Source organism: Myxocyprinus asiaticus, chromosome 10, assembly GCF_019703515.2.
Source record: "Myxocyprinus asiaticus isolate MX2 ecotype Aquarium Trade chromosome 10, UBuf_Myxa_2, whole genome shotgun sequence".
Taxonomy (NCBI): domain Eukaryota; kingdom Metazoa; phylum Chordata; class Actinopteri; order Cypriniformes; family Catostomidae; genus Myxocyprinus; species Myxocyprinus asiaticus.
In genome coordinates, this window is record NC_059353.1 from 21,937,453 (window position 1) to 22,067,306 (window position 129,854).

Here is a 129,854-nt window from a genome sequence, read left to right on the forward strand (position 1 = left end):
CAGAAACACTTTATATTTTATACAATAAATAGACAACTTAAAACTCATCAAAAGAACAACTGAATTTTAGGCCTCTCTTATCATGTAATTACAGGAAACATATCTCCATGCCATCCCTAAAAAGAAACTGAAATGTGAAGGTCTCTCTGGAAAGTTCTGGTTCTTCAAAAAGATTGCAGATGGCCCTTTCCTTGTCCTCTTTTTCCAACTGTAGGAAACAAGGCTTTTCACCTGTACCCCTGAACTGCTGTTTATTCCCATGCAGCCATTTCACAACTGTTTTGAGGTCTTTAATTATTGGAAGCTCCTTCAGTAGAGAAGAGTAATGAATAATAAATTTTTTGGTTTTAATATTTGCAACAACACCTACATGTACAGTATATACAGTATATGTGCATGTGTGTGATATATATCCATACATACAGTATATGTATATGTCTATATTTGAAAAATACTGTACCTCATTGCTGCTGAGAGTGCCTTGTTCTCCTCTTGGAAGTGACTCCTGAACAAAGGCTTCTGTCTTGTAACATACATTTTTGGTTGATTTAGAATTGTCATTCAGGGGGTGGCTAGTGTGGTCTGGAGGAAAATAGGGAGATCAAAAATAGAAAATACTTGCACACTTGCTCACTGCTCCAACATTTTATATAATATTAAATATTTTTCTTTTTTGACTCGGCACCTTGAAGAGTTTGTTTTGGTGTGCATGGGTTCTTACTTATATTGTGGAAAATAGGGAGATACTTTTCAGAGATAATTCCAAAGTTCTCCAAAAGAATTTGTGTCCACCATCTCCTTATAATAGAAGATCACACTTGAAGACCGCTGGCGTGGGCACTGTTGCACTGGTCATTGACCAAATATTTTTTTACATATCGCCCAGCCCAAAGGGAAGAGAAATATTTCATGAACAATTGTAAAATGAAGTGATTTTATGGAGACTCACAAAGACACGTGTACTCAGTTCCATACAACAACTTGCTATCTATTAATTGTTGCATATTTGTTTTCTTTTTGTGTTTTTGAGTAGTCTATGGGCATAATGAACATTTTATTTTATTGAAAAACTTTGTTTTTTGAAAATAGTAAATTATTAGTTTGTGCTATGGCTTTTTTTTTTTTTTATTTTATTTTTTTTTTTTTTAAATGCATCAACCAAAAATTTAAAAATTGGCTCCTCAGTGAAAAAAGGTTCCCGACCCCTGAGCTAATGTATAGGTTTGCAATGTTTTTATTGTTTGCAAATTATAAACCATTTTTTTTTTTTATAACTGTCAATGTTAGCTAGATGTATTGCTGGCTTCCATGGCTGAAGTTGACCCCTAACTTGTTTCAAATCTGGCAACCCGGGGTGTCGAAATACTATTGGGAAATGGGCAGTGGGCGGGATCACACAGGCCAAAACACAAACAGAAATTCCTGCCAGAATGGACTTTTCAAAGTAGAATATACTGGAGAAGCCAGTATTTCAACTTAGCATGTTTCCTAAATCTCTGATAACATATGATAATTTTATGCTTTAATACAGTAAATATATTAAATATTGCACCTTTAATATAAATGCAAGCACTTCATATTTGTAATATGATTACGTAATATAGATTACATGTAATCTGTTACTACCCAGCAGCACTGCATATGGGTGTGGGGTTTGGGTGTCGGCATACTTCTGGCCATGAAGTGTTGCTCAGATGTGGACACAGGAGTATTTTCTTTGCAGATTGTAGTGATAGGTGAACGATGTGTAAATATTAAGTCAAACATTAAATATTGTACACATACAAACAAAGCAAAGTGTCTTTTTTATTCACTCTTCATTCCAGCTGTGGCGTTTTTGCCATTTTCACTTAATGAATAATTTATAAGTAGGCGGAGATTACGTGGGGTTGAAGGTGACGTTAGCAGCACGTCGTGTTTGGCGCCAGCATTTTAGCGGGGAGTGAGGAGTGGACAGATACAGCAAACCCTTTATCGTCTTTGAACATTGAAATAAGTCCTCCAATTCCTCTAATATAGAGCTTGAGTCGATGATATCGCCTTCATCAGCTGCCGTGAGGTGAGGGATGTAATGCCTGTTGTTGAGTGTTAAGGGGGTTGGGTGGTAACATGAGGAGGGCAACTAGCTCGCTAACTCTGGAGTCTTTGTAGGGGAAGGATCTTTTGGATTAAATTGATTAAAACTCAAAATATACATGAAGTTTACTGCAGCTTTACATTTCTATGTACATTTGTTGTTGCAAATTGGCCACAATTTCAGCTGTACTACACACAACGAACATGTTTATACAACAGCTATACAACGCAATCAGTAAGCTGATGCTATAGTAGCTAAGTATGTCGGGTCCACAGCCGTGGAAAAAAAATAATATATGATGTTAACCTATATACAACAATTTCTTGAGTTTAATGGATGATGTATTATCTTTAGCCTCTCGTGCACCTGGCTAGCCATTAAACATCACATTGAAAACATCGTGCAATAGAGATCTCAAATGCTTCCTTCTGTGAAGCGAGAGAACGCAATGTTCTTACATCGACTTACTCTACCTCACGTTTACTACCAATATAAAATCGATATAGTTCACACATGCTTATTCGTGGATCAGTTTAACTTTCCATAGACGACTGTTAGTCACAATAATGTCTGTTGCACTACTCCCAACACAGGATTAATTTTGTACTTCCAAAAATGAAAACTGTTTAGTGTAATCATAATAATACAGCATTATTATCCTGTATTATTTGTAATCAACACTATATGCGGTCGTTAATGAGCATGCATGTCCTGCAGGTTGTGAGGATGATGGCAGCAGTGCCTTTATCCAGTGCCTGCCTCCTTCCTCTTCTGGAGTGTCTGGAAGATGCTTCAGCTGGGCTGTCTGAGCAGACAGATGCCTACATCACCATAGCAAAGTAAGTGTGTACCTACGGTTTGGTGACTGTTTTTGTCTGGCAGAATGCAGTCAAATGTATGGATGGAATGACCCTTATCAGCATCCAAATAAGCTCTATTTTGCTTTTACATTTTGGTAATACACACTTTTATAACACAGTTGAACGATTCTTCATCCACATATAAAGGGCAATTCAAAGGTATTTCTTTAAAAGTTCCTCTTTTTCATTCTCCCAGCCGTCTCAATGGAGAGGAAGGACGACAGTTTCTGCCTGTAGTTGTAAAGCATTTTGCACGTCTCTGTAAAGTCCTTCTGGTAAGAATGGTTACTCTATAAACTAAAAGGCTTGTTCACTGTCACTTTATTTGTGTTTATAAAATAATTTGCATAGCCAAAAATAACCAATAGTTACGCTTTTGAGAAGACTATTGTGCATTGCATAGAAAAGCTTGGGTTTGCTGTGTGTATTAGCCCTGCAGATATTAAATTATTATTTTTTTATTTCAGGTTCACATCTCCAGTGAGAATGAAGAGCTGTGTCAAGCTGCACTGCAGGCTCTGGGCTTCTGTGTCTTTCACTCACACATTGTTTCAGTTATCCCAGGTACACAAAGAAATGTTTATAATAATTTTGAAGTCATGTACTGTTGAAGTCAGAAGTTTACATACACTTAGGTTGAAGTCATTAAAACTAATTTAACCACTCTAAAGATTTCATATAGCAGACTATAGTTTTGGCAAGTCGTTTAGGACATCTACTTTGTGCATGACACGAGTAATTTTTCCAGCAATTGTTTACAGACAGATTGTTTCACTTTTAATTGACTGTATCACAATTTCAGTGGGTCAGAAGTTTACATTAACTGAGAAAACTGTGCCTTTAAGCAGCTTGGGAAATTCCAGAAAATGATGTGAAGCCTTTAGGCAATTAGCTTCTGATACGAGGTGTACTGAATTGGACTGTTTGGCCATAATGACCACCGTTATGTTTGGAGGAAAAAGGGTGAGGCTTGCAAGCCGAAGAACACCATCCCAACCGTGAAGCATGGGGGCGGCAGCATCATGTTGTGTGGGTGCTTTGCTGCAGGAGGGATTGGCACACTTCACAAAATAGATGGCATCATGAGGAAGGACAATTATGTGGATGTATTGAAGCAACATCTCAAGACATCAGCCAGGAAGTTAAAGCTCGGTTGCAAATGGGTCTTCCAAATGGACAATGACCTCAAGCATACCTTCAAAATTGTTGCAAATGGTTTAAGGACAACAAAGTCGTGGGATTGGAGTGGGCATCACAAAGCCCTGACCTCAATCCGATAGAAAATTTGTGGCCAGAACTGAAAAGGTGTGTGCGAGCAAGGAGGCCTACAAACCTGACTCAGTTACACCAGTTCTGTCTGGAGTAATGGGCCAAAATTCCAGCAACTTATTGTGAGAAGCTTGTGGGAGGCTACCCAAAATGTTTGACCCAAGTTAAACAATTTAAAAGCAATGCTACCAAATACTAACAAAGTGTAAGTAAACTTCTGACCCACTGGGAATGTGATGAAAGAAATAAAAGCTGAAATAAATTATTCTCTCTACTATTATTCTGACATTTCACTTTCTTTTTTTTTTTTCACCCAATTTGAAATGCCCAATTCCCAATGTGCTTTTAAGTCCTTGTGGTCGCATAGTGATTTGCCTCAATCTGGGTGGCGGAGGATGAATCCCAGCTGCCTCCGTGTCTGAGACTGTCAACCCGCACATCTTATGTTGCTTGTTGAGTGCGTTGCTATGGAGACATAGCGTGTGTGGAGGCTTCACGCCATCCACCGTGGCATCCACGCTCAACTCACCATGTGCTCCACATTATAGCAACCACGAGGAGGTTACCCCATGTGACTCTACCCTCCCTAGCAACCGGGCCAATTTGGTTGCTTAGGCTGGAGTCACTCAGCACGCCCTGGGATTTGAACTAGCGAACTCCAGGGGTGGTAGCCAGCATCTTTTACCACTGAGCTACCCAGGGCCCCACACATTCTTAAAATAAAGTAGTGATCCTAAATGACCTAAGACAGGGGAATGTTTTCTATGATTAAATGTCAGGAATTGTGAAAAACTGAGTTTATATGTATTTGGCTAAGGTCTATGTAAACTTCTGTCTTAAACTGTACATTTATTATTAATTGTAATAAGTAGTTTACATAATCTATTTTCTTTTTTTTCTCTCTCTCTCTTTTGCTGCAGCAAATGATTCAGAAGAGATCCTTTCTACGCTCTGTAATGTTGTGGTACAATCCAAAGAAAAATTTACGTGCACTCGAGCATTATGGGTTATTTCAAAACAGAATTTCCCTCCAGAGGTGGTGGCCAAAAAGGTATTTGTTTGGTGTGCATGATCTGATCCAATCTTTCTTCCTTTTTGTTTTTTTTACGTTTGATTAAATTGGGTTCTTTTGTGGTTTAAAAATTTTTCTTTCTACCTTTCAGGCCCCAGAGATTCTCAAGAGCCTGGAGGCCATGCAGACCAGAGAAGTTCAGTCCATCCTCATTGATCATGAGTCACTCAATGTTATTATAAGGTTTCCCATATATTTCTCTTTTGGTACTTCTGTAATCAATGCAGGCTTACAATCTCTTCATACTGTGAAGGAACTGTAGGAAAAGCAATTTATTGATGCTGATTTTGTGATAAACTTCAGATTGCTGGAGCAGGCTCCCCCTCAGATGGCTGCTGGAGCCGTGTGCTGGGCCAAGCTGGTTGTTCCTCTGGTGGTTCACTCGGCCAATAAGGTGCGCTTGCGTGCGGCAGCAGCCCTGGAGCTGGGCATGCCTCTTCTTCTGGAGAAACAGCAGGAGGTTGCAGCCATTGTAGAGCCAATGATGTCCTCTGTAAGTTTTAGCTTTCATTTGTTTTTATGCAGCATATGTATGAATATGCAATGGAAATGACCATAATTGCTCTCCACTGCTCTGCCACCTTTTAGACTCTCATCCCTGAAATGCAGAAGCTGTTCGCTTCGAAAAATGAGACAAATATGCTGAAACTCTGGCCCTTATTTGTGAGGCTTCTGGGGAAGGTAAGATGGAAAACACTTGTTTAATAGAACCTTGCTGTTTTATTGACAGTGTATGTAAGAGTATGTTTTTCTGTTTCTTTTCAGTTGCTCCACAAAGGCGGTGCTTTCATTAACTCCTTGCTATATTTAGAGGAGTTAGGTTTCCGCAGCTCCTCGCCCAATATTAAGAAGATTGCCTTCATTGCTTGGAAAAGCCTCATTGACAACTTTGCCCTTAATCCAGGCAAGTTAATTTGTGTGTTTTTGTTTCCCTTGTACCTTGGACAAATTGATGGTTGTGTATTCCTTCTTTGGACCAGCACAGTGACACAACAGTTCATGACTAGGATCTTGTTTCTTTCCCTTGCAAAACCATGCTGCATGGTTCCTTTAGTCATGCAGAATTTTAAATTGTGATTTCCTAGTCTGGGAAAGCCATTGAAATGTCTGAAGTGAATATGCATTTATTCTAGTTTTTCCTCTGCACTGAAATATTTAATCAGCTAGAAATTGCTCAACATCAGTGCTTGTAGAGTATAATTTGAAATCTGAATTTTCATCCTATTGGAGACATTTGTATGCTAATAAGTGTAATTGGATAATGACATTATATTATTTGATTGGTAACTGACACACAAATGGAAATCTGACTCCGCAATCTCTATAAACAAAAATGCTTATCCATTAACTTGACTGGATGCTACCTTTCCTATAACCATCATTAAAAGTGTTTACATGCACAGCGTTATGCTCTTAGCTACCAAAAATCTACTTATTTGACAAATATGACAACGCAAGAGAGTTGCTTTTACATGAGATTTGAAATCATAGGGATATTGTCTGCTTTTGACATCAAAACGCAAATAGGCATGTGCATATTAAATAAGCCGGTAAGAACGCCAGTAAAGGTGTTTACTTGGAGAGCCGATTGTTTTTTGCATTTGACATCATCTCAATGAAGGAAATACTTTTCGTTTGCATGACCTTACAGGTTGTCAGCTTAAGCTAAATCGGTGTGAGATTTGTGCCTGTGAACATGCTCACTAATAAACTGTAAACTTGTTTTTTTTTTGTTTTTTTTTCTTGAGCAGATATCCTGTGTAGCAGCAAACGGCTGAAGCTTCTCATGCAGCCCCTCAGCTCCATCCACGTCAGGACTGAAGCTCTACTGCTCACTAAGCTGGAGGTGTGGTGGTATCTCACGGTCAAGCTTGGGCCCAACCTGGCTGCTAACTTTGAGCAGGTAAAATTCACTGTGCTCAGATAGATGGTTCTGGCAGACAGGGACAGTTGAAACAAAGACGCCTTGAACGGCCATGGTCCCTTTTGGTACTAAAGAGCAACATATTTCTCTCTCCATTTTATCCATCATGCCCTCTCGAAGGTTGGCATACCACTGCTGCACAGCACACTTCCTCCTGATTCTCCACTGCAGTCCCCAGCTACACCTGCTCGAACCCCTAACTCAAGCAATGGTACACCTAACACCCCTAAATCAGGTACAGCTAATTTCCTCTCTGATTGTGCCTTTTGCATTATTCCAACACATAAAGGGAATGCAATGACATTACAGCTATGGTATTACTTTAAAAAGTTACTTTATACTACTTGATTTGTCTTCAAACCCTGACAGCAGTACAGTTGTCTGATAGTTGACTTTCTGCTCTCCAGGCATTCCATCTTGTAGCAGTCTGAATGCTGCTCCTCATATGAATCTGAACAGTAGTATGCAGGTAGCTCAGTCCTACCGCTCCATTCAGCTGCTAGGACTAGAGATGCTTCTGCAGTGGCTCTTGGGTCCAGAGGTCACGAGCACTGCTGCTAAAGAAAATCTTCAGCTCAGCCTGGGTAAACATATGCTTAGTCATGAGCAAGCTTTGTACATTTTATCCTATCTTTAATTTTTAAACTATTAAAAAGTTCCCATGGCTTTTTAAGTCATCCCTACTTATAATTGGTGATGGAACTATGATTGATGTGTTGGGTGATCTCACTATTTAAATGTTTACATTGATGGAATCACAATAACCGAATGGCATCATGGAATCTACGTTCTAATACTAGCAAATATCAGTATTTAATTTTCGTTTCCAGAGCCGCTGACTCACCCACTCCTTACCAGCCCCTCAACCTTCAGCAGACATGCCTCGACCCTCATCTCTGCAGTCAGAGATGGCTTCATCGCTGTGGGAAAACATGCTTCAGGTATTCACCGTACTTGTCATCTACATATAGGGGGTCAAGAATCACGATACCAACTCAGTGTTTGTCTTGGTTTTTGTTGTACTTGGTCACAGAGGTCTGTATTTTCAAACCTTTACTTTCACAAATGGTTCTAAAGGAACCAGATACTGAAACTTGTTGCTTTGAAGATCCGCCAGAAAGGGAATCATATAGGCAGTGCTTGTTTCCACACTTTACTTTTGTCCATGATCATCATAACCTGATAGGAGTGTATTCTTGTCTCTACAGACGCACTTTATAATCTCATTTGGAGCAACTTGATTGGTTTTGTCAGCGCAACAATAGAAGCTGGTAGGTGGTGGACAGTTTATCACTATGAATGTGAAGGATGATTTGCGCACACAACTTGTGCTTTGGATGCTGATTCATAGTAATTCAGAAAGCTCACCACATCTGTGACAGGTAATAAGAAGGAGCGGCAGGGTTCAGAGGTCCTCACCTTTCTCCTAAAGGCCCTACAGTCCATCCTCTCCTCAGATGTGCAGCCTCCTGAGCGTGCGTTGGTAAGACAGCATTTCATGGTGACAGTTACCTTGCTCAGTGACTCTTAGTGGTTTAGATGGTAAAACAGTGTTACCTAACCCAGCTTAGGTCAGGCTTGTAAATTTAATAAAATATTCAATCCAAAACAAATTTAGTGATGGAAAAGTAATACATGTCTTTTTGGCTACCTTTGTGTTTGGCAATTTTTCTAATGATTAGGAATTTCAATTGGGAAAAAATGCAGTGTTGGTTGTCTTATTGTACCTGCTGTTGGACACATTTTCTTTGCTCATGCTCATTTGCTGCAGCTTTTGTTGGAAGTCACAGTTAGAGGAATACCTCAGAAGGTGCTTGGTTCCGCAGCCTATCAAGTGGCAAACATGGATGTGTTGAATGTAAGTGCTGTATTTACCTCTTATGGTAAACTCAATCACTAGAGATTTTGGTTTATACTGTATCACAACTGCAAGCTCAAGTTAAAGGCCTAGTATCAGCAGCCTTGGAAATCTGGTTTACAAGTGTCTGTTTTCACTGATGTTGATGTAGTATTCTTAATCCTTTTCATTTAAGAATGCTTTTGTATCTTGAATGTTTAAATAAGACTTTTCCACATTTTTTCCAGGGTACACCAGCACTTTTCCTAATACTGCTTTTCTACAACATTAGCCAGCTCTCATCATTTCTTGAAGATGAGAGGTGAGCATAAAGACTGTTCACGAAGGCATTTTACATTATGTACTATCTAAAACTGAAACTTATTTCAGTGGAGATTTTTGATTTAGTACTCTTGTCTACCTTTTAAATGTCATATTGCTCAATTTGAACAAACCCTTACCCTAAGTCTGAATGTAACCTGTCCTGTACAATTTGTGCTATGTACATAAATTATGCATCAAATCTTGTGGCTTAATTTATTTTTTATTTTATTTTTCAGTTTAATGAAAATGGTTAGATAGAGGAGCAACTTTGTGTTATTATTTTAAATCTAGATTTTTCTCAAGCCTTGAAGCCCTTGTAAGTTGTGGGTTCTGTGGACATACATCCCCCCTGGCTTTTGGAGAAGCTGTTTTAAGAGCAGTTAGTGGGAGTGTGGAGGCTGTTAAGAACAAGCAGCAGCTCTGTAGAATGTGGAGTATGGTGGTTACCCCTCTGACTGACACCATCACTCAGGTACCAAACTCAAATCCTCCTCTGTCTCAGTACTTTCTATAGTACAGAACTTGTATTTTATTGCATACTGATAAATGATCATTCCAACACAGACAAATGAAGTGAATCAAGGAGATTCTTTGGAGCATAATTTCAGTGCCATTCACAGTGCCTTGATGTTCCCAATCATTCACCTGATGCCAAGTTCAGCCCTACCCCAAGTAAGTTTCTATTTTAGCTTTTTTGTGGATTATGTATCCTGTATTATGCAAATATTTTATTACATGTATATTGTTGTTTAACTTAATTTCCTTAGACAACCCAGAAAACCATGATCAATATGTGGTCCAAGCTTTATAAGGCTTTTGCCCGCTGCTCGGCTTTGGTAGCCACAGCAGAGGAGAATGTGTGCTGTGAAGAGCTGTGTGCCAAGATCTCTGCCTCTCTTGATGGTGATGCTCTGAAAGTATGGAAGTTTTAACTGAATTTGAGTATTTATGAACTTATGCACATAATTGGGGGTTTTATGTTTGTCACATCCTTTTGTGTTTTGTTTCAGAGTCTGTCTATGCTAGATGCAATAGCAAATATCTTGCTGATCATCATAGAGAGTATGGACTTCTCTCCTTACACCCCACAGTTCCAGCAGAAGATGAAATGTAAGGCTTTTGTGTCAGTTTCCAGTTGGCAAAGACTGCAGAAGTTGTATAATTGCACTGTCACCATGTATTCATTTAATCCATAGCTCCTCGTACACCCTTGAGTTGGGTACGGAAGAGAAGCAAAGCCCTAGGGAATTTCTCGACCTTCCATTCTCTCCTGATGAAAACTCTAGAAGCATTTCTTGCTTTAGACCCCTCAGAAGCATCTGCAGAGCCCACTGATGGGCTTGGCTTGACAATAATCACCATTTTGTCGATTATTTTCACCAACATCACACTGCCCACATTCATACAAGAGGTGCTCTCAACCATCTCCAAACCACTCGCACAATTTTTTAAACAATTCTCAAGGTGTGTAGAACTTTCTCATCCTTCATATATTAAACATCTATTTTGATCCTTGTCTAACACTGCATGTCTTTTAAATAAAAGTTTTGATGAAGAGTCAAAGCACAGTGCTGCACCAGGACCCAAGGTAAGAATGTACTCTGATGTTAATTTGGAATGGAAACACATTATAATTTCTGTCTACACACTCATAAGTAGAAATTGTTTGACAGATTTTATTCAATTTATTCTGTAGTTAGATAAACTGGCCGCAGACTTGCTTGGCTGTCTGCAGATGCACTCAACTCTCCACAATGATGAGCTGCTTGCTGTGTTGTCGCCCTTGCTTTGTGTGCTTTTTCCACACAAAAGCAAGCAAATTCGCACTGTGGTCACTCATTTCTGGAATGCCACTTTTGGAAATGCGCTCACCCTGACTTATCCCGAGGCTCTCAGGTATATTTTTAAGGCAGTGTTTGGATTTTTGCTCAAAGCCGCGCTCTCACTACATGACTATCAGACCTTAATCACTGAACCACTCACATTACACAAATTTTCTTGTCTTTTGTCGTCGTCTTGTTGTATTAGCGCACATACTACACAACAGATCCCAGACGAGGTGCACAAATTACAAGATCTTTGGGGAAAAAAGGCATCCCCATCCAACAGCAGAAAAAAAAACCCCAGTTTTCTCACAAGTTCATGCGAGAAATTGATCACAGGATTTTTCCAAAACGTTGTCCAAAAGTTGTCTTTGTACTGATTTTGTCTAAACAAACAAAAGAGAAGACAGAAAAAGAAAATATGGCAGAAATAATAATGACATGGGCAGGCTGTCTGTGTATGTTTTGGAAATAAAGTTGTAGGTAAATAAAACCTAGCAAAATGTGAAGTATAATGCTCAGACCATTTTTGTGTTAAATCATTCTTGTTAGTTAATTACAATAAAAAACTTATGATCAAAGTATGCTGTTGTTGCTGCATCGCTCGCACTACAAGATTGTGGTGATATCAAAATCTAAATATCACAACACCTGTGTCTGCAACAGCAAAATCGGACCAAATATTGTGTAGTGAGGGCATGGCTTAAAATGTAGAGAGAACTTTTTAGTCTTCTCTCTTTTAGTCTACATCAATGAGAATATAATTTTTGTATTTTGGTATGGTCATTTTATGAGAGAAAGGAGTTAAAATTTTTCTTTCTTCCCAGGGCTGTTTTAAGTCAGGCTAAGCAGAAGACTCCATTGATCTTACCTGGATTTGAAGCTGTTGATGCCCCAGATGATTGCAGTGGACCATATTCGGTACATTCAGTATGTTCTTAATAGTATTCTGTTGTTTTTCTGTTGCCTTTGTTTCTACGCACTTACTAAAAAGATATGTACTCTGGTCAGAGTGAGAGTTCACAGCTGGACCCTCAGCTCAGTGGCATAAAGGTGACCTCTGTGGGAATGAGGGATTCTCTTCTGGCTAGGGCAGAAGACCTGAAAGGAAGAAGTTCTGTAGCTGTAACAAAGCCAGTGTCTGTAAGTATCTTTAACTATAAATCAGGATCAGTACTTTAATTTTAACGGTGGAGCTTAAAATCTTGAGCAATTCGTCTATCACCTCTCTAGGTGAAGCTGGATTTTGGATCCCCCAAGCCCTTGAGGTGTGAAGCTATTGAGGAGGCGGCATCAGTGGATTTTGTTTTTATTCCACCCGAGACAAAGGAGAGAGTGCTGACCGAGCACCAGAAAGAGGTCAAAAGGACTAAAAGGTAAGTCTGATTAATAAAATACCCCCAAATTTTGAGAAACCATGGATTTTAGAAGGTTTAATTCTACTTTCGATTTTGTTTTCGTAAGGGTTGACATTCCTGCTCTGTACAATAATCTGGATGCCTCCCTGGACACCATAGTCTTTACACAATACTCTCAAAGTCAGGAGGAATCCATGTACGTATTGATGGCTCATGGCTTTATTCCTTTAGTCAATCATTTTTTACATGTATTTCTTTGCTCTTCAACGTTCAATTCTTTTTTTTAGGGAAAAATTGACAACTGTTCAAATAGATCAACTTAAGGAAGAGGATAAGGTTCAGTTGAAGGTAAAAAACTAACTTCACGCACTGTTGAAATGATCATTGGAGGAGCTGTATGCATGCTTTATTAACTGCATTAATTGCTTCTAATGCTGTCTCCCCAAGGAGGTTGCCACAATTGAGGATCCAACCACAGATGTTAAATTAACCCAAGATGGCACCGGATCAGACATAGAAATTCCAGAGAAAGCTGCGCTAAATAAAAACCAAACTTCAGAGAAGATACAATCACCATCTAGTAATGTCTCAATGAATGATGTGAGTGGTCATGAGAAAAGTGGGTTAGAGGAGACCAGCCCTAATGTTTCAAGTTCATCAGATATGATAACAGGTACACCACCTCAACCCAACAGCAGGCGTCAGTCTTTCATAACTTTAGAAAAATATGTTGAGGGGAAGCCGGCAAGTCCCACCGGTGTTACATTTACTGGCCCATTCACTCGGAAATCCAATAGACTGGATGCTTTAAAAGCACTGCAGTCCACTCCTAATGCCTCTTTGGAGTCACAACCTCAGATTATACAAGATAACTCTCAGAAATCTGAAAAGATTAGCAACACTGAGCTTTCCACTCAAAATGAGGAAGAAAGCATGGAGGCAAAAGATGAGATTAAATCAACGAGCAGTCATCCTTGTGAAGGCACAGATGAAGAAGAGGATGATTTGGTCCCAGATACCCAGACCCAGGTATCGAACGAAGTGTTGGAAATTAAGAACCCTCCTGTGGCCAAAGCCAGTGAAACAAGATCCATGGAATCTGAAAAAGCCTCTCCTGAAGAAGATTCACAGACTCTTCCCTGTTCTCCTCCAACTGATCTGAACTCTAGTCAAGAACCAAGAAGGTCAGGCAGACGTCGAAGTAGACCTCTTCGCCCAGGTGAGGATCCAGTGGAGCTGAAAAGCGAATTGCAAGAGAAAAATCAGGTTGCTGAGCTGAAAAATGCTCAGAAGCCCACACTAGCTCCCATTAAATCAACAAATAGCCCTTTGGCTGGAAGAAGTAGAAGTAAGATTCTTGATGAGGGTAAAGCTGAAGATGACCAGCTAAAGAATAAAGGAGTGAAAGGAGAGCGTGGCCAAACTGATTCACAGATTTCCTCCGCAGAGTTTTCACAGGCACTTTCACAGGAAATGGGTATGTGTGGCAAAACAGAAACTGAGTCCTCTCATAAGAGGTCTCCTGTAACTCGATCTGATAGCCAAACTAAAGAGAGACTGTCACCTCTCAGTGAGCCTGAGAGTTTGTCAGCAGGTAGACCTATGAGGAAGACTAGAAAGAGCAATGCCAATCTTGAGGGATTTAAAGACAAGAAAGAGCCAGATGAAAAATCCCAAAATAATTCTCAAAATGCTGCCTCCGCTTCAAAAAAGACATTTACACATACACCTGTTTCAGAGATAGAGGCTGATGGCCAGAAAATTGGCAGGCTACGAAGAACAAGGAGATCTGCTGCATCAGAAGTGGTGGAAATGACTGTTTCAAAGACCAATGATAAGCCAGCAACTGATGAACAAAAAGGGCAAGATTTAAGTGAGACAGACTCCCAAACACTAACAGTGGTACATAGCAGATCTTTAATACGTAAAAACACAGAGGAAGATAAAAACTTTAGTGGAGATGTCACTTCAACTGTTTCCATGAATGCCGAGCATTCACAGACTGAGGACTTTAGTGGGACACCAGATTCTTCTCAAGAACGTAGTAGATATAGAACTCGAAGATTGTCTAAAGGTTTGCTGGCCTCTAGTGACAATACAGTGTCTGAGAACTCTGATAGCAGAGAAGATGGGCCAAAGCCGAAAAAGAGACCACGGAAACCTCAACCCACAGAGGTGTTACTCAAAGACCCTGAAATGGTGCTGGATAAGGAGGATGTTAATTCTCGCTCAGAAGTTTCAATGGAGACCTCTATGTCACAGGATGGGCCAGATCCTGAACCTACTTTGGAAACTTCGTTCAGTGACACCAAAGAACTTGAACAAAAGGACGAAGAAGAGGTCCCTGCAACTGAGAATGTAATGCAAGAACAGAGTCAAACTGACACCAAGCTAAGGATTGAAAGGGATGCAGAAGAAAACGATGTGACCTGTACATCTATAATTCAGAAGGCTGAGGGTGGAGAAATGAAGCCGTCTTCACAGAACTGCCCATTGGTTACTGAAGTTTCCTCTCAAGGACAGAGTAGATACAGAACTCGAAGATTGTCTAAAGGTTTGCTGGCCTCTACTGACAATATAAAGTCTGACAACTCTGATAACAGAGAAGATGGGCCAAGACTGAAAAAGAGGCCACGGCATCCTCAAACCACAGAGGTGTTACTCAAAGACCCTGAGATGGTGCTGGATAAGGAGGATGTTAATGCTCGCTCAGAAGATTCTGTGGAGACCTCTATGTCACAGGATGGGCCAGATCCTAAACCTTCTTTGGAAATTTCAGTCAGTGACACCAAAGATCTTGAACAAAAAGACGAAGAAGAGGTCCCTGCAACTGAGAATGTAATAGAGATACAAGAACAGAGTCAAACTGACACTGAATTAAGAATGGAAAGGGATGCTGAGAAAAAGGATAATGTCTGTACGTCTATAAGTCAGAAGGCTGCGAGTGAAGGAACAAAATCGTTTTCGCAGAACAGCCCATTGGTAACTGATGATTTCAAGGTGAAGACCGAAGTTTTGCATAAATGCCCACATATCAGGGGGCGGGGCCGTGGACGTAGACGATCAAGAAACTGTAACTGCTTTGGCAATCGTGGCTTGTTTTCACAGGATATTGACTCAAAGGAATCGCAGGATCTGAACAATGAACCGATTCCTCTTGATACTAACGCCCTGATTTCCCAATCGGAGCAATTCAGTCCTACAACTGCATCAGATGGAAACAAATGCACAGCAGTTGTTAAACCAGATGCTGACATGCAGTCATCTTCAGCCTTACCTGATCAAGTCCTATCTGAGGTTTTGTCTTCTGAAAGTCCTATTACAAAGCTTGGTGTTATTGTTTCTCAGCTGTCTGAAGCAGAGGAAGGACCAAACCAAGAATTATCAAAACCATTGGATAACTCAAACAAAGAGCTTGTTGAAGTCCAGGAAGTAAGGACAAATGAATTGGAGGATTTAGGGTGTGGAGGCAGTCAAAAGGACCAAGAGGGAGAGGATAGTTCAGAAAATGCATCAGTAAGTCAGGAACTACTCCAGAGTTCAACACCTCAAGACACATCTCCAAGCAAAGGTCATCCAGTGGAAGATGCACCTATATGCCAAGAGCAACTAGAGTCTGCCCATGTCCAGCCTGAGGATGCAGTTATGCTTGCAGTGAATGAAAATAAAGACCTCATGTTTCCTGATGAAAGTAAGGAGCTCATATTGTCAGAAAAGTCAAATGAAGCACAGATACTTGACAAAGATGCTCCTCTTGTTGAGAAAGAAGACACCCAGGATGTTCTTGCTGGTGTACAAGAAACTTCTGATGCTCTCAAAGAGTCATCTGTGCCTCCACAGAGTAAAGTCTGCTTAGACTCTCCACCCAAACCTAAACCTTTAGACTCTTTCAGTGTTGAGCTGGAGCCTGGCCAGAGCCCGAGCAGAAGTAGAACTTGTGTATGGTCACCATCTGCCTCTCCATCTACCAGCATTTTAAAGAAAGGACAAAAGAGAGCTTGTGATGAGGATACTCCCTCTCCCCTTCTTAAGGTATTTGACAGTATCTTTTTATTTTTTTTAAATGATCAATTTTCATTTGAACAAATGGAATATAAACTTAGCCTTGAAATTAAGGTTTTGATATTAATCATTCTCTTCTGAAAACTGGGCAACACATTTTGTAAATTTTAATATTTAACCAGAGGCGCTATTCCACCATCAGCCCAAATGGTTCCTGTTGCAGTTTCTTTTTCCACTGTAGTGCAATGAAATCGGGGTTAGAATGGACTAACCAATCGTAAGTTACCATGTCACTACAGGCCTTCCACCAGCACCGTTATCCGTCCTGAGCACAGTTATCTACAGTTTGTAATCAAATCGTGCTTGGGTGGAAATGCTACTAATGCTTAATCCTCACTGCTCTGAATCATTCTGCTTGATGGTGGAAAAGTGCCTCAGTTTACCATTTTGAGTATGGATGATTTCAATAAGTAGTTCTATAACTTTGTTTTGCAGTCTCGTCGAGTGTCCTTCGCAACTCCAATTTACCATCAAGAATTAGCTGATGACATTGATCGACGTAGTCCTGTTATTCACACCAGCTCACCTAGGTCAAAAGTCTTGAGTGGACAGTCAAAGGTATGATATATGGATGAAGAAATTATTTTAAATTAACCTGCATGAATTTTCAACTTTGTTCATTACCTTTTTTATTAAATGTCTTCTAATTTATTTGCAGTACATCACTACACCTACGAAAGGTTCAACTCTAAGCCCACGTAACCTCCGTAGCCCTGGATATAAAAGTTCTAAAAAATGCCTGGTATGTATTTGTTTTTTCTAGTAATGATTGGATTGCTAAATCTTAACTCTAACTGGCTTAAATTGGCCATTACATTTGCTTAGCTATCAAAAGCCATGAGGTATATTCGTACCAAGAATGAATGTTGCACAAGATTTTAAAATGAAACAATGTAATTTTTAAAACACAATCACACAAAATCCTAAATGTTTTAATGGAATCTTTTTTTGTTGAATGCTAAACCATCCAGGTATCTGAACTTTTTTTGTTTCTGTTCTGTTCTTGATAATAGATTTCAGAGATGAGCCAGGAACCACTGCCTATTGCCAAGGATTGTGTTTTTCCAGCACTTGTTGGCTGCTCCACTCCTGTAGAGGCTGTTTTACCACAGATATCTTCTAACATGTGGTGAGTCAGTTCATCCAATTGTCCTTTAATACAGCTGTTTGGGTTTGATTACTAATCTTCATTCCTCAATCTCGGATATTTAACAGATTCAGGGTTCACAAGGTGAAAAATTCTAGAAGTTTACACAATAATATGATATAATTTAGCTCAACGACCACTCTGTTGCAGTTCAAATGTATAACATTTCTAATTCTCCCAAACAGATCAGATCAAGTTGTTTGTTTGTTCATCAATAGATTCCATTACAGATCTTTTAAGTTTCTTTTTGAGATTGCTGTGGTTTTTCAATACAAATGTTTATTCCTGTGTGTTTAGGCCTCGTGGCTTTGGTCAACTTGTTCGAGCCAGGAACATAAAAACAGTTGGAGACCTGAGTGCCCTTACCCCTAATGAAATAAAGTCACTTCCTATCCGTTCACCTAAGCTGTCCAATGTGAGGAAAGCACTTAAAACCTATCATGAACAACAGGTAATGTACATCTTATTTATCTTTGTGTCTTTTCTTATCATGCAAGATCATTCTTACACCTCACATTTGACCATACAGAGGAAAGGGCGTTCTGATGAGCTGAAGAGTTTTGACGAAATGGAAAAAATGACATCGGAGCCTGAAGAGATTGAGCTTTCTCAAAACAACGAGGAGCGAACACCAGGAGAAATGCCTGAGGCTCAAGGTACTATTTTTTTTTTTTTTTTTATGTATTCATCAAAGTATTGAGTACTACCTCTAAACTGCTGCTACATACCCCATTCTTTTTATCCCCTATTTGCAGATGAAAACCCATCAGAAGAGGCAGTAGATTTAGGACAGATGGCTGAGGAGAGGAAAACTAATGATTTGCTAATAGATGTTGTAGACCTTGGTGGACGCCTTTCTTCAGAAGAACTTAGTCGCTATTCACCGAACCAGTTGGGCCTGATGCACGAGCATCTGAGTGGAATGATGAGGAGCATTGTGACCCAGCTTCAGTCACGCCTGTTAAATAATCTTGACGATAGCTTGCCATGAGAACATTTTCACCTTCATGAGACATTTTCCTGAATGCAAGAATTCATTTTTTAACTTTAAGATTAACTGTGGACTGCTCATTCCTTAAGTTTTAGTTGAATTTTAGACAAGATAAAATGCTAATTATGCTCTCAGAGTATAGACTGTAATGGCCAATAGCCATTTTCATTGCTACTTAAGCAAGTGTCAAATACCAAGACCATGATGAATTTTATAGAGTGATTTCTAAGACTAAAATTGTGCCGGGAAGTCCAAGAAAACCTTTTTTTTTTTTTTTTTTTTTAAGAATAAAGCTATAGTATTAATACAATTGTCATCAGTCATCGAAAGGAAACAATTGTTGCAAAAATATTAAAAAATATATATATTTTTTTTACAAACCACAATTTCAGGGACAATTCCAAACAAATGATCTAATCCACTCATTTTTGCTGCCGGTAAGGAAACAGATTTAGGTGTACTAATGCATCCGAAATGTTTCAGAAGCTGAGTTGAGAGGTTTTAGACATTGAAACTGCATTTAGTATTGTGTGAACTGAAATACTCTTAAGAAGACATAGGGTGGTTTCACTGCAACATTTTGGGATAAAAAGATCCATAAATGTGAACACTTATTTTTGCAAACTGAGGTACAAATTGTTTTGTGAACATGATACAGGTAGAGAATATTAGAATATTTATTTTAATGGTACCACTTTTAAAATCAAATGACACTAAACTTTTTAGCACCACAAACCTGCTTAAAGGAGTAGTTCATCCAAAAATGAAAATTCTCATAATTTACTCACCCTCATGCCATCCTGGATTTTCTTTCTTCAGCACAACACAAATGAAGATTTTTAGAAGAATATTTCAGCTCTGTAGGTCCATACAATGCAAGTGAATGGGTGCCAAAATTTTGAAGCTCCAAAAATCACAAGTCAGTATAAAAGTGATGACTCAAGTGGTTCAGTCCATGTCTTCAGAAGCAATATTCATATCTTCTTTATGCATACGACTTAAATATTGATCTGTTTCTAACCCACACTTATATCACTTCAAAGATATAGATTTAACCACTGGAGTCTTATGGATTACTTTTATGCTGCCTTTATGTGCTTTTTGGCACCCATTCACTTGCATTGTATGGACCTACAGTGCTAAAATATTCTTCTAAAAATCTTCATTTGTGTTCTGCAGAAGGAGAAAAAACTCATACACCTCTGGGATGGCCTGAGGGTGAGTAATTGATGAGAGAATTTTCTTTTTTGGGTGAACTAAAAATTTAATATTTTTGCAAGGCAACCCCCTTATTTTGGATGCATGATACCATTAACCAATAATTTCACAGAATAACCTGTGACCCCACAATGACAGTTGGCATGTTTATTGCAGAAGCGTGGTATGCTTTATTAGTTAGCGATTCAAGGTATACATCTTCCTCTAACCCCACACCTACAGAATCAAGCAAACAAAACACGCATGCAAATAGTGGCCAGCCTTCAACGAGGGAGAGAGGCGTGTTTTTTTTTTTTTTTTTTACTTTATCACTTTAGAGGAATTGATGGTGATTCCTCAACATTTGCAAGTTAAAATGTTTGTTTTCTTGATTTGGCAACTTTTTGCTTCTGTCCATTCAGTTTCTATAAATCTCTGAAGGTTTTCCTTTTCATGTAGGAAGCAAACTATGAGCCCATCTCTTGTGCAAAAGTTTCAATTTTGAAACTTTAAAGTTTTCAAAAATATGTTGATTTTTGAAGGTAGCGTGATTACAATATACAAAAATAATGGGCTCCTTTTACTTAACTGTTGTACTAGACTTGGAACAAAAAAGGTAAATACAGTTTTTTTTTTTTAACTTAAATAGGTATGTATAATTTTGTCAATTTCTCATACCACAACCACAAGAGGTTTTGTGGCATGGGCACAAATGAAATGTCATGTATTACATTGAGGACAAACAAAATGGTAGGTAAACGCTTACTAACATTAGGTACACATAAAACAAGCCTTTTTCAGTCTGAATGTCTTAAGCCCAGTGGTTATCAAACCCCCTCCATTCCACAGGGAGTTTGATATGGGAGTGGTTTTATTTAGACGGCTTCCACGTAGTTGGCAGGCAGCATACCAGTCTTTCCAGTACGCTGCACAGTGCCATACATCCAACCCTCATCAATGGACTGCACATTCACAATGACATCACCATCCTTGAAGGAGACCTCATCATTATCAGCAGCAGAGTAGTCGTACATAGCACGGACAGATTTCTGTTTAGGAAAAAGCATTATGATGTTAAATGGCTTTGACGGTCATCCCTTCACCCTTTATTTAAAGTCCCAGCTTTACCATTAAATAGAGTGAAACTGTTGTAAAACTATTGTAAATAGTGTGTTCCACCTGAATTCTATTCATGAATTTCATTACAATTAAATGTAATCTCTATACAGTCTTCTAATACTTACTCCAGTGGTTGAGGGATGTGAGGGTACAGAAGAAACAGTGGTCTGCTGTGTTGCCACAGAGGAGGACCTCTGCTGAACCTCAACAGTCTTGGCCTGCTGGTAGCCTAGGACAACATTGAATAGTTCACAGATTTTAGATATTAAGCATTCAAATTCTGGCTTTATTTCATAATACCACTACAAATATACAGAAGATCAACCATATAGTTTTTTTTTTTTTTTTTTAATAAGGTACAGCTGGCTAGAACTGGTAAGAGCTTTTCTCATTATAGACTGATGCACTGAACAGTTTGAGACATGTATCATAGTTATGGAGCTTATTTGGTCCTGGATACTAAAGGAATATTAAAGGTAAAATACAGTTTCAGCTCTGTCAACAGGGTTCCCACGCATCCTGGAAAACCTGTCCTGAAAAAATATTTAAGCACAATTAAACTGACTATCGCTAACAAGATTTTTTTTTTACATGTATGAAAATATGGTAACAATCAGGACATAGGATGAGTGTCAAATACACAAATTTTGAAAGTTTCGTCACGGACGCCTGCTCGTAAAATAACATCAACAGTTGATTCATGAACACAATGATCAGAGTCAGCCTATCCCACGGTTACCACATGTAGGGCCCTATGATATCTGCATTGCAGAAAACTGTCCTGGAAAATTGTGCCTTGAAAAAAAGTGGGAACCCTGATCAACCGCATACTGTCCATTACCACAGCACATCAATTAAACTCATCACTCATGCAGGGGTGGGTTACAATTTCTGAGGCCCTAAGCAACCGACCAACCAGGGGCCTATTTAGAAAATGTTGCTGAAAAAATTACATAAAATTGATTTTAAATCATAATTTTAAATTCATCCTATCAGCTGTTGTAGGCAAGTACATTCAACATTTTTAATTAAATAAAATTCTAGGTCAAGATAATTCATGCATGTTTTCCAGTTTTTTCGACAAGACAGTGATAAAAAGCAATATTTACCTACATATATTTTTACAAAACACTTTTTTTTTTTTAAATGAACAGGATGTGCAAAACCTACTACTTCACTCACTAACATTTTGGAATTCAGTTGTTGTTTATTATTATAACCCAACATTTATTCATTGTTGTCCAGTTTTCAATATAATACAGTATGATACAGTACTGCTATTATTACTTTGAGGATGTGTTGTATACATTAGTAATATATTTCTGTCTTATTTACTTTACTTTCTCCTGGATCTTTTATTCTGACGCTGCAGTGTATTTTTCACCAGGTTGCAAAAGGCTGTATTTTTTGGAAGCATAGTAGACAACATTCGCAACAGAAACCGTAAACATACAAGGCACGGCGGCCCCTCAGCACACTAGAGCAGAGGGAAAAGGAAAAAAAAAAACATTGCCGTTTATCAAGCACTGAAACTTTGCTTGGTGCAATATAATCTGGAATAATGTTAAACATTGTTAAACACAGTCACCTCTTTGCAACCTGAAATTGTTCAAAACGGTAAATCTTTCAAAAACAATCTAGACACAGCGCAACGAATGAAACAGAACACAGGTGTCTTGACCTGCGTTTTTGAGACCTTACGTTTTTTTTAACTTGGTGTGCCGGTCCTGCAAGAGACACTGAAGAAACAGCGAGACACGGTGCAGCTGTCAAGGACGTTCGTCCAGCGCATGTTTACATTGGAAAACAATGGAGAAACAGAGCAGATACACGCAAAAAGGCATTCGGTGTGAACAGCCCCTAACTCATGGGCGAAACAAGTTCAGAAGTCCTGTATATTTTTTTCATAAATTACAAACCCGAACCCAAAGTCCTACTTGAAAAACTGACAAGAACCCAGCGGCTTCTAAGGTGAACCACAAAATCGCTGACAACAGTATATTCGCGCTGCACATGTACCCAGAATCTCTCTGGTTACACATGTAACCTCGGTTCTGAGACATTGTGGTGAAACTTTGGGGAATTACTTCTGGATGACCTAGTTGAAGCCCCTGTATCATAATGCCAATCTTATGATTGGCAATGGTGATTGAGTCCCGCCCTTTTAGGCGTGCATTTACCCTATATAAGCGGGCGCTCAATCACAAATTTCTTCAGAATTTTCTGATAGAAAGACAAGAACACATCGCTCGTACTTCGAAACTCTGAAGTAGTAGCTTGGCCAAGTTTCGCAATGTCTCGTTCCCTTCATCTCAGGGAACCGAGGTTACATGTGTAACCGGAGACGTTCCCTAATGATTCAGTTCACTCGACGTTGCGGTGAAACGCTTTGGGGAAAGAAGTCCCATAACACCGCACTACATGACATCATACCCCGAGAGATACACCAGGGTATAAACACTTGTAAAATAATATGTATATGAGGTCACGGGGCCGCCAGGTGGTGACTTATTACAATCATATTTCAAGTGTATAGAATAATGAATAACCCCACAGGGTGACAACCAGATGGGAAGTTAATCTTATGCTGGGGATATACAGTACTGTGCAAAAGTCTTAAGAGCATAATATGTTTCACAAAAACATTTGTCTTAAAATGATTATTTTATATATTCTGCTTTTAGCAGTACTGTATATGAGTCATATACATATTGAATGCAGTATACATAGTGTTGATTCATCATACCCCCTGAGGTATAAACACCTGAAAAAGAATAGGAAGTCACAGGCATACAGGACGGTGATTTATTAAAGACATATCTTCCAAGTGTATGAATTAATGAATAACCCCACATTGTGGAAACCATATGGAAGTTAATCTCAGCATGGGAATCTATATGAACCTTAAAAATACACACAATCTAAATTTATACCCTTCACATGGAAGTGCTTGTGACTTCTAAGGGAGGTAATTTCAACAACAGCCTATATATAGGGGTGTAATGATCCATCGATCTGGATTGATTCAATGACCAACAATCCAATGTTATCGATACAACGCATAAATATTGATATATAATTTTTACCTTTAGATGTACCTTTATTTTAATACACTCACGTCAGTCAGAGCCGTAGCCTAGCGGGCTGCACTCATGTGGTTCTGATGCATCGCGGGTGACCCGAGTTCGAGTCCTCGCTCTTGAGGTCCTTTCCTGATCCTATTCCCACTCCCTCTCATTTCCTGTCACCTCTCTACTTTCCCTATCACAGTAAAAAGCCAGTAGACTCTCATGTCAGCTGTGTTCTCCATAACAAACAAACAGCTGATCCAACAACCTAAACTGGTGGGTGTGCTCCACATACATGTAATGCCTGCACAGGGCATAACAAACAAATGCATGGGGGAGAGAAGGCTTGGAGGTGGCCCACCTGAGCCCCAAAGGGTGTAAATCCATAAATATTTAAGCACATAACCTTTCTGGGTTGATGGTGGCTTTTGAAAAACCCAGCCCAAATACCAGGCATGAGTATTACCCACTTGTTTAATTGAGGCCAGAGCCAATTAGGAGTGCGGTCATAGAGAAAGCTATTTTTAGTCGGAATATATATATATATATATATATATATATATATATATATATATATATATGTATATATATATACTATATGGACAAAAGTATTGTGACACCTACACATTACACCTACAGGAGTTTTATTACATCCCATTCTAAATCCATAGGCATTAATGTCGAGTTGGTCCCCCCTTTGCAGCTATAACAGCTTCCACTCTTCTGGGAAGGATTTTTTCAAGATTTTGGAGTGTGTCTGTTGGAATTTTTGCCCATTCTTCCAGAAGAGCATTTGTGAGGTCAGACACTGATGTTGGACGAGAGGGCCTGGCTCTCAATCTCCGTTCTAGTTCATCCCAAAGGTGTTTGATAGGGTTGAGGTCAGGGCTCTGTGCGGGCCAGCCAAGTTCTTCCACACCAAACTCATCCAACCATGCCTTTATGGACCTTGCTTTGTGCACTGGGGCACAGTCATGCTGGAACAGAAAAGGGCCTTCCCCAAACTGTTTCCACAAATTTGGAAGAATAGAATTTTCCAAAATGTCTTAGTAAGCTGAGGCATTAACATTTCCCTTCAGTGGAACTAAGGGGCCTAGGCCAACCCCAGGAAAACAACCCCATAGCATTATCCCTCCTCCACTAAACTTTACAGTTGGCACAATGCAGTCAGGCAGGAAACGTTCTCCTGGCATTCGCCAAACCCAGACTCGTTCCATCAGATAGTGAAGCGTGATTCGTCACTCCACAGAACATGTTTCCACTGCTCCAGAGTCCAGTGGCAGCATGCTTTACACCACTCCATCCGACGCTTGGCATTGTGCTTGGTGATGTAAGGCTTGAATACAGCTGCTCAACCATGGAAACCCATGCGCCAGGAGCTTCATGGCACAGTTTTTGTGCTGATGTTAATGCCAGAGAAGGTTTGGAACTCTGCAGTTATTGAGTCAGCAGAGCGTTGGCGACTTTTACGCACTATGAGCCTCAGCACTCGGCGACCCCGCTCTGTAACTTTACACGGTCTGCCACTTCGTGGCTGAGTTGCTGTGTTTCCTAAATGCTTCCACTTTGCAATAATACCACTTACAGTTGATCGTGGAATATCTAGGAGGGTAGAAATTTCACGAACTGACTTGTTGCAATGGGGGCATCCTATTACAGTACAATGCTCGAATTCAGTGAGCTCTTTAGAATGACCCATTCTTTCACAAATGTTTGTAAAGGCAGACTGCAAGGCTAGGTGCTTGATTTTATACACCTGTGGCAATGGAACTGAATGAAACACCTGAATTCAATGATTAAGAGGTGTGGCTCAATACTTTTGTCCATATAGTGTATATACACACAGTAGAAGTCAGAAGTTTACATACACCTTTGCCAAATACATTTAAACTCAGTTTTTCACAATTCCTGACATTTCATCGTATAAAACATTCCCTGTCTTAGGTCAGTTAGGATCACTACTTTAATTTAAGAATGTGAAATGTCAGAATAATAGTAGATAGAATGATTTATTTCAGCTTTTATTTCTTTCATCACATTCCCAGTGGGTCAGAAGTATTCATACATTTTGTTAGTATTTGGTAGCATTGCCTTTAAATTGTTTAACTTGGGTCAAACGTTTTGGGTAGCCTCCCACAAGCTTCTCACAATAAGTTGCTGGAATTTTGGCCCATTCCTCCAGACAGAACTGGTGTAACTGAGTCAAGTTTGTAGGACTTCTTGCTCGCTTGCACATGCTTTTTCAGTTCTGCCCGCAAATTTTTTATCAGATTGAGGTCAGGGCTTTGTGATGGCCACTCCAATACCTTGACTTTGTTGTCCTTAAGCCATTTTGCCACAACTTTGGAGGTATGCTTGGGGTCATTGTCCATTTGGAAGACCCATTTGCAACCGAGCTTTAACTTCCTGGCTGATGTCTTGAGATGTTGCTTCAATATATCCACATAATTTTCCTTCCTCATAATGCCATCTTTTTTTTGTTTTTTTTGTGAAGTGTACCAGTCCCTCCTGCAGCAAAGCTCCCCACAACATGATGCTGCCACCCCCATGCTTCACGGTTGGGATGGTGTTCTTCGGCTTGCAGGCCTCACCCTTTTTCCTCCAAACATAACAATTGTCATTATGGCCAAGAAGATTTTGTTTAATCAGACCAAAGGAAATTTCTCCAAAAAGTAAGATCTTTGTCCCCATGTGCACTTGCAAACTGTAGTCTGGCTTTTTTATGGCAGTTTTGGAGCATTGGCCTCTTCCTTGCTGAGCAGCCTTTCAGGTTATGTCAATATAGGACTCGTTTTACTGTGGATATAGATACTTTCTACCTGTTTCCTTCAGCATCTTTACAAGGTCCTTTGCTGTTGTTCTGGGATTGATTTGCACTTTTCGCACCAAACTACGTTCATCTCTAGGAGACAGAATGCGTCTCCTTCCTGAGCAGTACGATGGCCCCATGGTGTTTACACTTGTGTAGTATTGTTTGTATAGATGAATGTGGTACCTTCAGGCATTTGGAAATTGCTCCAAAGGATGAACCAGACTTGTGGAGGTCCACAAAAAATGAGTTTCAATGACTTCAACCTAAGTGTATGTAAACTTCTGACTTCAACTGTGTATATGTGTGTGTGTGTATATATATATATATATATATATTTCAAAGGATACAGCTCCTGCCAGAATGCTGCGGGAAGCGGGTAGATGTCTCGCTGAGGTGAAGAACCCGATTCTGGTGGCGAGGCAGAGAAACTTTCCTCGGAACAGTAGAGGGGGCGGGTGAATCTTTCGCTGCAGGCACTGAGAGTCAGGCGTAGAATGCCTGATGCATCTGCAGGGAAATCATGTCTGCTGGAGGTGTCCATCGACGGCGAAGAGAGGGCTGTTCAGACGAGATGATGTCGGTCTTGAAGGAAGAAAATTCTGAAGAAGTGGTGATTGAGCGCCAGCTTATATAAGGCAAATGCGTGCCTAAAAGGGCGGGGCTCAAACACCATTGCCAATCATAAGATTGGCTTATGATACAAGAACTTCAACTAGGTCGTCAGAGAAGGAATTCCCCAAGGTGTTTCACTGCAATGTCGAGTGAACTGAATCGATAGGGAACAACATGTCACCCCTCAAGCGGTCAAATAAAAAATGAAATCAATGAAAGTCTATGGAGTAATCATACTGGAGGGTTTAAAAGAAATGTGAAGCTTGTATTTTGTTAAAGCACTTATAGGAATTATTCCGTAAAAATATTTATTTAATCTATAAAGTTGTCTAACTAATCCCTTTGAAGTAGATTAACTTCTGGTTATGCATTATTGACAGACTTCCTATGGGTTGAGTTTGCTTCATGGAGACGGTGCTTTACAAATAGCTAATATGTAATATTCCGTCCTAGCGTCCTTGCGCAAATCACGCAAGTGTACTGGAATTGCACGGTCATGACATGAGTTGCAAGATTGCATATACCTTTGCTCAGACAAGGCTAAGAATGACCATTTCATATTAAAAACATTCACAGTGCTGTAGACTTGCCCCTCAGGCTTCCAATGTAATTTCGGTAAACACATTTTGTTTTTACAAACCGAGGGATGAGTCAAAACAATTTTCACTGGTAATTGACAATGTCTGTGGCATGATGTTTGTACTGTAGATCTTAAGTTTATGTGACCTGGAATTTTTCTTTAATATATGTCCTTGAAAAGTAATCCATTCCATTACAATCCAATAGAACCTAAGGAGAAGACACATCAAGCACTTAAAAAAATATTACCTAAAGACACTCCAAATCCATTGCTGTAGAGGGATGCATGGTGGTCTACGTTCTCAGACACCTCTGACTTCTCATCGCCCACCCCACTCATTGCACTGGTAGAGCGGGAATGCTCCTTGCTGCGGCGTTGCGCTTGAACTGAAGTCAAGTAAAGTCATTTTTATTTGCATAGTGCTTTTCACAACACAGTTTCAAAGCAGCTTTACAGAAAATTATGCTGTACTGTCTGTAATATTCTCTCTTTGAGCAGTTTAAATGAAAAATGTGACTGAAAATCATGCTTTAAAAAAAAATGAACAATGGTAAAAATGGAGGCCAACATTACATTACCTCTTTTTTCAGTGACTGACTACAATAAAGGAAGGCGTCAGATAACCTTTTAATGTAATGACAGCAAATACATTTTCTACCTGACATCATGTGAAGACTTCTGGACTGGATGTTGTCCTCAGCAGGGTCATAGTCAAAGACAGAACCAGGGTTTGTACGCCATACACGCAGGTCTGTGAGGAAAGGCAAACCAGTCTAGTGAAAATTAGGCAGGAAATCATCAAAACTGCCTTAATTTTTGTGTTTCTATAAATTAATGTACAATTTATGTGTAAAAAAAAAAAAACCTACATATCTTTGTATTCACTTAAAACACAGGAATGGAAATCCATTTAGGTTTTTGCTGATTGTTGGTCTTTTATTGATGCACACAACAAACACCAACCTGTCCTGCCTTTACACCTGCCATAACTATGGGTAGTGAACTGTTCTGTACCCAAAATACAGAGGGTTTGGACAAAGATACAGAGGTTTGCTTGTATCATAAGTCTGGTGTGTACAGGACCAGGTGTATATATAAACTGACCTGTGATGGTCTCCTGATCATGTTCCTCTGCACGTCTTCTCTCCATCTCCACCACACGTCTCTGGATACCGCGGTAGCTGATGTCACTAAAGTCCTGAGTGTTCCTCTTTACACGCTCAGTTACAGGGTCACTGATGGTGGGAGTGAAGCTGCCTTTACTCTTCTCAAAGTCCTGGTGGTATCTGACCTGGCAGGCCCAGCACACAACAAAACATGAGTATACAAAGAATTTCTGACTGGCAGAGCAACAATCAGTTTAAACTAAAACAGCATGTGACCTCAACGACGCTGTCACTGAACTAAAACTATCAATTAAAACCACACTGATTATGATTTATTTTTGCTTTTATTTTAGTTTTATGCATATTCTTGTGTGGCTCCTGGGTCATTCTTGGGGAAAAATGCCATTTGTCTGACCCCTTGACAAACTACTTACATAATGAACAGAATACGGTTAAAGGGATAGTTCCCCCAAAAATTATAATTCTCTCATCATTTACTCACCCTCATGCCATTCCAAACTCAAATTATTTTCTTTCTTCTGTGGAACCCAAGCGAAGATATTTTGAAGAATGTATGAGGTTGTGACGAGGAGGAGGGCGTGGCCGGGCCGTGAGGGTGCACGGCCAGAGCTGAGTCAACTAATCAGTGGGAGAGAGAGATAAAGGGGATCCAGAGATGCCAGTTCGAGAGAGAGACACGTGGCCACTGTGTGTGTGTGTGTGTGTGTGTGTGTGTGTGTCTGCATCTATGTGTTTTATGTCATTAAAGTTATGTTGACTGTTCTACTGGTTCCTGCCTCCTCCTTGCCCATCTTTAAAACCCAGGAGGAGGAGGGATGCATTGTCGTGTCGTGGCCGCTGCCGTCTGCCAGGGGAGGAGCCGTGGCCATCCGCCAGGGGAGGGAGGAGTCGCAGCCAGCCACTGGGAGTCAGAGGAACTGCTGCCATCTGCTAGGAGGGGGAGGAGCCATTCCGTCTGCCAGGGGTCGGAGGACTCACTGCCATCCACCAGGGGAGGAGCGGCTGTCGTACGCCAGAGGGCAGATTCACCGCAGCTGGCTGCCGGGAGCCGGAGGAACTGCTGCCATCTGCTAGGAAGGGGAGGAGCTGTTCTGTCCGACAGGGGTCAGAGGACTCGCTCCGCCAGGGGAGGAGCGGCTGTCGTCCACCAGAGGGCGGAGGTGTGGCTGAGGACCAGGCGACGGCCTGTCCGGGGACAGGTGAGCAAGTTTTTCTCTCTCTCTCCTCTTTCCCTCTCTGTGTCTCTCCCGCTCGCCTTTCCCTCTCCCCTCATCTCTCCCCAGGTTCCCAGGAGGCGGGGTGGACCATCAGCTGGCGGAACAGCCGGAAGGGCAGCGTTTCTCTTTCAGAGATGGGGGGGATGGACAATCTGGATGGCGCCTGCCCTGAATCAGGCGGGGGAGAGTGTGACGAGGAGGAGGGGGTGGCCAGGCCGTGAGGGTGCTGGCCCTGAGTCAACTAATCAGCGGGAGAGAGAGATAAAAGGTAGCCGGAGACGCTAGTTCGAGAGAGAGACACACACGACTGCTGTGTGTGTGTGTACGTCTATGTGTTTTATGTTATGTTTCAGTTCTTTTATATAATTTAAGTTATGTTGATTGTTCTGCCGGTTCCCGCCTCCTCCTTGCCCATCATGAACCCGTTACAGAGGTATTTTTGTCCTTACAAGTCACTTTGGTCCAAAACTTTCAAGCTCCAAAAAGCACATAAAGGCATCATAAATGTAATTGTCAGTAAAAAGTAATAGTCATAAAAGTCTGGTCAAGTTGGGCCGAATGTCAAGATTAATAGTGAATAAGAACTTATATTTTGGTCTGCTTCTCACCAAAAGTGATCATATTGCTTAAGAAGACGTGGAATATACCACTGGAATTGGATGGATTACTTTTATGCTACCTTTATATGATTTTTGGAGTTTGAAAGTTTTGGACCCCAATGACTTACATTGTATAGACAAAAACGCATTATACACTGGTCAAAATATCTTCGTGTTCCGCAGAAGAAAACATCATACAAGTTTGGAACTGCATGAGGGCGAGTGAATGATTATTTTGGGTGAAATATTCCTTTAACCGTTTCACATTATTTGATACAGTAGCCTTTGTTGAGGGTGTAATGCAAAAGAACATTTAAAATATATATTATTTTCAATTTGATTAAATTTTATTTTTTTTATTTTTTATGTTTTATGCATTTTCAGAGAAAACGCAGGATTTGTCTTTGTCCCTCACTTTCTGTTCAAACCTGTTATGCTGTGACATTCCTCAGAATAATAATGGTTTGATTTTTCTGACATAATTTTAAGGTAGTGGCATCATAATTTAATTGATCAACCGGTTCAAGCAGGTAAGACTCTTACAGTCTTTATACTTATCTCATCAACACTGTCAAAAATGTGCATCCCCTAGGGATACAACAGACTGTCATTGGGTCAGTACATTCAAAGGTACACACACTGTACCCTTTACATGTCAGTTGGTCTGTATTTGTACCTTATCTGTCACTAAAGGGTACATGTTAAAGAGGGAAGGGCAGGGCAGATTGGGTGTACCTTTGAGAATACTGCCCCAGTGTAAAGCTGTTGTACCTCTAAAAGTAAAACATTTGCACATTTTCTTCTGACACTGAAGCCCAAACGTTCAACTATGTAATGGGGAAAAAATCATATTGCTTTTTTCTTTTCTTTTTTTCACAGAAAAAAACTAAAATTGCAATAAGAATATTGACTGCAGATAATAATGTGTGGTGCAATTAGCCTGTTAAGGCTGATATTCAACCCAGAAGCATTTTGAATGTAACAGGGTTGACCCCCATACAGTATAAAAATCCCAACACATTAATAAATATAAAAGCAAATGTAAGCTTACTCCAGAGATATTACGCTGGGATTCTTTAACACGCCTCATCTCAGGGGTGTCTAGCACAAAGGCGGCCTTACCCTGCACCTGCTTACGGAAGCTGTCAGAATACAGGACCTAGACAAAAGACAGAATATCACAATCATATATTAGAAACCATATATATAATGATCATATCTCACGTCCCTGTGGAACCCACAGCAGGAAGTCAGCACATTAGAAAAACAGAGTACATGAATACTACATAAATCAGCACAAGGTTGGGAGTTATTGTGATTTAAGACAGATGAATTAGAAGGATCTTCAGAGGATGTGATGAAATGTAAGTGTGTTTGTCCCAATATGAATGTATATAAAGTGGAACATCAGCGATAATGATCAGTTACAGCCATATGAAATGTGTTCAGTTCAGCAAATGGGAGAACACAGTTAATATTATTAGCTACCTAAGTGACATGAGAATGTTAGAGAGTTATGTTTTCACGAGGCACACACACTTGTGGACACATGTCCTGAGGTTTTCAGTACCGAGCTAATTTGTACTTGGTTCCGTTTGACCCGCTCCATCTCTGGAGTGAATATCACAGGCGTTCCTTTAGCAGATGAGTCCTTATACAAAACCTACAGTGGAAAAGAACAGCGCCCCCCAAAAACAGTCAGATACAAAGCACTTGACATCCACTCCACTCAATAGTGTTTAGACAGCATAGTCACAACAAATGTCACACACAACACACCATGAGTAGAGTTTATACCCCAAGGGTTAAAAAAAGAGGAACCTGACCAACAAAAATGGGATACAAGAGCTCATTTGGTGTTGTTTATGTCTTTTCAGAAAGGAAAAAAAGATGTTACTCATGTTGGATTAGGAATCGTTTTGAATAATCCTGTACGTTTAAACTCACAGCAGAGAGGGGACCTAACTAGGAGTAGAATATGATATGGTGAATTACATTAGATGAAATGAGGTTTAAGAAATAAGCTTAATATGTTTAATTTGTTTTTGCATCAGTTATGGGTTTGGAAGAGCAGAAATGAAAAGAAAAGGATGACGGAAGAGCAGAGTTAATGGGGAATAGAGCCATTCTCAAGTAAACACTGTAGAGCTTCCACTACCGAGCTGATGTGCTTCTGATTCTCTCTGACGCGCTTAACTTCTGGGAGGTCCTGTATGGCTGTGCCTTGACCAAGCGAATCCTTGTATTTTATCTACTCAAACATGAATTTCAGTGTAGAGACAGAACAAACACAGATAGCACAAACATGAACCCAAACAGCCATAGACCAAGCATGCTCAAGATGACACAAAACAATATTGTGTTGGTCAAGATCTGACATTGACAAATTGATAATAAATATTAACTGCATAGTTTTGTAAAAAGTTAAAGGGATAGTTCATTCAGAAATTAAAATTCTTTTAAAATGTTTCATACAATGATAGTGAATGCTGACTGAAGCAAAAATTTTGCCCAACATCTTTTGTGTTTTAAATTCTATTTTAGATGGACTATCCCTTTAAACAATAAACATTTAATAACTAATTATGGTTTGGTCCCTGATTATTTACAGTACATGAAAGAATCCTAAAAAGTATTGTTGAGAAATCGAGGATAGAGCATTTTGTCACATGAGCTACATGAGAGTTCCCAATACTGTTATAAGTTATGGATTTGATGCAGGACGACAACTAGTATTAAACAGATTTTCTTTAATGATGGCAGGACGAGGAGCAGGGAATGTTTCATGGTTCAGGATAAAGGGTCACACCGCAGTGTACCGTGCTAATAATTTGCTGATTGCGTTTAACTCTCTCCATCTCAGGGGTTTCTGATATGGCTGTTCCTCCTCCCAAATCTTCCTTGTATTGGATCTTTGAACATGTAGAGGCAATGGTGCAAAAAAAGTTACCAAAAAGAAAAAGAAAAAATAAACTTGAATACTTAAAGGAATATTCCAGGTTCTATACAATTTAAGGTCAATCAACAGCATAATGTTGATTACAACAAAAAAAATATTTTGACTCGTCCCTCCTTTTCTTAAAAAAGCAAAAATCTAAGTTCCAGAGAGGCATTTACAATGGAAATGAATGGGGCCAATTTTTGGAGGGTTTAAATGCAGAAATGTGAAGCTTATAATGTTATAAAAGCACTTACATTAATTCGTTTGTTAAAACTCATGTATTATTTGAGATGTAAAGTTGTTTAAATCATCATTTTTACAGTTGTTTTAGGATTTGTTGATATTACATAATCATGGCTATTTGGTAAAATTGGATATAACTTTACACAGAAAAGTTTAGTAAGCGATTGTATTACACTAAAATCATGTTAACACACATATTGTTCATGACTTGTGGCTATACTTTTGAAACAGTGAGTATTTTAACATTTATGGATTGGCCCCATTCACTTCCATTTTAAAAGCCTCATTGGAACCCAGATTTGTGCTTTTTTTTTTTTTTTTAAAGAAAATGAGGGGCAAGTCAAAATGAATTTTTGTGGTAATCAATATTATGCCACAAATTCTGTCGATTGAGCTTAACTTGTATTGAACCCGGAATATTCCTTTAAATCATATATCAATATGTAAAAAAAAAAAAACATCTTAGTGTTAACAAAAAAAAAAAAAAAAAAAAAAAAACATACAAAACACATGAAAACAAAAGAAATGTTGTAATGTAATTAGAAAAATAACATGGATCTATACCAAGAAAAAGATGGAAGAGGTAATGTGGTTATCTGTGAGGGATTTATAAAGAAAAAATACATAAAACTGTTCAAGAAGACATTTGGTTTATCTAGGGATGTTTATCTTATCTTCAAGGGAGATGTGAAATGAGACTTTGAAGAATGATGAAGAATGATTTGGTTAAAGCAAACAATCTTCCTCATAGAGTCAGAAAAAACACTACCGAGCTGATGTTCTTCTGAGTCTGCCACACACGCTTCACTTCAGGAAGGTCGGGTATAGATATGCCTTGACCTAGTGAATCCCTGTATTTAATCTAATACATATTGCAGTTCAATTAAGAGCATGAAATATTTGACAAGGTTAAAACAGCATTGAGCAACAGAGACCTGAGCTTAACATAAATACAGAAATGGGAAGTATAGTAAAAGAGGAAAACAAATGAGTGGTTTTAACAGTGCCACAACACAAGTCTATTACTGGGACCTGTGTTGATATGCAGATGGATACATTTATGAACCATATAATGGAGGTTATTTTCTATTATACTAAATGATGGGAGTCGGTGGCTATTTATCTCTCATTAAAAAGACAAGAAACATTCAAATTCTTGATATTAGATGGTCTATATTAAAATGAATGTCTTTTCAACATTAAAGTTATTAGGATGCTGAAACAATTTTTATTAAAGGAAGCATTATCTGGGTTTTTTGGGGTGCTCCAAAGAGAAGCAGCGAGAATGGTAGAGTCACACCGCAGTGTACCGTGCTAATAGCCTCCTGATTGCGTTTAACTCTCTTCATCTCAGGGGTTTCTGATATGGATGTTCCTTGCCCCAGCTCCTCCTTGTATTGGATCTTTAGGGTTGTACAAGCATAAGGAGGCATTAACATGTTTTGTTTTGTCTGTTGAGTGGAATGTAGTTTTCATTTGTTTTGTCTGGAGAGTCTTCTGAATGTACACTCACAACATGGAACAGACTAAACATTTGAGAAATAATGGATAAACAAACAACATTTCAAACACATCTATAAAGACAGATGCAAACTAGTGAAATGTTCAATATGTAAATATAATAATCTTGTAAATTGGTTAGTGCTGTTTAGAAAGGACAAGGTCAACAACATCAAGTTGATAACCATTAGGCATTGCTAGTTTGAAGTTAATGATAACATCTAAGGTCTGTTTAGGCCATCTGTATTTACACTATATAAAAAGAGCAGCATGTCAAGAATTGTTAACTTGTGGTTGCAGAGTAGAAAAAAAAAGGAAGAAAAAGGTGGGGTAAGGCTAGAAATGAGAATAGAAAAAGGACAACAAAAAAATAATTGTGGTTAGAATTTAGGAAAAATATACTCAGTAAGCAGTAGGTACCGAGCTGAAATTCTTTGTATTTTCTTTAACACGAAGCATTTCAGGGGTGTCCTTTACTGCTGAAACTTTGCCCTTACTGTTTTTAAGGTCAATCTGGTACTGAAGCTAAAAAGAAAAGAGCACAAGGGCAGTTAAAAATGATATAAAAACGAGCAAGAGAAAACTGTGCAACCAAAAATCATTGAAGAAAATGGAAGTGTAAAATTAAAACTGACAACCAACTATTGTAAGCCATATTACAAAAGCATGAGAAAAGTGTAATCTCTTTACATGTAACCTTCCCACTCTTAATCTTTTTTTCTCCCAAGACAAATACTGTACATAATACATGAAAGACAGGGACCAAGGATGACAAAGCATAAAAAGACCACATTAAAGCTAACAGGAACATAAAGCACTGTAATATGGACTGAACAGACATAGATACTTACGGTGCTGAAGTTCTTCTGGTTCTCACGCACTCTCTGCATCTCAGGAGTGTCAAAAACAGGCACATAGTGTGACATAGTCTTCTCAGCCTCCTCCTTGTACTTTTTCTATCAGATAAAACACAAAGTCCATAATATTGGAGTTTGTGAGCAAAACATTTCAGGTGTTCATGAGAGATCACACTTGAATAATCAAAATAATCTTTTGAAAAGCTCAAATAAAATGATTTGGATAATAGCTTGTAGACATATGGTGACAGCATAATAATTTGCCACTTATCAAACTAGAAACCCTCATACCTGGCTCACAATATTCCTGATCTGCTGAGCGTGGAGAATGTCTGGGGTGTCAAGGACTGTGGTGTATGTGGCTCTGTCGTGCTCAGCATCCTGTTTGTACTTGGTCTGCAAAACACATTCACTTTAAAACATTAACATAATTGTTAAAATGTCAGTGCTGATATATTATATTTCCATCTGAAATGTGGATCTGATGGGTTGGAGATAATCTGTATACCTGACTGAGGATATCTGTGGCATTCTTTGCCCTCAAGAAGTCTGGGGTGTCAGTAGCCAAAGCCAGCATTCCTTTTCCCTTGATCTCTTGCTCCATTGATTTCTTGTATTCTCTCTGCAGAAATTAGGCAAATATTACCATACTCTTGCGATCATGTCCATATGTTTATCAGTAATTATTTTTTTTACATTTGACATATAAGGAAAATTCTTGAGGGCTACAAATACAATAATTACACATGGATATTGAAAAGGAAATTAGCGAAGTTTAAAGGTGAAGTGTGTACATTTTTGTTTAGACATTTAATTTTTATTTTTATTTGAGGTAAAATACCTTTATCTATCCCAGTTTCACATGCAAAGACAACTATAAGAAGCCATTTGTAGTAGGTTTTGGTTGACAGTGCTGGGTAGATTACTTCTGAATTATAATATGGTACTGATTACAAATTACATGACTAAAATTGTAGTCAGTAATTTAATCTCTTGGATTATATTTTTTAGGCAATCTAATCTGAATGATTGTAGATGACTTTTGGATTACTTCTGACCTAATTCTTGTTTATTTGATGTCACATGCATTTGATTAGGATAAAATGGTACCATTTTGACATAATGTTGCTTAAATGCATTAAAAAAAACCTTAAAGGTGCAGTGTGTAAGATTCAGAAACCCTTGTTATTAATGACACCTGTGGCCATTAAGTGAACTGTAGCCTGTTGCTTGTGATCGCGCACACACTGTATAGGGACGCAAGCGAGCATGACTCCATAGGGAAGCGAGACTGAACGTGATTCACCGGCATCATGATCATAGATGAAGTAGCATAATTAAAATTACACAGTTATGATTGTTTTACTACAAACTTTGAGACTGTATATTATATTTGACTCTCCAGTGCTGGAACAGGGCTAAAACAAAGTGTGGATATAGGTCTGACTATGGGAGACTGTAGTTTGAAGTAATCACTTTTCTTTGCATGATACATTGACTGCATTTATACGATAGCCTATGTCGGCGTTAGCTAGCTAGCCAGATTTATCAATAGCTGTTAGCTAAATTTGGTGGATGAGGACAGTAGTTGTTTATAAAATAGACTGTGCATTATAAATATGTTGACACAATTCAGTATTGATGTGATTCCATCACAACTGTCATTTTGATATATCAATGTGCTATTGTTTTATAATAATAGAATGTATATATTTTCTGTATAACCAAGTTACATTACACTAATGAATGGAGCTTTCTGCATTATCTTGAACATTGTCTAGCATTCATTTAATGTGTTATCGTAGTTTACCTTGCTGAATAATTACAGATGAACATTATGTCAGTTACTCTGAATCAGCATAACTGACTTTTAGTATAAAGAGAAGATCGTTGAAATTATTTGAAAGTTACGAAGCAAGGTAGCTTGCAATTCGTCAGCGTTAGCAGGCAAGATCAAGTTAGCTAAAATTACACAGATCAATCCTTATGGCACTATATTTCACATGCAGTTATGTAAGCTTACCTGTCCAATAAGAAAAATGCCAATTCAGGGTCGGTTTTGATCCCCAAAACCGAATGAAGGTCCCTCCATGAATCAAATGCCCTGTCGATGTTCACTCTAGTTTTCGCTCGACCACAATCACATTCCTGCTTAGCCAGATGGGATTCAGTAAATGTTTTTTTTTTTTGGCTTACTCGCAGTTTGCGTAGGAGTCGGTGTTGTGCTGGGAGCAGGACGTTTGCTGGATTCCATCTCTAAGATAACATTACCTAGTGTTGCAGTTTGTTGACGCTGTTGAATAGCGGAAGAGAAGCTATTACTGTCTGAGGCAAGGCTCTCGGGAGCATGCATAAACGTCACATCCTTTGGATTTTCCCGGCAAAAGCGACCCGCTCCCTTCACATGAAAATCAGTCTACAGGCTTTAATAGGCAACCTAGGAAGTTGCGTTACAAGCCGTTCACACATTGACAAAAAAAAGGTGAATATTACATGAACATTTTTACATATTGCACCTTTAATGGATGAAAATATGACAATTTATATGATTTGTGTTTGTGTGTTGTTTACTCGCTATTTGCCTGTTCCTGTGTGAAATAAATCCATGTTGTGTAACCAATCAGTCAATCAATGTACATTTTTAAAGCAGAGTACAAAAGCAATTTGTGAAACTAAAACTAACTTTACTGCACTAATTCAATCGGTTTGGCATTTATGTGTAGATTAATGCTCCATCTTCAGTAAAATTATAGCCACTTGGCTGATGGCTCTTATCAGGTTTGTGTATGCAATTCAACAGATATTGGTTTAGAATCAAAAATTAAAAATAATTATAGGAATCAATAAATTATGAACAATTTACAGCAGTTGCCGGATTAATATTTAATCATGTAATCCACAAAAAGTAACTGTAGTTTGATTGAGTATTTTTTTTCTCCCCCTTTTTCTCCCCAATTTGGAGTGCCCAATTCCCAATGCGCTCTAAGTCCTTGTGGTGGCTTAGTGACTCGCCTCAATCCGGGTGGCGGAGGACGAATGTCAGTTGCCTCCACGTCTGAGACATCAATCCGCAAATCTTATCACATGGCTTGTTGAGCGTGTTACCGCAGAGACATAGCGTGTGTGGAGGCTTCAAATTATTCTCCATCTATCATCCACGCACAACTCACCACACGCCCCACGGAGAGCAAACCACATTATAGCAACTACGAGGAGGTTACCCCATGTGACTCTACCCTTCCTAGCAACTGGGCCAATTTGGATGCTCAGGAGACCTGGCTGGAGTCATGATTATGAGTATTTTAAAATGTAATTTAATTACAAGGACTTGATTTTGGTAATTTGATTACGTAATCCACATCTCATGTAATCCGTTACTACCCAGCACTGGTGGTTGACTTTGTAAAGAGTACAAACACTGTGGTTCTTTAGCGCTTTCAAAACATTGCTCTGTTTAAGCGGTCCAACTTCTTGCGATACCAACTGTTTCATCAGACAATGGAAGATGGGGTCAGAACAAAAAGGCTGGTATCAGTGTTTGGGAAACATGTTTGAAGTCAATGATTATTTTTGCAATTCCTTTTGGTGCCACTAGAGGCACAGAATTACACACTTCACCTTAATGAAAAATACATTAGAGGACATTAACATCAGAGATGTGGAGAAAAACAAGAGAATTAAAAAAAGAAGTGAGTGCATTTAGAACAGCAAAGACGAAATGACATTTAGTGGGACTCTCAGCAGGATGAGCAGACTTGCTTTACCAAACCTGATTAAATGGCACATCAGGGGTAATATCCATTAGGGCAATTAGTGATGTCATAAGCAAGAGGCAAATGGACCAATTGCTGCTGGATTAGTTTTTTGAGGAGGAAGTGGAGATGTGGGAGAGGACTACACGTAAGATAATTCAGCTTCAGCTTTTGCAGTCCTACCTCACTCAGGATCTGAGTAGCATTCTTTGCTCTCAGTAACTCAGGAGTTTCCTCCAGCACTGTAAGCCCTTTACCCTTCACCCCTTCCTCTAGATCCTTCCTGTACTCTTTCTACAGGGCGGAGAAGAACAGAAAAACTGCAGACACAGAGCAAGGCACAGGCACAGACACAATACTGGGTGCAGTACTGCTGTCACCGACATCCAAGCATTTGCTCTGGGTTTATTGAAGTCAAGTCAAATTTAAGATAGTCAAATCAAAGATAATCAAGTTGCACATTGTATTTAAAACAATAAAGGATATGTGACCTGCTCCATTATTTTAAGTCACTTTGACCCAGAAACACATTTTGGGTTTTATGTTCTGAAGTAAAAAAAAAAAAGTCTCATTTAAATGATTACATCTTGGCAACTGTTTGGAGTAGAAATATAATAATTTTATCAACAGAAAGTAAGACACTCCTTTTTACTCGTGCATAAATCTAAGTGTTTCTGGGTCAAAGTAACTTAAGACGATGGAGCGGGTCATATATAAATTTGACTCTTTGCACAAGTACATAAATAGTTGTAATGTCTTGCCCAGAGCAAAGGCACTGGTGAATTTGAAATTATAGAAACCTATACAATATTTATCAAAGACATCACAGGCAACAATATACACAAAAACAATATCTGAGACTCCTCAAGATTTATGCTCATTCTGTAGCAGCATTCATATGATTGTAAAGCCAAACCAAGACCTTAACAGGTTATTTTACAAAAAAAATAAAAAAATAAATATGCATGCTCGGGTTAACTTAAGTACAGTAGAATTGGAAGAAGGTACAGAAAACCAAGAGATTTTACCATAAAAGATTTGACACACCTTTAAACATAAAAAAGCATCACACACATACACAAAAACATTGGAAGGGGAAGGGAATTACTGAGAGTGTATTACAGCGGGAGGGGGTCATGCATACTAACCATAGGCTACTTGGGTGTGACCGGAAACTTCAAAGACACTCATGTAAAGATTATAACACATTTGTGGTCTTAGTATTATTACCAAAATGGGAGAAGAAGGGTATAAAGACCACATTTTACCTCACTAGCAATTTTCGTAGCGTGTCTGACATGCATCATGGCAGGGGTGACCTCCAACCCAGAGAGGTTTTTTCCTTTCATTGACTCCTCAAAGTCCCTCTTATACTCTTTCTATCCACCGCAAAGATAGAAGAGTGAGAGATACATGAAGCTTCAAGAATAAGGCTCTAGTCTTTGCATATTACCATGGTTACACTGATTCCTCAGTCAATAGTTGATAATATTTAGATTATCTTGATGTTTACTTAAACTATTTCTCCCACATCACATCAATGTGTTTTACAGTAAAATTATAGAGTCATAAATACATGACAAACATAAATGCATACCATAAATCCATGGGTCCAGGATGGAAATTGTGGCTTCCCGATTATGTACCGGTGTTACAATATTTGTATCCACATAAAAGCACACACTGTTTGAATTTCTCTAAGCAGTTCAAGTCATTCACACAGGGTTACAAAGAATACCTGAGCAGAGCATATACACTGCCATTTGTTTTGCATTGTTGTGGTAACATACACTGCCTGGCCAAAAAAAAAGGCACCGTTTGGATTTAAATCAGCAGATACTTAAGAGCCTATGATTGGATCATTATTGCAGTGATTAATATGTTTCAGCTGGCAACAATTCTTTTAACCCTAACTGATGCAGTGTGTAGCTTCTCATTTCTTAAACAACCATGTCGGAAGACGTATCCCGTGCTCGTGGAAAATATGTTACTGTGTTTCAGAAGGGGAAAATTATTGGCCTGAATCAAGCAAAGAAAACATCTAAGCAGATTGCTGAAATCACTGGAACTGGGTTAAGAACTGTCCAACGCATTAATAAAACATGGAAGAATAGTGGTGAACCATCATCTTCACAGAAGAAATGTGGTCGGAAAAAAATCTTGAATGATCGTGATCGGAGATCACTAAAATACTTGAAGTCTCATCCTAAAAAATCGACAGTAGAACTCATGGCTATGTTTAATAGTGAAAGTAAGAGCATTTCCACACGCACAGTGCGACGAGAACTTACAGGTTTGGATCTAAACTTCAATTTGCTAGGGAGCATAAAGATTGGACTGTGGAGCAATGGAAAAAGTCATGTGGTCTGATGTTTCCAGATTTACCCTATTCCAAAGCGATGGGCGCATCAGGGTAAGAAGGGAAGCACATGAAGCGATGCACCCGTCATGCATAGTGCCCACTGTACAAGCCTTTGGAGGCAGTTTTATGATCTGGGGTTGCTTCAATTGGTCAGGTCTAGGCTCAGCAATGTTATGCAGCAATAAAATATAGTCAGCTGAAAACCTGAATGTACTGAATGAACAGGTTATCCCATAAATCGATTTTTTTCTTCCCTAATGGCACGGGCATATTCCAGGATGACAATTCCAAGATTCATCAGGCTCAAATTGTGAAAGAGTGGTTCAGGGAGCATGAGGAATAATTTTCACACATGAATTGGCCACCACAGATACCAGACCTTAACCCCATTGTAAGTCTTTGCAATGTGGTGGAGAAGACTTAACGGAGTGGTTCGACTCTCCCGTCATCAATACAAGATTACGGCCAAAAATTAATGCAACTCTGAATGGAAATAAAGGTTGTGACGTTGCATAAGGTTGTCGAAACAATGCCATGACAAATACACGCCGTAACAAAGCTAAAGGTGGTCCAACGAAATATTAGAGTGTGTTATTTTTTTTAATTCTTTTTTGCCAGGCAGTGTACATTAAGCTTTAACAGCTCATGTTTATCAGCAGTATTTACCTGACTTTGCAGATGTTGAGCCTCCTTAGCAGTCACATAAATGGGTGTCTCAAAGTCCAGCATGGCTTTGCCTCTTTCTCTCTCATATTTTTCCTTATACTTCACCTGTAGTCAGACAAAATCCCAAAAGTGAAGAACACACAAAGTGAGAAGCAGATGCTAAGAAAAGGAACTGAACCAATCCCTTTAATTGTTTACTGAAAAATGACTTTGTGTCATTGGCATACAGTTCTCAATCATTTAGTACTTTTTAGTAAAGTATGTGCTGTACTTTTTAGTGGATGTGGAATAATCTGACATATAATGTTGCTAAGCACTAAGACTCCTGGAAAAGAGTTAACTATAGTCTCAATGGTTAGGAAAATGCACTAAAAATATAATAGATACAATGTTACAGGCTTAAATGATGAAGTGACATGCAAAGAGCTTTTACAACTTTGTTGTAAAGAAGTTCTTAAATATTATACACACAAAAAGTTCATGTAAAGTTATTTTATGGGACAAACTAACCCAGACAAATACCATTTCAAATGGTGAATACCTCTACAGTATTTTAGTTGCACAAGATAGAAAGGCTGATGAAAGAATGAAATGAAATAAACAGGTCGAGCATGTGCACAGGAAAACAGATGATGTCAGCTGGATCGGCTGTGGAAAACTCCAGAACTGTATGTGACTTACGTGACTCTGAAGCTCTGAGGCCTCTTTGTGGTGAAGCTGCTCAGGCGTGTCGGGTATCATATGGTAGTGACCCCTACTCTCCTCAAACTTCTTCTTGTACTGGTACTAAGGAGGAACGCCCAATAAAGCAGCTCAATATAACAACTTCAATCCAATGAGCTGAGCTTCAACTCTCCAATGTCAAGATGGCCAAAAATAATTAATAGCCAAAAAGAATAAAAAATGCAAAAGGAAGACAAGACTGACGGCTGTTATGTTTACGTAATTCACGTAAAGAAAACTGTATATTGAAATAATGACACAGATAATAGAATGTACAACAAGCTAGCTAAAAATATTTTCATAACATTTAGCTTTAAATTTCTGGAATGAGATTTTGTATACTGAAAAAATACTGAATGTATGAACATTATTTTTTCATGATAAAATTATGTTAAAACAGATGAGGAAATATGTAAGACTAAGTAAAATCTGATATCACTTTGATTCATATGTACAAAACAAAATGGAAATTATTTAGAAAGCTCATTAGGAAAAAAAAAGAGAAAGAGGTTAAAAAGAATTATGGGGGAATGATGTTATAGAAAAAAAAATGGAAAAAGCACCCAGAGATAAGATGTTAGCGTGCAGTGGCTTTAGCACAGCACTAAGGTCATGGGTGGATGAGAGCAAAAAAAAAAAAAAAAAAAGAAAACATTCTAATGCTAGTAGTAATAAGATGTTAAAGCCAAGGATGATGAGGGTCACTACCAAATGATAGCCTGGAATGATGAGTAAACAGATGATGGATGAATCTTGTGATTTTACATGAAGATGTGATAGTTGCAAATTCATTGTTAAAGTATAGTGTGTAAGATAAAGCTGTGTTGATAAATGGTCTGCACTTATATAGGGCCTTTTTAACCTTAGCGGTTCTACAAAGCGCTTTACACTGTGTCTCATTCACCCATTCACACACGCACTCACACACCAATGACAGCAGAGCTGCCATGCAAGGCACTAGCCTGCCATTGGGAGCAACTTGGGGTTTAGTGTCTTGCCCATGGACACTTCGGCATGTGGAGTCATGTGGGCTAGGAATTGAACCGCTAACCCTGCGGTTAGTGGACAACCCACTCTACCACCTGAGCCACAGCCACCCACGATAAGATAAGAGGGAAATGAGGCCATCTGGAGAACTCTTACATCACTGGACAGCTTGCTGGTGCTCAGGTTGTGCTGCATAGACAGGGACTCTGCCATGTCCGTAACAGGTTTGTGAATCTTCTTTAGGTCACCTTTGTACTTCACCTGCATGAAAGAGCCATGCAAAAAACAAACAAACAAAAAACAACAACAAAAAAAACATTATGAGATGAAACACCCTCAATGTCATATTTGAGTGGTAAAAATGTTCAGGTTTCCCACACTTTCTGACAAATCAATTACAATTACTTTTCTATGACTTTTCCAAGGATTTAAAACTATAAAAAAAAAAAAAAAAAAAAAAAAAAAAGTAAAAAAAAAGAATGCACTACAAAAGAGCAAGTTATAGTCATTTTAGAGCTGAGTAATTTTTCTACAGCTTTTTATGAATCTATTCATTTTCATAACAACTTTAAAATTCCTTGATATTTCTAGGTTTTCCATGACTGTGGAACCCCTATATTTTACATAATGTGTTTTTAAAAGTGACTTAAGCTTGACTTGGCTTGAGCACCTCGCTTGCAAGTTCATTGGCATCCTTCAGAGTTTGATAAATCTTGCTGTTCTTCAAGTCATACTGGGGTTTCTTTCCTTTCATCTCTTTGTCAAACTTCTCCTTGTACTTCACCTTTTGAGAAAGAACAGTGGCAATTTTAATTGCAGTCATGTGTGACATATTCTCTGGGGTCATTTGAGCCAAAATGCTTGCAAATGCATATAGAAATAAATTCTGTATCAACCGTATGATTTCATGCAATCATCAGTGGAAAGAAAGTGTTACAAACGTAAAAGAAACTCGTTACAACAGGTAGTCAGTTGGGTCTAATACAGTATGACACAAGTGAAAAATCAGATCATGTTCACATTATACTAGCCCCAAATAGGAAGATCAACACAAAAGCATTCAAAAGCATCACATTAACTTATACTTCTTTATGGCAGTGGTTCTCAAACAGTGCGTGCCAACAGGTGGTAGAAATGTATGCTATTTGAAAAATATATAATTGTACATTTTATTCAAATAGTTATGTTATTAAAATAGTTATTTCTAGCTTTATTTTTAAAGCTGAAGTATGCGATTTCTGCCCTACTAGTGCCACCAAACAGAACTGCCAAAATTAACTTTGTTTTCAAAACAGCTTTCTGAATCCGCCCCCGTCTGCAATTGGTCATACAAATGGATAGTCCCGCCCCCCAACTCACGCCACTGATTGAGTCAATGTAATTGTGTTTGTATAGACAGGTCGCTCAAAACAGAGCAAATTTTATTGAGCCACAGGTAAAATTTAACCTACAAATGGCTACTTATAGTTGTCTCTGCATTTTAAGCTGTATAGGAGAAAGTATTTTAACACAGAAAAAGTTACATACTTCAGCTTTAATATACTGTAGCTTTATGGTCTAGTACATAAGCCCACATTCTTAAGTTGGCTTTGTGGGATGTGAATATGTAATGTTCTTTTTAAGTTGCACACTAGCATGCTAGCGCTCATCTGTTTACAAGTCCGCACGCCACAATTTTATTTTGCGCGCTAAAAAGAGAGCGACAAAACGAAGAGGCTATCAACAAAAATTTATGATTATGTTTGCCCCAGGGGAGTTTCTCGTCTTTTAAAAGTACAGGGGCACAGGTCCCCAATGATGTAAAAAAAATCATGTTACAGTTTAACTGAATGAGAGATGGCTACAAATGACTCAGCATGCAAGTTAGCGGTTTAAATCATTCAGACTGAACCGCGAACGATTCAGACCATTCTGTTAAATGGATTGACCAATTCATTGTAAAGAACAGACTCAAAAGACTGGCCCATTCACAAATCCAGCATCACTAGTTTTAAATAGCTCACAGAATTACGGGACACATAACATAATTTCTGAAATTGTTTGAAAACTGAAAACATTTTCTGAGGTCAGCATACAGTAATATCCCTTAACAGACAATGGTTTATCAGTAAACTTTTACTGGGGCAGCCCCAGTATATGGAGTCTAGCGATGCTCCTGGTTTGCGAAGTCTGTCGGCATCTACATGCTTGATTTACTGAAGACGAGCCATCATGACAAAGATTTACCCTATTTAGTTTATTTTGTGTGTGTGCATATTATGTAAAAAAAAAAAAAAAAAAACAAACATTTATAACGTCTGTTTTCATCATTTTTAAAAAGGGGTACGCTTTTGCCTCAGAAACACTGGATTCAACACTTAGTATTGAGCATGGGATTGATAACAGTCTGACAGAGCAATTCAAAGCCCTTCTACTGACGAGAGATGTTTTAAGATAAGTTACATTGCTCTAACTTCCCAAATACTTTATATTCTGTATTAGTGTTTTTAGATTGGATTGTAATGGAATGAAAATTTTTTTAAAAATTGGATTGCAAAATGTATGAGGCACGGTCACATTTACCATATGGGTCCATTGCCATTGTCAATTAATTCCTATGGGAGTCGAGCGCCATGCTTTCGAGGGGGATTTTGGGATTGACAGTGATGCAGAGGAAGTGTTGAGAGCATCAAAAAGTTGTGAAATGATAAATGAGAAGCAAAAAACGCCAGGAGGCAGCCAATCACTGTGAGCTTAAAGCAGTGACCTCTGTCATAAGTGCTTTAAAATCTGACAATAATGATTTCTCTCATCATTATGTTTAATTCAGACTTCAAACAGACCTCAAATGGTGATTGCATGCATTTATTGTGGCAATAATGTGGCTGGGTAAGCAAAAGTGTAATACATCAACACTGTTTTTATATTTTGGGCATTCGGAAATGAAGCTGTCATCTTTCCAACTGTAATCGTGCATAAATAAGATGATACTATTGCTTGTGTACTGAAAACAATGATAGGCAATGCACACTTACAAACAAGCCCCAAAGCTGCAGCTTTTGAGTATTGTGGGCGGCTTTTAGCAGATTTCTTCCACTCCAGAGAACACGTACCGTAAATGTGACTACGTTTTAAATATTACTATTTTGGTGTATGTGTGTTTTTTGTTGCTGTGATAGGGTCCTTCCATTGATCTGCAAAAAGGCCTGTCGAGGGACTGACGAGGATCTTTCAGTACCATGATTTACATTAATATTGATATCAAAATATGGCTCACGGTTCTTAAGCATGTGCTCAAAGAGATTTCAGTTGGCTTAATGCTGAAAGGAATTAGAGGTAACATTGTTGACAAGATGGTTCTTAAGTTGTTTTGATTTGATCAAAGTTGGTACTTGGCATGAAAAGTTTGAGAACCACTGGTTTATGGTATCAAAGGGAAGGCAGTAGAGAGGTTAAATCATTTCCCAGAGATTTTGAAAAAGCAGATCTGTGGAGAAATCAATCTTGTGACATTGAGCAAAAAGAATCACACGAGGAGTGTGTAGACCAAATATGACTGCTTTCAATAAAATCAATTCAAGTCAATTGTAATATTCTGCATGGTTTTGTTAAGCACCACGTAAGTCTTGATTATATGATAAATGAAAATGTTCCTAATTGAATCTGCACACTCCTCAGTACAACAGCATGTCAAATATTGTAAATGCAACAACATTTTTTGACAATGTGAACCATAAGAGATATGTAGTTCAGGTCATGGTGATCCAGATTTATATGTTCAAAAACTACTGTCATGCGAGACAAATAAAGTTAAAATGGCAAAGAAGAAAAAAAACTGCAAAAAACTTATGGCAGAATAAAAAAAAAAACTGGATGGAGTGCTGGGCTATAAGTCTGTGCTTGGCAACAAGGCAAAAGCTTGCAAGACAAACACAAAAAGAGACTAAATCAAAGTGAGAGGAACAAAAAGACAAAAACCAAATGGTGGGAATATAAAATAAATGGGCAAGAAACATTGAAAAGAAAGTAAACAAGAAGTAAGAAATAATGCAATGTCTATAGTATTTGCATCAAATAATTATCAAAGTTTATCAAACTGAGTGCCACTGGACTATGAAAGATCAACTATGTCAGTCAGAAGAAGATAGAAGTAGAGCATAGAAATACACAAGACAGACAGAGAAGTGCATTTTTCGGCCCTTACATCACTAGTCAGGGCACTCATTTTCTTAATGTGGCGCATCTGGGGAGTGTCATAGCAGGCAGCACCATGGAAGGATGGCTTTTCTTCCACCTAAAAAGCGCAGTGAAATGGCAGGGTAACATCAATGAGAATGAATGAATGCATGGATGGATTAAAGAAACATGATGGATGGATGGATGGATGGATAGATAGATAGATTGATAGATAGATAGATATGAATAAATACTGGGCAGACAGGGAGCAGTGAGAATATGGGGTACATGGTACATATAATAAGAGACATTTAGATTAGCTTACATAGACAATGGCAGTATTAATGCTGATGGGCATGAGAAGCGCTGCTAAGGCATTTAAATCTACTACTACAGTTACTATAGAGTGCTACTGCATACTAATGACATGCAGTTGCCACAAGGATGAAGAGGGACACCAATGTGAGGAAACACAGAAGTTCTGTGTCATCTGGAGTGTCGAAATACACAGCATATGGCTTCAAAAAGTGTTCCTTGTGCTATCGTGGGATTTTCTCTAAATATACAAAGTCTATGGACAACACTATGTCTAAAGTGGAGTTACTAGAGGCTGTTAACGCTATTACCTGGCTGGTCAGCTTAGACACCTCAGTGGCAAGAGCAATATCAGGGCGGCCGAGCAGTGTTCCACCACGGCTGGCCTCCTGCCGAGCCTTGTCACGGTAACCCACCTACAAGAACCCCCCCCCCAATTGATAAGCATATTTCTTGCAACCATTAATGACTGTAACTATTACAATTAACTATTTTAACCATTTACTACTTGGATACTTTATGTGACACTCACCTCACTGACAAGCTTAGCAGCTTGAGTGGCTTTCCTGATGTCTGGACGGTCAGCAACTGAGGTGTACGTCAACTTGGCTTTAGCCTCCTGCTTATAGGCAATCTACGTGAAAAGAGTCGTGGAATTTAAAATGATAAAGATCTAATGTTGAAACTATTCTTTGTGGCAGATACATCTTAGTTTCTTACGTTGCTTTGGTTCTTGGCCACATCCATGGCATGTTGTACCTCAGGTGGAACAGCCATGTTGTTGTAATTGGACTTGCCTCTCTCCTTCTCAAACTTCTCTTTGTACAGTTTCTGTGGAACAATCATTAAAGATTAGGATATGGAGCCAGAATAGAGAGTAAAGTATTTTGAACCTGAAAAAGTCTTCCATAAGCAAACATAACCTTTCATGCTACAATTTTTTCAGACAAACTTTTGGCCCTGAACCTGAGACATGGCACTGTAAAGAAAATGTGAAACGTAAAAAAAAAAAAAAAAGATTTGTAGCTAATAATTTCAAGAATTTCGTTAGTTGTCATTTATTTTAATTGTATTTATTTAAATGTATTAAATGTATTTTATTTAAATAATAATGTTAAAATGAGTTAATTAGACACAATTTAACAGGTATAAATCTTTGGTACAAGTATATGTATATACGCCATGAAAGCAGTGGACATTCTGTAATTAAATGTATGGCAAAATCTACTGATGTTTCCAGTTGACTTTTTCACTAATTGGATCAAATGGGCAGATTCAATTTATATCAAGTATATTGGCAAGATAAACTTTTCCAGTGCATTATTAGACACTATACATAAAGATTTAAAACAAATCAAAAGCTGAAGTTTAATGAAGCGTAAACAACCTATTAATTGCAGAAATTAACGTGTTAAATTTCCCAGACTTAAACTCAAGACTTGTAACTGAAAAGAGAGCACTTTCATTTACATTTCTATTTTTCACATTATTTTTTTTTCTTTCACAAATTCAAAATACATTTGTCTCTAAATTGGCTTCATACATTAGGATGTGTGGTTACTACTTTATATGCACAATATAAATGTAACAAACTCTTGCAGTAGTGAGCATTTGGACTTACATCACTTGTGATTTTGGCAACCTCTTTGCTGTGCGCGGTCTCACGGGTTACAGCAAGAGTGGTGAAGCCGCCAGACTGATGATCCTTCTTACTAGCCTCCTTGTATTTGCTCTGCAGAGGAAGTTATCAAATGAATTTAAAAAACACTTTTCCAACAGTTTGTTATTTTTGAACATACAGTATCTAATACTTGCATGCAAGATCTGTGCCGTACCTCAGAGGAAAGATTAGCCACTGATTTAGCATGAAGGATCTGAGGAGTGTCAAGAACAGCCAGGTACTGGCCCTTGGCCTTCTCATACTTCTCCCTGTATTTCACCTGAAGAACCAAGATGTTTTTTTTATTAGTTATATGTAGTCATTTACATGTATGTTGATTCCAAAGTGTTCTATTTAAAAAAAAAAAAATAGCACTTACATCACTGGCGAGCTCAGCATTCTTTTTAGCCAGAAGTGTTAATTTATCATCTGTGATGGACATTACACAGCCCTTCAGCATTTCCTTATCATACTTGTACTCAACCTGTGAATTTCAAGAAAAATCAGTTCATGAATCTGCGGTTATTTTCTCTCAAACTATGATTGAAAGGAGAGTAGTGTAATGGAAAGGGTACGAACGTCACTCTGCTGGAAGCTGTTCTTGGCAGCATGGACAAAATCAGGTCTGTCCACAGTCCAGATCCATTTGTTCTTGGTGGCCTCATACTTCTTCTTGTACTCAAGCTACAAGGAAAAAAGCACAAACAATACAACATTGCTTTGTGGATGAACTTTACAAATCCTTACAGCAGGAATCTACATGGCATTCAATGGAGACTTACATTGCTGATGTTCTTGTAGGCCTCTTTGGCTGCACGAATGTCATGAGCATCAGGAGCCATGTTGATATGAGCCTTGTTTTTTTCATATATTTCCTTGTATTTCAGCTGCAAAAAAACAAGGGGTTTGAATTGAGAATTTTGACATACCAACTTGAGTTTTGTTCCTTTTTACAAAGTGTGGTAAACCTACATTGCTAGTCATCTCCTTGACTTTCTTCATATGCTGATTCAGAGGAGTGTCATGTCCAAGTGTGTAACCTGTTGCTTTGTTCTTGTTGTATTCCATCTTATAGATGATCTAGAGAAGAGAACAGGGAAGCCAAAATGTATGAATTCATGTGCCATGACAGGCAAGTATTTCTCAAGTTTAAACAAATCTAGGTTCAGGAATGAATATGTATGTAATAATCTGCAAAAAAAAAAAAAAAATACTTTCTGATGCAGGCACATGCAAATGTTGGTGGAATGCATATGGCGATTATACTCACATCGCTGATCTGCTTGCTGCGCTTGGCAACTTGGTAATCAGGGGTGTCCAGCACTGATGTGTATTTCGACTTGGCACGTTCATATTGCTCTCTGTACTTCCACTGAGGAAGATGAAATGCAAGTCAGCAACAATTTCCATTCCAATGATGTATTTTAAATTAAGTTATTAAAAAGTTTTGGCAGACTAGTTGATTACAGATGATACTGGCAGAACTTAACATTTAAGCAGCATTTGTATTTATTGTTATGGAGAACACTCAGCAAGATACAATGACATATTTAGGTTGTATAATTATTGCCAAAATTCATTCATTAATAGGGAAGATGTTAGCAAGACTAAAATGTTCAAGCATTACAAATGCCATAAGAGGATTAAAAATAAAATGGCACTTGCCCAAATCTATCCAGTGAAAAGCATGCAAATGATTGCTGTTGGATACAATAATTTTTAGTTGTCCAAAATATGAATCAACACACACATGCAACAAAGAACGTGCAGTACGCAGACAACCAAAAGATGGAGCGTATGGAGCTTGAAAAAAAGGAATTTCAGGAACGAGAACACAGAAAAACGCTGACAACTTGCTACTGTATATACTGCTATAACGTCTTTGCCTCTAAAGTCATTCTCTTCCACTAACTTCTTCTGCAACACTGCTTATGAAACATACAATTCAATGTTGAACATTGATAGTTTAAGCTAATTTAAATATTTTAACTTCAGCCATTACTGATGTTTCTTTGTTCATTGCAAAATATTTTAAAGGGTTAGTTCATCCAAAAACAAATTTCTGCTGAACACAAAGATTTTTAAAAGAATATCTCAGCTCTGTAGGTCCATACAATGCAAGTGAATGGTGACCAGAACTCCAAAAGCTCCAAAAAGGAGATAAAGTCAGCATAAAAGTAATCCATACGATTAGTAATCCAGTGGGTTAAGCAATGTCGTCTGAAGTGATCCAATTGATTTTGGGTGAGAACAGACCAAAATATAACTCCTTTTTCCACCGTCACCTTGATAGCTGTCTCCTTGGCGATCATGATTTCAAGATTCAATTAAACTTCCACATGCATCAAGCACTAGGAAGTGTAATCGAGCATGAAATCACGATCTTGACAGTGGATCTGTCAACATGTACAGTGAAAAAGGAGCTATATTTTTGTCTGTTCTCACCCACAACCAACTGGATCGCTTCAGAAGGCATTAGTTTAACCACTGGAGTCGAATGGATTACTTTTATGCTGACTTTATACCCTTTTTAGAGCTTTTGGAGTTCTGGTCTCCATTCACTTGCATTAAATTAAATATCTACATAGAATGAAATATTCTTCTAAAAATCTTCATTTGTGTTCTGCAAAAGAAAGAAAGTCAAATAAATCTGGGATGGCATGAATGATGAGCAAATTTTCATTTTTGGTTGAACTATCCCTAAATAGAAAATAAAGGAAACAACCACCATAACATCCATGTAAAGTATATCTGAGCAACTGAAACATCACTTTCTTTGACTAAATCCTTGTCCCACCTAAAACATCTTTTGCACTTATGGACAGTGGTCAGTAGTTGTGTTTAAAAACAGGGTAAGGTGGAAAATGTAATACTGTACAAATGTAGTGACTGTTAATCACTCTACCAATTCACTACAGGTTAGGTTAGGTTAGGGCTGCAGTGATGAGATGAAGAGATGAAATTCTTAGGTGACTTGGACGACTGCCTTTAGGCAGATGGTTACCTTACTCCTCATGCCGGAGTTGTACATGGCATTGAGGATGTCAGGGCGGAGCAGCTCATTGCAGCCACTCTTGTTTAATTCCTTGGCCTTGTATCTATATTTTTCCTGTCCATTAAGGAAACACACAAACACATACACACAGGTCATGCCACAAATGAAGACAGAGACTTTAGAGGACTGGAAAGCTGCTCCCAAAGTCCAGGAAGAATAGACCAAGAGACTTCACAAGGTTCAGGTTGAAGGTTTGCTAGTAACTATCAACCATGACCCCTTATCTTTACCACTAACCCTTAACTCAGGATCCACCCCTAACAACAAATGCATTGCTCAAATGAAGCATTATCTTGAGCGCTTCATTTTGAAGAGTTTGCGCTAAATCAGAGGAGAGAAAGAAACATGATACAGTGACGTTGTAGCCATGCGACAGAAACATCCAGTGGATCGGAGACAACCTCATGCTCGGGCCCCTGTAGCAGGCGATGGACCCATTGTGGAAGCTGGAGCTGGTGGCTTTACCTGACTCATCTTGCTGTTCTCCTTTGCCAAGATGTTTCTAGGGTCATCTACAACTATGGTGTACTTATCCTTAGACTTTTCATAGTTGGCACGGTAGGATCTCTGCTCGGGATTTCAAAACAGGAATTAAAGACAACTGCCTCAAGAGCAGTGAGAAATGAGCACTCATCCAGAGGAGAGAGAATGTCATAATGATATATAAACTCAAGGTGATTCCAGGAATTGTACTAAATATGAACGGTTTTCATTACAATATTAAGAGAACAGACACCAGTTCGAGACAATAATATAATAGGCATATTGCAATAGTTTACCTTTACAGCTGTAACCAGTTTTGAGGCAGAGCAAAAACACAGGTTATGCAAACATTTTTATTATTTGCACTGTATTTTTCATTACTCTTTATTTTTCCTCATTGTATATAAGGCTTAATATACTACAGTGGTATGATCTGAGGTCATGCTTCCACTAACTTACATTATTGATCAGAAGAGAAGCATTCTTGGCAGCCTCGAAGAATGGGGTGTCACATGTGTACTTGAAGTTGCCTCTGTTCTTCTCAAAAGATGCTCTGTAGAGTCTCTGTTACCAAAAACAGATAAGAGAGTGTGAGTCAGCTCTTACAAAAAGTGTTGTGGATGTATTATAGTACAGTGATGGTATCAAATGATAATACCATGGTACTGAATTGACTGAACTGATTACCATTACCTTATTCACCATGGTACTTATTATCAAATCTGATATATTTAATCATTAGTTCTGCTACTAATTATTCATTAACACATCTGTTGTTAAAAAAATGAATGAAACTGTGGTGTTGTGGTTGCTCTTTACTTCGCTGTAGAGGGTCTTGTTTGCCTCTGCCTTCACCATCTCAGGTGTGTCCCACACGTAGCAGCCAATACCCTTGATCCAGTCAAGATCCTCTTTGTACTTGATCTTAAGTGGATAAGAACATGTGAAAATGGTTAATGGCACTACAAGCTTCTGTCAAACACATTATGAGCTGGCTGCAATGGTGAGTTAATGGATAAATGATCCTAAGTTCAGACATGAAACTCTACATATCGCAAGTTGATAGGTCCTTCGGATATGTCATCTGTCAGCCAATCTGTTTGCATACTCTATTAAGCCAGGCTGAAATTCAGCCAGGCTGAAATTTCCTTTGACATGAAATCTGTTATCTTATCAACTTGTGTAATCTGTCTTTGTCTGACATTTAAATTAAGTTGGTTGAAGGTAAGCCGGTTTCACTGCAGTGCACTACAAAAGTTTTTTCTCTGAAACCCTCCTCTTCCCCAGCACCACCTGTATAGATCTGCTTCAAGGGGATTGTATGTACGTCTAATCATTCATCAGCAGCATAAGCAGGTCTAGTTTACCAAGACACAACCTACCAACCTGTCATGTCTATTATAACACTTTAAATTTAGGTTGTCATGATTAAACTAAGAGAAGGGGTAAAGCTATTCTTACGTCACTGATGCAGTCCCTCACAGCCCTGCTGTGGAGGAACTCAGGGCGGTCTGGGATGGACTTCCAGGTGCCCAATGTACTGATGTACTTCTCCCTGTATTTAACCTATGAGAGAAGGAGAGAGTGAGTGACAGGATACCTCACTAAACACATTAAAGTTTAAAGCAAATAAAAAAATCTCTAGGTTGACTGACCTCACTGATGTCATCCCTGACCCTCTTGGCACAAAGAATATCCAGGGCATCCTTGTCAGCATGGTAGTGTCCTTTGGACAGCTCAAAGGTCTCCTTGTAGCGCAACTGGAGAGAAAGGGTGCATAATGTCAATACTCTATTGCTGATATTTACCAGGCCATTAAAAGAAAAAATAAACCGTCTGGTTAACTTACATCGCTGGCATTGAGGTAGGCTTTCTTGGAACGAACCAGGATGGGTGTGTCATGGATGGCAGTGTACCTGTGCTTCATCTTCTCATACTGTTCCTTGTACTTGTTCTAAAGATGATAGAAAGTACAAATTACAAGCTTGCTTGCCCGCACACAGACATGTTAATCAGTGCCGAAAAGGATCTCAGCATTGTAAAAAGCACAATTACCTCACTGTACACCACCTTCATGGACCGAGCATGATCCAAGAGGGGAGTATGTGACTCTGGGGTGAAGAAGGCCCTCTCTTTGGATGCCAGATTAACATACTGGTACTGTGCAGAGAGGAAAACATAATATTATCATAATAATCTCTGAACAGTAAGATATTTTAAAGTGACATCACAACAAGTCACGTTTAATCCAGCTATTAAAATCACATTAAGAAAGCTAACAGTGCCTGTAAATGTTCCTGTAGCTCAACAGGTAAAGCATAGCCCTAGTAATGCCAAGATCATGGGTTTGAATCCCAATAAACACACAAACTGATAAAATGTATGCACTGTAACTTGAATGCACTGTAAGTTGCTTTGGATAAAGCATCTGCCAAATGTAAAAATGTAAAAGAAAGCTAACAGTGCTTTACTTTGTTAGTCAGATTCTGGGCCCATTTGGCTCTTTGAATATCAAGCCCATCCACTGTGGTTGTGCATTTTGTCTTCTCCTTAAGGCCATCAGCGCGGTACACCAGCTGTGGATAGAAACAGAGATGTTGAAGGTGTGGACAGGCTTAATAAATACTTAGATTTTATCTCAGGACTATTCTGAGGCTGAAATAAGAGCCACTTACATCACTGATGTGGGTCTTGAGCTCAGTCACACGCTTGTACTCTGGTGTGTCCAAAACTACACTGAAGTTGGCAAAGTTCTTCTTGGCATCGATGTCATATGATTTCTAGTAAAAAGATGTAAAGAAAAATCCTAATTAGTACCAGAAAGTCCTAAATCATCAAAGTGAACCACAATCAATGAATTGTGACATTCATAATAGTGAAATTCAAAAAGTGGGTTCATAGTTACCTTAAACTTGGTGATCTCACGGATTCTGACCATCTCCGGGGAGTCTGCCATGAAGCAGCCAATGCCTCTCAGCCACTGCAGATCCTCTTTATATTTCAGCTACAAAAAGTCAAACAGTTACCACTACTGTTGCATTTTACATTTTTATTCTACATTCTAGATTATTATGATGATCACTTAAATGTCAAGGCAGGAAAGGCCTAAGATGCATCAGTTGCCATATGTAATGTGTAGCAATATGTTTAAGTGCATATATGAGGGACACCTACATCGCTGTTGAGCTCATTGACGTGGAAGCAGTGCATTAGCTCTGGGGTGATGGGCATGGGCAGAAGAGTTCCTCTGCTGTTGTAGTACTTCTCTTTGTAGCACAGCTGCAGAGGAAAATTTACAATGTTCGTTGATTAGAGCAGCTAATATTTTGGTGGTGTAATATGGGCAGATCCAGTGCGCTCAGAACTTTTAATAAATAATATGGAAATACTTACATCACTGATGGCCTGCTGAGTGGCCTTAACCTGTCTGATCTCAGGGGTGTCATACTCAGAGTGGATCTTGTCCTTTTCCTTCTCATATTTCTCACGATATAGTCGCTAAGAGAAAAATACAATCAGACATTATCACTCGCATCTAAAAAGTGATGCTTTATTTGTAATAAAGTTATCATAACTGAAAAGAAGATAGCTCACCCAAAAATGTAAATTCTGTCATCATTTACTCATCCTCATGTTAATCCAAATCGGTATGACTTTCTTTCTTCGATGGAACACAAAAGGATATTTTATAGGCAGAATGACAGCCTCAGTCACCATTCACTTTCATTGAATGGAAAAAATATGCAATGAAAGTGATTGTTGACTGAGACTATCATACTGCCTATGTTAGTCTCAGTCAACAATCACTTTCATTGCATATTTTTTCCATTCAATGAAAGTGAATGGTGACTGAGGCTGTCATTCTGCCTAACATCTCCTTTTGTGTTCCACAGAGGGAAGAAAGTCATAGAAGTTTGAAACAACATGAGGGTAAAGAGCAGAGAGTAAGAATGAGAGAATTTTCAGTTTTGGGTGAACTTTATGAACTTAAATATATATCCATTCTGAACTTACATCATTGGTGACCTTGTTTGCCTTCCTGATGGTGACAAAGTTGACGCCTTGAGGATCAATGGTGTAGCTCTTGGCTTTCATCTGATCATAGGCTTCCCTGTACTTCACCTACAGAGATCGGAACATCACATCACAGGGAAGAACGTATGCAAAACATAACATCTCTTTTATATTTTTAGAGAAAGTGGCTGAGAATTGAGGTGTTTCCTCACATTGCTGGTGGCAATGCTGTTAGCCTTGGCCTGCTTGTTGAGAGGAGTGTCGTAAGGAAGAGCATAGCCGGTAGACATAAAATTCTTATTGGCCTCTTTGTAGAAGTTCTGAAAAAAAGTATGAGATTTGAAGCATACATCCACTGAGAGACACGTAAATTCTCTTATGTACTGGTAAGAGATGTCATACATCACTCTGGATGTAGTTGGCTTGGCGAGCCCTTTCGGTATCAACAGTCACAGCAGGTGCAGTGTTTTTACCCTTGACGTTTGTGACATAGTCATGGTGGTAATTGAGCTGCAGAGAGGAAACATATGAGTTAGAAATTTCTGTTTCAAACAAATGTTAGAGAAGGTAGGTTAAAATGCATTTTTGTTATTTTAGAGCAACTTACATCACTCAAGTTATAAGCACTCTGCTTGCATGTCTCATAGACAGGGGTTTCCGTGACAACAGAGAACTGCTTGAAGTGCTCAATTCCTTTAGCTCTGTACAGATTCTGAAAGAGAAAATTACACAGGAATAGAGGACAACATGAGAGATGACAGAAGAGCAGGGATAGGAACTAAAAGGAATTTAAAGATTCCGTTACAATTCCAATTCCTCTTAACAATTCCAGTTCCTTACCAGTTCCATTAACGATTTTTTAGTACTTTTGAGGATGAAAAAATGAATAATGTGCAGTTTTGTAAACTTTTGATTCACCAAGGTCCTGTTTACACTTGGCCACTTCATGTTTTCAGTGATTGGATAGCTATCCGATTATGAAAAGGCCAGGTGTAAAAGCCCTCTGAAATGCATTCGAGACAGATTGCAATCCGATCACTCAAAACACTCCAGGAGGTAGTTTGAGACACATTCCAGATGAAACTGGTCAAGTATAAATGCATCTGGCTGTTCAAGTCACATATGTAGCTTAGCTCTGCCCAAACAGCACTGTGTCAGCATTGGAAAATGTTAAACGTAACAGCTGTTACCGAATATTTGCATAGAGCTCGTATAAAATAACAAAGGAAGAAAAGGATGTACATTGTAGGAGAGACAGAACTTTTTTCCTCATTTATTTGATGCAGATCGCATCAAAACTGAACTAAATTAACTGAAACTAAACACTGACATTAGTGCAGCTGACGTGCATGATGCACCATCTACAACTGGAACTGGTAAGAACCGGTTTCTGAATAAGAACTGGTTTTCGGTTCCCAACCTTATGGAAGAGCAGTAAATGGAAGAGGGGTAAACTGCAAGAAAATAAAATGAGTCTATACTTACATCGCTCTGCAGATTCATAGCTTGCTTACAACGAAGAATCTCTGGAGTGTCCCAAGTGTAGCAGCCAATACCCTTCAACCAGTTGAGGTCATCCTTGTAGAAGATCTGAAATGAGATGCAAAACCAGTTAGCAATCTCACTTTGCACTAAACTCCCTTGCTGAAATTTGCACAGGAAAGAACCTGAATAAATTAACCATAATTTTGAATGATGTTTGAATGTTTGTGCCTCTAGAATAGTGATGACTCACATCGCTTAGTTGCTCGTTGACCTTGCGGGCGTGCACGTACACCTGCATATCAGGCAGGCATATCCACTGATGCAAGTATTTACGGTAGTCAACCTCACTGACCGTCTTCTGAGTTTTGCGTGCAGATACTATATCAAGCATGTCTGGAGGTACGTGGACCTTTGCCTTGGTCTTCTCATAGTTGTCTTTGTATAGACGCTAATTTAAAAGGACACACCAAGGTGATACAATGAGGTTCAAGTTTACAATTCTGTCTCCAAATTGGTCCTCCTATGCAACTGTTACTTTACTCACATCCAGTATGAGTTTTCCAGCATTGATACATCTTGCAGTAGCTGGGTCATCCGCAAGACACTTAGGCAGGCTGTACAGGGTCTTGAACTTCTCATAATCTTCCTTGTATTTAACCTAGAGAAACCACAGAAGATTTAGAACAAAGTTAAGGACAATTATATAATTTTATTTTTATTGAGGCTTTAGTAAGCACTGTAAAAGTGAATGCAGTATTGACTCACATTACTCAAGATGACCTTCTGCTGTTTGGCATGGGCTAAGGCATGGGAGTCGTGAGGGATGTGGTAGCTCTTGGCTTTGATCTTGTCCCAAGCAGCAGAATATGCTTTCTGAAAGCAGACAAAGAATATTCAATGACACGCTGAGCAACGGTACACACAAAAAAGAAAACCAGGAACATTTTATTGCAATTTCCGGAAATGTTTTCATTTAGGCTTACGGTGCTGTAGATCTGCTTCAGGTTGTAGCATCTTGCATAGTCATAGGTGTCAAGAATAGTGGTGTAAATGTGCTTCTCCTTATGGTATGCCTCTCTGTAGTTCAACTGTGGATGAAAAATAAAACAGTGTTTAGTATAGTTTGAAACGGCAACTTTAATTTTCCTGAGAATTTTCAAGGGCTTGAGTTAATGAATGAATGGATGTTGATGTGTACAAACCTCACTGGCCCAAGTGTGGCCCAAGATGGCAGTCACATACACAGGGGTGTCTGTCACAATGGAGTAGTTGTTCCATTCCTTTTTACCATCTGCTTTGTACTTAATCTGTGTAGAAAAAAAAAACATAAAAACAGGTAGAATCATATCTTCTGTTTATCTGTATCTTTGCTGTTAATTACTAGATCAGCTGAAAATAGGTACTCACATCACTTTGTAGCTCATATGACTTCTTGGCACGCACAATCTCGGGAGTGTCCCAGGCATAACACCCAATGCCTTTCATCCAGTTAAGGTCTTCTTTGTAGAACACCTGCCAAGGGTAAATTCGTTAAATATAGCCCACTAAAAGGCCCGATAAAGCAAAAAAAAAAAATGTTGGTGTAACATCAGTGAGTGAAACTAAGGTAACTTACATCACTCAAGATCTCGTTAGCCTTGCGGGCACGGATGGCATCATTCTGTTCAGGGTGGCATGTCCACTGGTGAAGGTGTGTACGGTATTGCACATCGCTCAGGATGTCCTGGCATTTCTTAGCAACCACATGGCTGATCATGTCAGCAGGAATGTGGAGCTTTGTTTTGGTTTCATTGTAGGCTTTGTGGTAATCTCTCTATTGGACAGATCAAAAAAAGTCTCATGAAATAAGAAATTGGATGCAGAGTTGAACTTTACAATTAGGAGTTATGTTTTTGGCTAATGTCAATACAAGTGCACATCAAAGTAAAGCAATATTAGACCAAAGGCTTAGTGATCATAACAACAGCTTACCAGGTTCTTCATCTTCTCAATATGACCAGAGCGGACCACCTCAGGGAAGTCAATGAGAGTGGAAGCCATGTAGTGGCCTTTGGCTTTCTCATGGGCATCATGGTATTTGACCTGCAGTGTTTTAATAAAAGAGAAAATCAACAATCAAAAACATTTTCAAATCACTTTTAAACCTGTAAACCTGTGTTATTTGTGGTGTTGCTGTGCTTAGAAATCTGGGATGATAACTGCAAGGTTTTAGGTTTGAATCCCACAGGGGGGGATCCTTAAAGGTCAAAGTATACTTCGGTTTTCTGAGTGCTGCTATGTCTTATGGAGTGCATGTGATGCAAATTCCGTCACCAATACAATACGTGCATGCAGCCCAGTTTTTCTACTCATGCAGACAGTCAGCGTCTTTGTGTGTTGTCTGCACATGCGCCTGGAGTTGAGTGAACTAAAGGGTATTTTAAAGCAGTCGTATTGTGTGTCTGTACGGGCTTACAGTTAAAAGATTATACTTTGCAAGGCAAGAGTGTTTAACCCTGGTCATGTGATGATAAATAAAGAGTCCATTCAATTTGGTACTATTTTGTTAATGATATATAAAGATAGAAATGTACTTACATCGCTGACCATGTTTCTGGTCCTCTTGGCTATTTGTACTGGCATATATTCATGGTTCAGCTGGTAGCCAGTGGCTTTGCTTTCATCCCAGCCAATTTTGTATAATTTCTAGAAAAACAACAACAAAAACATCTCAACTGTAATTCATCATGAGTATATGCAAATACATTCAAATTATGTAGGATTTAAGTGGACTGGATGTTGAACATTACCTCACTGATGATCTTTGCGACCTCTCTGCAGTGAGCCAATTGTGGTGTATCGTCAGATCCAATGTAGTGGCCCTTCTCCAGGTTAAAGGATTCCTTGTACTTCAGCTAAGTAACAAAAAAAAAAAAAAAAAAATTAAAAGAAAGAAATTGAACCAGCTCGTAAATAAACCTCTTCACATTCGTTGTTTAACATTTTTTTTAATGAAAATTACGTACAAGAGGAAAACGCTCAATTCTGAGTCAAACTTACATCACTAAGGTTGAAGGCGTTAACCTTGGCCAGGACAATCTCAGGACGATCCACAATGTGTGTGAATCTAGCAAAGTTGTTCTTGGCATCCTTCTTGTAATGTCTCTGCATGGGGCAAAGAAACAGGCATTGAAGTAAGAGGATAAAGATTTGTATCACAGCTGAGAATTTGAGCAAAAACAGTTGTTTGGCCAAACTTACATCATTTAAAATCTCCTGGGCTTTTCTGACTTTGACATGGTCTACAGAATCAGCAGCCACCCAGCCACAACCACGAATCCATTCCAGATCTGCTTTGTAGACGTACTGAAAGGAGAGTGTGATCATATTGTAATGTGTATGCATATATCTACATACTTTTTTAGATGTTTATAAAGCTGATTAATAAATATATTTCATTTGAATATTACGTAATGTATATTTAGCATTTGTTTTTTTATGATACAACAATAGAAATTTCTTCTTAATTAAATACTTACATTGCTGGCTAGGTCATACGCTTTACGGGCCTGAATGACATCATTCTGATCAGGAAGGCAGGTCCACTGGTGCAAGCGAGTTCTGTATTTGTCATCATTGACTTGAATCTGGCACTTCTTTGCATGTTCGAATGCCAGCATGTCCACTGGGAGATTGAACTTGGTCTTGGATTTGTTGAAGTCCTTCTTGTAGAGAGCATCACTAGCAATCTTGGCTGAGTTCAAGGCCAGCATGAGCAATGGATCATCCTGGACGCTGAGGGCTCCGATGTGATGACCAACTTGCTTACGGTACCCCTCTAAGTACTTGTACTACATGAAGAGAATTTATATGTGGCTATCAAACATTTTAAAGTGTTTAATTTGATTTATTTACTGTACTTACATTACTCTGCACTTTTGTGGTGCTGATGCATTGTTTAATCGGGACAGCATCTCCAGGCATGAAGTATGACGTGGCCTTGGCTTTGTCCCAGTTCTTGGTGTACAGTTTCTACAAGTGATGTTTAATATAGTATTAGTGTTTCTCCTTCATTTTAAAGCAATCATTACAGTTATCAAACTGCATTTGTTAAAAAAAACAAAAAAACAAACTTCACCGGGTGGTACAGTTTGGCAACCTCCCTGGCTGTAGCCAGAAGTGGGGTGTCCAACATGGTGTATTTAGTCTTGTCCTGGTGCCAGGCCTCACGATACTTAGCCTGAGAAGACAGAATAAAAAGGATACTTAAGAGAACAGCCATGCCTGAAGTCCAAAGATGAAATTTCATGCTGAATATTATTACTTACCTCATTAAGAACATCAGCAGCATTTTTGGAACGGACTAAGTCAATTCTGTCAATGGGTGTTGTATATTTCTGCTCATCCAGCTTAACACGGTAGCCTCTCTGTGAAACACACAGAATGCACATTTAGCGATTACTTAGTCTTCTGTATTGCATAAAGTGACAGTAAATGCAGAGAAATGTCTGTTAACAAGTGAACATCATTGGTTAAATAGCTGTATAGTGTCAGAGGACTTACATCAGCAAGGACTTTTTGAGCATTCCTCACTTTGAGGACTTCAACAGACTCATGGGGAATCCATCCACATCCCCTCAGCCATTCCATATCTGCCTTGTAAACAGCCTAAACGTCAAAAACAATCAAATGAAAGAATGTATTACACAGTACTTTACAAACTTTTTTAAAGGAATTGTTTTAAACACAATCAAAGTTCAGCTTACATCACTCTGGAGGTCATATGCCTTCCTGGCCTGCACAACGTCATTGGAGTCTGGCAGGCAGGTCCAGTTGTGCAGGTAGGTTCTGTAGTTGGCATCATTGACCTGGATCTGGCATTTTTTAGCCAGCTCAAGGGTCAGCATGTCTACTGGTAGGTGGTACTTTGTCTTGGATTTGTTGAAGTCCTTCTTGTAGAGAGCATCACTAGCAATCTTGGCTGAGTTAATGGCCAACATGATCAGTGGATCATCCTGGACGCAGCGGGCTCCAATGTGATGACCAACTTGCTTACGATAACCAGTCTTATATTTGTACTGCATTTGAAAGATGATCACAAAAGTTAAGTATTTACATGGACATTACTTGTAAACAATAGAGGTGAACATAGTTAAGTGCAGACTTGATTAAAAATTCAAGATTACTAGTTATGTACTTTTAGAATTTTACAGAGACTTTCCTCTAATTTCAAAAAGAAAGAAATTGTGATGACTTACGTCACTGGCTATATCTCTGGAGACTTTGGCCTTAATAACAGAGATGGCGTCCTCTTTGATGTGGTATGCCTTTGCCTTTGTATCATCCCAGTTTTGGGTGTACATTTTCTACAACAGGAAATATATCACACAGCTGTTTAAAAGTAAAGTAAAATACACTCATGATATATATATATATATATATATATATATATATATATATATATATATATATATATATATATATATATGAAAATTTAAACTTAAGTAACGATCAGCCATCTTGCTTGTAAATTTGCTTACATTGCTGACGGCAATGGCATTAGCTCTGGACAACTCAATGGCAGGTGTATTTGGCATGATGTGGACAGATGTCTTATCTTTCTCCCATTTTTCTCTGTATCTCCTCTGTAAACCAAAGCAATAATCATAATTTAAATAAAAAATATCTTTGTTAAAGGCGTTGTTCAGCACGCATCAATACAGAAAACAAGAGACATTTCAATTGTATTCAGCTAGCAAGATTTAACTGTAGATTATTTGTATGTGTACATTTGTGTATGTCAGGAGTACACATTAAAGAACAGGCAACAATCTTACATCACTGAGGTTTTCAGCATTTTGCTTGGACAGGACGATGGCAGGCAGATCCACAGCACTGGTGAACTTGACAGTGCTGGGATGCTGGCGGTACAGTTTTTCATTGAGGATCGTTTGAGCATTCTTGGCTTTGATGACATCAACAGATCCTTGCGTCATCCAGCCACATCCACGGATCCACTCCAGGTCGGCTTTGTATACAGCCTTATATGAAAGATTAAAATTGTATTAATTAATCAACAATAAACAAATGAATTTAAACAGCACAATGTGTGTGTAACAAAGTGTATAGAGCACGTACATCACTGCGCAGGTCGTAGACCTTTCTGGCTTGGACGACATCGTTAGAGTCTGGCAGGCAGGTCCAGTTGTGCAGGTATGTTCTGTAGTTGGCATCATTGACTTGGATCTGGCATTTCTTAGCCAGCTCAAGAGTCAACATGTCTACTGGAAGGTGGAACTTGGTCTTGGATTTGTTGAAATCTTTCTTGTACAGATTATCACTAGCAATCTTTCCGGCGTTCAAGGCCAGCATGATTAAAGGATCGTCGTGGATGCTGAGGGCTCCAATGTGGTGCCCTTGTTGCTTCCTGTAGCCAACCTTGTACTTGTACTGCAAAGTTTTAATACAAAGAAGATTAAGCACTATCTTTTACAGAGTGTTCAACATGTGAGATAAAATCTATGATAAGATGTCTTACATCACTAATGATATCCCTGGAGGCCTTGGCAGATTTCACTGCAATGGCATCTTTAGGCAGGAAGTATCCCTTCTTAAGGCTCTCCTCATAGTCTTGGCGGTAATATTTCTGCAAAAAAAAAAAAAAAAAAAAAAAAAAAAGAAAGAAAGAAAGAAAAGAAGAATCAACACATTCATCAACACAGGTCTGAGAGAAATGGTGGGTTTTACATTCTTAACTACTGTATCTTTGTTTCAGATTTACTGATCAGGCAAGTCAACTAAAAAACAGTGCTGCTGGACTTACAGTGCTGTTGTTGAGTTTGTTCTGTTTTCCAAGCATAATCTCAGGGGTGTCTGGCATGACATGTATATTGATCTTGTCATTATTCCAGGCTTCAACATATGCTTTCTGCAATGCAAAAGTAATGATGACAAAAAGTGAATGAGGATTTGGATACATTCATCTATGGTCTACAAAGTTCCAGCCTGCAACTGTGATTTCAAAACTATTTATTTTCTAAGTTTGCACACATTAATAAAAAAAAAAAAAAAATGTGTTTACAATGAGAACAAAAGTACCTTGTCCATGATAGCGGCATTGGCTTGGGCAAGAGCAAATGGTACAGCATCTGTGGTGCTTGTAAACTTGAAGCTGCTTGGATGCTGTTTGTACTTCCTGTCACTCAGAATCTGAGCAGCCTTTTTGGCCTTTTCTACATCAAGCGAGCCAATGGTAACCCATCCTGTGCCTCTGATCCATTCCATATCAGCCTTATACACAGCCTGATATGACAGAAAATACATGAAAAAGAATGTTTTTATATTGTTTCTACAATGTTGGTAGAATAAATCAATTGATTAAGATTACAAATTAAAATTTCACAGTAACTCACATCGCTCTGAAGATCATAGACCTTCCTGGCCTGGACAACGTCATTGGAGTCTGGCAGGCAGGTCCAGTTGTGCAGGTAGGTTCTGTAGTTGGCATCATTGACCTGGATCTGGCATTTTTTAGCCAGTTCAAGGGTCAACATGTCTACTGGTAAGTGGTACTTTGTCTTGGATTTGTTGAAGTCCTTCTTGTAGAGAGCATCACTAGCAATCTTGGCTGAGTTCAAGGCCAGCATGATTAGTGGATCCTCCTGGACGCAGCGGGCTCCAATGTGATGACCAACTTGCTTACGGTACCCAGTCTTGTACTTGTACTGCATGAGAAGGATTAGCACAGTATTGAGTATGGTTCCTCTTTATATTTATGTTACAGGGCAATGAAAAATGTATGATAAATCAACTTGAGAAAAGACTATATACTCACATCACTAATAATGTCTCTGGATGCTTTGGCTGCTCTGATGGCGACTGCATCAGATTTAAGGTCATAGCCTTTCTTGAAGATTTCCTCAACGTTTTGTCTGTACAGTTTCTGTAAGCAGAGTATTTATTTCCTCAAGTGAAATACTGAATAAAACCACTCTTGAAATCAAACAGAATGCAAAATTTTGAGACTATTAAAACACTAAAACAATTTAATAAGTAACGTAGAATGAACAACCAATAAGTAAAACAAGTGATACCTACCCTACTGTTGGTAATTGCATTAGCAGTTGAGAGCACAATCTCTGGAGTATCAGGAGGAATATGGATTTTGATCTTGTCAGCCTCCCATGCTGCATGGTACTGACGCTAAAATGAGACAGCAGACCCCCACAAAATTAGAATGAAACCAAAAATGCATTTTAATGTCCAATTCCTTATTTAAATTTGTATTTGCATGCAGCAATCAATGGTGTGACTAAATGTTATATTCCAGTGAATTTAACTTTCATAGTTCAATCTGCTTTAGATCATGAATCTGAAATATTTTTTTCACTGACCTGATTCATAATTTGAGCATTTGTCTTGGCCAGCACTATGGGCATGGACTGCATATCTTGCGTATATTTGAGTGTGTCTGGTTTCTGTCTGTAGAGTCGATCACTGAGGATCTCAGCTGCTTTCTTTGCTTTCAGGACATCAAGCGAGCCAATGGGGACCCATCCAACACCAGTCATAAACTCCATGTCTGCTTTGTACACAGCCTAAGGGTGTGGAAAATATGTTACTTTGCAACACTATACAGTATACACTATATTTGATTAGGAATCATCTTTAAAACAGAATTACATTTTAGTTTAAAAAACTTACATCACTACGCAGATCATAGACCTTCCTGGCCTGGACAACATCATTTGAGTCAGGCAGACAGGTCCAGTTGTGCAGGTAGGTTCTGTAATTAGCATCATTGACCTGGATCTGGCATTTCTTAGCCAGTTCAAGAATCAACATGTCCACTGGGAGGTTGAACTTGGTCTTGGATTTGTTGAAGTCCTTCTTGTAGAGAGCATCACTAGCAATCTTGGCTGAGTTCAAGGCCAGCATGAGCAATGGATCATCCTGGACGCTGAGGGCTCCGATGTGATGACCAACTTGCTTACGATATCCAGCCTTGTACTTGTACTGCAAGGCAAGTAATTAAAAGGTTTTCAGATGGCAAATTTGCATAGTAAGCTCTGACACAGACAAACTAGGTTCAAAAAAGTACTCACATCACTGATGATATCCCTGGATGCCTTAGCTGCTTTAATCGCAATGGCATCACCACGCAAATCATAGCCCTTCTTCTTAGATTCTTCATGGGCAAGTTTATACCTTTTCTAAAATTCAGAAATGTTTCACAATTGTACAGGGAGAGAGAAAGAGAGAAAGGGAGTCATTACTTCAGACTCAAAGAGTTAAAAAAAAAAAAAAAAAAAGAACAAATGTGACAAGCGCGTAGACTGTTACCTCCTGGAGACCACTGCAAATATATACATACCTCACTGTAATTTATATTGTTCTGTTTTGCCAACAGAACATCCATACAGTCAGGCATAACGTGGATTTTGGTTTTAGCCTTGTCCCAAGCTTCAGTGTACAGTTTCTAAAAAAGTGGAATAAAAATTAGATGTTAGATCTTTAAAACTGTAACTGTGTATGAGAGTTTTGTGTACATGGAGATGCATTTAAAGAGAAGCAACTAGCTACCGAGCAGTTTTACTTTACCTTGTTGCCAATGCTAGCATTACTTTTTGCCAAGACCATTGGCATGTCTTCAGTTGTGCAGGTGAACTTGAAGTTACTTGGGTGCTGACGGTATTTCCTCTCACTCAGGATTTCTCCGGCCTTTTTCACCTTCTCAACATCAATTGAACCAATGGGGACCCATCCAATTCCTTGAAGCCATTTGAGATCAGCCTTGTACACAGCCTAATTGTATGTACATACAAAACCATTACTAAACAAACTGTAAAAACAGCACAAATAATTAAAGTCATGAGGAATTACAGACTTACATCACTTTGGAGATCATAGACCTGTCTGGCCTGGACAACATCATTGGAATCTGGTAAGCAGGTCCAGTTGTGCAGGTAAGTTCTGTAGTTGGCATCATTAACTTGAATCTGGTTCTTCTTGGCCAGTTCAAAAGCAATCATGTCCACAGGGAGGTGGAACTTTGTCTTGATTTTGTTAAAGTCCTTCTTGTAGAGAGCATCACTAGCAATCTTGGCAGAGTTCAAGGCCAACATGAGCAATGGATCATCCTGGACGCTGAGGGCTCCGATGTGATGACCAACTTGCTTGCGATATCCAGCCTTGTACTTGTACTACAGTAAAAGGAATAATGGATAATAAGAATTAATAAGATACTAAGAGAACAATTTTACACATTCTGGGCCATGAACAGAGAACTGAATAAATAAATAAGTACAAAGGAACCAATTACTCACATCACTGATGATATCCCGAGAGGCTTTAGCTGCTTTTATAGAAATGGCATCACCGCGCATGTCATAGCCTTTCATTTTGGCCTCCTCATTGGCAAGCTTATATTGTTTCTGAAAATATAAAGAAAAAACTAGTACACCTCTATTCAGCTTATTTAAGAAGCAATCCTGAATAACTTCAAAATTAAGAATTCAAAAAAAGACAAAATCAGGAAAAAACATACAGAATTTCTCATCTTCAATTCCAGGCTGTAAATGAATGACTTACCACACTATAGTTGGTTTTATTCTGTTTGGCAAGCAATATTTCCATTGTGTCTGGCATTACATGGATCTTGGTCTTATCCTTTTCCCATGCTTCCACATAAGATCTCTATATTGTAGAGCAAAAAAGAAAAGCATATATACCAAGGATCTATACATATAACAAAGAAAAAGTGTTCAGAAATATTTAAAACACTAATAATCTGTTGTATAGTGTAGATCAAAGTGGTCTACCTGGTTCATGATGCCTGCATTGGCTTTTGCCAAGACGAGTGGCATGTCTTGAGTTGTGCAGGTGAACTTGAAGTTGCTTGGGTGCTGACGATACTTCCTTTCACTTAGGATTTCCGCAGCCTTTTTCGCTTTCTCAACTTCAATCGAACCAATGGGGACCCATCCAATTCCTTTGAGCCATTTTAGATCAGACTTGTACACAGCCTGAGAACATATATTTGCAAAAAGAATGCTAATCTGTAAATTGATTGATCTGTATAAATTGATTGATCTGTATAAACTGGGTATTTGAAAAATTTATGGAGATCTCAATTCTCAATTTGGGGGTTTGCCAGTATACATACATCACTTTGGAGGTCGTAGTTTTGTCTGGCCTGAACAACATCATTGGAATCTGGTAAGCAGGTCCAGTTGTGCAAGTAAGTTCTGTAATTGGCATCATTGACTTGGATCTGGTTCTTCTTGGCCAATTCAAATGCGATCATGTCCACTGGGAGGTTGAACTTGGTCTTGGATTTGTTGAAGTCCTTCTTGTAGAGAGCATCACTAGCAATCTTGGCTGAGTTCAAGGCCAGCATGAGCAGTGGATCGTCCTGCACACTGAGGGCTCCAATGTGGTGACCTACTTGCTTACGATAACCAGTCTTGTACTTGTACTGTATAAAAAAAAGAATGGTTTCATTCAAGAGCTAGTGCTATAATGTGTAATGTTTTGTTCACCTTTAGATGCCTAAACACAATATACTCACATCACTGGCAATGTCCCTTGAAGCCTTGGCTGCTTTGATGGAGACGGCATCACTGCGCAGGTCATAGCCCTTCTTTTTAGCTTCCTCATTTGCAAGCTTGTATAATTTCTTAGAAAGCATTACAAAAACAGTTATTTTATTACTGTATCACAAAATAGGACATAATCTGTTAAGTGATAATTAATAACATCCATTATGCAGCACTAAAGACCAATGTTGTGTCATACTTACCAAGCTGTAGTTGGCCTTGTTCTGTTTTGCAAGTACAATGTCCATAGCATCTGGCATAACATGGATCTTGGTTTTGTCTTTGTTCCATGCATCAACATATTGTTGCTGTCAGGTAGGAGTATGAATTAAAAAAAAGTAAATATATTTCACACACTCACTAATTGTCTAACCTCCAATATAAATACATAAATGAGACAATTACACATATTTTACATCAGTTCTGCAGTTACCTTGTTCATAACAGTATTGTTGGCTTTAGCCAATACCATCGGCATGTCCTGAGTTGTGCAGGTGAACTTGAAGTTGCTTGGGTGCTGACGGTACTTCCTCTCACTCAAGATTTCTCCAGCCTTTTTCACCTTCTCAACATCAATCGAACCTATGGGGACCCATCCAAGGCCTTGAAGCCATTTCAGATCAGCCTTATAAACAGCCTAAGTGAACACACGCAAAAAGAATACTTGTTAGTACTCCGTACAACTTATTCATCAATATCTCTGTAGCTTTTTCTCTTTCTCAACATCAATCAAGACTTTGGAGACCCAACCAATCCCATATTGTAATGTATACTAATTGAAATACAAAAAGGAAGATACATTTCATTAAGGTTCATGAGTGGATAAATAAAAATAAAAAAACTGCACATGACATACATCACTCTGGAGGTCATAATTTTGTCTGGCCTGGACAACATCATTGGAGTCTGGAAGGCATGTCCAGTTGTGCAGATAGGTTCTGTAGTTGGCATCATTGACTTGGATCTGGTTCTTCTTGGCCAATTCAAATGCGATCATGTCCACTGGGAGATGGAACTTGGTCTTGGATTTGTTGAAGTCCTTCTTGTAGAGAGCATCACTAGCAATCTTGGCTGAGTTCAAGGCCAGCATAAGCAGTGGATCGTCCTGCACACTGAGGGCTCCAATGTGGTGACCTACTTGCTTACGATAACCAGTCTTGTATTTGTACTGTAGAAAAGAAAGAATGGTTTCATTCAGGAGTTAGTGCTATATTGTGTAATGTTTTGTTCACCTTTAGATGCTGAAACACAATATACTCACATCACTGGCAATGTCCCTTGAAGCCTTGGCTGCTTTGATGGAGACGGCATCACTGCGCAGGTCATAGCCCTTCTTCTTGGCCAGTTCATTGGCCAGTTTATATTGTCTCTGGAGAAAAAATCAGACAAAATATTTTTAACAAACAATTAGCAACAGTGGAAGATATTGTATCTTTTTACTCAAGTCTTGACAAAAAAAACAAAAATTTCATAGCTCTTAATGTACAGTACATATACTGTAACTCAGAAACAATATTTACCACATTTGCTTCCACTTTTACACCTAAAATAATTAACATTCAACTAATTATGGAACACTGACCTCACTATAGTTGACCTTGTTTTGTTTTGCAAGTACCACATCCATTGCATCAGGCATTATGTGAATCGTCGTCTTATCTTTGTTCCAAGCTTCAACATATTTCGTCTGCCAGAAATGGGAGAAAATTAAATACCAACATTTCACAAAAAATATATTTAGACATGTTTCAACATGTCTAGATGACAAATGTACAGCTACCTTGTTCATAATCTCATTATTGGCTTTGGCCAAGACGAGTGGCATGTCTTGAGTTGTGCAGGTGAACTTGAAGTTGCTTGGGTGCTGACGATAAGTTTTTTCGCTCAAGATTTCTCCAGCCTTTTTCACCTTCTCAACATCAATAGAACCAATAGGGACCCAACCAAGACCTTTAAGCCATTTCAGATCAGCCTTGTAGACTGCCTAAAAGCACACATAAGTAAAAATTGTTCTTATTAACTTCATAAGGCCGACCCATCTGTATCTCTGTAGGTTACTTTTATACACAATACATACAACCTCAGTGAGTTTAGACTTACATCACTTTGGATATCATAAACCTGTCTGGCCTGGACGACATCATTGGAATCTGGTAAGCAGGTCCAGTTGTGCAGGTAAGTTCTGTAGTTGGCATCATTGACCTGAATCTGGTTCTTCTTGGCCAATTCAAAAGCAATCATGTCCACTGGGAGGTTGAACTTGGTCTTGGATTTGTTGAAGTCCTTCCTGTAAAGAGCATCACTAGCAATCTTGGCTGAGTTTAAGGCCAGCATGAGCAGTGGATCATCATGGATGCTGAGAGCTCCGATGTGGTGACCAACTTGCTTACGATATGCAGTCTTGTACTTGTACTGTGGAAAGTCCAAAGCAAAAACTCACTAAATAGAGTTAAGTAGTAGTAATCACATGTTGGGTGCCAAAAAGGGAGAAAACTTACATCACTAGCAATAGCATTTGATGCTTTAGCAGCTTGAATTGCGATGGCATCAGCACGTAAATCATAACCTTTCTTCTTTGCTTGTTCATTGGCAAGTTTGTAAAGTTTCTAAAAGGAAGAGTAAGAGAGGCATATTTGCAGGTACATACTGAGACTTAATGGCATTTATAGCTTGCAATCAATCAACAATTATAAAGTTAGTGGCATCACTAACCTCACTGTAATTAGCTTTATTCTGACGAGCAAGAGCCACATCCATGGCATCAGGCATAATGTGAATCTTGGTTTTGTCTTTCTCCCAGGCTTCAATATACTTTTGCTGCAGGAAAGATTATATGGCTCAATTTTGAATCAAACAAAAAATACATTTATTTTTAAATATTTGTCACTAACAATAGAATCAAGTGAAGCAAAAGCAAAGCACAGTGTGAAGTCAAATGGTTTACCTTATTCTTAATGTCATTGTTGGTTGCAGCTAGAACCAAATCCATGGAAGACATGTCTTTAGTGAACTTAAAGTTACTGGGGTGTGAGCGGTACTGTTTCTCACTGCCTATCCGGCCAGCAGTCTTTGCTTTCTCCACTTCCAGAGACCCAATGGGAATCCATCCAACTCCTTTCATGTAGTTGTTGTACTCAGATTTGTAAATGTTCTGCAGAAAGGGACAGAATGCTGTCATATCCACCATTTATTAAAACTGATTTTATTGATAGATCACAACAAAATGAAGCCGAGTTTGTAGTATATAAACAGGGCATATATTTTGTGCAAATTATTTCACATATTACAATGATTACATACAGCCAGAGACTATTTAGTAGAGACGGGCCACTTCTATTAAAATAAATGGTAGAAATTGGAATGCCCACCGGTCAACGGATGTAGAAGGGAAGTCCTGCCATACAGACATCGCCTGTCAATCAACTCGAGAACGTGCATGCGCATTAGCTATACACGCCGGAAAAATTTTGTTTTTAAGAGTAATCTGAGGTAAAGAAGCACAATTTATGATTCCAGTGTTGTCAGATTTTACTGCTGATTTGAAATATATTCTTTCATCATAAACTTGACCAACCATTTAGAAGATTTCAGTCTTTCCCCATTAAAGTAGATAGGAGCTGCACTTGTATGCCACTTGTTTACATAAAAAAATAGCTGCTTGAGATCATGGCAGCCAGTGGAATGACTTGCTAGAAAGACTTTGATACATCTAAAAAAACTAAAAAACTAAAACAGCAATAGAATCTAATATTTATAAAAAAAATTTAATGTTTAGAAGACACAGTCCAGACTCACATCGCTTGCAATCATCTGCATGTTGCGAGCGAGCTCCAGGTTCATGGCACCAGGCAGAACTGTATAATGTGAAATGCGCTGCTTGTATCCAGCATAGGTCTGAGCAGCCGTGGCCTGCTTAGCTTGAACAACACTCCACATGTCCACGGGTGAGTGGTACTTCAGTTTGGACTTGTGGTAATCCTTCTTGTATAATTTATCACTCTGAATCTTCGCCACCTGCATGTAGTGCACCAGCAAGGGGTCATCCTGAATACTACGGAATCCGACGTGATGTCCTCTTGCTTTATTGTACTCCTTTTTGTACTTGTACTGTAATGAGAAGTATTTGTTGAAGTCAGAAAGGGTGACAGCAGAATAAAGCTAATGTAAATGTAAAAAACATTTTAATATCTGAATATAACTTACATCGCTGGCAATGTTTGTGGAGGTCCTGGCTGCAACCACTGATACTGCATCTGCTTTGAGGTCATAACCTTTCTTTTTCATGGCCTCCAATCCTGCTTTATAGGCTTTCTGTATTCAAAACATGTTTCCACTACAGGTTAAACACAAAAGGTTTGACGCAGTATAGTAATGCATGACAATAAATGGCAGGACACAACATTTCTGAGAACTGTAAGCAGCAAATTTAAAGATTCTGCAAATAAATAGATCCACAGTAGACCCACCTCACTCATATTGATTGCATTAGCCTTTGCAAGAATAATCTCAGGACTGTCAGGCATTATATGGATCTTCAGCTTTTCCTTGTTCCAAGCATCTGTGTATGCTTGCTGTAATAAAAAACATTTAAAAGATAATATCAACTCAAATCAACCGAATCATCTAAATCAACTAGAAATGTGACCAAGTAGATGCAGATCATTCTAAGATTTTATGGTTGCCAAAAGTGTGGTCTACCTTGTTCATTATCTTGTTGTTGGCAGTAGCCAAAGCGAGGTCCATAGAGTCCATAAGCTTTTGGAAGGTGAAATTGGAGGGGTGAGTGCGGTATTTTTGATCACTCAGAATCTTTCCTCCAAGCTTTGCAGTCTCTACTCCCAATGAACCAATGGGCACCCATCCAATACCTTTCATAATGCTGTTGTATTCACTCTTGTACTCAACCTGAAAAAAGAAATATAATAAAGATGTGTAATGTAGAGTGACAGCAGCAGTCTACGCAGACAAAATTATTACTAAGCTGAAGAAAATGTCTCACATCACTGGAGCTGACATTCATGGAGCGAGCTAACTGCAGTTGCATGGCATCAGGAAGCAGAGTGTAGTGATGGTGGTGCTGCTTGTATCCGGCATACGTCTGAACCGCAGAGGCATGCTTGGCCTGCACGACACTCAGCATGTCCACAGGTGTGTGGTACTTCAGTTTGGCCTTGTGGTAATCCTTTTTGTAGTTCCTTTCACTCTGCAACTTAGCTACCTGCATGTAGTGCACTAGCAAAGGGTCGTCCTGGAGACTGCGGAAACCAACGTGGTGGCCTCTATCCTTCTCGTATTGCAGCTTGTACTTATACTGTAATGACAGAAATATGGATTTATCAGAAAAGATTCCAGCATCATCCGAACACATTAAAGATTAAGCAGTTGTGAAACTTACATTACTAGCAATATTCCTGCCGGCTTTGGCAGCAACAATCGAAATGGCATCTGCTTTGAGATCATAGCCCTTTTTGTACATTTCTTCTAGTCCAGCTTTGTAGAGTTTCTGACAATATACAGAAAGGGGCAAATAAACAGCTAACCAAGACAACAAATCTTACAAAAGTAATCATATACTGCATTTAATTTATTATTTACTAGAATCTTTTTCCTAAATGGAATAGTCAGACATATGAATCATACCTGGCTCATGTTCAATGAATTGGCCTTAGCCAGGACAATTTCAGGACTGTCAGGCATCACATGAACTTTGAGTTTGTCCTTTTCCCAGGCAGCATGGTAGTCTTTCTGCAAGCAGATGTAAGCATTTAAATGTTTAAAGATGGTTAAACATTGAACCATTGGACCATTAATTCCATACCAGTGCAACAAATGAAAATTCACTCCACTAAAAACTTACCTTGTTCATAATCTTGTTGTTGGCAGTAGCCAAAGCGAGGTCCATGGAGTCCATAAGCTTATGAAAGGTGTAACTTGAGGGGTGAGTGCGGTATTTTTGATCACTCAGAATCTTTCCTCCAAGCTTTGCAGTCTCTACTCCCAATGAACCAATGGGCACCCATCCAATACCTTTCATAGTGCTGTTGTATTCACTCTTGTAATCAACCTGGGTGAAGACAAACGGGAAAATTGTTTTGAATCATTTTATTAATCAAATGTAGCTTATTAATCAAATGTAGCTTCAATCCTATTCAAAGGAATAGTTCACCCAAAAATGAAATTCTCTTATCATTTACTAACCCTCATGCTATCCCAGATGTGTGACTTTCTTTCTTCAGCAGAACACAAACAAACATTTTTAGAAGAATATCTCAGCTCTGTAGGTCCATACAATTTTGAAGCTCTAAAAATCACATAAAGGCCACATAAAAGTAATCCATATGACTCCAGTGGTTTAATCCATGTCTTCAGAAGCGATCTCAACGATTTTGGATGAGAACAGACCAAAATATAACAGCAGTCTCATTGGCAATCATGATTTCAAGCTTGATTACACTTTCTATCACCATCTAGTGATCTGGGCATGTGTCAAGCACTTGGAAGTGTAATCAAGCATGAAATCATGATCCTGACTAGAGACTGCTTTGGCAAGAAGTACAGTTAAAAATGAGTTACATTTTGGTCTGTTCTCAACCAAAATTGATTAGATCGCTTCAGAAGACATGGATTAAACCACTGGAGTCAAATGAATTACTTTTATGCTGTCTTTATGTAATTTTTGGAGCATCAAAGTTCTGGTCACCATTCATTGCATTTTATGGACCTACAGAGCTGAAATATTCTTCTAAAAATCTTCGTGTGTGTTCTACAGAAGAAAGCCAGCCATACACATCTGGGATGGGATGAGGGTGAGTAAATAATGAGAGAATTTTCATTTTTGGGTGAACTATTCCTTTAGGGTACCACATTGGATTTACAATCTACACCCTTATCCAAAAATGTCTCTCATATGTCTATTTTTGTTGTAATTCAATACTACATTGTATTAGAAGTTTTCAAATAATAACTGGGAATATTTAAATTATTTTCTGTAAAAATGTGTGATACATGGATCCGAATAACGATGGACCTACATCACTAGAGCTGACGTTCATGGAGCGAGCTAACTGAAGTTGCATGGAATCAGGTAGGAGGGTGTAGTGATGGCGGTGCTGCTTGTATCCAGCGTTTGTCTGAACCGCAGTAGCGTGCTTGGCCAGCACAACACTCAGCATGTCTACAGGGGTGTGGTACTTCAGCTTGGCCTTGTGGTAATCCTTCTTATAGTTCCTTTCACTCTGTATCTTAGCCACCTCCATGTAGTGCACAAGCAAGGGGTCGTCCTGGAGGCTACGGAAGCCGACATGGTGGCCTCTTGCCTTTTCAAATTCTTTTTTGTATTGATACTGTGATTAAAGAACAATTAATTATAATCAGTCCATTACATTCATATATCATGTAGAATGAGATATAATACTTCATACAGATTCTTAACATTTTGATGCAAACATCACATATTGTACTTACATTGCTGGCAATGTGTCTTCCATGTTTAGCAGCAATTATGGGAATAGCATCAGCTTTCATGTCATAGCCTTTGGCAATGTCCGCAAGCCACTGAGCCTTGTAGTGTGACTATAAGAACAAATCTGCATTATTTTAAGTCTTTTATTTGATTTAAATTTGATATGACAATACAAGCAAAATTTGACTCTTGTACATATATACTTCAAATTGAAACATTTGCAATTCACATTACCTCACTCAATGTCTGGGCATTATATTTAGCCTGCAGGAATTCTGGGGTATCCGCAGGTAAATTGTAGGTGTGCATGAATTTCTCTCCAGAGGCTTTATAGGCAGCCTAAAATGGCCCAGAGAGTGAAAAAGAACTCAAGTTAAGACAGTTCAATAACATCATCATTCTGGTTATCATCCATGGTTGGCTATTTATTAAAGTTTTCTTACTTTGTTTTGTAGTTTTGTGTTGCTCATGGCTAAGACCATATTCATCTGGTCTGTCAGACTGGAGAATTTCAGTGTACTGGGGTGTACTCTGTACGACCTCTCATCCAGAGCGGCTTTGGCAACCTTGGCCTTTTCGACATCAACAGAACCTATGGGAACCCAACCTGCTCCTTTGAAGATGTTGTTGAAATCTGATTTATACAAATTCTGAAGAGATAAAAAAATTATTCATTAATCATTTAGTCTATACATAAGTAATCATTCAAGGTTTACAATGAATTTACCACATTTATGTAGCATTATATTCTAATAAATGATGTGCAGTATTATTCGTTGTTCTTACATCGCTCTGGATCTCCATCATGTTGCGAGCCAGTTCAATGTGCATGGCATCTGCAAGGAGGACATAGTTGTGGTGGTGCTGCTTGTAGCCTGCATTTGTTTGAATCTTAGATGCATGCTTGGCATGTACAACACTAAGCATGTCGACGGGAGTGTGGTACTTCAGCTTGGCCTTGTGGTAATCCTTCTTGTAGTTTTTTTCACTCTGCATCTTAGCCACCTCCATGTAGTGCACCAGCAAGGGGTCATCCTGGAGACTACGGAAGCCAACGTGGTGGCCTCTGGCCTTCTGATAAGCGAGCTTATATTTGTACTACAAAAAATAAAACAACACAGTTGTCCATTTATAGGAGTCAACAATGCACGCAACAACTAATCAAATATTTGAATAAAAGAAATTGCTTACATCACTGGCAATATCTCTAGAGGACTTAGCAGCAACAATAGGAATGGCGTCATGCTTCATATGGTGTCCCTTCAGAAGATCCTGCTTGTGTGCGTAAGTATAGTAGGTCTGCAAAAGCACATGAAAACATAAGCTTTTAGTTGTACTAGAGACCCATAACAGGCTCAAATATTGTTGTATACAAGATATGCTGAACTCTCACCTTGCTGACATTGACAGCATTGTATTTGGCTTGCAGGAGTTCTGGTGCATCAGCTGGAAGATGGTATGTGTGCATAAACTTCTCACCACTGGCTTTGTACAGTCTCTGGAGAATAATATTGAAATGATTCAGAGAGATGTTCGAAAACCTTTATTGTTGGCCAATTATATATTTAAAGGTGCACTAAGTGATTTTTTGCTAATTATTCCAACTTTTAAACAAAGAAATGAACAGTACACTCACATGACATGAAGACTGATTAAAAAAGCAGCTTTTTTCGACATAGTGCTGGGTGCACACATATAACCAGCTGATTCTTACTTGCGAATATTATGCTCGATAATCCCCTGTAATTGGACGCTTTGACACGTGGAATAATGTAATTGTAGATGACCACGAAAAGCACATTTCTACAATAGCACTGGTAACTGAGAACTTTTGTGCTAGCTGTCCGTAAAAAAAGAAAAAACTTAGTGCACCTTTAACCTTGTAAAGGATAAGTGCGTTGATGACATGACAGCATGCATTTGTCCCTCACATCGCTTAGCTGCTGTGCGTTCACTTTGGCTTGTTCCATGACTGGGGTGTCCATAACGGAGGTGAACTTGATAGTATCTGGGTGCTGTCTATACTTCTTCTCATTGAGAGCTGCACCAGCAGTCTTTGCTTTCTCAACGTCCAGTGAGCCAATGGGGATCCAGCCAGTGCCTTTTACATAGTTCTCGTAATCCAGTTTATACTGATACTGGTGGGAGTAGACAGCAGATTTCAGTTAAAACATTCTCATCCACATTAAAACAAACATAAGTACAGGCATCCTCATACCTATATTAAATATGACATTACCAGTCAAAAATCTGGACACATCTGCCTCTATTTTCATGAGTGCACAAAGCACAGCGCTACGACCGTGCGCAACATCTTATTTAATTTTCATAAAACCGCTAATTCTAAGCGCAATTTTCATGGCAGTGGACGTGGGTGGGAGTGTTTGCGCTATCTGTGGATGAATGCACACAAACTGTGGGTGTATTATATGTTAATAAAGTGGCGCAAAGTGCAATTTGCCTTTTTTCTGAGAAATAGGTCATTGCGCTAAGACGTTTCAATACCACGACTGTTTAAAGCGCAAAGTCTAAACTTAGTTCCTGCATTTGCAGTTTGGAGATTCCATCAGCAAGTGGTAATAAAGTAAATGTCCAAACTCTGAAAATATAGTGAAATATCAAATTATGTCCCTGACGTTCACTTTTGTAGCCGTTTTATGAAACAAACATTTATGAGATTTGTGTTAAACTATCTTTTGGTCATGATTTATTTTTCAATTATTATTATTTTTATTTTTACAATCGTACGTATGATCTAATTAATATTGGTATTTTTCCACCTGTTGTCGTAGAGTGACTTTTAAGTCACTGCAAAAGGGGCCGGTGGAAGAGAGTAAAATATTTGGATTTGGTATGATTTTTTTTTTTTACCACTTTTGAATATATTTTCATTTGTTTGAAGTGTAATTTGAATTTCACATTTTGTAATTGTTAAATCATAAAAACTATGAAATACCAAAAATGGAAGTCTGGGAATTATGTAGTTACCATCTTAAATAAATCAAAATTATTCAAGCTAATTTTATTTGAGGTTCTTCAAAGTAGCCACACTTTGCTTAGATTAGAGCACTCTTCACATTCTCTCAACCAACTTCATGAGGTGCATCCTGGGGTGCTTTTTAATCATGCTTTTGATTATGTTTTAAATTTTCTTACATCACTGGAGCTGGCGTTCATGGAGCGCGCTAACTCCAGTTGCATAGCACCAGGAAGCAAAGTGTAATGATGTATAGGCTGCTTGTATCCTGCATATGTTTGAACTGCAGATGAACGCTTGGCCTGCAGGACACTCAGCATGTCCACAGGGGAGTGGTACTTCAGTTTGGACTTGTGGTAATCCTTCTTGTAGTTCTTTTCACTCTGCATCTTGGCTACATGCATGTAGTGCACCAGCAAGGGGTCATCCTGGAGACTACGGAAGCCGACATGATGGCCTCTATCCTTCATATACTGTTTCTTGTACTGAACCTGAAGGAGATCATAAAACAACGGTCTATTTAATATAATTTTGTGCCACACTGTAGAAATTCCTCTATGGAATTATGAATTGCTCACTTACATCACTAGCTGCGCGTCTTGCTGCCTTTGCAGCAATAACAGAGATTGCGTCAGGCTTCAAATCATACCCCTTTGCAATAGTCTTCAGCCATTCTTGCTTATAGAATTTCTGTAAACCAGAGACAGTACAGTTATACATTGTTATCAAATTTGGCGAAAATGCAGCCAAATATCATAAAACACATTAGGATATTTTGACTTACATCGCTTATGTTGTAGGCGTTACACTTTGCCTGAATGAACGCTGGCACATCAGGAGGCAGGGAGTATTTCTGAAGGACTGCGCCCAGACCTTTCTTATAGTGCAGCTACAAAGAGGAAAATATTCACAGATCACATACAGTAAATGTGCTGCTCTGTTCAAACCAAAACTTTTCAATAATTTGCTAATTGTTTGATGGGTTCAGTGTTGGGAAGTAACTAACTAAAAGTAGTGATGCTACTTACAATTTTTCAGTGGTGTAGATCTAGCTCAGCTTTTTTCAAAATAGTGTAGCTTCTCTAGAAGCAAGATACTTTTTCCAACGATTAGTGGTGTAGTGCTACAAAATGTTACATTGCAGTATTTCTGTCACATTTTACTAAGCCTGATTCCTAAATCTTTCCTGTCTCTCATATGTTGTGTTGGGAAGTCCAGTTCATGTTTGAGAATCAGTTCTTTTGCACAGTTTATGTAAATAAACAATTCACTGATCAAATGATTCACTAATCAAATAAATGAGTCATCGATTCATTTATGTCCCTACATCATCTTTTTTAAGCAAAATGTTAAATGCTAGGTTTTCAACCTAGTTTTAGTACAGCAGCTAACTACGTTTTTCATAAAGTAGCTTAACTGAAGTTTAACTACTTTCAATTATGAGTAGCTTCAAGGTTGGCAAGAGTTTCAAAGTAGCTTCCCCAACACTGAATGGGTTGTGCTGTATGTAGAATAGAATAACTGTGAAATTTATATGACTGTTTAATTATGCTTACATCACTTCTTATCATCTGGTTGACTTTAGCCTGCAGCTGGATAGGATGGTCATCTATGGCAGTGAAAGGTACAGTATCTGGATGCTGCCTGTACTTTCTCTGTTTAGAAAAAGAAAGACACTTTTAAGGAAACTAGCCATGACTGATAACAAGAAACATCAAACTAGGTTTTGCTTTCTCAATTTTAATAGGTTTTAATGTATGACTAAACTTAATGCCATACCTCACTTAAGATATCTGCTGCTTTCTTGGACTGCTCAACATCCAAGGAGCCATAAGGCACCCATGGTGATCCTTTGACATAGTTATTGTAGTCTGACTTGTACTCATTCTGTGGTTGAAGAAGACACAAAAAATTGGTATCGCAAAAAAGGCATGATCATCCAACGTTTCAGGTAAACCAAGTTCTTCATTTTCATGTGCTCTGTGTAACAGGTTACACTGTACAATTAAATTATTACTTTGTGTTTGCACATGACACTTAACAAGAGTTACAAATAGAGAAATAATTAGAATATAAATAAATAAATGTTAAATTACAAATTCATAATATTTGATACATTTTTATATTTGTTTATAGATTTTAATTATAATATGTTGCCTCATTAACTTTGTTGGCTCATTAAACATTTTAAAACATAACTGTAAATCTTATTTTGAAAAATGCTCAGCACTAATACTAAATGCCTTTGGAAACTTAATAGTCCATATATTAAGAGGTCAGCACTGAACTGAATTTGTGGTCATCTAGTGTGTAACAGAGAGGATCCTTACATCACTCTGGATTGCATTGGCCTTTTTTGCCTGGTCCAGTGGTATGCTGTCATAAGGCATGAGGTAACGATTTGGGATGTTCTTGTAGCCAGTCATGCTGGCAATAGCCTGAGATTTCTTAGCAAGAGTCACAAGCATCATGTCCAGTGGAGCATGGTACTTGGTCTTCATCTTCTCATAGTCTTTCTTATACTCACGCTGTCAAAATATTTCAATTGATAACAAAAAAAAAAAAAAAAAAATTCTGTTAGTAAATTTTAGAAGTAGACCATAAAAAAAACTTAAAACTGAAGTGTGTGATATCTGAGCCACTATCGTTGCCAAACAGACAATCAAACAGGTTTCCTGAACACTCCCAATGTCTGCCACTGGTCAAAAAAAACAGATAGTCGCATCTCAAACTCACACTATTGGTTGAGCCAATGCTGTTGTGTTGGGCTGATCGGAATACTCTAACAAAACAGAGCAATGTTTTGATAGCATCACAGAGCCACAGTGTTTATACTATTTGCTGAAATTAACCTACAAATGGTTTACTTATTGTTGTCTTTGAATATTAAATAGCAATAGTAGAAAGTATTTTACCATGACAAAATCACACACATCAGCTTTAATGATTGTTGAGTTCCAGTACATATTGCCATGATGTATGTTAACACTAATGCATGCTATAGCTGAAACGTACCTCGCTCTGGATCTTAGCCACATGTACAGAGTGTAAGATCTTGGGGTCATCATTGATGCTGAGGGCCCCAACCATCTGTCCTCTGTTCTTTTCATATTCCTTCTTGTATTTCACCTAGCATTAAAGAACATGACAAGAAAACAGTTTCACTATTGCCTGAAAAATTCTTATTGATTTAACAAATAACCCAAATATTTTACTTACGTCACTGGCGATGTTGGTGTGGGCGCGGGCTGCAAGGATCGAAATTGCATCACCTTTTACCTCAAATTTCTTTGCTTTTGTCTTTTCCCAATCAAATTTGTAACATGTCTGTGAATATAAAATGGGAACAGTTTGGTTTGATACAAAAAATTGTATTATGAACAGGTTTCACTACAATTTCAGTAATGAACAAAGGCACAGCATTTTATCAGTTAAAAAAAAGCAATCTGAATGATCACAACATACATCACTGAGGTTATACGCGTTAACTCTGGACTGAATTAAGAAAGGGTAATCAGGAGGGAGATAACACTTATACTTCTCCTTCTCATACTTTTCCTTGTAGTTGAGCTGTAAAAAAAAAGATCAAGAAAAAAATGGTAAATCCAATGTATTTCTATGTAAAAACAATGTATACATATATGCATTTTTTTGTATTTTTTGTTTTGCTCTTCAGTTGTGGTGCTTAGCGGAGCAGGGATGAGCCCATTGATCCACTAGATGGCTCTTTTATCAAAAGGGACTGGTTCTAGATGTTCAGTTGGCTTTGATTGCCCACCACTCTCACTCAAAATAAATTTGGAAGCACAAACAGTTCTAATAATATGTCTGGGGATTCACTCTGTTATCAGTGGCATTCAGATGACAGCTGTGCTTTAATAATGAGTGAGGGGATTTTTCTAGTTTAGTTCTGACTTGATATCCATAAACAAACAAACAAACAAACAAACAAACAAACAAACACCAAAGTGTCCATAAACCACCAGGAAAACTAAGCACTGTTCCTTTCATTTTATTAAAGCATGATGAGACTATTATGAAAAAACTACAAATGAGTTATTATAGGTGTCATTTTTTACGTACATCACTCAGCTGTTTGGCGTTGATGGCAGCTTGCACTAGGACAGGTGAGTCTGTCACCTGTGTGAACTTCACCTTGTCTGGATGTTGGCGATACACTTTCTGCAAAGAGAAATACACATATGACCTAAAATCAAATCTGCAAAGAAAACTGGTACTGCAACTGTCCCATTAAAGTGGGATTATATATATATGTAATATAGGAGTAGGTTTATATAGGTAAACTTACATCTTTACATTGCTGGACCTTCTTATGGGCTTCATATTCTGGCGTAACAGTTTGAGGGAAGAAACATCTTGACTTCATATCCTCATAATCTGCTTTGTAATTTTTCTAAAAAAAAATTAAAAAAGTATTGATACATAAATAAAAAAAACTGTGATCAACAAGATTATATATATGTATATATTTACAATATGGAAACTTACATCATTCTTCATTTCTTCCATCTTCTGACAGTGAACTGAAAATATATCTTCAAAGCTACCAACATAATGACCTTTCACCTCATTTTCATATTTCTCTTTATAACGTGCCTGAGAAGAGAGAAGGATATAAACTTTGTGCTCGAGATATGAAGAAATATAAAATGTTTTTAGCAAACGACAGCAAAACATCACTCACATCACTGAACTTCTTCAGTACACTATCCATCTTGAATTTGGGAGTGTCGCAGTAATTAATACTGAATCCTTTTGATTTCTCATAGCTAGCCTTATATACTTTCTAAAAGGGGAAAAGAAAGACATGTCAGCAATGAAGCAACAAAAGAGATTTTGGAATATTGATCAAATGCTTAAAAGCCCTCATTCTGAAGATGATCTTCATCAAGGTCAAACAGTGGCAAACACGGATGCAATCCCCTCTAATTATCATGTCTAATGACATAATCTGTTTATATGCATGTTCATACTAACTGAATTGAACAAAGCTATAATCTATTCCATAATTTTCTCACTAACACAATACCTAGGTGTCATAAGTGTGTCATAAACATACATCACTCAAGATGGTGCCTGCGTATCTCAGCTGTCTGAGAAGGGGGTTCTCTGTAGCAGGGAGAACGTTGTAATCAGACACTGCTTTTGTCTTCTCATAGTCCTTCTTGTACTTGACCTGTGGATGTGAAAAATGCATATATTAAATGCATTATGATACTGAAACTATGATACCAAGTTGTGGCTTCTTCTAGGGGCTTTTTGAAGTCACTGAAAGAGTTTTACTTTTTAAAGTCAACACGAAACCCATTTTACTCACATTATATTTAGTGAGAAAAATGTAAAGTGGGACTTGTTACAAAGAAAACATTTTTTCTCTGGAGTAACGTGCACCAATAAATAGTTCACAATAGTTCCAGGAATTATTATCAGTGCAGTAAATACAGTACATTTTGATTTCTTGTTGTCTTAAAACTGAAATTGGTCTTTATTAAAATCTTAATTCCTGATTCCTTCTATAACTAGGGCACAAAATATTTAGGATCTAATCCTGTTTGCTCTGCCATGTCCTCACATAACCAGAAAACCAGATCAGTCATGTTTAAATCTCTAGATTGATTCATGTTCTGTTTAGATTGTCATCATGAGAAGGTCATGCCTATACAATGAGGAAAGATCTAAATAGGCTTGTTTGAGATGCCAAATGCCTCGCTTTGAAAGTAGATGAGAGCAGTCAGGGGAGGAGTGAAATAACAGCAGTCAAGTTGGACAGTTCTCACTTCTTGTAGTGGATTAGCAGCTGCGAGATCAAAGGCAGATATCGCGTGATTCACGTTCATGTGCTTTGTTGTTAATAAAGTGGATATGCAATTTAAATTCTGTTGCATTTAAATGAAAATAAATATGATGAACAAGACACTCAATGTACGTGTCTTTTTTTTAGTTTAATAAAGACACATATTTGAGATATTTCAGAAATATGATACCAATCACATATCCCATACAGAGATTGCACTGCCATAGTGTTGGGAATATTCACATATAATATTATATTATACACATAAAAACATGTATTAGAGATAAAAAATTAATAATTTGAAAAGAAAAGAAAACATCACAGTTGTTTAAGCCAGAGTCACATGACGCCATGCGAGGATCGGACGTGTGAACGGTGAGCTCTGTGCACTTTGCTAGTTTTGATACTTTTTATGACATAAACTGGTGAGATTCGCTACACTCTGTTCCATAACTGTTCTAAGAGGACAATATGTCAAAGAATTCAAAATCCTCGGGCTCTGGAGACATTAAAAGACACTTACATGCTCAAGCTGACACCCCTGAGCACGGGAATCAGTTTGGTCGGAGAGATGTGGAAAATGCGGCGAGAGATGCTGAACATGTCGGCAATGCTGACGAAGGTCATTGCTGACTTGGAGGATCATGCTGTGATAGTCGATTGATCACTGCAGTGGAGGCGAAATTCACTGATATGGTTACAAGAGTGGGGGATGTCGAGAAACGGATCGATTGTATGGAGTCATCAGAGAGGGAATTATCTGCTAATCCGCTAGCAACCAAGGTGGATTTAGAGCATGTCTGGGAGAAGTTGGAGGACATGGAAAACCGTAGCCGGCGGAATAACGTCCGTATCGTTGGAATTCCTGAGGGTGAAGAAGGACAGGATGTGGTGTAATTCCTAGATGTGCTCTTTCCGAGTCTGCTCGACACAGCAGGCCATAAGCTGGAAATCAAGTGAGCTCACGGGGTTCTGGTTCAGCGTTCCGTGGAAGGAGACAGGCCCCGATCAATTCTGGCCAAATTTCTGAGATCATCCCATAAAGATCTTGTGTTAAGCGAGGCGAGGAGTAAAGGAAGGCTTTCTTGGAAGAACCACAGCATTTTCTTGTTCCCAGACTTTGCGAACTCGACAAGAGAGAAATGTGATAGATTCAAGGAATGCAAGAATCTTTTACATCAATGGAAGGTCGCTTTTGCACTGATATTCCTGGCCAAATTGAGAACAGATGCTAAGGATGGCCGTAAAACTTTCACATGCCAAGTCACTGGAGTAAGTCATTTGCTTGCACTCATGTTGCAGCCGAATGGACCGGCTCACTGAACATTAATTTGACTGTTTGAAGAACCTGCGTGTTCTTTTTGTGCTGGTTCTGCCTAGCGGCTGGAGTTATTTTGTAAAATAATACACCTTCAGGACAGTTTTATGGATGAAGCTACTCGCTCTTTGTGTTTATTCTGCTTATTGGCTGGAGTTTGTTTTATAGATTATCTTTCGCTGTGTAATTCTGTCTCACAAAATTTGTATAGAAACACCGGACTTGAGCAATCCGATGGCAAAGTTGTCACGGGGGCTCTCGTAGGTATGCATGGACTGTTTGAGTTTAGAGGGATGGACGCCAGTTGGCGCTGTTGTGCGCGGGGTTAATGCGTACGTTTTTCTTTTTTCTGTTTTTTCTGTTCTAGGGGATGTTTGGGGTTTGATTGTTGCACTAATGTTGCAATGTGGTATTTATAATCCTGTTTTTGACACACAATCTATTTTTTCTAACATGTCAAAATGTCAAATGTTAATATGAGTGGATTGTTTCTCTCCACGTGGAATGTGAATGGGTTGGGGCACCCCATAAAAATAAGGAGGTTATTTCTTTTCTTAAATGTAAGAAATATGATATAGATATTCTTAAAGAAACGCACCTTTCCCTGCCTGAAGTGTACATCCGAGTAGGCTCGCTTCCTGTCAAAATCGAGGGGTTGAGGGTCTGTCAACAGAAACATCCCTCGCCCAATTAACTAAGTGGAATGGACTTCAAAAATGGTGACGGAGTTCCCCTGAGGGGAAGTGCTTCGGGAAGTTAGCGAGTGGATGTTTAAAGTGAAATGGAATGTAGTCCTAGTGTAGACGGCAGTGTCATGTGGTACCTGTTACTTTTCTCAGCGCCAATCACAGTCGTTTATTATTACTGGATTTTTTTTAATGCTTTTATAGATAATTCTGAGGCAGATTTCCATTCACAGGTATGAATCCTTGCGATTATCAGTTTTTATTAAAATAACTATCCAGTGTAAAATGTCTCCAAAGGTATATGAAATGTTCTGAGATTTAAATGCGAATGCATGGTGGATTCTGTTTTCAGAGAGTCAAGCGCCCCCTACAGGAATAAAACTTTGTCTCACAAAACACAGTCAGTGGCTGACAACATGTGCAATTTCAGTATGTAGGTCTGTTATCCAAACAAAACTTACGTATGAATTTAGAAAACATGAAATATATCACATGAGTCATATGTGGAGTCATCAAAGATGATTAAGGCATACATAGAAATGATCAGTTGTTTTTTCAGGGTGAAGAAAGCAGACAGGCATTTCAGATGAGCAGGTAAGAAAGGGTTCATGTATTTCTGAAACATTTACCCTAATGCTTTTTCTGAATATTTGATATGATCCACAGCGCATAAATATTATGCAATGAAAATAATTTTCTATTTATCTGTGCATTCATTTGAACTGTTATAATGCACTGTGTAATGTGTTGTAATAAAACATTACAACTCCCTCCCGGACCCACATTTGGACCCCACCAATGTTCAAACCAAATCTATGCCATTGGTACATGTCACTGTTTTTATTTGGAAGGCAATGAGTAAATGGCAGAATGCTCTAAACCTAGTCTGAATAAGCAAAATATTGTAAATAAATTTTTAAAACTTACTGTACTTGCAGCTTCACGAGCCTTTTTATTGGAGGCATATGTTGGTGTGTCAGTTTGCATGAAATAAATTTGGTCTTTCATGTCTTCGAAAGCAGCCGTATACTTTTTCTGTAGAAAGAAAAAATTCAGATTTATGATTTGAATACTACAGAATGGATTTGTATTATTAATAGGCATGTTTTGCTTGAATAATTCAGCATGTCTGATGTATTTATTTGATTTATTAACAGAACATGTTTGCTTCAAGCGTTCCTGCCACTTACTTCACTGAGGTTGTCCATAGCCATTCTTGCAATAGCGACATCAAAATAAGGAGTTTCACACCACTTGCCCTTAACATTCTTGTTGTAGTCCTCATGATATTTAAGCTGTGAAAAAAAAGTATCTTTCAATATTTCTCAAAGGCAGTGACACTTTCTGTAAACTCATGGCTTACATGTCTTTCCCCAACACTCAACCATTTTGCTTTATCATTTCTTTAAAATTAGCAGACACAATCCAATGTTTTTGGGGACAGAAGATATTTACAAAATATGAAACTAAAATACTGTATATACAAATAAAATTTAATAATTTTGACTAAATAAAACTCTTTTTGGTATGATTGTTTAAAATTAAAATTAAAATGCTTAATTGTACAGATTATGTCACTCATTTATGTTAGGGTCCTTCATTAACATTTCTGTAAAATGGTAATTGATTCAAAAGTGTTTAAGGTCTTACATTACTGCGATTGGCAAAGTTTTTCTTGGCCAGTTCCATTTCTGGGGGATCAGCCAGAGACGTGTACTTGGCCTTTCGCTCATTGTGGCCTTTCTTGTAGACAATCTGTGAAGGTGAGAACGACAGAGTTAGTAGAAGAAACCTGAGGTCAGTTAGTTCTTATTAAGCTCCAAGAACATATCTAAGATCATTTTAACAATAGTAGGCTCCTTATGTTTCTTCTTTTTTTTTTTTTTTTTTTTTGATGGCAATGCAATATAATGATGTTATTGTCATATTTTTATAACATAGTTACACCCAAACACTAAATTAGTGATGCTACTATCTATATTATTTACTAAATACATTTTAGTAGCATGACTTAAGTAGTGTGTTTTCAAAACAGTCAAACAAGTAGCTGTGTAACATATTACAATGCTACATCACTGTTTTTTATGTTACTGTGTTTGCACATCTTGCTTTGCAGCCAAATAGCAAGCTGAATAATAAAACGTGCATATATGACATGTGATATAATAATGTACCTTGAGAAAGGCTGATAACCGATATGTTGGTAAATAAATGAGCCTTGATTTTGAGTTGTGGAGTAATATTTTTTTCACTGTATACATTTTTGCCATAACATGTACATCTGAATTTAAGGTGTGAGTTTACTTACTGTAAGTATCTTCTAAAAATGTAATATAATAATATCTTTATGTATTATTAAGCAATATATTACTTACATCGCTTAGGACTTCTTGGGCCTTGGCCACCCTGCGCAGCTCTGGGCTGTCACTGTATGGATAGAACATGGTCTTATCCTCATCCCATGCCTCTGTGTACAGTTTCTAAAAGAAATAATCAACCAGCCATATAGTAAATCCACCAGTAGTGAGAGAATAAATTTCACTTTAGTGCTTATGTCTAAGTAAGATAGGAAATAAGTGTTCTACCTTGCTGTAATTTGCTGCATTTCTCACAGCAAGAACCAGTTCAGGGGCATCGGGAGGGAGCAGGTACCGATCCTTGGTCTCGTCCCATTTCTGTTTATACAGAACCTGGAAAAAGCACAGTGAGAAATATGCTCAGCGCTTTACTAAAGACAGATGTAATGTTAAAGTAAATGAATCAGAATCATTATTTGATACATGGCAAAAAAGTTTAACAGAAGTGCTCGGTGGATTGTCACTAGCTTAAATGACTTAATCACTTACTTTGCTGATAAGCTCAGAGACTCGCTTCACATGGGCAATCTCACGAGCCTCACCATCATAGAGGCTGGTGGTTTTGGCCTTCAGTCCCTCCATGCGATATTTCACCTAATTTAACAAAAAGATACAATTAAAATGCAATGGTTGTACAAAAATGTAATGCAACTTTCCAAACCAATCCAAAATACACAATTCACAAAATCTGCTGGAATTTAGTCAGAAGCTTCTGGACTTGATTCATCACAAGGTTCCCTGCTGAAAATAAAAAAAAATAGCTTAAACAAGGTTTAGATGGTTTGCTGGTCTTAGCTGTCTAAGCTGGAATATCTTGTCTCCCACTCCCAGCCTGGCCAATTTGGTGTTTAGTTGGTGGCCAGTTGGTCTCCCAGAGAACCACCTTTGGTTGGTTTAAGCTGTTTTTTTTTTTTTAACAGGTTTAGGTGCTTCTGGCTAAAGAAGTTTCGTCATTCCTTGTACTGATTAGAATTTTAAAAATGCATCAGTTTTTTCAACACTGACCATTCAAACATATCTTGCTATCTACATTTTGACAGTTCAAGTAGTACAAATGTGATCCGCCAATGGGTCATACCTCACTGAGCTGCTCCTGTGCCTTCTTGATGCGAATCATCTCAGGTGTATCAGCCGAAATGGCGTAAGGCTGCCCCTTTGATTTTTCATATTCCTCCCTGTATTTATTCTGCAAGAACATGCAGTACCACAAATTTTACTTTCATTCTACAGAGGTAAAGTTTGTCTTTCTTACCAAAAAAAGCCACACTTTTGCTAACTCTAATACTTCTATGTACTTTTAATTCTATCTAATATTTTATCTTCAGTAAAGGTAAAAACAAAATACAGTGCATTCAAAAAGTATTCAGACCCCTTCATTTTTTTTAACATTTTGTTATATTGCAGCCTTTTGTTAAAAGGCTTTAAATTATTATTTTTTTCACAAAATAAATAAATTTCTCTGGATCATCTTTGAGATGTTTCTACACTTTGATTGGAGTCCACCTGTGGCAAATTCAATTGATTGGACATGATTTGAAAAGGTACACACCTGTCTACATATATAAGATCTCACAGCTGAAAATGCATATCAGAGCAAAAACCACATCATGAGGTCAAAGGAACTGCCTGCAGAGCTCAGAGACAGGATTGTGTCGAGGCACAGATCTGGGGAAGGCTACAAAACAATTTCGGCAGCATTGAAGGTTCCCAAGAGCACAGTGGCCTCTATAATTCTTAAATGGAACAACCAGGACTCTTCCTAGAGCTGGCGCCCAGCCAAACTGAGCAATCAGTGGAGAAGGGCCTTGGTAAGAGAGGTGACCAAGAACCTGATGGTCACTCTGGTTGAGCTCCAGAGATCATATGTGGAGATGAGAGAAACTTTCAGAAGGATAATCATCACTGCAACACACCACCAATCTGCGCTTTATGGCAGAGTGGCCAGACAGAAGCCTCTCTTTAGTGCAAGACACATAAAAAAGCACCTAAAGACTCCCAGACTGTGAGAAACAAGATTTTCTGGTCTGATGAAATGAAGATTGAACTGTTTGGCCTCAATTCCAAGTGTCATGTCTGGAGGAAACCAGGCACTGCTCATTACCTGCGCCATACCATCCCAACGGTGAAGCATGGTGGTGGTAGCATCATGCTGTGGAGGTGTTTTTCAGCGGCAGGGACTGGGGGACTGGTCAGGGTTGAAGGAAAGCTGAATGCAGCAAATTACAGAGATATCCTTTGAGCGCTCAGGACCTCAGACTGGGCCTAACAGGACAATGGCCCTAAGCACACAGCCAAGACAACGCAAGAGTGGCTTAGAGACAACTCTGTGAATATCCTTAAGTGGTTCAACCAGAGCCCAGACTTGAACGCAATTGAACATCTCTGGAGAGACCTGAAAATGGCTGTTCACTGATGGTCCCCATCCAATCTGTCAGAGCTTGAGAGGATCTGCAGAGAAGAATGGCAGACAATCCCCAAATCCGGGTGTACAAAGCTTGTTGCATCATACCCAAAAAGACTTGAGGCTGTAATCACTGCCAAAGGTGCTTCAACTAAGAACTGAGTTAAGGGTCTGAATACTCATGTCAATGTGATATTTCAGTTTTTTCTTTTTAATAAATTTGCAAAGTTATCAAAAATCTGGTTTTTGCTTTGTTATAATGGGGTATGGAGTGTAGATTGATATGAAAAAATAAATAATTTAAAGCATTTTAACTTAAGGCTGCAACATAAAATGTGAAAAAAATGAAGGGGTCTGAATACTTTCTGAATGCACTCTATGTACTTTGATGTTCTTACATGGCTGTATTGGTCAAGCATCTTTTGACTGTGTGCCAGGTAAGGGGTCATGAACTTGGAGGTGTCCACCTTCACTTTCTTCCTGACTGTGCGTCTGGGAAGGCCACTAGGCCCAGTCTTTAAAAAAAGACAAGAGCAATCAGCACATATAAGGGATGCACAGAACACTTTTAATGACAAACATCTCTTAAAACTACAAGGCCACATTTAGTTCATTAATGGCCAACCAGTTTTGGGGAATCTAATGAATAGTGTCTGCAGCATTATTCTGTACAACCTAACTTTGACTAATTTACTCCAAAACAGATTTAAGTTTCAGCATCTAATTTGCACCACTTACCTGCAACGTCCCCCTGCAAAAACGAATGTATTTGTTTAACCTAACGTGCCAGTTAGTATATTGCTCTTAACGACAGATTAGAGACCCCCAAAATAAAATTCTGTCAATGAGATAAGTCTGTGAGTAAAGAGGTTATACACCATACATTTGGAAACTTGATATTTCAATGACAGGGCAGTAAATTAGTACGGGCAATTTGTTCAGTTAATGTGTAGTTACAAAAACAAGCTACAGAAAATGCACTTTCAGGATAGACAAGCAAAGTGTATCAGGTTCATTCTTCATTTGCAGTGGCAAATGGTGTCCATCTACTTTGCAACTATAGAAATAACTTTAAACACCAATACATCGTAAATGTTTGCATATTTGTATTCTGTAGGGTGAAAGCAAGCTGTGCATTGTTAAAAATGTTTTTTTTTTTTTTTTTTACTTAAAATACATATTTTATTGAGTTTAAGAGATGATGTGTAACAAATTCTACATATCCCCCTCATCATACTGTCCCTCAAAGCGGTATGCGGGATGTAATTGCAAAAATGGAACGTGGTTATATCACGAAAATTGATTTAATTTAACATATATACATTAATTATATTGTTAAGAAGAATAGATATTTTGTGATATTCTAAGAAAAATTTGTGTCCCTCATCTTAACGTCTGTACTGTTACAACAATGGAAATTGCCCCTTTAAGAAAACAGGGAATTCTGTTTTGACTACTTCAGTTGTTTAACCAGTAATTTATTAAAATTTATTAAAAACCTAAATGTTTTTAAAGGGTTAGTTCACCCCAAAATGAAAATTCTTACATCATTTACTCACCCTCATACCATTCCAGATGTGTATGACACAAAGATTTTTAGAAGAACATCTCAACATTTTAGGTTCATACAATGCAAGTGAATGGTGGCCAGAATTCCAAAAGCTCCAAAACGGAGATAAAGTCAGCATAAACATAATCCATAAAACTCTAGTGGTTTAATCAGCATCTTCTGAAGCAATCCAGTTGGTTTTGGGTGAGAACTGACCAAAATGTAACTCCTTTTTCACTGTACATCTTGACAGCAGTCTCTTTGGCGATCATGATTTCAAGCTCAATTACGCTTCCTATAGCCCTATCTAGTGATCTGCACATGTGACAAGCACTAGGAAGTGTAAGCGAGCTTGAAATCATGATCATGTCTAGAGACTGTAATGACAAGATGTACAGTGAAAAGGGAGTTATATTTTAGTCTGTTATCCCCCAAAACCAACTGGATCACTTCAGAAGAAATTGATTAAACCACTGGAGTCTAATGGATATCTTTTATGCTGACTTTATCTCCTTTTGGAGCTTTTGGAGTTCTGGTCACATTCACTTGCATTGTATGGACCTACAGAGCTGAGATATTCTTCTAAAAATCTTTGTTTGTGTCCTGCAGAAGATACAAAGTCATACACATCTGGGATGGCTTGAGGGTGAAGAAATGATAAGAGAATTTTCATTTATGGGTGAACTATCCCTTTAAGCTTCCATTTCACTGGATAAAGCATAATAAAAAAAAAAATTAAATACATAGCAATAAAGTATATTATTAAATAAATAAGAAGCATTTTTACAAATTCTGCCTTGTTTGCCTCTCCAATTTAAGAATGACCCATCAACAATAGTTTCAACACATGCTACGACAGCATCAGACAGACAAATCCCAAAATAAACAATACATTCACTCACATGAAGAAAGCTCTATAAAAACCACACCCTCATTGTCATTGCTAGGTTTGTTCACGTCATTTGCATGGCTAGGTACAAGGTATCATGGGGGCTATTTTATATAAATATGTTACTATCAGAATTCAGACCTTAAGGACCTCATTTGAATATGCTATTCCCACTTTCTCTGGATCATGAATTGTTAAACAAGGGGGTTTGTTTAATAATCCACTATTTTAGTCGCATTTCTAGATGGATCTTACTAATTGAAATACAAATTGGAAATGGAAAGCAATGGAATAGCCCCCATGGCATGCAGGGAATTTGAAAGGGTCTGTTTCACCAGGACTCTCGGGGGAGATAATTTACCTCTACACCGTGAGACATTGAGGTAGTCGTGGTGGTGAATGATGAACTCTCCTCATAGTACTATGAATATAGGAAAAACTCAGCTCAAAACAAAATGAGGATAACAGACTTCAGGCAAAGACCAACATTTAGAAAAGTGACTTTTTCCAGCTCTGGTTGACAGTTTTAAAGCACCATGTAACCAGAAATACTCCCAAACATTGTAACCCTTGGCTGACTGAACACTGACTATTACTGTATTATATCATGTTATATGTCCTGGCCTGAACAATGATACTTTACAGGACACAATGTGGCTAAAGCACACCATAAGAAAAATACATTTATTTTTATTAATTAATGATGGAGCAACATTATTAGTTTGAAAAGATATCATAACAGAAGGTTGTTTTAATTAAAATTCCTTTTTTTTTTTTTTTTTTTTTTTTTAAGGTGGCAAAGGGGCCTTTTACCCCACTCCTATAGTAATAATAGTGTAGATATAGGGACAATAGTTATAGGGCAAAATTTGTCAACTACTAGGCAAATACTTTTGAGACAGAAAGATACTTTTATTTTTTTTATGTTTTAGTAACAAATTAAGATAATACTTCTTCAAAATAACCCATTCAAAACAGGCTGCACCTTTTTCTGTTCATTTCAATCATTTTTGCCATTTCATAACATCTCAAGTATTTTATAAACAAATAAATCTCCATTGTGATTGGATCAGTCAATGTGAGCCCATTTTGAACATTCTTTATATGAAATCTATTCCCACCATTTTAGAAAAATAATGTGTTTTACGGGGGACTTTAGCCCCTGCAACAGGGAGGCTTTTTACCACAAATACTATCCTTTCACTTATTGGACAGTTATTAAAAAACATTTGATTTAATCAACTTGAACAAAACTGAAAATGGCAAATAAGTATTTTGGCTCAAAATAGATGTGGTGATTTCAGGGATTCTCATAAGCTGCATACATTTGCAAGATTTTAAAAATTAAATATTAGATCAAATTACCTCAAAATCAAACTTTAGACACCACACACAATGATCTCACGGATCAGGAATATTTGCAGTGTATAGTAACAAACAGGTGCACAAGTACTGTGGTAGTTTTTGTTGCTATTTAGTGTTTTGGGAGAAAATCAAATCAAATGTGCCTTTTACCCCGGGGACCTTTTAGCCACGTTGTACCCTATACAAGTAATATATTAATGCCAGTGAGATGATTACATGGCATTACTAGCATTTCATAAAACTATTAAAGACAAATATAGTCAATTAACTATATTGTTGTTCATAAAAGAACTCTCTTTGTACATAATACTTAAAAGGGCATTTTTTTTCTCTTTATAAATGACTCCAGTTATCTTAGTTTTCTAGAAAAAGCTCTTTTATTCTTATTATTTTCTTCTTATTCTTCTCATTTTTTATGGAGGCCGACATGTTTAAATCATGTCACCAGCTGAATAATTCTCCATATCCATGTTATGGGACAATTTTAACAAAATCATTGACTGTTGACTGTGAATAGCGCATTTCTACCATGGCATCAGTAACTAAAAACATTTTCTTTTGTGTGATACTGCATCCACACCGCTAGGTGTCAGTATAAGTTCAAGATGCTATATTGGCTAGTGCAACATAAACAAAAATGACTGCTGTTTCCTCCTCTGTAGTTTATGCTAACTGAATAGTAGTGGTTTAGGGAATAAATGTTGTTTCCCCAAAGGGCAGCTTTGATTGACAGAGCCGTATGACTGGCTTGTGCTCAGGACATTTTAGCACCCAAATGACCTCACCACTATTATTATTTGCAGCTAAAGTTATTGTCATGGTAGTAAATAGAAACAGTGGGTCAGGGAACAAATTCCAACACAAACACTCACATACATATTTAGATGCTGTTGTGTATAACATTGTCTTTCAACCTTCCATAGTTTAAACTATCCCCTACAAATATCCTGACTGAAATCTAATCAAAAGCACTAACATTTTAACAGACATTTCTTTCTCAAAAAGCCACTGACTGCCACATGTCAGAGCCTTAAGACTTTAAAAAGTACACCACAATTAGTGTAAGGATCCATCATTTTTAGCTTGAAACCAGAGCAGGAAAAAACACCTCAGATCTTTGAATTTAAAGTAGCTAGAGGCTTCTTTATTTGGATCAGTGGAAAACAGAAATAAATACACCTGCACTTAGTTTCCATGTCTTGTACATGTCTTATATTTAACAGGCAAGACTTGCAAGCTGAAAAGTGATGAATCTGCTTACAAAATATTTTTGTAAACTACTTCTCTCTCTCTCCAACTCTGTACAGGTTTTATTTTTCCATTGGTCCTCCGCCCAAAGCATTTTATCAGCATGACGTTAATGGCTAGAGGAGTGTAATTTACAACACGGCTCATCTCATTTGCCTCTCTGACAGTCTGCCGTAGATGTCCACTGCTATATTTATATCTCTTGAAAGAACAACTCCAGCCCAGGTTGGGGGCTTCTTTTCCATTAAGGGGGAGAAAAGCATATTAAAGATTCACAAAATGTTCTCCCTAAATTCAAGATCTTAAAGTTGTATGTGTGTCACGTGAATCTATAAAAACTATAACCTTTAAATCATAATTCCTGAAAAAGATTCAGTATAATTTAATGTGATCAACTACAGTATTTGAAAGATAAAATATTAGAACACAAATGTGAACCTTTGCTTTCCATAGATCCAATGAAAGAAGCCATCTTAATGCTGATCCCTTTCAGGTCCTATTCTAAGTGTAGATGAAAGTATTAGTGAAATCAGAGCATATAATGTGTATGTACCAAAATATCATCAAGATTGAGATTCCCATCTTTTCAACATGTAAGATGGCAAATTTTTTGTTTCTCTGGTAATATGTTAAAGGGGAATACAAAAATATTTGCTCAAAAAGTTATTTTAAAAATAAAGATCAAATCAATGTGAACTCAGGTTAACTGATCCTCCTGAATAGTTTTGTAGTCCCTTATAAGATATCTACAAAAGAAATGGACAGAAAATATACAAGGTCTACTTTAACTCAATTTCTCTGGGACTGAATTAAAGTATGAACCTTCTGCTTTCACTCTTCCAATGAACACTCAGACAGACACATTCAAAGGACATTTAACATTAATACATAATCAATGACATCACAAAAACACATCTAGATAACTGCTGGAAGCTTCAAGAAGAGTTGCGGTTAAATCGTGAATATGTAGTTAGATCTATCACAAATCCCGTTTTTCATTTGAAAATGGTATATATGCAAAAATTATTATGCTTAATGGTGGTATATATATATATATATATATATATATATATATATATATATATATATATATATATATATAATGATAAAGAAGTTGTATATATCTTTTATTTAAAATAGAATTTGAGTTCCAGCTCTTAATGAAGCTTGCAGGAGATTTTGCCACTGAACAGAACATAATCCCACAGTTAGTATAAAATTGAGTATTATATCTAACAATGGTTATTTCCATTCAGGTTTGTTTCAAACAAACAATGCTTGCATCGTTTTTTTTTTTTTTTTGTTTTTTTTTATCAGATATTGACAAATTGTGATAATTACATAACTATGATATGAAAGATAGCTTGCCACGTATATTGTAATTGACATCTGGTTCAGCTTATTTGCTGACATGCTCCAACTGAAGCATTTATTAAATAGAATTTACTGCACATTTGGGTGGTGCTAGAGCCTTCAAGGAAGAGGTCATCTGAAATGGGATCCAATGCAAATCATATGCGACATGGCAGCTCCTACTGAACTGCTGACTGTGGAGGTATCATAGATCACTATTCATAGGGTTACCAATATACCTATAGGAATGAGATCTATGTGGCACTAAGGGGAAAAGCCTATAAACTATTCAAGGGGCAAAAAAATAAATAAAAATAAATAATAAAAACCAACATTACATTCACTCTTTTGGCAAATGCTAATGCTCTTTAAAAGTATACTGTTAAAGTATGATTGTTGCACTGCAATTGGATTATCTTACCTCTTCCTCAAACTCATCATCATACTCCTCTTCTGATGCCATCTTCAAATGGTTATAGTGAATCTGCACAGGCAAATTGAAGACTGTCAGACAGCTTCACACTGGCACTCCAAATACATTGTGTATATACTGTACATTCAACTAACAATTAACATCATTAAATTAATTTAAAGAGTAACATATAACAAAATTTTTGAAAAGGCAAAGAAGTAAGCTAAAGTGACCCTGATTGGAGGATTTCAATTTGAGCAGGACTTGAAGGACACTCCACAAAGAGACATTCAGAACAGGCCAGGTGTGAAAGTTAAAGAACCATATATTAAAATGTGTTTAAAGATATGCACAAGCATACATACCTTTACCAGAAGGTTTCAGTAGACTCAGCAACCTTACAATAAAGAAGGTGCTCACTGTCCATCCACTCGTGTCCCAATCTGCTATTCCACCTTCTGTATTTCTGCAAACCTAAACACAGACAGAGACATGTCAGATTTCCTCTGATACCTTGCTCGACACAAATAACAAATCTAACTTTTGTGCTGAAATCTTGCTGCAGGCCTTGGTTGGTGAGAAGCTTTGACACCTAAGACCCCCCAAACCGCTGCGCCTCCTGGCTGAAGCCTTGCGACAGCTGCTGTGAATCACTCCAGCTATTTGTCATGTAAACCAATGCTGCAGGCTGATTGGCTGGCTTTGTTTAGCTAGTGAAGCTCCAATGCCTTCTGAGGATGCAGGTTAAATTTAGGTCTGACCACTAGCTACCCTTTTTTAGGACCTGAATCCCAGAAAATTACAAAATGATGCTTTTCTATGCATTTTTATCAAAAAGATTGAGAGGAATGTGGATGGGAATTGAACAAACTCCTGCCCATGAGATGAGGTGCTTCAGATCTCCCAAGATGAACAAAGTCCATGAGTAAGTTCCAGCTTTAAGTAATTTGTTAAAGTGCTTGTTCCTTTAACGGTGGCCAAAACGTCAGATGCTTCTTATCAGGCTGTGGTTCAAGGCCTTTAGCATCACTTTCAACAACCAACAGGCAGCAGAAGATGGTCAATCCAAAGAGCAGGCCATGCAAAAAGCGCTGGAGAGTGAAATCTGTTTTTCTGTTTGGTTTGTTGGTTTTTCCTTGCTTACCAGTGACTTTAAAGTAAAAACGCTCCCCAAGCTGCCAGAGCCTCCCCAACTCTTCCCTCCTGAGAAACGCTGGGCGAACAGCTCACAGCTGCAACTGTGCTCCGGTTATCCTGTGCTCCTATCCACCAATTGGTGGGCAGCATTCTCAGATTTCAAAAGCTAAATATACATTAGCATTCCTTCAGAAAAGTGCACCTGTTCTGCAAATCATCAGCAATACAACTATGAGGAAGGGAAAAGAAAACACTGGAAAATGACATTTTCTGATATGACAGAATGTAGTTATGCTGTAATAGGTTAACAGAATATTCCGGGAGGGGTGTCAATCTTGAGAGTATTGTTAAAGCATCTTTGACAAAGGTATTGGGGTCTTCTTTATAAATATGGCCAGAGAAAAGTCTTGAGGTTACTGATTTATGTCCAAGTGTACATGGGGGCCAGTGGCTGAAATCAGGTCAGGCAGGAGGACAAGAGAGAATTAAACCTTTGACTTGTGCACTCAAGTACAAACCTATTAAGAATGACTAAGGATAATTTAAACAGTCAAGAATGATTAGATTCTCAGTCAATATACAGTGGACCCAAAATGTACACTTAAGCTACACTTAAAATATAAAAACATTTTCATTATAACAAAATACCAAACCTGAGCACGTTTTGCATGATTGAGTGAGTTTTGCATGATTGTTGGAACCAGACATGCTTGGTTTGAGTACAGCATTTCTGTAACTGCTGATCTCCTGGGATCTTCACACACAAGAGTCTCTAGTTTACTTTGAATGGTGCCAAAAACAAGAACCATCCAGTGAGCGGCAGTTTTGTGTCCAGAAACACCTTGTTGATGAGAGGTCAACAGAAAATGGCCAGACTGGTTCGAGCTGACAGAAAGGCTACAGTAACTCAGACAACCACTCAGTACAATTGCAGTGAGCAGAATAGCATCTGAGAATGCACAACATGTCGAACTTTGAGGCGGATGGGCTACAACAGCAGAAGACCACATTAGGATCTTTATTTGGACCATAGAGTTCCTATTAAATGCTCAGTATGTGTGTGTGTGTGTGTGTATTTATATATATATATATATATATATATATATATATATATATATATATATATATATATATATATATACAGTTGAAGTCAGAAGTTTACATACACTTAGGTTAAAGTTGACACATTTTTTAACCACTCCACAGATTTAATGTTAGCAAACTATAGTTTTGGCAAGTCGATTAGGACATCTACTTTGTGCATGATATGAGTAATTTTTCCAACATTTTTAACTGACTATATCACAATTCCAGTGGGTCAGAAGTTTACATACACTAAGTTAACTGTGCCAGCTTGGAAAATTCCAGAAAATGATATCAAGTCTTTAGACAATTAGCTTCTGATAGGAGGTGTACTGAATTGGAGGTGTACTTGTGAATGTATTTTAAGGCCTACCTTCAAACTCAGTGCCTCTTTGCTTGACATCATGGGAAAATCAAAAGAAATTAGCCAAGACCTAAGAAAAACAATTTTGTACCTCCACAAGTCTGGTTCATCCTTGGGAGCAATTTCCAAATGCCTGAAGGTACCACGTTCATCTGTACAAACAATAGTACACAAGTATAAACACCATGGGACCACGCAGCCATCATACCCTCAGGAATGAGACGCATTCTGTCTCCTAGAGATGAACGTAGCTTGGTGTGAAAAGTGCAAATCAATCCCAGAACAACAGCAAAGGTCCTTGTGAAGATGCTGGAGGAAACAGGTAGACAAGTATCTATATCCACAGTAAACCGAGTCCTTTATCAACATAACCTGAAAGACTGCTCAGCAAAGAAGAAGCCACTGCTCCAAAACTGCCATAAAAAATCCAGACTACAGTTTGCAAGTGCTTGGCGATAGTGAACATCGTTATGTTTGGTGAGACTTGCAAGCCAAAGAACACCATCCCAACCATAAAGCATGGGGGTGACAGCATCATGTTGTGGGGGTTCCAGTTCTGTCTGGAGGAATGGGCCAAAAATTGGTATCACACTGCCTCCGCCAGCCTGCCTTCTTCCCATAGTGCATCCTACTGCCATCTCTTCCTCAGGTAACGACACACACGCACCCGGCCATGTTCAAAAAGACCATCAGACCAGGCCACCTTCTTCCATTGAACATGGTCCAGTTCTGATGCTCATGTGCCCATTGTAGGCGTTTCAGTGGTGGACAGGGTTCGGCATGGGCACTCTTACCGGTCTGCGGCTCCGCATCCCCATACGCAGCAAGCTGCGATGCACTGTGTGTTCTGACACCTTTCTATCATGGCCAGCATGAACTTTTTCAGCAATTTGTGCTACAGTAGCTCTTCTGTGGGATTGGACCAGACGGGCTAGCCTTCGCTCCCCACGCGCATCAATGAGCCTTGGGCGCCCATGACTCTGTCGCCGGTTCACCGGTTGTCCTTCCATGGACCACTTTTGGTAGGTACTAACCTCTGCATACTGAGAACACCCCACAAGACCTGCTGTTTTGGAGATGCTCTGACCAAGTCATCTAGCCATCACAATTTGGCCCTTGTCAAAGTCACTCAGATCCTTACGCTTACCTGTTTTTATTGCTTCCAACACATGAAATTCAAGAACTGACTGTTCACTTGCTGCCTAATATATCCCACCCCTTGACAGGGGCTGTGTAATGAGATAATAACTGTTATTCACTTCACCTGTCAATGGTTTTAATGTTGTGGCTGATCAGTGTATATATATATATATATATATATGTGTGTACTGTATGATGAAGATAAAGCTGAAGACATAAATAACCATATAAATAACCATCTTAAGATAAATATTTTTGTGAAATGTGCCTAAGACTTTTGCACAGTACTGTATATTTAACGGGAGCCAGCTGGTTCGTGATAGCTAGTGACTGACACTAGAGCCCCATTCACTCTGCCAGCGATTTTGTAGCTTGGTGTCGCTAGACTCTGCGATCTGTGTCAGTAGTGGGCTTTCCTACTGTTTGTCGCTGTAACGTTATTGGAGGACTGCACATCTGGCCATAGCTTTTGAAAATTTGATCTCGGATGAGACCTAACACCGGTAAAATTAAGATATCATTACAATTTGACAAGGAATCAGTTCTCTTGTCTCTAAAATGTTACATTCTACAGTGTAGAGTGTTTTAAAAAATGTGCAACAGTGTTTAGAGCATTAAATAGTTAACAAGACGATCAATATATCAATATAAGTCATTAACAAGATGATCAATATGTATCATGACTGTATCATTAATGAATGAATGAATCAAACTCACTCATAATACAGAACGTTTCTGACACGCTTTTCCACGCATCATTGTTTTATTATAACCATGCATGTGGTTACAGACAAGTAACACTAAAACTTCTCCATCTTGCCAGCACTCATCTCGAGTCTGCATTGGTAGTCGCTCGCGAATGTCGCTCGTCATTAGCATAAAGTTAAAATTTTCTCAACTTGTCTTGTCGCTCTCCACGGCAATCTCTGTCGACAGCTTGTGTCACCGAAAGTCGCTATGCTCTTATTGAAAATGAATGGGATGGTGTCGCTGTCTCGCGCAAAGTTGCTGGTGGTGTGAAAGGGTCCTCGTTAGCACACCTGCCTCCCATGCCGGAAATGCTGGTTCAAATCCTGCTCGGAGCAGATTGAACTAGACTGGTTAAAGTGGTGCCGTGACCCGGGTGGGAGTGAGGCTTAGGGGGGTGAGTGTAATAAGAGCCAGCTGGTATGTGATAGCTGTGTGGTATGTGTAAACCTCACTCCCCTGGCCTCAAGAGGCACACTAGCTACTGACAATAGAGGATGTAGCCTTTAGCCTCCTCGTTAGCATGCCTGCCTTCCATGCCGGAGACGCCGGTTCGCATCCTTCTCGGAGCAGGTTGAGCAGGACTGGTTACATATACATACTGTACATAAATGGTCACTTTCTGGTTGCCAAAGTTTATAGAACATATCGGTAGTTAATGTGATGAACTACACCAGTGGTTACTCTGTTAGGTGTGAATATTAGAGGAAATGACTATATGTCCACTAAAAATGACTTGCAGTTGCTTGAAAGTAATTTTGAAAATGGTTAAGTCTAGATATTGCTGAGAAAAGCTTTAGTATTTTTTGTTTGCAGATGTCAATGCAGAGTCTAAAGGTCCATATACTTTTTGGGGGCAATTGTACAGGCTCAATTCAGGTGAACTTAAAATAAAACTATGTATTAGCTCCACACACAACACAAATCTTCACCTGTTATCTTCATATTTACTTCTGGGATTCTGACTAAATGTTATTTGACTGTTATTGATCATCTTTTTTTTTTTTTTTTTTTTAGTTTATTTCATCAACACTCTCTCAAGATGATATAAAGGTGACTTATTTTAAACTCGCTAAAGTAGACCAGCAAATGCTACAGCTACAGATACCACATTTCCAAATACTCCTTTTCACTCAGACAGCTGCTGTCTCACCCTTCTGGTGTCTAATCTAATCCTGATGAGTATGTTACAGTATTAAAACTATTCAGGGACACTCAAAAATACAGCAGCCACTATTTTTAAAGCTTCATGAGTAGCAGTAGAGGAGCCTAATGATGTAGCCAGGCACAGAGGCCATAATTCCTTTCGCCCATTATACAGTTGGGTGTCAGCAACAAATTGAAAAAGACCCTGCTCTAATACCATTTTAAACCAGAAACGTAATATAAAAATACAGTTTTTATCTTGATGTCCTCAAGCCGTTATAACTCAAGAGGTCTGCAGTTCTCCACATCTCCTTGGTGCGGCCGTATTACAGAGTTGAGTGACAGAGGCAGCTGCAACAGTCATCTCAGTGTTTCACTTGTAGTATCAGCATTCTGAACAGCGATGAAAACGGTTAAAGGGATAGTTCACCCAAAAATGAAAATACTCATTATTTAGTCACCCTCATGCCATACCAGATGTGTATGGCTTTCTTTCTTCAGCTGAACACAAATATTTTTAGAAGAATATCTCGGCTCTGTAGGCCTTTTCAATGCAAGTAAATGTTGACCAGACCTTTTGAAGGTCCAAAAATCAAATAAATAAATAATCCATAAGACTCCAGTGGTTAAATCAATATCTTCAGAAGTGATATGATAGGTCTGGGTGAGAAACAGATCAATACTGAGGTCCTGTTTTACCATAATTCTCACATCACTTTGTGAATGTTTACTGTATCATTTTTACATTCTTTTACCGTTAAAATTACAGACATTTTTATTGTATATATTTTACAAATTACAGGGTGTCCCATGGTTTACCAAATAAAAATTATATTCAAAAAGTTTTAATGAATTATTCACATTTTCACACACAAAAACCTGTATTACAAGGTGCAATGCGGCATTACAGGGTTGAAATGTAGACTTAAGAGTGTAATTAACACCATTTCTTTAAAAAAAAAAATACATGTAGCTGTTTTGTTAGATGTTATATGTTCTGTATTTGCAAATAAAATGGAATGGAAAATAATCTTTGAAAAATAAAAAAAAAATACATCGTATAACAGGTGGAGACTAAGAGTGGAAATATGAAGGCTAAATTAGTTGTCAGTGATTCAATATCTACAATTACATATTTCATCATTTTAATTTTATATATATATATATATATATATATATATATATATATATATATATATATATAAAATGTAATTTTGCCTAACAGGGTGGAACCTGTATGTGTGGGACAAGCAGACACTAATGCTAAAACATAAAAAGATCATAAATAAAGAGGAGGATTGAGACTTATTTTCTAGATTGTTTCCTATTTGAATTACTCTCATGATGTGATGCCACATCAGGAAAAAATTTTCATATTTGGATGGGTCGATCTACAGATCTACCACTTTTACCTTCTAACAGAGGGGAAAGTTGGATGCAGGCAGAAACCATGTATTAATGAGGATAGTGAAGTTTAAGACAAAGGACTTATTTAACAGATTTCAAGATTTGGGCTTAAAAAGTCAAAAACACTTCCTCAGTAAATGCTAAATATTTAAATATATGTAGGCTAATACTTCATTAATGTATATAATATACAACTACATTTAAAAAAGAATAATTTGGGGTGTCATTTCAAACAATGGTTTAAATGATACAGTATATGAGATGACTTTGTTGAGGGAAAGGCAGCACATACAAAGCATGACCCTCATAGCAAAATTTGAATGTTGAGGAATTTCTGCTAATTGCAATGCTTTTTCATAATTTCATTAAACATGCTATTAACTTCAAATATTCACATTTAAATGCTGTTCTGCTATTTATTTCCCCAAATGACAGCCTATAATGACAGTTGCTGATCAAGTTCTACTCAGCAGTCACTGGTTCTGTCCTCTGCACTTTAGTAACTGTCTAGTTTGGTTCAGCTACCAAATCAGACATCGGAAGACTACAAAGGACAGTTCAGACTGCTGAGCAGATTATTGGTTCTACCCTTCCCACCCTCCAAGAACAGTTTTTTTTTCCCTCAGGCTATCCATCTCATGAACAATTAAAACTGCACCATTGAGCAATAATTATGTGCAATAACCAGCTTAGTCTGTTATATTTAACATATCCTACATCTTCTGAACATTACATTCCCTTGCACTAACTGTATATGACACATTTGTATTTGTACATGCGTATATGTCTTGTGTCTTTTTTTATATATACTTTACATTTCTATTCTCTTATTTTAATTTTTGTTCTATTTTGTTAATTATTATTATCTCTGTCTTGTTGTATTGTTTGTGCACTGGAAGCTTGTCACCAAGACAAATTCCTTGCCAATAAAGCTCAATCTGATTTTGATAAGCTTACGACGCGCAAAAATCTTCAGTAACGTAACAGCAGGGAAACGCTTGTCATGTAGTGTCACAAAGCTTAGTCACTGGAAAAAATGAGTAGCTGCTATTATAGGGGGGATCTGAACAGCTGAGGATGGGTATTAACACAACATGGATGACACCCGTTTAAATAAAACATCATCTCAACATTGTTCATGGACTAAATGACGATGCCATGACAGAGACAGCCTGTTTACAATAAATCATGAAATGAAACTTGAAATAAAAGTAACTGTCTACACAATCAGCACTACCACATTTCAGCAAGCAGGTAAAAATTTGTGTAGAAATAGTTCTCAGGTTCTAAAGTGTTTAGTAAAAGTAGTGGAATTGTCAGAAAGGTAACAATGTACACTTATGCTTTAATACACTAAGAGCTTATCAGTATTACCAAAACAGTGCTGCCCTGTCTTCAAATGGATCTAGAATCACTGTAAGGACAGCTGTCTCACTCCTCATTAACAGGGACTGGAGTTACGAGGTCATCCTTTGGTGAGTCTTCCGGAGGTGAGGACAAGAATTTCCACATTACCAATTTGATTGGCTGATCAAAAGAAGACATTGCAGTAAATTACAAGTTAAGCACCATTAGCAGTATCAAGCATGATTTAAAAAAAATATATATAATAATAATAATAATAATAATTTCTTTGGTCAAAATTGAGTTAAAAAAATTATAGGAATCAAGTGTCTTATGCTCAGATTCAGAGAATATATCATTATAATTCTTACAGTCTTATAATTCACATTTGGTAGTCTCTGCACATTAAACTGGAAAAGGAGAACTTATCTTTTCAAAATTAAGCAGGTCTGATGTCAAAATTCTGCAATATTGGTATGTGTATGATCTATGTTAATACAGTATATATTAAAATACTATCATGTCAGTATAAATGATATTTCCATATTAACTTTATTCAGCCCTGATGAGTGTCCTGGTTTCTTACAGAACTCTTATCCAGACACATATCAGCTATTCCTTTCATGTTAAACTGATTTCAGAAGTTGTCTATGCAAACAATGTGTCGCCCCCTAGAGGTAAAAAACAAAGATATGAAATGAAACAATTCAACATTGTGAATTTTTCTGCAAATTATTCTTAAAATTCAGATCAAGCTTTATTAAGCTGTAATAAGAAAATCTGTAGAGAATAAAAATGTGAAACCTCTGTCATGACAGATAAAAACACTTTATTTAACTGTATTTTACATGAGTGCAGGCCCCCCTTGCATGGTATCTTGTCTCCTTAGCCCAGTGGAGACAGAATGTCAGGTGCAGGCACAAGGTTAATGAAAATACTGGACTGTACACATGGGGCAACACCATGTCAGGTAGTTGGGAAAAGCTGCAAGGCCACTCCAAGCAGGGATCCACTCAGCTAGAGACAAGTCCTTTTAGACCAAGGTCTGTACCACCCTATTAAACTCCATGCCATCCGTATAGAAAAACACTTGGGTTTATGCTGTCTTGCAAGTCTTGACATAATTTAGTAAGTTAGTTGCAGATTTTTTGTTCACAGTTCTCAATGATCTGTAATAAATTAATGAAACAAGTTCTGGTGACGTTGCCGAGTCACCTTCACAGTAAGTGACAACCGGCCTCCACGCCTGGTGGGAAAGAGAGAGAGCACAATGCTATCTGAAGTCAGAGGTCATCTTACTCGTAGCCGTGACATCATCCATTCTAGACCCTGGCAGAGCCTGTGGACAGGAAAGAGACATTCAGTGCCGGCAGTTAACAATGAGTCCTTTTTCTAGCTCTCAAAATTACACAATGAAAGACATTTGTGCTCTCTGTTCTTTTTGTCAGTCAGAGCCTTCTGAACTAATGACCTGGAGTCCAAAACGGGGTCATGCATCATCTTCTTCTCTGTAAACACTTCATGACCGCTTATACTTTCAAATGTTTTTATTTACTTGTAACTTATACAAAGATTCTGTTTACCAACCGTTCCAAACCCATAGGACAGAATGTAATGTCTCAGTCACCATTTACTTTCATTGTATGAAAAAAAGATGCAATGAAAGTTAATGGTGAATGAAGCAGTCAATCCCCAACATTCTTCCCAACATCTCCTTTTGTGCTTCATGAAAGAAAGAAAGTCATTCAAGTTTGGAGCATCATAAGGGTGAGTAAATGAAAAAACTAAGCTCTGTCTCTTTAATGGGTCTACATTCCATTGGCTTTTTGTTCAACATTATGACTTTATAACACATTTTAAATACTAGTTCCTGTCCAAAAAGGAGACAGGGGTGCATTTATTAATCTGAATGCTTACACAGCAGAAGCTCTTTTATAATTTATTGGTTTCAATTTCAGAAACAAAAAATGACTGCAAAAGTTCACTCACATCTGCAAACATTTAACTGGACCTTTATATGTACATTTCTTCATACCATGTAAACTGTGGCCAATGTGCTGTCTGTAGGTTGGTTAAATTGGTCTTACCCCTCCCCAGTGAGTGCACAACAGGCCTGGATGTGCCACTGATGGTCTTTGACAGAGGTAAGCTGTAAACTCTGGGAAATCTCAGCAACAGTCATACAACTCTTCACATCTTGCTTGTTGGCAAAAATCAACAAACCAGCTTTTTTCAGATCCTAAAAAAGAAAAAGGGAAATTAGCAGTATAACAATAAGAAACAAAAGAGAAAACCAGACATCACCATCACGTCTAAGAATAATCCCGTTAGAATATTTGTACGTACACTCACTGGCATGTATTGATGTACAAATACTAACTTCATGGGCTAACATCCTGTAGAGCTCCTCTTTGGTCACTGAGATTCGCTCTCTGTCTGTGCTGTCCACCACCACGATCACAAACTGCACAGAAAAACACTTTGAGACACATTTCCTTTGCCTTTCTGTACTTTTTTATCTTTATGTAGTACATCTTTATTTTAAAATGGGGATTAGCACCAGTACCATTTTACTGAATTCGAATTCTAGTATCAACTATACACAAACGGGTCAAAAAAGTGCCTTATTTTTATGATTTACACATACAGGATGCAAACAACTGGGCAGAGCACAAATTAATGGAACAGAGTGCAGGGTCTTGAGGGTGCTTTCACATTAGCACTTTTAGTGCGCACCCAGGTTTGAATGACATCAATGTTCGGTTCGTTTGGATTATGTGTACGCCGTTTTTCGAACTCATGTGGGCACCCACAAACAATACCGGAGTCCACTTAAAAAGGTACTGTTCATACGACCTCCAGTATGGTTTACTGCTAACATGAACGCAATCATACCAAATCACGGAAGTGAACCGCTACTGATGATCTATAATTCCCAATCACAATTATTATGATACAATGCATTTCTCATACCAGCTTGTCTCCAAATACATTTGGCTTGCAGCAGACAAACGCTAATATTCATCACATCATTGCACATTCAATGCATCCTTGGCAGATGAACACAAGTATCGTTCTGTACAAGTTAAGTTTTGGAGGTAAATCCAAAGAGACAAACTTAAATACTTTGCTTAACACAGTGAAGCTGACGTCTGCTTTAGTTGTTACCTAGTTACAGTGGTAAATTGCTGCCGCCTGTACTCGCATTGATGACATAATTGGACTATGGTTCAGCCGGTGTTGTATGGCTCGTATAAGCGCTGCTCTGTTTTGTCTTTAGCGTATTACACATATTTGGACACACACGAGGCTCACGAGGATACTGTGTTTTCATCTATCTCAGAGCAGTTCTTTGAAAAAGTGTGCTAAGAGTTTGGTTTGGTTAGCTAACGTGCGCTATATTTAAAGCGCTCCAGATTTACTTTAATCACACATTTGTGTAATTCCAAATATGTCTGGCTGCCACAAGTTACTAAACAAATCTAAAATAACTACATGGCACCAGGGTATTGTGGACCAAGAAGAAAATGAGGGCATTTCACCATGTTTGGAATAAGGAGTCAACTCAACTACACAGAATCTCAAAGGTCTGCCTCAAGTTTTCTGCCAAAATAAAGGCTCAAGACTGCAAAACAATGCTGTGTGCAAGTTAAAAAATTATTACAGAAAGATATTAATATTGTAAATAATAACACTGTATAATAATAAAATGTATTATATTACAGTGGATTCCAAAAATTATGAAAAGTGAGCCAAGACACTTTCACAAAGTTCATCTGTGTTTCACTGTTTCATTTATTTTTAATTTTCTTATTTTTAAATACAGATACCATGTTCTTTTGAACTGGGCAAACATGAAAGTGCACACATCTGTTTAAGTGTAATACAAAAAAAAGTTAGCTAATGCCAGAATAATCATGATTAATAATGGATATTTTATGCAAAATAATCTTGATTGTTTTTATTAACCATTATCGTGCAGCCCTTAGAGAGCCTATAATGATTAATATGCGAGACATAAAAAAATAAAAAATAAAAAAACAGCAAGTACTCGGTTTATCTGTCAACTACTAAAGTAGATAAAATGACCAAAATGCCATTTCCTAGTTTGAATTAAATTAATTAGATTTTAGTTAGATTAAAATCATGTTTAACACTACAGAAACAAACATAGAAGGGTCAGAGAGAGAGTTTATATATACTGTATATATATATATATATATTACACGCACGCACACGCACACATACGCACGCACACATACAGTTGTGCTCAAAAGTTTGCATACCCTTGGAGAATTGGTAATATATGTACCATTTTTAAAGAAAACATGAGTGAGCAGGCAAAAAACATTTCTTTTATTTCTTATGGGATTCATATTCAACTGTAGGTTATAACAGAATGGCACAATCATAATAAATAAAAAAAAAGCATGGTGGTGGTTCACTGATGTTTTGGGGGTGTGTGAGCTCTGAAGGCACGTGGAATCTTGTGAAAATTGATGGCAAGATGAATGCAGCATGTTATCAGAAAATATTGGCAGACAATTTTCATTCTTCTGTACGAAAGCTGAGCATGGGACGCGCTTGGACTTTCCAGCACGACAGTGACCCTAAGCACAAGGCCAAGTTGACCCTCCAGTGGTTACAGCAGAAAAAGGTGAAGGTTCTGGAGTGGCCATCACAGTCTTCTGACCTTAATATTATCGAGCCACTCTGGAGAGATCTCAAACGTGCGGTTCATGCAAGACGACCAAAGACTTTGCATAACCTGGAGGCATTTTGCCAAGACGAATGGGCAGCTATACCACCTGCAAGAATTTGGGGCCTCATAGACAACTATTACAAAAGACTGCACGCTGTCACTGATGCTAAAGGGGGCAATACACAGTATTAAGAACTAAGGGTATGCAGACTTTTGAACAGGGGTCATTTCATTTTTTTCTTTGTTGCCATGTTTTGTTTTATGATTGTGCCATTCTGTTATAACCTACAGTTGAATATGAATTCCATAAGAAATAAAAGAAATGTGTTTTGCCTGCTCACTCATGTTTTCTTTAAAAATGGTACATATATTACCAATTCTCCAAGTGTATGCAAACTTTTGAGCACAACTGTATATATCCGCAAGCCTACCTCTGTATTAGTGTAATAAGTGTTCCAAGAGGAACGCAGTGATTCTTGTCCTCCAATGTCCCACATAAGGAAATGTGTGTTATTGACCACAATCTCTTCCACATTGCTTCCTATAGTTGGTGAAGTGTGGACCACCTCATTCATAGAGCTGAAGATGAGAACAACAAACACAACATAAAACAAATTCGGCATTCTGTATTGAGGGATTTAGAATGCCTGCACATCAAGATAATTATACATAAAATGTAATGTAAAGTAAAACTACATATATATGTATTTGGATGATATTCAAGAATGGACTGCTTTTTACAACAAAGCACAATACTTACAACTGGTAAAGGATGGTGGTCTTTCCTGCATTGTCCAGTCCAACAATAATGACTTTGTGCTCTGGGGGGGGGGGGGGTTATAAAGAAAAAATCAGGAAAACAATTAAATGTTGTGGTAAGCATTGTATATCAAGTCCAGAGTTTGAAAAAATTACAAAAACATGTTTTGCAATATATTTTGCTATATTTAAGATACCTGTGACAACTGCAGCCCTTCACTTGGTGATTCTAGCCTGAAACCTGAACATTTTTAAATATATTCAAAGGAAATAGTCTAAATTCAAAACAATCCTGCTTTTTCTTTCGTTGGACATACCAAAAAAAAAAAAAAAGAATAAGGAAACAAATATTCCCTCAACAACAGGTATTGATGGCAGATAAGCCAGAATGGTATCAGAATAGCCAAGATATTTAGGATAAAACATGAATGTGCAAGGAAAAGGAAATGCATAGGAGTATGTGAATGAAAGATGTCTGATTTGAGCAATGTGTCATTGTGTACAGCAACTTAATGATGCATGATGGGTGGCGTCAAACTCTCCTTACTATAGCGAGGAACCATGCGCAAAACAATAAAATCATGGACTAACCCACGCAGGTAAATATGCTGTATGTCTTGAAAACATATACCTGCGGCCTCGTGCCTGCAGTCGAATCACAGCAGTGCTGATATAGGGCCATATCGCACTCTTGCTCGTGTGATGTTGCTTAAATGTGCAATTGAACACACTCCTTTAGCCTATTTCAAGTTAAATTTCAATGTAAATAATAAATTAAAAGATATGCATGTTTCCTTCAAGTGTTTATAACACTTGTTTGTTTTTTAAGCAGGGCCCTACTGAAATCTGTTTTATTTTTTCAACAAATCCTTTTTTTTTTCTTTTTTTTTTAGAATTCCATGTTTTAAAGTTTAATTTCATTTCTTTATCAAAATGGTGTCTAATCAAAAAATTTCCTTAAAAAAAAAAAAAAAATAAATAAAAAAAAAAAAAAAAAAATTAAGTAAAAAGAAAAACATTTAACAATTACTTGTCAACATACCACTGCATTTTTTAACTTTTCAAACTTTTATTCAGTACAAAAGTGCTCTTACTTGTGATATATTGCTTAATTTTTATTATTATTACAATCATTATTCATTATTTATTATAAAAATCATTATTATAATTTCTACAGTGATGATTACATAGTTCTTATATTTTGACGTGTATATTTGACAGAAATTTTACCTCTCCAGATAAACAGTTCGCTGCATGGCTCAATGTGATCGTTAAAGCCCAAATGCTGTGATTTAATTATATAAAAATAATGCTTCAGAGTGGATTAGTGCTCTGCTCTGTCATCTCTCATTCAACATGAATGATTCTCATAGTCTGTGGAGTTTCCAGTGTATAGTGAATAACAGCATTAGCTGAAAGAGAATTTCTTTCATACAGTAAGCAAAATGGACATTATAACTAAATTATACCCAAATTAATTGAAATTATTCAATTAAGCAAATTAAGCGAAATAGAATCATGATATCATGAAGTACCGCGATATATCGAATCGTGACGTGTATCACAATATGTATCGTATCGTGAGGTGGCTGCTGATACCCAGCCCTAATGGTAACGTATACAGCCACAAATATTTGGAATTAAGAAGTCAAAAAGTGATTCCGCATCATTCATGATGCAGGTTAAACGCAAACTGCTCTGTGGAAATAAAGCAAACTAAACTCAGAGCACCTCATGAGATGGTCGGAGATCATCTGCAGCACTCTCACAGATGACTCTGTTACTGCAAACTGCTTTCAGAGGACTAATACAGAGAAGAGAGAGAACTCTTATGTCACTCCGATCCGTATTACAGGTCGCCCACTACAGTGGCTGGTAGATAAGCAAAAGTACCCGCCACTGCGCATGGATTTCCGAGTGTTAATTTCAAACCCTGGATGTATGGTATTAGTGTATAAAGTCCTTATTCCCTTCTGCAGATATTAACTGAAGATCACAGCTATGTTCTATAAAACAATAGCATTATTTTTTTACAATTTGCCATTGCCCAGCACCCTGGCAAGGTTTCTGATGAACAACTGTGAGGGAAAGGAAGTAAGCTAACACAACAAAAACTAATAAAGACATCAACCACCGGACACAAGTGTTTGAACATGCAAAAACGTCAAAGGTATTAAAGACTAGGTGATGTGGTAACACCAATTAGGGTGTGTCAGAGGCCGAATAGTTTCCAAAAAATTTGAAAAATGCCCACGACAGGACTTCACCTGCTACTGTGAATCAAGTATGACAATGCAAAAAAGGCAAATGTACAGGTAATGCAAATATCTCAGGCTAATTTAACTGACTGCCGCATGCAAAATATCTTTTTTCCATTGTCCACAAATAAGTTTTATATAATACACATATCAGCCATATTATTTGGGTATTTTGTCATACAGTAAAAGTGATCATGGAAACTCATTTAACTGGAAATTTCCAGCTCTGTCAAGATTAAATTTTGAATAAAAACACAAAAAAAGGGAAATAAAATCAAGCTTTTCTGTAGTCCACATTTTAGACAGGATGTGAGCATTTGTAGTCTTACTGTGATTCACACTTGGTTAAACTGAAAAACATTACAACAAAATGGTTGATAAAATGGTCAAAGCATGATGCCCAAATAATTAACGCACTGAGATATGTTTGTATGTCTTTACCTGAGAAGGCACACCTGCCTTTTAAATGCCCTCAATGGAGCAAAACCTGAATAACCAGTTTATAATTTCTAAAAGAAATTAGATAAAATTCACCATTGTCTTTAAGGTCATAAATTACTCTACAAGAGTCTAGTGAATTTTGACAGGCGAGTTCGCCACTTTGACCAATATGAAGTTGCTTGGTTTGTCAGTGACCTCTGTGTGGGCGGTGCCTCATACACAGCTACACTAAATATTCACAATAGACAAGGATATAATTTGAGGCGAGTTTCATTTTAACATCACTCTTAAAAAGAAGCTGCTTGGCAGTTAGTTTTTTGCTGGTTTCAGACGCACTCAACATCCACTAACGCCTTCTTCGCCCTTGGAATATGGAATGATCACAATGCTATGAAATCTTCAAATGGATTCAGACTTCTAACAGATGGTGTTCACTCAATGGGATTTTGACTGCTTCCTTATTGCTTGCTGTTTAAAATGAGCTAATGCATTTGGTCTCAACTTGATTTCATTGAGTACAATCCATCTATGTTTACTTAATGTGTATTGGGACTTTTTGACAAATTTAAGTTAGGTTAAATCAATTCATTTAGGTTTTCGATACACAAAGTATTTGAGTAGAGCCTACATTTTAATTTCATATTAAAGAAACTCATTTTCATTGTCGGGAACCAATGTTCACAATTTAATTAAGTTAAAAAATAAAAAATCAGTGTGTACTTTCCATGTTTGGAACAGAACACACACACACACACACACACACACATATATATAAAAATAATATATATATGAGCTTTGTTGTATACACAGGAACAAAACTAATTAATACCCCGGGGCCAGATTCACGAAACATTTTTCTTATTTTTGATTAACATTTTGTATTTGAACACAGAAAAGCAAAACATAAATACACAAAATTAACAATCCCCAACCCCACTCCGACCCTCAACAAACACCCCTGTGGTCACACATGAGCACATACAAAAGAAAGAAAAAAACAAAACAAATAAATATAAAAAATAATAATTTTAAAAAAATAATTTAAAAAAAACACACCAGCAACTACCCCTCTCTCTCCACTGTTCCACCCCAAGAACCCTCCAAGAACACCAAGTATCTGCCCCATTTCCTAACAAACAAATCCAAATTCCCCAGTCTTCTATATGACCCTTCTTCGAGAGCCGCCACCCTCACCATCTCCGAGCACCACTCCTGAAATGGGGGCGTTCCAGCCGACCTCCAACCCATCAAAATCACCTTCCTGGTGACCATAACACTGGTCAGAACCCAATCCTCCACATGATGACCACCCCATCTCCCAAAATACAGAGTCTGGGACAAAATGAAACCCAAGTGCCCAAGATGTCACATACAAAAATCTGAACCCTCAACCAAAACCCCTGGATTTTAACACCCCCCCAAAAAACATGGGTTGTGTCTCCATCCTCCGATTGGCATCGCTAAAAGGTGGGTGTGTCTTTAAGACCAAGCTTATACAATCTAGAGGGGTTCCAATAAAATCTATGTAAAATCTTGAACTGCATAAGGCAAACCCTTGCATCTCTAGATACAGACTTGACATTTTTTTTTAGAATCCTAGCCTCCCTCCTCCAATACCAAGTTTAAATCTATGTCCCATAATCTCTTGATAGAAGTTAGAGCTCCATCCCCCAGTCTCTGAATTAACAGGGAGTAATACACTGATGCCTCATTACCTTTTCCAAAAGCAGTAATCACCACCCCCAGAGTATCTGTCGCTTTAGGGGGGTATATGCTACTTCCAAAAACAATACAGAGCAGGTGGCACAGTTGTAAATGCCTACAGAACTGAGATCTGGGAATCCCCAAAATGTTGTACCAAATTTTCAAAAGATCTCAACACTATACTCTCATATAGGTCACAGAGTGTAGAAACCCCCCTCACTATCCACTCTGACCAGCAGAAAGGGGACTTAGCAATACATTATTTTGGGTTCAGCCATATGCTCGAGGCAACATTTAAATAAATGTCCGAATTAAACACTCTGGACACTTTTGTCCATACCGAGTGCAAATGTGAGATAACGGGGTGTGACTTAACTTCTCCGATTAGTTTGATAGAAAGGCTTTGCAATGGCGAAATAGGGGCAAGAACTTCCTGTTCAATACAAAATCAAGCAGGGGCTCTCTCAGGTGGAAGCGACCAATGAGCCGAATACATAATAATAAAACAAAATCTTGGGTAGGCCAAGCCCACCTTTGTCAATCAGCCCATGTAATTTATACAAATTTAATCTGGGACGTTTACCATTCCAAATGAAGGACTTCGCTATGCTATCAAATTGCTTGAAATAATAGGGCTTTTTATATAGAAATGTGATTGTAAACCAAAACAAAATTTTGTCTATTTTCTGTTTTATGTTATTTTTATTTTCAGCTTTCAAACCACGTAAATGTTATCAACAAATTCAAAGAATAAATGTTGTTTTGAAGCTTCTTAATGTGGTGAGCAATCATGCTAATGGATGTGCTGCATATTGCACTCTCTCTCCGCAATCTTTAGAGTTCATAGAAACATAATAATTATATCATTAGAAATCTGAGACTTTCTTTTTTACCCCTCCATCCACATCCCTATCGGAGTTGGCCACAGCGAAGACAGCCTCCGCCACCCGATGTGATGTAATTATCAAGATTCCCAAGGAGAACTTTTTCCTTGCAGTAATTTCCTCAATAAGACCCTCTTGTCTACTGAAGTTTTTCTCTCTTTTCTTTTCCTCCATGTCAAATTAAAAGTTATCAAATGGTTACCAACAAGTCAATTCTCCTATGACAGTTAATGTCATTAACACATCTCATGCACTTTACATTCAAAAAAATTATCATTACAATTTACCAGTGTTGAATTTGTAGTATTTCACAAGGAATATTTAATGAGCAGGCTAATATGATCAGACAATGTCAAAGCCTGCCATTTTATTCTTAAGAAAATATTTGAGAACTTAAGAATTTTCAAGAATTGCACTTAGGAACATTCTTATAATTTATCCTAAGAACTTTCTTAATTTTTTTCTTAAGATCATTTTTGTGAATTCGGCCCCTATTTTGTCAGAGAAATAGGCCAAGTTAACTCTAGTAAAATATATCATGGGGCTAAATGTGAGGAAACATGAGGTGTATCACATTCAAATGTAATGCTCTGTTGACATTTAGATTTACAAAGGTGGTTGGAGCCACTTGGTTCCGGATGTGACTCCTACAGCAAAGTATGTGCTCCCATTTTAGATACACACAAAGTGCATTCAAAGGGACATGAGTATCCAAACTACACCTAGCAATGTAGGAAATTTCACTACAAAGGAAAACATAAATAAACTTGTTTGTTCATCTATTTTACAATTTAAAACATGAAGGAAAAAAAAAGAAAAAAAAACATTTCAAAGAAACTTTTACTTCCCTATTCTCGATCCTGGAAAGTTTAGTCTTCCCCTGCACAAGAATGAACATGCAACTAATAAAACCATGGGAGGATGTGATTGTGTGATATGGGAAACAAACAAAAAAAGTCTGTACAATGGGTAAATTTTCAACACAGCATTATTTATAAGGGTCTAGTCATTTCACCACTTTTTCCAATGAACTGGTTTGAAAGAGAATTTAAGCAGCTGTGTCTTCCAAGTGGAGAAGATACGGTTCTGTGATGCACAAACACTGAATAGTTAAACAGAATAAAATGCAAACCTGTGAAACTAATGTAATGTGCACTAGGAGGGTAAAACTAAGAAGCACTGTCATAAGAAACTCTTTTTAATCAATTATTGGACCTCATCTAAGAAGAAATAAGAAAAATGACAATTGGAAAATCTCTAGGCTATTTGCAAGTAACATTCTTAACTCTTATTGTACAAGGCTAACCCATATCACAATGATCTGTTCAGCTAATGAGTAAGGTGAGAGCTGATAGGAAATGTTCCACTGGGTTATGTTGCAATTTGCACAGGCTCAAGCCACCTGAAAGTATGCACTGATAATGGGTTTACTGGTACATCTTCTAGATAAACTCCTTGTGCAATACCTCATACACAGATGTGCAAGTGTTCATAGATTATGCTTTATGGATTTGGGAAGTCATGCCACAATCATTAGCAGCACCACAGTTATTATACACCCACAGCATGTATTATATACGAGAGGCCACTAGCTATCACATGGACGTCTGGACCAATCAATGCTGCCACAAACTCCACAGCTGACCAGTGTTGGACAATGCCCTCCCTGCACTATCACAGAGGTACAAAATGTGTTAGAAAAGCAAGAAGTGGTGCAATGGGTGTTTCACATTTTTATTCATATCTACTGTTCTAATGTGTAAGCCATGTTTCTAATTAATTCATTTGTATACAAACATCAGCATCGCTGTTTTAAAGAGAAACAGCCATACAGCGGTTGAGACGCGTATGTATTTTAATATAAAATGACAATTTGATATTTTAGCATTTAATATTCGACGTACCTTGATGGTTAAAAAGCCTCCATAACTTCGTGAAAATGATTCCCATCTCTGTTGTACGGCAACGGGCAAACAGCACCCCGGAGCAGTGACTATAAATCTATGTGCTAGCCAGCTAAGCTAACGATCCACTCCAATTCAGTACAAAATAGAGCTCGCGGTAACAGCTTTTCACTTTTGTAATATTTTCCTGTGAACGGTATCCATGTCTGTTGAGGATTGTGTTTCGAAATACTGCATCATTACGGCGCTGTCATGTCCAGGTGAAATGAGTGCGTTCATTTGGCTCGGCTTGTCGTCGGTGTCTGCGGCAGTCAGAGGACCGCCTGTCCGCTGCCGCAATCACTGAACTCAAACAAAGCTGCTTTACAGCCACGCAACACGCACCGGAAGTTACTTTCACAATCTGCCTCAAAACTTAGCACATTCCTAGACATAATTGATGGAAACATAGATAACATAAATTATGCCCTATTATGCCCAAAACGCTGTCTAGATAGGCAGCCCACTAGGTGTTTGACTGAGACACAACCGTACTCTCTCTGACAGTATAGTTGACTGCGAATATTAGAGATAGTATTTCTTCATAATAAATGCGTAACCAGAATTGTCTAGATAAGTGGTTCTCAACCAGGGGGTCGGGACCCACTTCTAGGGGGGCCTCAAGATCTCTTAAATGATTTAATATATAATAGATTATTATTATTTTTATATAATTATTATAATTCAACTTACAGAAAATGGTAAAAATGTAATTTTTATAATATAAACTTTTATAATATAACTTATAATATAAACTCAGCAAAAAAAGAATGTCTTCTCACTTTCAACTGCTTTTATTTTCAGCAAACTTAACATGTGTAAATATTTGTATGAACATAAAAAGATTCAACAACTAAGGCATAAACTGAACAAGTGTCAAAAATAACAGTCAGTATCTGGTGTGGCCACCAGCTGCATTAAGTACTGCAGTGCATCTCCTCCTCATGGATTGCACCAGATTTGCCAGTTCTTGCCATGAGATGTTACCTCACTCTTCCACCAAGGCACTTGCAAGTTCCTGGACATTTCTGGGGGGAATGGCCCTAGCCCTCACCCTCCGATCCAACAGGTCCCAGACGTGTTCAATGGGATTGAGATCCGGGCTCTTCGCTGGCCATGGCAGAACACTGACATTCCTGTCTTGCAGGAAATCACACACAGAACGAGCAGTATGGCTGGTGGCATTGTCATGCTGGAGGGTCATATCAGCATGAGCCTGCAGGAAGGGTATCACATGAGGGAGGAGGATGTCTTCCCTGTAATGCACAGCGTTAAGATTGCCTGCAATGACAACAAGCTCAGTCTGATGATGCTGTAACACACCGCCCCAGACCATGACAGACCCTCCACCTCCAAATCGATCCGGCTCCAGAGTACAGGCCTCGGTGTAATGCTCATTTCTTCTACGTTAAACACGAGTCCGACCATCACCCCTGGTGAGACAAAACTGCAACTCGTCAGTGAAGAGCACATTTTGCCAGTCCTGTCTGGTCCAGCGAAGGTGACACCACAGAGTCCAGACCTTAACCCCATTGAATGTCTTTGGGATGTGCTGGAGAAGACTTTGCGGAGTGGTTCAAATCTCCCGTCATCAATACAAGACCTTGGCTAAAAGTTAATGCAACTCTGGACAGAAATAAATGTTGTGATGTTGAATAAGGTTTGTCAAAAAAATCCCATGATGAATGTGTGCCATGATCAAAGCTAAAGGTGGTCCAATAAAATATTAGAGTATGCAACTCTTTTTTTTTTTTTTTTGGCCAGGAAGCTTGATTACACATTCATCGTGGGATTGTTTCGACAAACCTTATGCAACATCACAAAATGTATTTCTGTCCAGAATTGCATTCATTTTTAGCTGAGATCTTGTATTGATGACGGGAGATTTGAACCACTCCGCAAAGTCTTCTCCAGCACATCCCAAAGACATTCAATGGGGTTAAGGTCTGGACTCTGTGGTGTCCAATTCATGTGTGAAAATGATTCCTCATGCTCCCTGAACCAATCTTTCACAATTTGAACCGAATTAATCTTGGCATTGTCATCCTGGAATATGCCTGTGCCGTCAGGGAAGAAAAAATCCATTGATGGGATAACCTGTTCATTCAGTACATTCAGGTAGTCAGCTGATACATAACATTGCTGAGACTAGACCTGACCAACTGAAGCAACCCCAGATCATAACACTGCCTCCAGAGGCTTGTACAGTGGGCACTATGCAGGACAGGTGCATCGCTTCATGCACTTCCCTTCTTGCCCTGATGCGCCCATCGCTTTGGAATAGGGTAAATCTGGACTCATCAGACCACATAACCTTTTTCCATTGCTCCACAGTCCAATCTTTATGCTCCCTAGCAAATTGAAGTCATTTTTTCTGATTAGCCTCATTAACAAGTGGCTTTCTTGTGGCCACACAGCTATTTAGTCCCAATCCTTTAAGATCTCGTCGCATTGTGCAGAAATGCTCTTACTTTCACTATTTTTTTCTCCCAAATTTAGCATGCCCAATTCCCAATGCGCTCTAGGTCCTCGTGGTGGTGTAGTGACTCGCCTGGGTGGCGGATGACAAATCTCAGTTGCCTCCACATCTAAGACCGTCAATCCGCACATCTTATCACATAGCTTGTTGAGCATGTTACCGCGGAGATGTAGCATGTGTGGAGGCTTCACTCTATTCTCTGCGGCATCCACGCACAACTCACCACGTGCCCCACCGAGAGCGAGAACCACATTATAGCGACCACGAGGAGGTTAACCCAACGTGACTCTACCCACTCTAGCAACTGGGCCAATTGGTTGCTTAGGAAGCCTGACTGGAGTCACTCAGCATGCCCTGGATTCAAACTTGCAACTCTCTTACTTTCACTATTAAACATAGCCATGAGTTCTACTGTCGATTTTTTTATGATGTGACTTCACCAAGCGTTTTAGTGATCTCCGATCTTGATCATTCAAGGTTTTTTTCTGACCACATTTCTTCCACGAAGCTGACGGTTCACCACTATCCTTCCATGTTTTATTAATGCGTTGGACAGTTCTTAACCTAATTCCAGTGAAATTCAGCAATCTCCTTAATTGTTTTCTTTGCTTGATGCAGGCCAATAATTTGCCCCTTCTGAAACACCGTAACATCTTTTCCACGACCACGGGATACGTCTTCCGACATGGTTGTTTAAGAAATGAGAAGCTACACACTGCATCAGTTAGGATTAAAAGAATTGTTGCCAGCTGAAACATATTAATCACTGCAATAATGATCCAATCATAGGCTATTAAGTATCTGCTGACTTAAATCAAAACAGCAACTTTTTTTTTGGCCAGGCAGTGTACATTTAATACTGTAATTGCAATAGTGCATTTACAGGCCTGAAAATTGATTAAAAGATTGAGCATGTGAAATGTGGTTTGGTTGGCCTGAACAAACAAGCACATACTTTGCAATTTTATTAAGTGGGACATTATACCATTGTCAATGGATTAAGACTAAATTTACTGACAGCAAAATGTCTCAACACAATCTTTTAAAAAAGCAGTGGAATTTTGCAAAAGAAATTTACCTTGACATAAATATTACATTTGACTAAATTTCAGATGTTTAGAGAATATGCTTTTGTGCCTGTGCTTTAGGAAACGCACATTTACTTTGTCATCTCAATGTAGGATTTGTGCATTTCAATTGTATAATGAGTTTCAATCAAATAGATTTGAATAATCTTTAAATAATTTAGTGTAATGCAATGGATGCAAAAGTGAAGTACTTTACCTAACTTGCAGACTGGCTTTCATTACATTTAATTAAAAAACAATAAAACTTCATTTCAGTTTGGGCTTTCAGATGGAAATCTAAATTCTGATCATACTGGGCATTATGTTTTCCAAATAAATGACAGAATAAACATGGCACAATAATGGTTTTACAAGGTGTGTCAGTGTCCAGACAGTTCACATAAAAAAAAGTAAAATATGTCCTGAGTTTAGCTGTTAGGCTGACTGATTTAACTAGTCTCTGGTATCATTTGCGTTCCTCAATAAGGAAAGCTGCTTCTTTATCATTGAAAGTTGTTTTGATTATACTTCTTCTAGAACATTAGCAAATTAGCTTGCAATAGATCTGGATGTCATAAATACTTTCTGTCGCTTGCTGTAATCCCACATTGTACAAGTATTTTAATGTTGTATGTGAAATTACATGGTTTTAGCTTTCAGTGTTGAAAATCATTTGAAGTGTGTTGGAAAGTCTTTTTTTTAATGTAAATTCACATGAAAATGTCTGTAACTGAAAATGTAGAGAAACAATATATTTTTTATTATTTATTTTATGTTTGTGTTTTATTCTGTAGAAATGTTGGGGGAACTGGTCAAAATAAAACAGGTTTAAATACATAATTGAAATCTTAACAGTGATACACTCCACTCCCTGTGTGTCTCGGAGTGTACAAACCGGTATACTCTGAATTTTATCCAAAATGGATAACCAAGTCACACAATATTAATCTAAAAGTCTTTATTTATTAGTGGAAGCTGAAAAAGCAGGGTTTTTTTTTTTTTTTTTTTAAGATGTTGTTGCCTGTGGATTCGTCTGATCTCATTTATTTTTATGTACAGAAAAAGAATTCATTGGTTCTTTTATGTCGCCACAAAATCACATCATTACGTGTTCTCTGGCATCATGGCATAGGATATAACATGCTTTAATTGTGGTTGTAAGTCTCTAATTCTTTAAAGGAATATTCTGGGTTCAATACAAATTTAGCTCAATCAACAGCATTTGTGGCATACTGCTGATTACAACAAAAAAATTATTTAGACTCATCCCCCCTTTTCTTAAAAAAATAAAATAAAAAATGAAGCAAAAATCGAGGTTACAGTGAAGCTCTTACATAGGAAGGGGCCAATTTTTGGAGAGTTAAAAGCAGAAATGTGAAGCTTATAAATTTATAAAGCACTTAATTAATTCTTCTGTTAAAACTTGAGTATTTTTTAAACTGTAAAGCTGTTTAAACCTTTGTTTTTGTGGGATTACAGGATTAATGACATTACATCGTCATGGCAACAAAATTTTATAACTTTACACAGAAAAGTTTAATAATTACATTTTAAGGTGCTGTAAGCGATTTTAGCTGTTCTGGAATTTCCAAAAGGCGAGTTGGATTAGCCACGCCCCCTCTTCATTTGTCAAAAATATCAGCAGCAAAATAGTGCCTTCAACTGACAACTGTTATAAACAACATGGCATAAAAATGCCATTAAGCCTCAATAATTTGCTGCAACTACAATACTATGCATTTTGTAGTGTAAGTAGTGCGAGTAGTTCATTTACACTGAAAATGCAGCAAAAAGAAGTGTACTTTAAGTACCCGGATGATACACTTTTTCAACCGTCAAAACGGAGTGTGGAATGTTGGACACTTCATGCACTCATTGGACAGGTGCGGAGTTACCTGGCTGCGCTGCTGGTCTGACAAAAAACAATTGCAAATGAAGAATGTAGCAGCTGGCGAAACTTCAGTGGATACAGCACCTTACAAATGTGAGCTGAATGCTTTATCACCCCAAGCTGTGTGAATATGTATGTTGTTTAATATTCAAATGTTGAACTGAAGTTGGCTAACGTGCTAAAGCTAGCGACAACACATCACCTGCGCTTGAAACATCACTTCCGTTAGCTGTTAAATGGCGAATGCTTCTGTGTAGTAATTATTATTATTATTTTTTTTAAGTATTCCATTTTGGACGATACTACACTTTAAAAAATCATACTCTACATGACTGTAGTTTGCAGTCGGGGAGGAGTTGAAAAGAGAGCAGCCAAGCCTGACACTTGTGCTTCTGGTAGTCTGCTGATTCCACACAGAAGATTATGTGATGTTTGCAGACGAAATGTGATTCAGATAGACAGATGTTTGAATTTTACACAAAATAATCAGAAACATTATTCATTTGAAAGGTGTATGTGCCGCTTAATACAGTGCCTGTTGGGTGTGCAAGAAGAAAGTACAATAAAAGCCTGTATTATTTTAATACCAATAAAGAAGTCAGTATTTGTAATCATTTTTAATGAATAAACATAAAATTACTAGATAAACATATTATAACACGATTTAAACATGATGTACTGTTAACCACCTTTTTCCTGGGGGTACGAATGTGGGTGGGACTTCCGCCGGAAGTCGTTCTACAGCATTCCCTAACTCTGGCTGCAGTCATTTCAAGACCCTGTTAACAGCTGGTAATAAGACATTGTTTCGGATGATCTGATCGCAAAGGTTAGTGCTAAATATAGTTGTAAACGGGGTGCAAAATGTTTTGTGATTGAACACAAAAAACACATACAGAGGTAGTCAAATACCACATCGCATTTGAGGTTTAAAACGGCGTCCTGATGCATCACGGACAGCAGCAAAGCACCACCTCTCACCAGTCAATCACCCGCCGAACAAATGTTTAAACTTACGCGCGGATTTAAAAGGAAATATCATACCCAAGTATGAGAACTTCCCGGCTCTTCCTTAGTGTGTCTGTCTGATTTGAACATGCAGGGTGGCAAGATGACAAGCACACACATCTGAAACTGAACTAACACTACTCCACTAAAACAACCAATAAATTTGCTCGAAATGTTGCGTTTGTGCTTAGATTAAATCTCAACTGCATCTGGGAGAAACAGCACGCCGGTTTTGTTCTTTGTCTTTGTGACTATTTGTAGTTTCTTATTGTTCAGTAACACACTGATATAGTGATTGATGTATGTCCATATGAAATCATAAACGCTCTCCTCAAAATCCCAACACCACAATGAATGAATGAATGAATGGACGTATGCCGCAACAACAGCTGTGTTTACTTGACAACGGAAGTAACGCCCATATTTCTCGCTAAGCATCACAGGAGGTAGGAAAAGGGTGGTGAGTTTTCGCCGAACTGGAGGTGTCAGAATAAACACCACATTAATGGCATACTACTTGTATTTCTGCCACAAACTGACATAGCAGAAGTAGTAAGAATAGTAGTATGTGAAGTATGCAATTGCAAACGCAGCCCGTGAAACACATGTAAATGTTGTCATGTTGGGAGTCTGGCCAATCCTGAATAAGCTGTGTCATCAGAGCTTGCG

At 38.2% G+C, this 129,854-nt stretch overlaps 3 protein-coding genes across 10 annotated transcripts; 1 reads left to right on the forward strand and 2 right to left on the reverse strand.

Annotated features, from left to right (window-relative positions):
• Positions 1-1,912: 1,912 nt before the first annotated feature.
• LOC127447101 (telomere-associated protein RIF1-like) lies at positions 1,913-20,269 on the forward strand. 3 transcript variants are annotated; one of them, XM_051708658.1, is made up of 36 exons: positions 1,913-2,059; positions 2,795-2,916; positions 3,134-3,212; positions 3,405-3,501; positions 5,127-5,257; positions 5,370-5,461; positions 5,582-5,771; positions 5,867-5,959; positions 6,044-6,182; positions 7,030-7,181; positions 7,323-7,437; positions 7,610-7,786; positions 8,033-8,143; positions 8,411-8,473; positions 8,585-8,685; positions 8,974-9,060; positions 9,288-9,361; positions 9,655-9,835; positions 9,928-10,035; positions 10,131-10,280; positions 10,374-10,473; positions 10,560-10,827; positions 10,909-10,951; positions 11,060-11,259; positions 12,014-12,116; positions 12,198-12,329; positions 12,420-12,562; positions 12,651-12,740; positions 12,832-12,892; positions 12,992-16,576; positions 17,042-17,164; positions 17,265-17,348; positions 17,620-17,735; positions 18,051-18,204; positions 18,283-18,409; positions 18,509-20,269. In XM_051708658.1, the coding sequence occupies exons 2-36, from the start codon at positions 2,804-2,806 to the stop codon at positions 18,742-18,744; spliced, it is 7,818 nt and encodes a 2,605-aa protein (XP_051564618.1). In that variant the 5' UTR covers positions 1,913-2,059; positions 2,795-2,803; the 3' UTR covers positions 18,745-20,269. The 3 variants fall into 3 exon arrangements, with proteins under 3 accessions (XP_051564618.1, XP_051564619.1, XP_051564621.1); XM_051708659.1 differs by having other exon boundaries at positions 12,995-16,576; XM_051708661.1 differs by having other exon boundaries at positions 12,014-12,107.
• On the reverse strand, positions 20,109-101,747 carry neb (nebulin). 6 transcript variants are annotated; one of them, XM_051708651.1, is made up of 138 exons: positions 101,691-101,747; positions 97,665-97,724; positions 95,264-95,380; positions 93,543-93,650; positions 92,954-93,058; positions 92,693-92,797; positions 92,483-92,587; positions 91,758-91,862; positions 91,298-91,402; positions 91,035-91,142; positions 87,369-87,485; positions 86,994-87,095; positions 86,798-86,905; positions 86,598-86,702; positions 86,372-86,470; positions 85,754-85,858; positions 85,508-85,615; positions 85,304-85,417; positions 84,619-84,816; positions 84,068-84,175; positions 83,845-83,943; positions 83,073-83,177; positions 82,871-82,978; positions 82,468-82,779; positions 81,243-81,449; positions 80,705-80,809; positions 80,503-80,610; positions 80,098-80,409; positions 79,755-79,961; positions 79,546-79,650; positions 79,314-79,421; positions 78,881-79,192; positions 77,707-77,913; positions 77,490-77,594; positions 77,245-77,352; positions 76,849-77,160; positions 76,548-76,754; positions 76,316-76,420; positions 76,053-76,160; positions 75,645-75,956; positions 74,794-75,000; positions 74,562-74,666; positions 74,348-74,455; positions 73,950-74,261; positions 73,630-73,833; positions 73,432-73,536; positions 73,111-73,218; positions 72,706-73,017; positions 72,283-72,486; positions 72,053-72,157; positions 71,822-71,929; positions 71,417-71,728; positions 71,073-71,276; positions 70,843-70,947; positions 70,578-70,685; positions 70,143-70,454; positions 69,853-70,056; positions 69,626-69,730; positions 69,357-69,464; positions 68,956-69,267; positions 68,646-68,849; positions 68,350-68,454; positions 68,087-68,194; positions 67,665-67,976; positions 67,351-67,554; positions 67,076-67,180; positions 66,791-66,898; positions 66,391-66,702; positions 66,090-66,293; positions 65,793-65,897; positions 65,511-65,618; positions 65,019-65,330; positions 64,816-64,920; positions 64,581-64,679; positions 64,391-64,492; positions 64,177-64,284; positions 63,792-64,103; positions 63,514-63,618; positions 63,313-63,417; positions 63,063-63,167; positions 62,851-62,958; positions 62,245-62,355; positions 61,889-62,086; positions 61,681-61,785; positions 61,476-61,580; positions 61,257-61,361; positions 61,039-61,146; positions 60,818-60,931; positions 60,524-60,721; positions 60,274-60,378; positions 59,396-59,500; positions 59,191-59,298; positions 59,001-59,108; positions 58,789-58,896; positions 58,168-58,272; positions 57,949-58,053; positions 57,680-57,778; positions 57,450-57,554; positions 57,246-57,350; positions 56,830-56,934; positions 56,624-56,728; positions 56,430-56,534; positions 56,236-56,340; positions 55,594-55,698; positions 55,234-55,338; positions 54,757-54,858; positions 52,507-52,608; positions 52,209-52,316; positions 52,019-52,123; positions 51,816-51,920; positions 51,616-51,720; positions 51,412-51,516; positions 51,198-51,308; positions 50,297-50,407; positions 50,109-50,210; positions 49,888-49,992; positions 49,290-49,379; positions 45,777-45,890; positions 45,263-45,367; positions 44,078-44,182; positions 43,397-43,501; positions 41,637-41,747; positions 40,552-40,662; positions 37,125-37,238; positions 36,908-37,012; positions 36,611-36,715; positions 36,180-36,284; positions 35,570-35,662; positions 35,029-35,121; positions 33,895-33,987; positions 33,234-33,326; positions 32,646-32,738; positions 32,127-32,234; positions 29,237-29,423; positions 28,791-28,883; positions 28,381-28,518; positions 21,186-21,289; positions 20,109-20,990 (listed from the first exon to the last, which is right to left on the reverse strand). In XM_051708651.1, the coding sequence occupies exons 1-138, from the start codon at positions 101,730-101,732 to the stop codon at positions 20,817-20,819; spliced, it is 18,987 nt and encodes a 6,328-aa protein (XP_051564611.1). In that variant the 5' UTR covers positions 101,733-101,747; the 3' UTR covers positions 20,109-20,816. The 6 variants fall into 6 exon arrangements, with proteins under 6 accessions (XP_051564611.1, XP_051564612.1, XP_051564614.1 ...); XM_051708652.1 differs by lacking the exons at positions 33,895-33,987; positions 35,029-35,121; positions 35,570-35,662; XM_051708654.1 differs by lacking the exons at positions 33,895-33,987; positions 35,029-35,121; positions 35,570-35,662; positions 36,180-36,284.
• Positions 101,748-110,592: 8,845 nt separating this feature from the next.
• LOC127447445 (ADP-ribosylation factor-like protein 5A) lies at positions 110,593-123,062 on the reverse strand. Its single transcript, XM_051709329.1, has 6 exons — positions 122,702-123,062; positions 115,512-115,572; positions 115,183-115,330; positions 112,430-112,513; positions 112,137-112,288; positions 110,593-111,388 (listed from the first exon to the last, which is right to left on the reverse strand). The coding sequence occupies exons 1-6, from the start codon at positions 122,745-122,747 to the stop codon at positions 111,340-111,342; spliced, it is 540 nt and encodes a 179-aa protein (XP_051565289.1). The 5' UTR covers positions 122,748-123,062; the 3' UTR covers positions 110,593-111,339.
• Positions 123,063-129,854: the final 6,792 nt, after the last annotated feature.

What these genes read in the sequence shown, in the direction of transcription:
- LOC127447101 (XM_051708658.1), top strand. Translation starts at nt 2,804, where the DNA reads ATGATGGCAGCAGTGCCTTTATCCAGTGCCTGCCTCCTTCCTCTTCTG. An exon ending in CAGCGCAACAATAGAAGCTG is followed by an intron (nt 8,474 to 8,584) that starts GTAGGTGGTGGA and finishes CATCTGTGACAG; the next exon opens with GTAATAAGAAGGAGCGGCAG. An exon ending in TTTTTTAAACAATTCTCAAG is followed by an intron (nt 10,828 to 10,908) that starts GTGTGTAGAACT and finishes TTTAAATAAAAG; the next exon opens with TTTTGATGAAGAGTCAAAGC.
- neb (XM_051708651.1), bottom strand. Translation starts at nt 101,732, where the DNA reads ATGGCATCAGAAGAGGAGTATGATGATGAGTTTGAGGAAGAG. An exon ending in CTAACGAGATCTTGAGTGAT is followed by an intron (nt 61,786 to 61,888) that starts GTAAGTTACCTT and finishes TACCCTTGGCAG; the next exon opens with GTGTTCTACAAAGAAGACCT. An exon ending in TTGCCAAAATCACAAGTGAT is followed by an intron (nt 50,408 to 51,197) that starts GTAAGTCCAAAT and finishes ATTGTTCCACAG; the next exon opens with AAACTGTACAAAGAGAAGTT.
- LOC127447445 (XM_051709329.1), bottom strand. Translation starts at nt 122,747, where the DNA reads ATGGGAATCATTTTCACGAAGTTATGGAGGCTTTTTAACCATCAAG. An exon ending in ACAGGATGTTAGCCCATGAA is followed by an intron (nt 112,289 to 112,429) that starts GTTAGTATTTGT and finishes TTTCTTTTTTAG; the next exon opens with GATCTGAAAAAAGCTGGTTT. An exon ending in TGTGCACTCACTGGGGAGGG is followed by an intron (nt 111,389 to 112,136) that starts GTAAGACCAATT and finishes TCCTGTCCACAG; the next exon opens with GCTCTGCCAGGGTCTAGAAT.